This window comes from Malaya genurostris, chromosome 3 (assembly GCF_030247185.1).
Source record: "Malaya genurostris strain Urasoe2022 chromosome 3, Malgen_1.1, whole genome shotgun sequence".
Taxonomy (NCBI): domain Eukaryota; kingdom Metazoa; phylum Arthropoda; class Insecta; order Diptera; family Culicidae; genus Malaya; species Malaya genurostris.
Genome location: NC_080572.1, coordinates 95192141 through 95332496, shown reverse-complemented (window position 1 = coordinate 95332496; position 140356 = coordinate 95192141). Strand labels below are relative to the sequence as shown.

At 36.6% G+C, this 140356-nt stretch overlaps 2 protein-coding genes across 5 annotated transcripts; one reads left to right on the top strand and one right to left on the bottom strand.

Annotated features, from left to right (window-relative positions):
- Positions 1-4309: 4309 nt before the first annotated feature.
- Positions 4310-28231, bottom strand: LOC131435113 (uncharacterized). The gene is made up of 6 exons (XM_058602650.1): positions 27997-28231; positions 27793-27908; positions 23257-23725; positions 7045-8504; positions 5849-6664; positions 4310-5785 (listed from the first exon to the last, which is right to left on the bottom strand). Exons 2-6 carry the CDS (start codon positions 27818-27820, stop codon positions 4779-4781), a joined length of 3780 nt encoding a protein of 1259 aa, XP_058458633.1. The 5' UTR covers positions 27821-27908; positions 27997-28231; the 3' UTR covers positions 4310-4778.
- Positions 28232-44082: 15851 nt separating this feature from the next.
- LOC131434585 (bestrophin-4-like) lies at positions 44083-108391 on the top strand. 4 transcript variants are annotated; one of them, XM_058601431.1, is made up of 6 exons: positions 44083-44422; positions 64193-64890; positions 87111-87221; positions 89737-89908; positions 98491-99321; positions 106647-108391. In XM_058601431.1, exons 2-6 carry the CDS (start codon positions 64820-64822, stop codon positions 107538-107540), a joined length of 2079 nt encoding a protein of 692 aa, XP_058457414.1. In that variant the 5' UTR covers positions 44083-44422; positions 64193-64819; the 3' UTR covers positions 107541-108391. The 4 variants fall into 4 exon arrangements, with proteins under 4 accessions (XP_058457414.1, XP_058457412.1, XP_058457415.1 ...); XM_058601429.1 differs by having other exon boundaries at positions 98491-99387; XM_058601430.1 differs by lacking the exon at positions 44083-44422 and adding an exon at positions 44433-44565 and having other exon boundaries at positions 98491-99387.
- Positions 108392-140356: the final 31965 nt, after the last annotated feature.

The following is a 140356-nucleotide window of genomic DNA, read 5'->3' as shown; positions in this document are numbered from 1 at the left end:
GTTGCGTACAAAATTTGAACCGCGCAGATATTCAAAGGCTAGCCAATAAAAAAACGCATTTTACTATGACTGCTATGCTTTCTGGATGTTTTATTCAAAAAACACATTTATCATTCGATTGCAAATCACCTTCACATTCGAAAAGAAATTTGTTGGGAATTGGTTAAACTGTTTTCAATGTATTCGAATGGTTGATTCGCCACGTTAAACTGACGAATCTAAAACACGGCATTTCGTCTGTTCGTCTGTAAACAAGGATGGGACTTTTCGTTCGTACGAATGATGTTCGAATACACGTATCGTTCGAAACTAAACTGGCATACATACTAGCGTCCTTATCTTCTACCGAGCTCTCCTTAATAAAGCCTTTCTTCGAACTCCTCTACGATGCACACGGAATAAACGGTGTCGTTATCGACTTACAACGATCGTTCAATCGAGTATCATCTGGAGTCGACTTCAATCTTGCACGTAATACAACAAATGCCAACTTTGCACTTAATATTTGAAATTATCATTAGGATCAAATTGTGTCTGTTGATTTTTCCATAAATAAATAAAAAACAATTAGTTGACCACCGCCATTTTATACACAAAAAGCAGCTCTTTTGTGGGCATTTTGCATAACATTACCCAGCATTTTGGGCTTTATCGTAGCTTTTTCAGCTCGAACAATCTTACTGACACTTCCTAACGGACATCCATCAGCTCGCCTTACCTTACCGCCTTACACACAACGCTGAAACATACGACCGTTTTTAATCTCTTCATTACGGATCCGGTGCAATCATCCCGGCTAGCACATCATCAGAAACAGCAGTGAGCAGTACCCATCATTCCAGTTCGTCATCTCCAGCAACGCCCTATCCTTCCAGTGCAACACCACCGGATCTTTTTTTATTTCCGATTATCATCCGCTAAACAGCACCAGTCAAATGAACAAACCAGTAACCAACAACCCAACCGATCTAAACTGAATGAGTAAATAGTTAAAACCGGGGCAGAATAAACGATATCTAATCTAATACAAATAGGGAACAAATGTCTACCACTCCGTAGCAATAGGAGTACTTTAGGGTATCCTGCTCTTTGTGGTTCAACCAAATACGGATAATCCTATCAACGTCGTTCGGATCGAATACCGTTTTCCTATATCGGTGGCATCAATATATCTACCGTGCGAAAAGTTACCAAACCTCCACAATTGTCTCCTACTAACTGTGGAAGCCTTACAATATCCAAAACTGATACTAGGCGACGTCAACGGTCACTATCCAAAATGGGGGAGTGTCACTCGTAACAGTAGAAGTATTATCTTGTCTACTATGGCAAGCAATCCGATCCGAATCTTTGCATTGGTGGTCAAGCGAAACCAGATTGGCAGTCAAAACAAGAAGAAAGGACCACCGAAACGTTCATCGAATCTCAGGCGCGCACCCCGCTAAAGCGACAGCCGCCGAACACCACAGCAAGAAACATTCGAAGAATTCCTCGACGGCTTCAACTCCAAAAAAAATCTCGGTATGTCTCTCATTCTCAACGGTACAGTAATCAGGAACCCCGCAACTACGGCCGACGAACTAGATGATTATGTTGCCTCGTTGTCGACCCTAAACAAGTATGACAGCTCCAGATCTTCTTTGGCAAATCTCATAATACTAGAAGACACCGAATATCGCCTCGCTATCAACAAACCGTTTCGTATGTCAGAACTCGACTACGCATTAGCCCGTAATAAGGTACTTACTTCGCAACATTAGCACAGGTACTACAAGACGCCAAAATAGCTCATCTCTCTCATATCAATCTTATCACCGGTCTACAACGAAGCAATCAAGATAACTTCGAAACTACTACATCAAACTCCTTGTACGGTAGCCTGCAACGAAAGTGGCAGATTACCCTTTTTCATACGAGTAACAGAAACGGTCTGCAAAAGAGCCGTGTGCTTCCTTAAAACACCACCTCAAACTGCGACGGATTCCTTCTCTTCGACGAGGCGAATCGACGTCTATCAAGAGCTCCCACCGACATGAAGATCGACTCCACTACACCATTAAGACCAGTTTCAAAGCAGGCGATAATCCCTCTGTGGTCTCCAAAGCAGACACGGAATTACAATGAACTCGCTACAATTCGTTTCATGGATGGCTCAAAATTAAATAATCGAGTTGAAATCGGTGTCACAGACCTCGTTACCGGTTCATCGTACCGTCTACCAGATCAATTTTCCGTTTTCTTCTCGGAAGCAGCCGCAACCACACTCGTGTCAGATTCAGAACATCAATGTTGTCACTGCTCTCTCCTCAGGTTCCTGCAATAATTCAAGGATCTGGGATATCCAGTCTCTGCCTCCAGCCAACACAGTAGCCATATGGGTCGTAGGACATCCGCGGAAATGAGCAGGCCGAACGTCTAGCTACCTCAGGGAGAGCCTGCTTCAGCGCTTACGTTACTTATTCGACAATATTTCCGAAACCAAAAGTATCAGCTATACACCCTCATTCTTGTTTACGTCCGTATCGGCAGTACGACGAACGGGTACTTTCGAACGAATACGAATAAGCCATTCTTGTTTTCACTCGAATGTATTTGAACGCGACTCGTTTGCCACAAAAAATTCAAATATCAATAAACTTCTTCAAATAAATGCTAAGTCTTGATGAAATCAGTCCAATTCTTGTGATTAACCATATGCGAAACGCTAAAATGTATGGCAGTTTAACTTCAAACGATACGTGTATTCGAACATCATTCGTACGAACGGAAAGTCCCATTCTCATTTACGGACGAATAGACGAAATGATGTGGTTTCGATTCGTGAGTTTTATGTTGCGAATCAATCGTTCGAACACACTGAAAAAAGTTTAACCGATTTCTAACAAATTTATTTTCGAGTCTAAAGGTGATTTGAAATCAAATCATAAATTTGTGTACTGCAGAAAACATTTAGAAAGCATAACAGTATAGCAAAATGCTGTTTTTTTCTGGCGAGCCTTCGAATATATGCGCGGTTCCAAGTTTTTACGCATCAAATTTTACATCCATTAGGTACTGGAAAATACGCCATGGGCAAATATGCTTTATTTTATATTAAATGCATGATTTTACCAATGTAATAAATATGAAGACTATCGAAAACATGATGCGATATTTATTTCTATGTAGCATTCGTCACTTCCTTGATGCTTGGAATCTTCCTAAAAACAACTACCTGCGCTGCCGATCCTTCTTTTCCACAGGAGTCGCGTACGTACACGTTCGAGTGAAAACAAGAATGGCTTGTTCGCATTCGTTCGAAAGCATGTGTTCGTCGTATGGTCGATACGGATGTAAGCAAGCATGATGATACAAAGTCAGTGAAAAAAACAAGTCAAATAACAAATGATAGCAAACATTTTTAATAACAACTAAAGTCTGTACCAGAACTGATAGTTTAAAGTTGGATGGGCGTTGTTTTTATGCATGTGCGATGTTTAAAATAGTGATTGATTCGAACGTAAACGGGAATACGAACAGTTGTCGTTTACGTCACTTTTTCTATCATATCTCCGAAATCGGAAGTACGAGCCTTTTGGTCTTCAAATTTGATCCAAAACCCAGTAGTAGCCTTCAAACGAGCCTAAACTTGTTAGAATCGATTTAGCCATTCCATTATAACTCCGGAATCATAAAAGACTACCATTTAATCTACGAACTTGATTCACAGCCTAGAAGAAGCTTTCGAATGATAAGCTCAGGTTTAGCGGAGAAAAATTTACGGCTTGTCGGTTGCGTCACTTATACCATAATATCTCCCGAATTAGAAAAGACAATCATTTGATCTTCGAACATGATTCACAACCCAAGAGTTGTTTTCAAAGGAGCTTAAAATCGTTGAAATCAGTTTATCCGTCTCCGAGAGAATTGTGCGTTTTATCGGTTACGTCACGTATATCATTAAATCTCCCTAATTGGATGACAGCTCTTCAACCGTTGAACTTAATTCCCAACCTAGAAGTAGCTTTCGGATGTGTTTAAGTTCTTTCAGCCATCTCCAAGAAAACTAAGTGGAGAAAAAAGTGAGTTTTGTCCATTAGGACACTTATACCTTTATATCTTCGGAACCAGAAGTTACAGCTATTTGATCTTCAAAGCATTTGATCTTCAAAGCAAAGATAGACCGAACATCTCATTCTAACCAATAGTTTTCATATAGGAAAGGAATTGCTAGGTCTTTGTTACTTTATTCATAAGAAAATTGATCGATGCAGAAATTTGATTCCAACATTGCAAAGGTTTCGGAATGATTAGATTAAAAAAAATAAAGTTTTGTTTACACCCAGACGATCAAATCACTTTATTCAGTGTAGTTTTACTTATAGTTACGCTTCGCTCTATGTACTAGCATTTTTATAATTTATGCGATCGAATGTTTGCTAGTTCTGTTTAAGATAGATCATTTTCAGTATTCTAAACTTACAGTATTTGATCAATAGAACTTTACCTATTTTCGTGTAATTCAGCATATTGAAAATCGTTAATAGTATAAATCATTGAGTTTGTGTGTCTCCATTCTTACCCTCTAAACAATAATTAATTCAAAAGGGTTTTGTAACGCTTGTCCTCTATGCAGTATTATTAAGCCTAAAGAATTATATAATGCTATGCTTTTTTCAGTAGTGTTACACTACTTCTCCGGGCACCTCAAAGGAGCGAGAATCCACATATAATTAGAAAGGATAAGTAAGTGCTATGCTTACCGGTATACTAGTAACTATTTTGTACATACAGCTTATCTAACAATCACCGTTAACGGTCAGTTCCTCTGGTGACTTAATACTCTCACTATCATCGGCACCATCCAACATGTCTAGTTGACCATTCATATTTTCTGGACAATTAATAGTCTTTAGACCATCATTCAACTGGAGAGAAGTTTTATCGGTGCTTTGTAGTGACTCAAATGTTGCCACATCAGTAGCTGCTAATACATTTTCTAACGGAAGATCTTCTATATTCTCGGACAATATTTTATCCATAGTGATTCCCAACGAACCATCTACTTCCATTAGCTCGACCGGTGTATCCTCACTGAGATCCTGTTGCGGCTCAGACATCTCATGGTCAACTTCAGTAGGTAACTGCTTATCATCCGATTCTTCGATTGTGTTTTCAGTCGAATCGAATAACTGTTGAAGTTTTTGGAATGAATCCTCTATACTAGCTAAAAGATCGTTGCCAGTTGGAGCCTCTAGGTCTTCAGTTATTTTAGTAGTGCCAGTTTCACCAACTACCGTCTCTGCAGCCTGCTCTTCGGAATCAACAATAATATTATCAGCAGTTTCCTGATGGGACAATTTCTCACATACGGATTCATTTGATTTAATCGAATCAATCGATTCTGCACCCGTCCCGTCTTCGAGCACGGTTTCCGCAACAGCAGCAACATCATCACCGCTGTCGTCTGCTTTTATAGGTTGGTTCTCTGAAGAACTATCTTCTACCGGTTGCTCATCCAGTGGATCCAGTGATGCGGGACTGTTAATTTCGGTAGTCTGTTCGACAACCGGGGAACTATTGCTGATTGATTCGTCAACGTGTACTTTTGATGCAGTAATTTTCGAAATTTCATCTCCAGTGGTTACGATTGGAGTTTCTGTAACCGGAATAAATTGGTTATCATCCAACGGTTCCTGCGGTTTGTCTTCAAGGGGATTTTTCTCATTGGTATTTTGATCTGGTTCGACAAAGGTACACTCATTATCATCTTCATCGTCAGTGAGTTCTATCGGAGCTAATGGATCTGGGGAAATAAAAAATGTGTTTAAATTAATTACTAGGAAAACACACAATTTTATTTATTTACCTTTAAGGTCACTGTTTTTTGTTTTTTCTATGGTTACATTCTCGACTTCGGCTATTTCCTCATTTTCAGTAGCGTTTGACTCTCCTTGCTGATTTTCAGAATTGTCTACTGACGGCTCGATACGGTTCATTTCTACATCATCCGACGAAACTATCTTTTCTATTTCTGCTTCTTTCTCCTGCTCACAATCTTTTCCTGCAATATTCTCTTGGACTCCATCAACTTCTTCTTTCTCGGAGTTGGATTTTTCTGTACCATCATCATTTTTAACCGCTTGATTAGATTCTGTTTCCATAGCTACAATTTCACTGCTTGCTTCTGAAGTTAATTTTTCTTGCTCAGTTTCTTCATTCGTGTCTTTTACCTCGGTAGACTCAGCATCTTCTACCTCCTCAAGTTTGTCGGAACTCGCTGATTTATCATCTACTAACTTCTTCTCGTCTGTTTCCTTTATCTCAACCACAGCAACGGAATTGACTTCCTCGGCCTTATCATTAACTGCAACTGCAACCTCTTGTTCTGGCTTATCCTTGGACTGTGCCGTTGATTCATCATCTAACTTATCTTCTACAGATGTTTCGATGATTTCCACCATGTCGTCATCGTCTTTGCTCTTCCCATCAGTTTCGTCCTTCCCGGATTCTGGTACAGTTGCTTCCTTCGAAATGCTTTCTGCACTATCGCTAATGACGACGGTGCTAGTATTATTTTCGACAGTGCGTTCAGTTTCGTCTTTCTGTTGGTTCGATTTTTCACTTTCGTTGAGGTTAACTTGAAGGAAGTCTGCCATCGAAATGGCTCCACCAGAATTGATATCTGAAAGTACATATTTGTTATATCGATGAAGGTTTCTCATTAGCGGTCTTAACGCGAGACAATATTCTTGTCAATACTAGGAATTTTGATAATACTATCGATAGTGTGATGGAGAATGAGCGTGTGTGTTCAAACGGGATTGACGTATTAGGCCACTAATAGCGTTGACAAAGTTTGTATTTAAAGTATTATATTATAATTATATTATAATATTATAATTTTTATCGCTATACAATCGCAACATTTTTTGTACAACAAAAATGACAAAAATTTTATTTAAAGTATTATATTATAATTATATTATAATATTATAATTTTTATCGCTATTCAATCGCAAAATTTTTTGTAAGATCAAAGTTTTAAATACACTAAATACTTACTATCATCCTTTTCGTTCAAAATAGCCGCAACGGCCGCTTCCGTTTCGGACGTATTCTGTGACGTGTCTCCCTGTGGATCATTCTTCTTTTTGCCACCGCTGTCGTCCTCATCTTCGGAATCAATCGTAATGAGAGTGGTGTTCTCCTCGACAATCTCACAATCATCCTCATCGTCGCTTTTATCTTCCTCCGGATTTCGATTGCTAATTTGCTCTCCCATCATGACGAAATCTGATTCTTTGGTAAAACCCATGCTTTTCACATCGTCAACGCACTTTTCGTGTAGCGTCTTGAAACGACCGATCGCATAGGTCAGCAAGTACGAAACATGGATGTACAATTCCTTCACATCCCGCACATTCCGAATGTTCTTGAACGTGTTCGAGTTCGTTAAGGTGTTGATTTTACTTACAATATGCTGACATATTTCAACACCGGACAGTAACTTGCCCTCAAAATTCTTCCTCGAGCGGCCAAGAGGAGAGTCTTCGTGAGGTCCATTAACCATGTTTTGTAGCATCACCAAAGTGGGTAACTGAAGAGCAGGATTCGGTTGACCAGCAACGATAGTCGGTTGTGGTTGTCCTACCTGAACCATAACTGGAGGCCGTTGCTGTTGCATCATTTGTTGCTGATGTTGCTGCTGTTGTTGGTGTAAACGCTGTTGCTGAAGCCGTTGTTCTTGTAGTTGCTGTTGTTGCTGAAGGGCAATATTGATATGGGAGCTTGGGTTTCCATTGACCACTCGGCCCCCAGGGTTTTGCATCACTGCAGGATTAAAGTAGGGATTTGGCGGTTTCGGAGCTATGGTCACATTTCGAGTTTGCATTGCAGGGGGCGGTGCGCTGGGAGCCTGTTTGCGTACCTGAATAAGTTTACCATTCGGTAATCGGTAGGTTCCCTGTTGTGCAGCGGTATGCAAGTCAATTTTATATCCATTGATTGTATGATACACAGGTGGAGGTGCGGCATTCGGTGCGTTATTCATTGGTAATCGCATTGGAACAGGGTTCGTAGCATTCTGGAAAGCAGGCCGAACTACAACCTGGCGGGATGGTGGTGCAGTAACTGGTGGTTGCGCTGGAGTTGATGCAGCTGCTGGCGGCGGAGCTGCTTTCGAAGCAGCTGCCGTCCGTGCTGTTACCAAGGGCGGAGGTTCCTCTGGATTCATGAACATGCTCATGATATCCGGTGTGCAGACGACCTCGTTGTTGTCGGTTTTCTGCTTCTTGATTGCCGGTGGTGTGCTGATCGGCTGCTGTGGTTGAACCAGCGCTCGCTTCTCCGGTATTTTGGCGGCTCCGGCTTCGTGAGCATCAGAGGCTCGTTTCAACGTCTTCTTAGCTGAAGCTGGCGTTGTCGGTTTCTTGTTCAACCCTTTATTGTTGCAACAGGTGGTGTTATCCTGTTTCATCAGACTGTTGATAGCCTGAACCGTGTGGTTCTTGTCTTTCATATCTCTGTAAAATGAAATGAAAGTAAAACAAACGTGTTATTTCCAATGAGCTCTGGGATAATTCAAGATGTTTCATATTCAAATTTAATATAGAATGTCTTCAATATTTTCTTTATTAAGGATACTTTTAGGCTAATTCAATTCTAAATACATTGATATTGGAGTTATGTATTATCAAAGACATCATATTAACCTGTATTATGCATATAATTTTTTATGTGCATCTCATAAGCGGCCCTTACACGAGAGTTATTATTGTCATTTTTAAAGCGGGCCTTACACGATCATTAAAAGTGTCATAACATTACTTACTGATCATTGAAAATGACATTAATAATTCTCGTGTAAGGGCCGCAAATGGTAAGTTATATTTACTCTACAGTTGAGTCGTATTGACTCAATATCAGGTTGATACGGTTTACTTAATATTATTTTTTTTTCAAAGTTATATTTATTAAGGCATAATCCATTAAGGTTTACAATGCCAAAGGCTTGTCTATTACTTAATATTATGTTATTGAACGAAACTCTTGCTGTTGGATGGTTTTGCTCTTTGTATTTTGACCACAATGCCAAGAGAGAATGAAAGAAAAGATTCAAATCAGCTGTTTGTCAAAGAACGGCGAATCTAACATTGACAGCAAATGGAGAAAAACGTCGATGAAAGTATTGACTTTGGTTTCAAATCCCATTTAGAAGTTATCGTATACTCTCACATCAATTTTTGATTAGTCGATGAACTGTTGGTTTATCTTTAAAAGGCTTGCAAATTTTCCCACTTTCCTTCTATATCCACTGAATAAACCAACTTAAACAGAGTTTCGCCCTTTTTCGATTTGTTTACTTTTATGCTTCCTGTGTGAATTATGAAGATAAGCCCTTGCGCATTTTTCGTGAAATTGGCTGGTTTTCGCGACTTAGACAAATCTGCGGGTAATTTTATCGTCTCATTTACTATTTCCATTAGTAAAAGGTTCGGAAACCATATATAGTGATTTTCACTGTCGGCTAGAAAAGATTGCGATGCGATAAGATAGCGACAAAATGCCGCAAAGATAGCGAAACTGTCATTCGCATCTATTCAACCCCTTCGAGACCACAAGCCAGAAAAAAATATTTTTTAAATTGACCGTTACAACAACTAATTATTAAGAAAACTGCAGTCATAATTAATTCATATTGATAATGCGTATGATTATGGCTTTAACTTGCACGGGTTTTTTAAGCGTGTGCTATTTATTTGACATAATGTACGATTCAGACGATCCGCCTCCTTCCGTCACCGTCACCGAAACGTCAGCTTCCGTCAAAATTAGTTTAATACTTTCTTTACCGGAACGTTCACACGCTCCGTCCGTCAAGACGTTCCGTGACGGTGACGTTACGTGTGAATGGCTCCATAAGAATACATGTAATTAATGTTGACGGTGCCAGTGACGGAGATTGACTGTGACAAAAGAAGACGGATCGTCTGAATCGTACGTAATTATTATTTTGTGCTTAGTATGTACCCTTTTCATTTATATTTTGTATTAATCGACGCCTTGGTTTTCAAAACCTCGTGCTTTAATCGATTGTGCTATTTGTCTACTCTAAAAGGTTGGTCGTCTTTGACAGATATACATTTGTTGATGCTTTCGATGAAATAACAATTGTCTCTAAGGAATTTTACCAGTTGAAAATGCAATTGGCCTCAATCCAACAGCCGATTAATTTTTCTTTTGCCTCTAATGCTAGTTAATTTCAATACAACAGACAGCGAAGGGGTTAAAAAACTGTCCAATTTTCTGGCAGCGATGCCAGGTGAAATTTTAGGCGTCTGCGTATTAGAAATGGTCCTATGCGACCTCAATGTTTAGAAGTATGACTAAAAAAACCAAACGAAAACCCTACAGTAATAGCAAAAGTCATTAAAATGGATGATTGTTTATAAAAATTTCGAAAATCTGCAAAAAAGTCGGCTTAATTGCAAAGTCTGCTAACAAACGAAATTTCAAATTTACATATCAATCCGCAAACCTGGCATCAGTGGTTCTGACGCTCATTATTTCGCAATCCTGCGACGATTCCGTCGCATTCTATGTCAAGCTGAAAACCACTATAAAATAAGGAAAAAATAATAGTTTCACAGATGACGTTTCACCCTTCGTTACTGGCAATTGAAGTATCGCCATGTTTGTTGGCATGGAAAACGGAGGGCGAAACTTACGCAAACAAATGGAATGACAGTTTCGCCCTTTATAGTTTTTTGTATTACTAAGATAGAGATTTTTGTAGAATCCGAATTTTTATAAAAAATTGTAGGATTTTGAAGCATTTATTTTGAAAAAAATCGACTTTTTGGGACTTAGAAAAAATATCACAATATCAAAAGTCTCAGAAAGTCAATTATTTCGAAAAAAGTTTTTTTTTTAAATTACACTAAATCGCGACGTTTCTTGCAGTTTTAAAATTTTTGGCATCAAAAAAAATTTTCAATTTCGAAAATTTCATGCTATGGTGCTTTTTCAAGATCGAAAATTTTCAAACTTTAACCGCTGGGCAGCACCCCTCTCCCATGTCCGATTTAGCTCAAATTTTGCATCAGGACTTTTTTCGAGGTGCTTAAACTTTTGAACAGTAGCGCTTTGCGAAATTAGAGGTGATCCCAAAATATTGTCACCCTTATATACATTAGAGCGGTAAAAAAAATTAGAGGGTTGTATTCAAGACACGATCGAGCACAATAACATTAAAAATGGAACATTTCTACGGTTTTGTTCGTATGGGAATGGAGATTTAAGTATGCAAACCGATCCGTTGACAAATTAAAACATTTTTAAGCTTACAATATTGAAGCTTTGGAATCATTTAAATTAGGAAAATCCATTAACAAATCATCGAGGAACAAGCGCTGCAAATTAGATCCGAAAAATCTATCGCCGATAATTCTAAATTGGCCTGATAGTTACCAGAGAACCAAAATAAAATACTCAATTCAAACCAATTTTTCAATGGTATCCAAATGAAATATTCAAATGACGTTGTCTCATAAGTTTAAGTTAAATGTTTCCGAATCGATTGTTTGTTGAGTTAAATAAATCCATCAACAAATGACTGAGTTATAAGCGTTCAAAATTATGACAGAAAAATGTTACGCGATTAGTTTTGCATGTTTTAAATTGACACCCAGCCAATGGCAAAATCGACCAAAAATTTGCTAAATACATGGGATATTTCAAAAGAATCGGTAACCACGCTGATTCGGTTCTTCAATAGCTAGATGATATATAAGATACTCAAGCGAACACGGTGTTGAGCTGTTAGCAGGAAATTTCATCAACACATAATGCAAAAGCGACAATCCAGCAAGTGAACGCATATACAATCCAGTCATCAGCTCACTGGACAAGCTACTTGTTTCATTCACAGTCAAACATCAACTAGGCAAAGAAATATTGTGCAGACTATATTTATAGATTTCTCTTCATACTACGCATAACGATACGGTGTTTTTTTATGCATGACGCAAAGCCTCCTATGCCGAACAAGAAGTTGACGTCATTTTGTACAACAGGGATTGGTGGATGAAAACATAGGTCTATTCCAACCATTTTTTCAATAGTATACTATTGAAATACTGAAACGACGTCGTCATACATGTTTAAGTTAAAAGTTTCCGAATCGATTGGTTGTTAAATTACAACAATCCATCAACAAATGACCGAGTTATTAACGTTCAAAATTATGACACAAAAAGGTTACGCGACTATTTTTGAAACTTTTAATTGACACCCGGCCCCATATAGTGAAGAGTAAGGCATTTTTAATGCCAAAAACAACGTGTTTTGTCGGCTACGTCACTTATACCATTAAATCGCCGGAACCAAAAGTCACAGCCATTTGGTCTTCGAACTTGATCAATGGTCCGATAGTAGCTTTCAAACGAGCATAAGTTTGTTAATGTCGGTTCAGAGATGGAGAAAATTGAGCGCGTAAAAATATCTTCGAAAAGTACACACATACACGCACACACAGACAATTTCCGATCTCGTCGAACTGAGTCGAATGGTATATAACACTATGGGTCTCCGAGACTCCGTTCAAAAGTCGGGTTTTCCAGCAATTCCAATACCTTTCTATAGAGAAAGGCAAAAAGCAAAAATCTAAATCAGTTATGGTGAAAGAGGTGTTTACGGTGGGTAGTATTACCCACCCGAAAATTTCCACCTGAAATTTCGAGCGAAAAGCAATGGGAATATCAGTATTATTTATTTTAAAAAGAATATTTTTATTGTAACTCGGAATAATAAATAAAATCCCGGAACCCGACTAAATTTTTTAACCTAAACCCGACCCATTGAAAATGAAAAAATCGGCACCGTTACCCGACCCGAACCCGATAAACATATCGACAGTCTCACGACAAAAGGGCCCAACTGCAAATGACAGTTTCTCTTTGTTTACTTTTTCTTTCACGATTTACTGCACTGATTATATATTTGACGCCTTACTCATCGCAAAACTTTCAGGGTAAAACCACAAGCTTTCGATTGATATTGGAAACTTTGGATAATTTGCAGTAATGGCTCCGTAATAATCAAAAGAGAAAGTAAACAAAGAGAGACTCTCATTTGCAGTTAGGCCCTTTTGTCGTGAGACTATCGATATATTTTCTATACCCGAACCGACCAATACTCGTCGGGTTCGGGACGGATTTCGGGTACAAAAACCCGAACCTCGACCATCTCTAGATACTTAAGTTCGACTCCTCTGGTAGAAGGTGAAAATAAAGTTACTTAAAGATTTCTGCTTGCACAAATAAACACTGTCACATATCACCTTTCCGTTCTATATATTCACATAAAAAAGTCACTCAAAATCTTTTGACGTAGGACTACGTCTTTGTTTTCTGAACCGGGGAGAAAATTCAAAATACAGAAATAAAAACCATACAAACAGTGGTCAGGTTTTGAACATCAAAATCTCAACCATTTCTTAACTGATTTTCGATATCTAAAGACAAAGACAAGTAGTCGCTGGGGCTAGGTGATTGAGAAAATGGAGGGAATATGGAAACAGATCGGTATCTAATTATTTCAATTTGTTTATTGTTTTCATTGACTTGAAGCACGGTGCATTGTCTTGGTTGAAGATAATTATTTGACGTGAATACATCTTACTTTGCTATGAGGCGCTTTTTTAAAATTTACCCTCTGAGAGAGTGATAAGTTTTTGATCGTGCATATCTTTTGTTGTATCTAATGTATCGCCATGATTTTTTCTACATGCTCTAGGAAACATGATAAACAATTTGGAATTAGTTTTTCAACAGTGTGAGATAACCATTAACCACTAAAAATTTAGATATCTCAAACTTTCGGAATCAAGGAAGACATTATTTTAGCAAGCGATTGTATTTTTCGCAGTTTTTGATGTGGTCAGACACATATCAATCCCGCTTTTGAACTGAACGAGTATTAAAGAAAAAACAGTCGAACTTCAATCATTTCTAGTGCGTTAGATAAAAAAGAACTAATGGTTTTAAACAATTTGTCGCTTGCAGGGAAAATAGCATTGTTATTCACATTGGACAGCGGCAATTCGTGATCATTGCGTAACTAAAAGCCATCAACCAAGTGAACGAAAACTATATTCAGCAATACTCAATTATTCATTATCAAAGGAGAACGCATCGGAATTTAGTGAATATCTACTGGTCGATCTACTTTGAACATCGCTCGAACCGAAAAGGTGGAAAATATTTTCGACAATATTCAGTGGTTGAAGTTTGCATCCAAGGAACGTTTAATATGGAAGAGATACCACAATTTGGAACCAAAATTCGATCCCTAAGAACTATTAGATTGTTTCTTCCATTGAAATTCTAGTGTCGGTATTAATGAAATTCGCACTTTAGTGTAGGTGCGCCGTTACAATTTTGGAAGTAAGGAAGTGGAGCTTGCACAGACCTCGATTTTCATAAGTATAAAGAAAGCAGATCATTTATAATCGTATTTACGCCCTCCAGTCATGTCTCCGACATTACCCATTCGGATTATTTCTTCTTCATATAAGTCCGTTATTTTTCGATTTCGCACTTCAAACGCATCAATAACGGATTGCTTTCTCTGTCTAAATGTTAATATGATTCCGGAGAAAAATGGTGGATCCATGATTCGTCCACTGTTTCATACCAACGCAATGCGTTTCATGCTCAGATTGATGTGCTAACCATCTTAGAACATCTAGTTTCACGAACTTTGATTATGCGCACGATTATCAAAACTTGCCCATTTTTTATGGATAACTACTTTATTTGGCCACATACAAAATCAGAATACTACAAATCTTTAATTTTAATGCATCCGAGTGCGGGTAACACTTCTCAAACCATTGCTTGCGCGGTTCTTTTTTTCTCTTTAAAAAGCAATGTTTGATCAACACACGGAGTTCGTTATTTCAATTTTTTCTTAAAAGAATAAGTAATGCACTTATATTCCGGTAGGTTGAGTGTTTGTGGTGCGATGCCATGCCATTTGAAGGTTGGTTCTTTCGAAAAATGAGATTAATTTGACAACACACACGCCTATTCTTGGTCTCCCGTGCCGAGGCTTTTTGAACAATATGTCATGAACATCAGCGGCAGGACTATTTATGGATTCTCTTTCTACGTCGTTCGATTTGCACGAGACACGTGTTGACCTGGATCGTGGAGTACTGGACGAATGAGTTCAGTACCTTCCATCATCAATCCCAACAAGCTAAACGGTCAGGGTAACCGAAATTCTCAAACAATTAAAAACACAAAAGAATGCTGCGTTAATAATCAAAACAAATATTGGCAGTGATTTGAAATAGGTCGAACAACCCAACAGTAATTTTATATCGTATTTAACGCTTAAATGCGCAATTTTTTATACAAAGTTAAATCGAAAAAAAAATATTCTAAAAATGAAATCGACCTTGTACTTTTAAGGGATAAATATCCAATGAAATTAAGGAATACTTCAAAATAGTGGGTCGTTGCCTCGGTACGAAAAATTACTCACCTGGGCTTAACATACTTCACCGGCCCTGATCTAAATCCAGGTTCAAGTTCAAATAATTTTGAAGGCCAAAATGACTATGCAAGGAAAGCTCATTAACATCATTACTAAGAAGCAGAATATCAATCAGGCCTGTCAAACATTCGGGTCGCAACGCAACTTTAGAACACAGGTATCATGATTATTCAGTTGATCAAGCGCAACGTCATATACTAATTTTAGATCATTATGTTTAAATCTAGAGATTGGAATTTAAAAATTAGTTGTCTATGAGGGTCTAAGGTATCAGTTTATTATCAAAACTTTTCTTAATCTTCCTAGTGGTGTGACAATGTCTTTCTCTTGTCATTTACATAGTCTCATTGAAACGTTTGTAAGATTCTATCCTCAGCCATTACTATTGTGAGCTTATCAAATAACCCAATAGTAGCTTTTAAACGAATCTTAATCTTTCGAAATCGATTCTTTCAACTCCGATAACAGTACATCTCTCGAACCAGTAATATTCTCCATAACCCTTCCAAATTTCATTGACATTGTTGATTTTCAACTATCTCTGAGAAAATTTAACAACGCGTTTTGTCGGTTACGTCACTTATACCATTATATCTCCAGAACCAGAAATCACAGTCATTCGACCTTCATACTTGATTCACAATTCAATAGTAGCTTTCAAACGAGCCTAAGCTGAACCATCTCTGAGAAAATTGAACAGTAGAAAACAACGCGTTTTGTCGGTTACGTCACTTATACCGTCGCCCTGAGTAGAGTGATTTATAACACTATGGGTCTCGGAGACTCCGTTCAAAACTAGGATTTTTCAGCAATAGAGAAAGGTAAAAAAAGGTATGTCACCTAGAATAGTTTTGGAATCCCTGAATATCCTGAATGATTATTTTTGATTGAAGTTTTATTATTATTCAAATTTTATATCTCGGATATTTGTTTTCGTAAGTTTTCACTTTTGCTTTTTCGTTGATCTATCACCTTAAAGGCGATCTTTCATTCAAATAAAGTTCATTTTGCCTGAAAGCCATAATGTAGAAAATGGAACGAATTTTGTGCAAAAAAAAAACACGAAATTCGACTACTAAAATCGAATACAAACTCATCCCGTGAAATAAAACAAACGAATGTAAAATATAAAAAAAAAAACCCTGAATTTTATTATGTCATATCGAGCCCAAGTATTATTTAAGATTCAAGAATCAAATCATTCCGCAGAATCCGTCGAAATCCAGAAGAATAATTTCTATGACATTGTAGCACAGACTAACAGACATGACAGTATGAGTAAATTCTTATAAAAATAATTTTTCGTGATGCACTAGTTCCACCTATATTGTACTGCGCGAACTATTTACTATCGGTACACCCCTTGTGTTACGTAAAAGTTTTTTTACTAGTTGGTTTCCCCTCGTTTGTCAACACCGATCAGCTGCTTGCAGGGATGCCTGATTTCATCAAAATTTTTGAAAATGAATCGTCACAATAAATTTTTTGATTACGTTGATAATATATACTCTTTTTCTTTTTTTTTTTTAACGGCTAAGTTTAGTAGTCAATATTTCTTTTTGCGATATTCTCCTAACCAGAGATCATTTTTTTTTGTAGAAACAGACAATGAAAATTATAGAATGATAGTACTCAAGGGAGAGCAAGGATGTGAAAATATAGAACGGAAAAGTGAGACGTGACAGAGGGTCATTTAAGCAAGCAGAAATCTTCTAGTAACTTAACATTTACCTTCTACCAGAGGAGTTGGGCTTAGGCTTGCTTAAATGACCCTCTGTCACGTCTCACTTTTCCGTTCTATATTTTCACATCCTTGTTCTCCCTTGAGTACTATCATTCTATAATTTTCATTGTCTGTTTCTACAAAAAAAAGATCTCTGGTTAGGAGAATATCGCAAAAAAAAAGAAAAAAGTTGATAATATATTTAACTTTTTCGTGATGTTGTAAGGTAACCATTTATTTGACTCAACGTAGTTCATCTAGACTATTTTTTATTGTGTTGGTAGTTTTCACCCGAAATTAAGTGGCGGCAGACCAGAAGCAAGTAAATATTGTAACAAAACGGGTTCGATTTTGTATTGCGTTGGAGGATGAGAAGTAGGCATAATTCTGTATATAGTTTTGGCAATATGTATAAAATTTGTATCCTGCATGAAATTCGCATGGACATATACAAATCAATACATTGCAGGTAATTCTGCATGAATGGCAACTCTGTTGGTAAATGAAAAAAATAAACACAGTATAGATGACAGACAGGATGTTTTTGATAGGGTAACGTGGCGCCATCATGACACATGTGAGTACTGTCCCAAATAAAGGAATATTCGAAATGACCGTTAGAATGATTGAAGAATCTAATTTGAGTGTCCTGTCTGTTAGTCTGTGATTGTAGCATCAATTGCATGACTTTATTATGCGATCTCAAAATTTCAATGCTTAAAGCAAAAAAAAATTTCATATAAAATGTTAATCAAGGCTTCAGCTGAATCCGTTGAATATTTGGCTAAGTAATTAAAAGAATCATGTAATTGAAATGGCTGCACAGAAAGAAATAATGAAATTTACACGATATGTAAGTCAATAGTTACATGGAATAGACATGGGTTGAATCGAAATTTTGATTGACAACCTTCATCGGTGCAAAACTAAATTGGATTGCATTGAATTTTCAATTAATATAACTGTATCTTTCAATTAACGCTTGTTTTGCGATTAAATGATATTAAAACGTACAGAATTGTAAAGAAATTTTATGATTAATTACCTGCTCCAAATATGTGCATGAAAATAGATGTAAATTCACAAAATATTTTTATCTGTGTGTTGCAGCATCACATTTCTTATGCCCAACAAAACCTTCTGAATCATTGGAATAAAAAGTTCAGAACCCATTTAAAAAATTCTATAAAATATATTAGAAAAGTTTAACTACACTTCTAGGTAGGTTGATTGTTTTTTTTTCAATCAGACCAAAATTTCACGAAAAAGCATGTTTTTCAAAACCAAAAATTCACTCGAACCAGCACATGCCCGCATACGAAAATAACGATTATAGCGACGTTTCACATTACGTCACCATTTCAGTAAATTCGCTTAAAAGCAAAAAATCAAAGCGCATAATACAAAAGTAAAACAAATGCATTCGTGAAACAATATCTCATTACCAATCATCAGTGTACGTACATTTAATATTGAAATACTCTAAAGCCTATTTTCTAATAAAATTAGTTTATAAAATATGTCTGTTGTGAGCTTCTAACTTCGTTTACGACCACACCCCGAGCGCCATATTGTTCCCCTCGAAACGTATACCCAGCTACGTTATTTGTATACAAGCATACAGCGATGTTCAACAAACGCGCTGGCTGTTGACGCTCCGGTAACATCAGTTCAAACCATTGTGATGCGACACGTGAGCCCCGAAACAGCGATACTTTACCTTCATCATCTCTCGACACTCTCGACCGTCGCAACTCATGATTATGGCACCCTCTTCAGGAGACCTCTTCCAATTTATACAGACCACCCTCATATCTCCGAAACGTCGGCCTACTGCGGACTACCCTACACAAAAATCAATGCGCTTGACGACGGTGCTGCTATCGCATATGCGATGCCAGCAAAGTGCGAACGAGAGCCGCCAGAGCAACAAATACGGCAACCTTGCTTGTGAAAAGTTATTTTTTGTTTCACCATTCTCGTGCACATCGATGTGCTACTTCTCAAGTGTGGCAACGTTGCGAACGTATCTTTTTTGACATTCTTTTTCTGTTCGTTATTCGCCACCGCGTCGTTGGTTACTGTTGAACTGAAAATGATTTTATTTCTGTTCGGTCACATAATGTTTGACTTGAATATTTTACTAATGTTTTACATTATTCTTTATTTAGTATTTGGTATAATTTAACTTAAGGTTAATTGAAAGTTTTAACATTATGCCGACCAATTATGTAACATTTTAAGCATTGTATTTAAGTTATATAAACGTTTATCATCGAAAAAAAATTTCACTTTTCGTTACATTAGCATTAATAGTATATGAAACTTTGTTAAGTACCCTTTTTCAAACATCGTAAACAAAAAGCTGTTAAAACTAAATAAACTGTCTAAATTACACATATGAAAATGTGATTACATAACCACTATTCAAAAACTTCAAACATATTTGAAGTTTATCTTTCTTTTAGAATTTTTCCAACATTGAAAATCCTTTTCAATCTGCTTTAACCTTCATGGTCATTATTAATCAAACGTTTAATCGCTCTGTGGTATCGTGTGTTCGAAAAATCTAGAAGGAAGTTTGTACAAACTCGCACACATACGCATTCTTCTGACAGAGGAAGAAAACGCAATACCCCTACAAGATGCAAGGTTTTAACCCATCAAATTGTGAAGTTGTGAAGCATTTTTACCACGCCATTGCCCGCTTCAAAGCGAAACGAAAAAACCTCACAATAACGCGGCGCATGAGCAGGAAATACAGGAAACTGGTTTTATGAACGAGCTTGAAGTCGGGTCGGTCCGTTTACCCTATCGTCTCAGCAGCTGTAGTTTATTTTCTTTGAACCTCTCTGTAGCTGTAAGCCTGCTTAGGTTGATGGCAAGCTGGTGTTGCTGGCGTGCTGGATGATGATGAGTGAGCGGCAGTACTGGCGCGTGTGTTGATATGGCATTTTAAACATTATAGCTGTAGTAGTTGTAGTCAGTGAACACATCTCTACCAGCGTATTGAGTTGCAATGAAAAGAGAATGCCTTCTGGGTCAAATTCAAGCTACGGATGTTTGCCACGCAACGGTCGCCATTTTGTTTTTCTTACCAACTCAAATGATAGGTGATAAAACGTTCGGTACATGACGATACCGACGTTTCGTTACAGAGAAATCGAGTTTTTTAGGTTGGTAGTAAGGAAATTTCATGAAATCAATGTATGAAACGGTTTATTTTTATACCAATATGTTGTGCAAATCACTTCCTCGAGTAGAACTTGTAAATGTATTCATTGTTTGATGTTCCAATTAAAAAAACAATACTTAGTTTTCAGAAATATGTTATCGTTTGTATATGTTCATATAATAATCGAACAATAACATACAAATCAAAGAATTTCAAAATATGTTCATATTCATTCAAAAGAAACAAGAAAAACGTAAAAACCGTCAAAGAAAAATCAAAAACCTTTGAAATATTGGGTTTTGAACTATTTACTGAGTAGTGAGAATTGTCACCTGCACAATGAAATTTTGTTGCTAAATTTCTGGAAAAAAAACTTATCGAGATTCTCACAGTAGCCGCGAGCTTGGTAATGACCTTATCAGTAAAACAATAATTTGTTCAGAAACCCAATACATTATTTGGCAAATGTCAATAATTGCTAAAATCGTAAGAAAATGTCATTTCGGCAAAAGTAAAGAGATTTTAAATCGCTATTTTCAGACTTATCAGTAATTAAATGTAAAACGTTTTCCATCACCCAATTATTAATGTTGGGAACCAATATTGTTAGTCTTTCTAGAAGGAAATTGGAAAAATTAACGTAAATTCTCAATATAATTGTGTATCAAATAGCCTTCATTAAGTTCTCCTCCATGGCTGTTGATTTTTTTAAATTCAAATACTCAATTATTTAATGCTTTTATGTACTTACTAATAAAAATTTTTCTCGCAATTTTTGAAATATCAACTAACGATGCGACGCCTATGGAGAAGGCAGATAGGGTGACAATCGATCTGCCGAGTTTTGGCAAAAGCTAGCACAGTTTTGGAATTTCGGAACAGTTACAAACAGTTACTTGAAAAAAAATACAAATAGTCACGGAACAGTAACTGATTTATTATTTACCCATGCTGTTAAAAAATAATTTCGTCAAACCTCTCTAAAATTCGACAAATCGTTAACAAAAAAAAGGTTAGAGCATAGCAGTGCCTTTCTGATTGACAATTTTTAAATACAGAGTTCAAAAACAAATTTTAAATATACAACTTTAATGTTTTTCTCCCCGGATAAGTGATACATCATTAGTCTAGAATGAGAGATGATATCTTATCAGTAATATTGGAAACTACTCAAAACATTTCACCTGAAATGAAAACAATTTCCTAAGCTTTATAGCTAATGTTTTGACAGGTCGTTTGAAATGACACTGGTAGAAAATATTTCGTCCAAATGAACAGCTGTCATAACTCGTCTTACATTCACTCCACATTCATCCCGCAAAACAATAACAGCGCATGTTCAGAAGTGTTATGGTTCTAGATGCATAAATTTTTGTCAGTTTCAGAATTTAAATCTGGCAATTATAACATAAAAGAAAAAAATAGAATAGCAGCGTATACCAGTTTGAAATTTGACAGGTGAACTGTTCGAATAAACAAAATTAAAACGGCTTGCTGGGGATATGATTGTTTCAGTTTCAGTTCTATTATAGATCTCCTAACTGCTGAATTTGCTCATACAATGCAATGTATAAAATATCTATACAGCAAACAACAGTGCAAAGTTCACTCTTTGTTTTTGTTTTAAATATCATTTTGTTCATCGGATCACAATTAACTTTCAAGTGCTTCTTGATATTTAACTAAAGATAATTTTATAACTATAATGATGGTAGGAAATATTTCCGTATAAAATCAGCTCGACATCAGGTGTATCATTTGAAAGTGGTTTGTTTACCCTATCGCACCAACATTTTCTCCTCTTTACTGTACATGCTTCGCAACGCTGGTCCGTCTACCAGTTCGTGTCGCACGAGAACCGTCCGTTTTGCTTAGTGTACCGGTGATGTATGTTTTTGTATATGTGCGTTCTTATATGGATCAGATGTACGAATGTGTAGTGAAGAAAAAGTCGAGCCAGACTACAGCGGAATCTTTGCCATGGCAGCCATTTTGATTTACTTTGAGCAATGTCAGATTAGGGTGGTTCTTGAAACAATTTTTTTGCAATTTTTATTTGTTTGTTGAGGTGTAAAAACGAGCTTAATTCAACTTTTAGCAACTCCCAACGGGAAAACATATTCAATTTCTGCTGTTTCTTCCGTCCAAAAATTTTGCTTGAAGCATATATTATTATTGTTATTTTTTATTGCAACTACATAAACAACGAGACGAGTCTGTAGGTGAATATCGTGGTGGCTAAGTACAGCGAAGCATGCTTTGTATCGTCTAGTCAATTGGACTTTCACTTCATGTGTTTTCGTATGCAGGGTAGTTTAATTGGTAAAACAATTTCCCCGGTTAAGAAGTTAGGAGCTACGGGTTCGAGTCCCGTCCCTGCGACAACATTTTCGCGGTTTTCATTACATCATTGTGTTCAATGCAATTAATAAGAGTTTGCAATCTTGTTTCTAAATCTAAAATAATCAAACAGAATCAATATTTATGATTTCAATTTCCAAAAAGTATATAAAATTAGGCGCAGGCATTTCTAAGAGTTTATTTGAGGGCGTAAAAGTTATTGAGAACGTTATTTACATAATTTACTGCGAAAAAATAGTAGTGTGTTGATAGATACATTTAAGGGATGTCACACAATTCACATCAGAATATCCGCAAAAGAATATACAATCCCAGAGGCCCAGAAAAAGTCCCAAAACCTTGAAATGTTTGGATACTTTGGTATTTAATAAAGGGTCCAATGCTGTGTTTCACCGAACAAGTGAATCAAAACAGAAGGGGTCCATTTAAACATATCAATTTGTGATATACTTACTTTTTTTGTTTTTCGATGTAGTTGGCCAATGCCCAGTGCTGAGCACGCAGGTGCCACATGATCTTCGGTGCACAGCTGAAACACTGCCAGTTGTCATTCCTGGAGATGTCTTGAACGCAAGCACGTGATAAATTCTGCACTATGCATTTCTTGCAGAACACATACGGACATTTTGAGCAACAGTACACCTCACCGCCCTGGCCACACCAACGACAGTACAGCTCACTGCCATCCTCACCTTTGTCAAATTCTCCGCTATTGTAGAATGTATGGCAATTACGGCAGTGCGTTACCCGTAGTATAGGATGCATTCGAATGACCGCCTCCGAAATGGGAGCAGTTCCGATATGCATGTAACAGGAAGTGCAATGTACTTTGCGTTCCGATATTTTGTTCACATTGGGAAATGCCCGCATGAAAAACTGCTTCTCTTGTTCGGACGTATCGTCCTCGAAGGTAAGACGGAAACCTGTTGATAGAGAAATATTGTTGGTAAAGTCAGATAATCATAAAAAATTGTTTGGCATTACTGAATTAATTCAAATTCAGTAAGACTAAGTAAGTAAAAATACGAAAAATGTATCCTTTTAATTCTACACGCGATATGCATCATATTCTGCATTTTTTAATCTCTTAACAAATTTGTGCTCTATAACCTATAAGTATTTTACTAAAACGCTCAATTGAATCATATCCCAAACCTTTAAAATAACATCAGAATTCTCTCTGAATAGCACAAATATTTTGAACGGGCTAAATTATCGCATTGCTGCCAATATTTAACAATGTGTAAAGTTATTTCGAAAATACAGTTTCATATATTTTAGATGTCAACTGAGCTCACTTCTTCACAATTGTTATTTAGAGCAAATGCTAAAATATTTGTTGATGCAACTCGGTTGAAGTAATACATAATTATGTACAATGAATAGCATTGTAATTGCTATATATTGTTCATGTCTGGAAATTATTTTCTACCCTGACGTCACTAATGAACTCGGCTTCATCCTTGACAGTAAGGTAGTACTATTTTCATGGACTGTTGGACCGAATTTCCTCATTTGCATGTAGGGAGTACCAATTAACTATCGAAAAACTGTGGTTAGCAGTTACGTTGGTTTGTTTACATTTTCAGTTACCTTGGAATGTCGTCAAACAATAGCCCTTATTACCAATATCACTACACGGTGGAACCAAGTGAAGTGATCACTTCCCGGTGAAAATCATGTGACGTGATAGTAGGTCTTTATCACAAAAGTCACTACAGAGAAAAAAGTAATTACTTCGATGAGCTTGTTGTTAATACGAACATCCATCACCTAATTTTGTTGAACAATAATTTTTTTCACTACAGTGATTACTTCACTGTGCGTGATAATGGTAATAGGTAAAATCAAGTGAAGTGATATGAGAGTGAAGTAAAAATGTAAGTGAGAACGGTAATAAGAGCCAATATGAAATAAACATGTAAACAAATCATAGTAGTCGAATCACATCCATTTGTAAGAAAAAGTACCCAAATCAATGCCGTGGTATTACATTTCTTTGGTGGAATTTCAACAGGCTTCGCAGCCTACAATCCTACTGACACTAAGAATCCTTTCAGGTCAGGGCTCGAACATACGATATCTGGCTTGTTAGACAAGCGTCCCATGCATTGAACCGCAAACTCGGATTTATTACCCAACAATGTTAATAGAGTCTTCCATCATCATTTACGTCATGCTGAAATCTAGATTTCGCTTTGTTACGGACATGTGTTATCAATCGCTCAAATTTCATATATTTGCATCGGAGAAGACTGACAACATCTTATCCGTAATGTTTGCAACAACTCGATAATGCGATTTTAATTCCATTGGCCAAGAACGCGAAAATCCGCAGAAAAAGTTTTACTTCCACCACGAACTACAATCATCATTGGACGCAACAAATGATAGCTAAATAGTTGAAATTCACTAGGCAAGCCATTTGAGATCTCCTTGTAGCCATGGGAAAAAATTGAAAATTTGGTAAACGGATTCAACACAAATTGCGAGAAACTCAGTGCGATAGATAAGTCCTTCCACTTATTTTATTCATTCCCGAAAAAACCGCGTTAACTGAGGGAACTGTTTCGTGAAATTATTTAATCAACATATTGGTGTGATGAAACGTTTTCCAAACATGGAAATAATATAATCGTAAAAAACAACGAATCAGATAACGTACATAACAGATCAATGACGCATTGATGATTTGCAGTCCAACGCGAATTAAAATTACATACAATTAATTAAACGTTCACTGGCGAAACACGTTCAGCGGCAAATTGGGAGAATTTAGTGCAGTTCCGAAAATTATATTCAGGGTGATCTTTCTTGAATTCGCAAGTTTGGGAGAATCGATCTACCCAACTTCTGAAAAATTAGGAACATGGAAACATGCACACAATCCCAAAAAAGATGTTCAGACATCACCGACATGTTTTTGTTTCTCAAAAAAACATTTCTCCCATTGCTATATCAGCTTAACTTTTACTCTTAAATTATATAGATTAGGAGTAATCATTGTAAAAATATATAGATATGCCAAAAAAAAAGATGAAATCTAAAATTTTGTTTGAAATTTTTTTTCGAATTCTCGGATGATTTTTCAGACGGCCGTAGAGGCAAGTGACAGTTTCTCTTTGTTTACTTTCTCTTCTATCAATTCCCAAGAGGTTTCCTCGTTTATTACTCAACTCTTTGCATAAAATGATACCCGAAACTTTAGACTTTCAAACAGAACTGTGAAATCCAAGAAAATCTTTATAATCACATCACAATTTTCGAAAGAGAAAGTAAACAAAGAGAAACCGACGACACGACCAGACACTCCGAAGAAAAATCAGCATTAAAACTGTTCGCTAAGGATTCACCGCCAGTTACCACAAATCTAGCGACCCCTTGTAAATGATAAAAATAATCTTCTCGAGCAACACTGTTTAAGTTGCTATGGACTAGTTACCAAGGAACCCCAAAACAAATAAACATGTTTTGAAAGCGGTGGAATAGTTCTATTAGTGTTAAACTTTGTCCAAATTAAGCAGAAATGCATTTAAATGAACTCGATTTTTGGAATTTAATCGAAACTATGGATGAAACCAACGAACGAGGACAATGATCTGCTTCCAGCGATTCATCCGTACACTTCAACTACTAGCTCTTCTGGGCAGTAGGATTCGGTGTAATATGCTGGTGTCAAAATTGTTTTGTGTCGGTTGATTGCGCAGCAGTGGAAACAGTATTTCACCTTGTTGGCCACTATTCGAGGATTACTAGTGGAATTCCACAAAGAAATCATTTTACCGTACGTTATGCAGGTACCGCAGAGCACTAGCCTCGCTCAGCTCATTGTCGGTCATTTCCATGTCTTCCTTCTCATACAACGGTTTCAAGTCAAGACCTGAATTTTGAACTTGGCTTTATAAAAGACATAACTCATACTCCTCAATTTTTACATTCCGCTCGAGTCAGGTAAATCCATTAAAATGTTCCGTAATTTAATAACCGATCTGAAATTTATTTTGTTTACATTCATCTTGCCTTCGATATGCAGTAACCATGGTTATGGTGACTGTTATTCAAAATCAATAAATATATCAACTTGTGCTGTCAGTTTAAAAAAATTCACTATCGTTTTCGATTTGACATTTCCAGTTACTGAGGGGTAGTTATATTTACGATACAGTTTTGATAGACGAGTGGCAGGTCGTGTCGTCGGAGAAACTGTCACTTGCTCTTACGGCCTTCCGAAAAATCAACCGAGAATTATGAAAAAACTCATCAGACTGAGAATTATGAAAAATTTCTTCCGATACTGTGAGCATTTCATCCCAGCACCGCTATTTATCTCATATAATAAAACAAATAAATAAAATCCACTGTCTCTGTTCGATTCATTGACTCTCACAATTGTTGAACTATTTTTTCTGAAGTATTGCTTTTTTACCGAAGCGAAGATATTGTATTCATTTTATCACTAGGTAATTGAAAGTCGAGTAATGCGCAAAATAACTATGACTATGACTATGACTATTGGTACAATTACCCTATAGTACAGAAAAAACAAATTATTTGAATTGTATTCATAACACAGTTTGCGACTCGATTTGAAACCATTTCTATAGCAACTCCTTGAAAATGTATAATGCAAGAATTTTTCGAACCACCCTATTACTTGGTGATTGTTGACATTAATTTTTGGTATGTCGATTAAAAGCAAAGATTGCATCTATTTTTTAAGACTTACTTTTCGACACAGATTGTTTTGGAAAGAAGATCGGGGAATACTCAAATTACTACTAATTAATCGAACACTTCATATTGGCGAAAAATAAAATACACTTTCCCTCCATATAAGTACCGGTGGGTGAAGAAGATTAACAAAATGTAGCTATGAACTGCAGTGCATGTTTCATAAAAAATCCAAGGAATCGGCAGATTTTTTTTTAAGAGTTAACTAGGAATAATGGAATGGCAGTAAAACAGGGCAAAACGGTAAACTATCACTCACCGTCTTCATCGTAGTATTCATCAGACATTGTTCCGCACTTTCAAAAGCAACAGTAAACCAACGAAAATTCACTTCACTTGGCACTTTTCAAGTTCACTGTCACTCAAAACAATTTCCTAAATTCAAATCAAATCATTTGACATTTGTACTAAATAAAAGTCTCGTTTGCACTTCCATCGACTACTACGATGCACCCTAATTAACCTCAAATAGCTTCTGCCGCTAATAAGATACCACAACGCGATTGTCACAAGCACCAGCAGTAAAACCAGCCGTGTGCCAAAATTTGCTCTACACAGTACACTTTCAATATGGCGTCAGCTCAGCAGAAAATTTTCCTTTCAGTTGTCTCTCTTGAGCACAAACAAAAAAATGCTCTGTAGCAAGAACTGGCGCGTGTGACCGTCGCACTCGAACACTGCAGCGGATTTGACCGAGCGATGAAAACGGTTCAACCTCGACTCGACGTCGCACTCGGGGAGCACCAACACATTCATATAGAACCAGATGGCGTATGCATCGCTCGACCAATAGGAGCTCGCTAGAATGCGATGGAAAACTCGAAGTGCCAGGGAAGAAACGAGACAGGTTATACTCGTGTGCAACATACTTTGGTCTATTAGTGTTAGTGCTGTCAGGCTGACCTCGTTTGCTGTCACAATTTTAGCGCCATTTTGTTGTTTGCTTTGCATCTGCTTGACTTGTCAAACACGCATTGGAGAAACAATGTGCTATGGAGTAATGTCAAAAATGATTTATTTTCAATTTTACTCAGAAATGTTTCAATAGTTTGTTGTGAGTCACGGGGAGATCATTTGCTATCAAATTACCTTCGCATTGAGGTAAAGACATCAAAAAACTATTCACTTTTTCTCAAGATATTTGCATTTAATTTTTTGAGGTGATGCAAGATGAAGTAAAGTTTATTGGAATTGTTCAATATTTGATACTTGATCATAAAAAGAATACTAACCTGAGTTGAAACAAAATAAACCTAAAGCTTCTATTAAAGATTTAGCAAAGCTTTTTTTTATATCATTTATTTTACCCCGGCTTTAACCATTTTGGTCGTTCACTGGGGAGACAATTAAGCAAAAAATTTGATAAAAATAATAAGAAAAACAGATGAAGAAAAAAGTCTCTCAGTACTTGTTTCGTTTAAGATAATTGTCATTATAAGTAAAAATTCTGCTTCCACGCGTTGAAATTTTATGGTAAATACAATGATTTGTTGTTGGATATGGGTAAAGTCTATCACGTTCCAGGTAGTCAACACGCAGTATCTTTGGGAAAATGAACTTTTTTATACATTATTACGCATATATGGGTCAATGTTGATGTCATTTTTTGAATGACCTCAAGTTTCTTTATCTAGCACGGCGTGGATTGCATATTTCAATTAAAATAATACAATATATTTTTTAAAACATTTGATCGTAAACAAAGACCGAGGGGCATATGAAAGTTGCTCATCGAAATCAGAAGGTTGTCCGAGTGATAGAATACTACATCTTGATCGAATCACATTCAATAAGCCAGATGTTAAATCTTACTTTTGAGAATAATTTATGATAATTCGGTGCTTGCTGGGAGTGATTAGAACAGTGAACGAAAGAAGAAACGATTTCTTTTATATCTGCGTACCCGAGATCAACTGATAGTCGATGAAGCAGCTTGCTTCGCACTCATGTAATCGAGTACAAAGATTGAGCAACCTGTACCATTTTTATATAGAGTAGCTAGGTTTATAGTGTGTTAGAGATGAAAACGTTACTAAACATTCAATTCAATATTCTTATCGGGAGTTCAAGTATGATTTATATGACTTTACAGTTTCCTCGAAGTACACTCGAATTGCATTGAAATTCAGGTTAAATATTACATTCAACGAGCGGACCATCTAAAAACTTCTGATACAAAGGATGCATCCAGATCGAGACTCGTAGATACGATAGTTTTTTCCTAGAGTTAACTTTGAAGCGCCGTTCAAATTGCAGGCGTAAGTAAACGAAATTTTTGGAGCACAGTTTAGTGGGTCGATTTATTTCATTTCCCTATCCCCTCAATATTAAATTGGATGACTGCAATCCGAAAATACGTACATTATTATAAATGTATAGTTTCTACATTGCCGAGACGAAAACAATTGATAAAATAACATTGAATACATGTAGCGGTTTAGAAACTCGTTCTGTTTCATATCATATTTGAACTTTTTATTTTCCTCTTCGCTGTTTTTTTACCTGTTATGCAGCGGGTAGCAAAAGTTGTATTGTTGATGAAGAAATTTATGCACCCCTCGTAGCGTGCGGAAATCTTTGGTGTGATGAAGGAACTGACGTAACATAAATAAAATAAACACGAATTGTTGTATTACGATTTCTTGCCTGTTTGATGTTGCTTTCACTTGAGACTGAGTATAACTCAATTTTCTCACAAATTACTGTCAAACCGTTCGTTTGAAGCCATTCTCGAACCTGAAATTTGGGTTAGTTTCGAACCCGATTTTTATATAGCGTTCACTCGTACATTCGCTGTTTAGTGTGGGGCATTGTTTGAAGGAACTAAACTGGATTCGTTTCCATGGGTTTTAAATGAGAAGCAGTGCTTCGTTCTGAAACGATATTCATTCTCTTCCGACTGAATGAATGACATTTGTCAGAAATGTCTATAGGTCGTTGACCTTTGTCTGGGCGAATGCTTGTAGCTGAGTTATGTCGTTTTCGCTTGATGCAAAACCTAACCCAGTTTCCACCCTAACTGCTGTCAAACCGTTTGCTTGAAGCTTGTTTCGAACCTAGTTGAAAATCGAGTCAGTTTCGAACCTGGTTTTTATATCAGGTTTACTCAAACCCATGTTACTAAGTGCGAACCCAATATCTAAATCTAATATTCTAATATCGCAGTCATAATTCATACAAAATTGGAATCTAATCACCAACAATACATCAACTATGCGCGTCGAACGTGTAATAGCTAGACATGAGTAGATGACATGACATGACGAATGAAATCCTTCTCAGCCAAAATCTTTGGCACAAAAAAACACAATTTTTTCAGAATTTTCGTTCATTGGATAGATTGTTATCTATGGACTATCTTGGCAGAGGATCTAAGCACTCCTAATACTTCTGGAAGAAAGATGTTGTGCACTATCGATGACAAAGTGCCGAAGAAAGACGGAACGTATCCACAGAATCAATTGGATAGCTCCGATGTGCTGGTCGTGTCATAAGGATGCCGGACGATACCACTGTGAAAATGATTTGTGTCCCCGATCCTACCATGAACCGAGTTAGTAGGCGAAGTTTTCTTGATACAATAAAGGCCCACGCAGTACTACCGCTGTTAGGTAAGATAAGTGGAAATAAAATAATAGCTGTTTATCTCGATCTTACAAAACGTTGCACTTCGTCCTGAAACATTATCAAAGCTCTCTAGTCTATTACAGAAAACCTCCAACCATAGTGATTGGAACACATCTCACACGATTATCTCAGAGCTTCAGCTTGAGCGACCACCCCTGGTTGCTACTCAGTTACTGATCGGGATTAGCTGAAATTGTACAGGGAATTTATAGATGATCCAACCTGGGTCTGATAAATTATCCTTCAATGTACATCTTCTGGTAACCCCAGAATTCATTGATCAGTACCGGCGCCGGCCAGGCCCGAACGTAGATCGTCTAAGGAATGGGAAGGGATGTTAGTCCAACAGTTGCCGTATATACTACTGCACACTCCACAAGTGTCACGGGAGAAGGATATTTGTTAGTAAAAATTTCAGTATTGCTATTATTCGCGCGCGACTCAGTATGTTCCTGTTTCAAGATGCTCGGATGCACCACTAAACTCACTGACTTCCCGAGTGAACGTTTCAACAATATCATATATTGAAGTACCGGGAAGTCTTGATTCACAGCTCTTATTCGAGGAAACTGAAGAAAAATGTGCAATATGTTACTATCGCGTAAAGTATAAAATCTTCCCAATTTTTGCCTTTCTCATATAGAAAGGTTATGCAATCACTGTGAAAACCGACTTTTCAACCAAGGCCCGGAGGGCCGAGTGTCATATACCATTCGACTCAGTTCGTCGAGTACACAAAATGTCTGTGTGTGTATGTATGTGTATGTGTGAGTGTGTGTGAATGTAACGTTTTGCACTAACACTAAGCACTAATGTAACGTTTTGCACTAACTTTTCTCGAAGATGGCTGAACTGATTTTCACAAACTTAGATTCAAATGAAAGGTTTTGTGGTCCCATACAAAATTCCTGAATATTATTTGGATCCGACTTCCGGTTCGGGAGTTATGGGATAAAATGTGCAAAAAATTGTGAAAGTAACAAATACTTGCACTAACTTTTCTCATAGATGGCACGACCGATTTTCACAAACTTAGGTTCAAATGAGAAGTCCCGTGGTCCCATACGTAGTTTCTGAATTTCATCCGGATCCGGAAATATAGGTTAAACTGTGTTAAAAATTTTATACCATCACTGAAAAGGGCGAAAAACCGTAAAAAGATTTCTAAATCGACCTCAAATCTTTTCCAATTTATAGTTTTTATCAGTAGACGGCCAAACAAACCGATTTCGGTTATTCTTTTAAGAATCGAAGAAAATTATTCTGAAGAATACCACAGTATTATATATGATAGTATGATTGATATGAGAAAGGCATCATTACACCACTAGGTAGATTAAAACAGGTTTTTTTAAATGAAATTACGTGGTACAAAATAAACGAATGAAAAGGATTTAGACAAAACAGTTGATTCATTGCATTGACATATTCCAAACAATTGTTATAAAATTTTCAATTCACCAAATAAAGGTCAACAGATTTCATCTTATTTATTAAAAGAGTTCATTGGTTATATTGGCTGATCTGGACAGCCGGCTACCGAGAAAAATATTAATTTATTGTTTGAAATATTGATATCAAGTGTTTTTGCCATTCTCATATAGAAAGGTTATGCAATCACTGTGAAAACCGACCGGAGGGCAGAGTGTCATGTACCATTCGACTCAGTTCGTCAAGTACGAAAATGTCTGTGTGTGTATGTGTGTATATAACGTTTTTTTGAACTAACTTTTCTCGGAAATGGCTGAACCGATTTTCACAAACTTAGATTCAAATGAAAGGTCTTGTGGTCCCATACAAAATTCCTGAATATTATTTGGATCCGACTTCCGGTTCCGGAATTATGGGGTAACATGTGCAAAAAAATGTGAAAATAAGTGCACTAATTTTTCTCAAAGATGGCTGAACCGATTTTCACAAACTTAGATTCAAATGAAAGGTCTTATGGTCCCATACAAAATTCTTGAATATCATTTGGATCCAACTTCCGGTTCCGGAGTTATGGGGTAAAATATGCAAAAAAAGAAAATATGTGTTCTAACTTTTCTCATAGATGGCGCGACCGATTTTCACAAACTTAGGTTCAAATGAAAGGTCTTGTGGTCCCATACGTAATTCCTGAATTTCATCCGGATCCGATTTTAAATCGACCTCAAATCAGTTTTTATCAGTAGACGGTCAAACAAACCAATTTCGGTTATTCCTTTAGGAATCGAAGAAAATTATTTTGAAGAATATTACAGTATTATTAAATATAGTATGATTGGCATGAGAAAGGCATCATTAGAAAACATTCCAAATTAAACTTTTCTCTGAAGCTAGACGGAAATTGAAAGGTTGAATGAAGAGATAATTTAGTGAAATAGAGTAATCATAAGTGAAACATTGAAAATATCTGATAACTGAAAGGAAAAAAGAAACTCTTGCAATTGTCGCCTTTTACGACATGGAAGCAGGAACCCAGTGGATCTATTTTTGGTTTTTTTCCACCGGATTCTACACGGCATCTAGGCTGGTGCTGTCCGGAGAGAGCTAATAGGTACTATCAATCTCCTACTGGACCCCAGCCTCTCACATCTCACACGATTATCCCACAGACTAACAGACAGGACACTCAAATTAGATTCTTCAATCATTTTAACGGTCATTTCGAATATTCCTTTATTTGGGACAGTACTCACATGTGTCATGATGGCGCCACGTTACTCTATCAAAAACATCCTGTCTGTCATCTAGACTTTGTTTATTTTTTTCATTTACCAACAGAGTTGCCATTCATACAGAATTACCTGTAATGTATTGATTTGTATACGTCCATGCGAATTTCATGCAGGATACAGATTTAATACATATTGCCAAAACTATACACATAATTGTGCCTACTTCTCATCCTCCAACGCAATACAAAATCGAACCCGTTTTGTTACAATATTTACTTGCTTCTGGTCTGCCGCCACTTAATTTCGGGTGAAAACTACCAACACAATAAAAATAGTCTAGATGAACAACGTTGAGTCAAATAAATGGTTACCTTCCAACATCGCGAAAAAGTTAAATATATTATCAACGTTATCCAATAATTTATTGTGACGATTCATTTTCAAATATTTTGATGAAATCAGGCATCCCTGCAAGCAGCTGATCGGTGTTGACAAACGAGGGGAAACCAACTAGTAAAAAAAACTTGTACATAACACAAGGGGTGTACAGATAGTAAATAGTTCGCGCAGTACAATATAGGTGGAACTAGTGCATAACGAAAAATTATTTTTATAAGAATTTACTCATACTGTCATGTCTGTTAGTCTGTGATTATCCCAAGTGTTAAACTTGAATTTATTCCTATGTCGTTTGTGATTCAATCGGAATTCCAAATGAGGTCTTAGATGAAGGAGTAGTCATTACCGATTGCTCTATGAAATTCAGCACCTTTTGAGACTAATTCAACAAAACAATGCGCATTGTAAATGATAAGCCTATCGTAAGCTGAAGAGTCGCTCGCTTCTTGATTCCGCCATGGGATTTGGGCTACAGTAGATAAAAGTATTTCTAAAGTATTATGGTTCGAACGTAACTTAGTGAAGCTGAGTAGAAATAAACCAATATTAATAATAATAATAATAATAATAATAGAGTGGAGCATATCGAAGATACTAATAGGTTGGAATCAAACAAAGATACCTGGGGAACCACCTGTCGTACGTACAACAAAAGTTGTACGACAGCGATTGACGGAGCATATTTTTAGAATGTCATACGGCGACCCAATGAAAATGGTTCTTCAACCTATCCTGTAGCCACTAGAAAAAGAGGAATACAGCGAACAAGCTGGATCGATCAAGGGTAGGGTGATTCACGAAGGATTCGTGCCTTGAATAGCTGGTGAAGCGCGGCCATAGATCGAGCTTCATGGAGACGTTTGCTAGATACAACAAAGAGCACCACAGAACTAGGCTGATAGGTAAGATAAGTGTCAAACAAGAAACGATACGAATGACGTAAAACGGGCCGGAAAAAATATTCAATGGGGGTCATCGGTATGAGTCCTACCCACATTATCGAAATAACGGAATTAGAAATGAATTCTACTCGATTCTGCTCGATTTTTCAGTGCTCGATCGGTTCAGTGCTAGAATTTTGCCTAAATTGGGTGCTCGATCAATCCGATCCAATGTCATTGAGTTTTCGTTCATTTTTTGAATGTGTTAGTGTAAAAGTTAGGCGACTTACTCCATTTTATTATATACCAGCTAGAGCAATAGATTATGCTGACTAAAATAGGAGTTTTTGTATATTTCCAGCGAATTTCAACAATTTATGCTGGAATTCCAAGGGAACTGGTTTTTACTAGTTCTATATATCCGAAAAACTTGAAGATTTAAATTTATATGTATCAGTTATATAAGTTTTTTATTTAGGAATAAATTGAAAATCAGCGCTAAAGCAAAACAAAAATCTGGAAAATATAAAAAGAGAACAAATTCACAATTCATTCCGCATCTTCGCAATCAATTCCGATAGATTTCCGAACCAACCGGTTGGAGACGAAATGCATTCGGAATCGGTTGTTGCACTGGAGTTGGAATTTATTCGTAACTGGAATTCCGAATGAAAATTTCTCGACGATTCGGAATTGATTCGGAATTCATTCGGATCTGATACCCACATTATCGAAATAACGGAATGAGAAATGAATTTTTGATCGACAGGATGATTTTTCATTCATTTTATGAATGTGTTAGTGTAAAAGTTAGGCGACTTACGCCATATCACTACACTCCAGCTAAAGGAATGAATGATGCTATGGTAGGTCGAGATTGTATATATGTTATCTGTGGTAGGCTTTTTTGTTATTTCCATCGAAATTTAATAGTATGTGCTGGAGTTCCAAGAAAAACTGGTTGTTTACTAGTTCTATATATCCGAAAAACTTGAAGATTCAAATTTATATATTCAGTTAGACAGTGTTTTTATTAAAAACTAAACTTTCACTAAACTAAACTGTTTTTATTAAAAACAGCACGAAAACGTGCAAAATCAGGAAAGAATAAAAAGAAAACGAATTGACAATTCAGTCCGCATCTTCTCAATCAATTCCGACAGATTTCCGAATCAAATGGTTGTAGGCGTGAGAAAAACGAACTGAATTGACAATTCGTTCTCTTTTTCGTCTTCTCCGAGTTTGATTTGCAAACAAATCTGCAGATCTGGCATACCTGAGTGTAAACACATGGCTTGAGTCGTTTGACTTTTACGATAAACCTTAGAAAAGTGAGTGAAAATTCAGTGACATGCAGAATTGCCAATGTTTCAGATTTATCTGGAATATGTAAGATTTTTCTCATTTCGACAGACATTCTTACAAACCAGATTTTTTGCCAGATTTTGTTGATTTCACCTTGTTTATAAAATTTATGCGTTTGAGTTATTTAGCTCTATTTTGAATAAATCATTATAAAGAAGAAAATATTACCATTATGTCGTTTATTTAACGCCGCACCTCACCTAAAATGGTCGTTCAAGCGAAAATCGAAAGATCTATATCTTTTTAGGATGCATTGCGCCACGATGTAATTACAAAGCTTCGCTTAAGTGGAGTTATACTATATGTCTGTGCAGGGCTTCACGTTGCTATACACGAGCTCTTAATATACTGACGAGTATAAGTCCAATGGTGGTCTTTCGTTGGTCCTCCGTTTGCCGATTTTGAACCGTTGAACCTGGCGCCGTTTTTTTTCGTGCAACAAACCCGGCAGACAGAGGTCCATTGTTGAACCATTTTCAACATGAGGGGTATTCTCCAGTAAAACTATTCTCCAGTAAAACTATTCTCCAGTGAAACGGGGCTCCAGTTGGACTAGGTTAACTGGAGAATTTTTGGAAGTTTTTATCCACTTATTTTTTAAGTGAACACTACATACCTGTAGAATACCTCTACTTCATGTAGAACTAGCTGATTTACCCGGCGTTGCTCGAAAATGTTTCGTGAAGGCAAGGCCGAAAAATATTCTAGTAATTGTCCTCCACATTGATACTCTGATTGTAATGTAACACAGCTTAGACAACAACCCGATTGAACAATACTCCGTTCATGTTCAAATTGCGAATGATCAGTGTCTCATCTCAGATCTCACATTTCACATGGTATTCTCGACAAATTGGATATTTGAACTCTTTTGTTAGAAACAGTCAACAGTTTTCTCAATTTACATAAAAAAATTCACCTTGATTGTATGATTCCATCTTATGCACGACAACTCCTACTGCTGCTCTAGAGGCGCTACTGTGCATTAAACCACTACATGTGTTCCTAAAACAAGAAGCATTATCTTGTGCATACCGTCTTAAGGTTACAGGGCTTTGGAACAGTAACCCATTAGATTATGCTACCAGCCACACTCGCTTGTGGTCTCAAATGGTTACGTGGGATGAGTATTTACTCGCTCCTAGTGACCTAACTCTCACATGCAGTTTTCCTTTCAAAACATTCAATGTGAGCTATCCTTTTCGTGAGGAATGGTTGTCTGGTTGTCTGGAACGACAACTTGATGAACACATAGTTTGTTATACGGACGGTTCTCTGTTGAATGGTCGTGCTGGTGCTGGTGTCTACTGTCGTGAAATGAGGCTGGAGCAGTCTCATTCACTTGGTAGATACTGTACTGTGTTTCAAGCAGAAATCTACGCGATTCTGTGTGGAGTACAATCGGCACTTCAGCAGAGGATCTGTGGTAAGCGAATTTATTTTTGTTCCGACAGTCAGGCAGCCTTAAAAGCACTCAGTTCGAATGACTCACGGTCGAATCTAGTGATCGCATGTCGAACTCAAATTGAAGACCTCAGCATTTCAAATGCTGTTTACTTCTTATGGGTACCCGGCCATTCTGGTATTACTGGAAATGAATGGGCTGATGAGTTGGCTAGAGCTGGTGCAACGAATGATTTCGTTGGTCCTGAACCAGCTTTACCACTTTCAACTAGTTGGATAAAGCACAAGATTCGTTCTTGGGCTGTATCCAAACATGCCAGCTACTGGCGCAGCTTGCAAACTTGCGCTCAGACAAAAGCATTTCTACCAGATTTAAATCTGAAAATGTCAAAGTGTCTACTGCATTTCTCCAAGCATCATTGCAGTATTCTGGTCAGAGCTCTGACTGGACACTGCAAACTCAATTATCACATGGCTACTATTCAACGTGCTGAGTATTATTCGTGTGATTTGTGTGAATGCGATTATGGTACTTCATATCATCTGATATGTAACTGTCCCGCATTGACGCAGCTACGTATCCGGGTTTTTGGTTCTCCATACATGGTTGAGTCTGTGTATGCGGAGCTAAAATTGAAGGATATTCTCTCGTTTCTTACCCAATGTGGTAAGGAGCTATAGTCAGAAGGGTTCATCGTTCTTCCTGGAGTGAATGAATCCCTTCTGTATTCACCTTAAATAGGGTTTAGCAGATTGTTTGGCATCCTTTAGGGGGTGCCGAATTTACTTCTGCTCGTACATACTGCGAATCGTTCTGCATTCTTCCGGGAGTGCAGAATGGTGTCGCTTTTGTAAGATCTTCAAATCCTCTCGGGGGTTGGAGGTTTTATTAAGAGCAGACTGTTCGGGACCTCGTAGAGGTTCAGAATTTACTTCTGCTTTTATGTGTTTTTGTGTCGTCAATTTTTCCCATCCTCCTAGTCCAACCCTTACCATTTCCTTTCAATCCTTCCCTCTTATATATCGGGAAAATGATGCTAAAAACAAATTGATGGCAAGGCACAAATCTCCAAATATCAAGGGGAACGTGCCATTTGAGCCAATTTGTTCTGATTCCTGATTCCTGATGATTCCATCTATTCAGATCAATGTTGAGAATACTTATTCCCCCTCCCTCTTTAATTTTTTCTATAAACCTCCCATAGTTGCTAGAAATATGCTGTACTCGTAAAGAAGTACGAATTTTTCGTAAAACCCCATCAATTTTCACTTACACTTTTCATGATCGGGGGACTTGCCACACTCTCTCAAAATAACCTTATAATCTATTTTGATTTAACTTCCTTTTTGTTAGTGAACTTACTACAGATCTCCTCCATGATTACCCTGAGTAGTGTAGAAAGTATCTGTGCTTTTCAAAAAATATCGATTCCCATCTTTAGTACATGTGCCAAACTTGGTGGCGATTCGTTTAGTTGTTTCGTAGTTATGCTGAGACACAAATACACTTGCGTTCATAGGCAGATGAAGATTATTTTTTCTTAGTTCTTTGAATTGCTCGGCAAAATGTAAACATATTTTTTGAAATTATTTAAAGAAAATTGCGTTGCATATAAATTAACAACAGTAATACTATCTACTACAACCTTGAAATTTTTGCCACTTTCTTGTTTTACAAAATATGGAAGATTAAAACTTATTTTCAAAATCCCCTCCTTCTAGTCTAAATGTCAAGTCTCTTCAAATTATATAAATTTCGTCATTGACCCCCTCCTCCCATGTTAAAAACACTTGCTACACACTCTCCCCCTGAAAATTTCCTAATGATCATCTCTGACGAGCAAAAAGTATCTGTGCCAAATTTGATAGCAATTTTTCGATCGAATCCTAGCTACCTTTGATTTTGCTTGCGTTTTTGGAAATACAAATGAAATACGATCGAAAAATCAATACGTCGTTATTCAGAATAAGGGTGCATATCTAAGTTGCCCAAAAAGTATCTATGGTCTTCAAAACGTATCGATTCTCGTCAAATTAAATAAATTTTTTCATGACCCCTGTTAAGGACACTTGCTACGCTCCCTCCCTCATAAAACTTCCCTTACAACTATCTCTGAAGAGCAAACAGCATCTGTGCCCAGTATGATAGCAATCCGCTCAGTAGTTTCGGAATTGTGCCAGACTAACAGACAGGACACTCAAATTTAATTCTTCAATCATTTTAACGGTCATTTCGAATATTCCTTTAGTTGGGACAGTACTCGCATACTCATGATGACGCCACGTTAGCCTATCAAAAACATCCAGTCTGTCATCTAGACTGTGTTCATTTTTACCTTTTTTTATATATATAAAAAATAGGTATAGAATTCGCTCAAACTTTCGAAAAATTTTCCGAGGCCCGGAGGGCCGAATGTCATATACCAATCGATTCAGCTCGACGAACTGAGCAAATGTCTGTGTGTGTATGTGTGTGTGTCTGTATGTGTGTTGTCAACTAAGAGGTCGAGATCTCAGAGATGGCTGGACCGATTTTGATCAAACTAGTCGCAAATGAAAGGTCTCCCCGTCACCCAAAACGCTATTGAATGGTTTTGAGATAGGATGTTTACTTTTTGAGTTATACGGAGTTTTATGTCAAAATTTTCAGTTTTTTGACAGTATCTGTCACAATTGACCTTGAAAACAGAATATGTTTTTAGACTTAGATTCCGCACGGTAATAGCTATCCAACAAGCCATAGTTTGTTAAAATCCGTCCATTTTTAACGGAGATATCAATATTTTTGTGTAAACGACTTTTCCCCTTATGCCAGCAGTAGAAGTTTTGAGCACTGTATGACAAAGAAATGCTTGGGAGCAACGGAAAACACGATTTTTATACTGTGACATACAATTGTTTCTAAGTGCCCAAAAGACTGTGTACAGCATCCTTTTTCATGACAATTTGCCTTGGACCGATTTTAGCACGGTTCGTTTTTGGCAACATAATCGTTCGAATATGGCATTTATAAACCAGATAATATCAGCATTTTCGAGTTGAAAGTAATTCCATAATTATATTGATTTAAACTACTTACAGCAATAAAAGCTGGAAGAACATAACTTCCACATACCATACGACTCAGTTCGTCGAGATCAGCAAATGCGTGTGTGACAAATAATTTCACTCAATTTTTTCGGAGATGGCTAAACCGTTTTCTACAAACTCAGATTCATATGAAAACTAGTATACTTCCAAGTTTGGATCCGACTTCTGATTTCGGAACCACAGGATGACATGTGAAACGAAATTAAAATAATGCAATTCATTTTTCTCGTAGATGGCTGAACCGATCTAAGATTCAAATGAAATCTAAGAATCATCTATGATTCAAATGAGAGGTCTTAAAATCCTATAAAAATTAGTCAGATCCGATTTCTGGTTTAGGAGATACAGGGTGATTAGTATAAAAATGTCCATTTCACATAAATTAATCAGGTTTATCGGGTTTGCAAATTTGGATAGTCGATTACCAAATAAATTTATTTCAGTTTAAGCGGTATTCTTTTTTGGATTCGGAATGTACCCCCAAATTTTAATTCGCACTACAATTTCTCAAAGATGTCTACACACTCCTCAGGTGAATTCATCTGATTTCGGCTACACCGATCTTAGAACTCCGGATCCAGTTTCGAATCGTTTCTCAAAGTTTAATCATTTTTTCAAAAAGGCCAAATCGAACTTCAAAAACAAAAATTCAAATTAAAGGACTTAAGGTCCCATACAAAATTGGTCATTCGAATCATTTTGGGTTATGCTAGTTCCTGAATACCAGCTCTGGAAGTACCATAAATAATGACGAAAAACTCTAAAGTGGAACTTACTTCGACATCTCATAGAATGTTCAGTCGAATGTCACACGTTAAGATTGAAATTCGATACGATTTGCAGATTCGAAATTATAGGGTAATGAGTGATTAAAATCTCAATTTGCCGTTTGAAACGACGATAATTAAAATAATGTCATGAGAACTAAAACACCTAAGAATATCCATGCAAAAAACACATGCGGATTGATAAAAAAAGGTATCATCTCACCGCTAGGTGGATTAATCACGTTTTTTATTTACGAACAGAGTTGCCATTCATACAGATGTCTGTAATGTACTGATTTCTATACGTCCAAGCGGATTTCATGCAGGATACAGATTTAAAAAATATTGTCAAAACTAAATACAGAATTGTGCCTACTTCTCATCCTTTAACGCAATACAAAATCGAGCCCATGTTTTGTTACGAGATTTACTTGTTTCTGTCCTGCTGCCACATAATTTTGGATGAAAATTACCAACACAATCAACAATAGCCTAGATCGCTACAAGTTCATTTTAAGTCGGGCCCGATAATGAGCTTTTTAAACAGTCCGTACGAAAAACTAACTAAAAAAATAAATATTTCACCTATGTAAAAACCACAAACCAATAATCGGTTTCACGTACCTAAAAAAATCATTTTACTGAACAACTTTAAGAAAAATTAATTTTTGCCTTCAAACATCGCTAAAAAAATTAAATACATTAACCGTTATCCCGTAATTAATTGTGACAATTCATTTTCGAATATTATACAAAGCCTAATGAAATCAGGCATCCCTGCAAGCAGCTGATCTGTGCTGACAAACGGGGGGAACCAACTAGTACAAAAACGTTTACATAACACCCCTTGTGTACCGATAGTAAATAGTTCGCGCAGTTCAATATAGGTTGAGTTAGTGTCCCATGAAAATTTTTTTTAGAAGAATTTTCTCATAGTGTCATATCTGCTAGTCTGCGGTTACATCTCCCTTTTTAAAGGCACTTGCTACATCCACCCTCATATATCTAAGGTATGGAAAATGTTTGCATGCATGGCTATGGCTTTATTCCACGAAAAAAAAGGGTCAAATGTTCCGGCTGACCGGAATTATGAGCGCCTTCCAAAACACTGCACAATCCGTCGAGTCCACCAGAAATTACCCTCGAACGATTTGTGTAGGCAGCAACTGGACAAGTGATACAAAAATTTTTTTCTGCCTATAAGTAAACAAAAAGCTTTTAGTGGTTCAAATGTTTAAAAATTTTAGCACCTGTATTTCAATCCATTCGATGAACTCTTCAAGATTTTTTTCGTTTGGTCAATAAAAAGACACTGAAAATTTTAATAACTGTTTGACAGTTAGTTTTACGACAATCACAGAAGTTCGGTTATTGGATTTACCGTATGAATTGTATATCTATTTACAAAATCCTGTAATAAAAACTTGCGTAAAACTGATCGTCCGGTAAAAATTTGCATAATTGTTGAAGTTCATGTACCGAGATATCGGTAATTTCTATTGATTACCGAAAGTTTTCGTGAAAAAAATTACCGAACAACGGAATCGAATCTTAGTGTGTATCTAAGGTATGCGAAATGTTTCTATGTTCTTCAAAATATATCGATTTTAGTCAAGTTATATGATTTTTTTTCGAGGCCACAGCCCGCACTGATTTTACATTTGACGCCTTACTCTTCGCAAAACTTTGAAGGTAAAACCACAAGCGTGCGATTTATGTTGGAAGCTTTCGAGAAATTGCAGTAACGATAACAGTAATAACCAAAAGAAAGAGTAAACAAAGAGAGGCTCTCATTTGCAGTTAGGCCCTTTTGTCGTGGGTCTATCGAAATGTACGTAAGAAATGCGCCGATAAGTGCATATCTGTATAAAATGTTCATTTCGACCCAAGTAACAATGAGAGATTCTCTTACGATTACTGCGAAATATTCCTGCTTATTTCGGTAATTTCTGCAGTGCGGATACGAAGATGATAGCTTTAGTTATTATTACCGGTAAATAATTGGAGAAAAGGATTGCTAAGAGTACCGTAATAATCGAAAGAGAAAGTAAACAAAGAGAATCTCTCATTGTTATTTAGGTCGAAATGAGCATTTTATACAGATATAATAAAACATTTACGACAATGCAACTTGCGCTTCATTATTTTATGTATTGTCAATAATATGGATACAAGCCCAGGCCGTGAAAAAACGTAAACAAAAACAACCGGCTTACAAATGCACACTAACACAAATGACGCATTAGAAGGAGCCAGAGAGCGAATGTAGTGTAAGTTCAATTTATGCTGCGAGAGGCATTTTGAAGCGGACACGGCACTCGAAGCAAGTTCGCATTTCGTTGCAATGCGGGAATGCGGTCTTCAGTTTCTGCGAGTTGTTTGATCGGGTCGGTTGTTTGTTAGCGCGAGTGGTCGTCGTGAGTCGAATGTAGTTACCGAAATTTGCAGATGAGTTAGCTCTTTGTTGTGTTTTTATATTAGGCTGTTTAAATTAAGTAATCATTGCGGAAAATTTCATGCGATTCCAGTGCCTGCAAGGAAAACGGATAGTTTTTTCATTGTTCGAGCGTTTTATGCATTAGCTTTCGTAGGAGAAAAGATATCCGAGTGAAACGTTGTGCTTTTTTTTCACGAATCTCTTTTCGTTCGAAAAATTGATAGAATAATTCTCATTATAATAGTGCGATTTTTGCGAGGTAGGTTGCGTCAGCTTTTCAGACATTTTTAAATTGAAAGTTGTAAAATTATAATATATGAATCGCAAATACAATTATTTGGTTGGTGAATTGATGGGAATATTTTGATAAATCTATTATCAATATGATAAATAGAAGATTCTGTAAGTATAATATCTTATGGTAATATGCTTTATCATCAATAAATTTATGGGCATCAATGCGTTAGTGTTGTAAGATAAAGTGTTCTGATAACTTAGTCGGGTGAATGGAAAGGCCTCATAACTGTGATATGTGTCTTTATCGTCCGTATCAGCTGCAGTGTTGTAATGCTGTAGTTGTCTTATCTTCTAGAAATCATTCCAATGTATATAAACAGTGAAGCACGTGAATAAACACGTCAGCTGATTTGATATTTGAACAATATTCACTCGCGTTATTTACTCGAACATGATTTGAGACAGTGTGTGGAAATCAATCAAAACTTACATTTAGGTTGTATCTAAAAAAATTAAAATTAGAAAGGTTGTATATTAATTCAGCGTTGCGCACGGGGACTGTTAACATCACTACAGCACCATAGACCCTAAAGCAGCTGTTCGTGACAAATTGTATGTGCAAGCTACGGGGACACAAATTACGAATCGAGAGCCAAAATTATATGGACTGTGACTAACATTGAAACCGCTTCAATCATGCAAACTAGTTGACTGGATCGCTTCACTTCTCGTACAAACGGGTGCGTTTCACAGAAAAAAAAACAACATCGGCTCACCATCAAACGAACCACATCACGATAGTACATACATTATAGTGTTTCCTATCATACAGTGTTCGTTAGTGGCTGGTTCGTAGATACTAGAACATTATAATCACGCATCATTGTCGTTTGTTTTGCTTCAATTCCGGTGGATTGACGTAGAAATACTCGGACTCTATTTAATATTGTAGGGTGACGGTACCCCCATTAATCTCAGTTCCAGTTGTCGTCTCATATACTCATATACCATGAGATCTGCTGTCTTTGCTCGATTAATTGACTTTAAAGGTAAGATGAAAATAGGTTCATTCGCTTTGAGATTTCGTGTTGCTATAACAGCAATATTGAACACTTTTCGAAGTACTTTTTCTGTAATATTACTTAGAGCCGAATCGAAGGCATTGTATTCGATTTTATCACAATTCTGCGATTGAAATTGATAAATAACATAGCGACTCTAGCGGCTCTAAGTGACTCTTGGTACTACAACCCTATATTGTATATATGTCAAGTCTCTGGTGACAATCATAAAACTTGGCTAAAAAATACTGTTACATTTTTAGAGGTTATATTAGTCAGAATCACGAGCACAATGCATGACAAGAGAAATTATACGGCAAGATCCATGTGATAATTATTTCTTCGGTTACCTGCAAAAGAAAACAGCTTCACATACGTCTATTTACTGGTTTTATTCTGAACATCGAAAATGTTCAGCTTTCAATGATTGTATTTGTTTTCAAAGCGATAATAAATTTTTATTTTGACGTGAATACATGCGTCGTACTTTAGTAGATTCACCCTGTGAAGAAATGGGTAGGAACGAAAACTTCATGCTGTGATGAAGGTAACATGATTCTTGCTCCATGCATTCAGAAATATTCTCAGTAAATCGTTATTCAAATTTTAGGCGCTTGAGATAGCCAAAGGGAAACGTTTGCCATGTGTTTATCTTTCTCGACCTCGGGCAACAACAATTCTGTATAAAATGTTCAAAACGACGAATATAACAATGAGAGATTCACTTTGTTTACTTTCTCTTTCGATTATCACGGTACTCTTAGCAATCCTTCTCCCCAATTATTTACCGATGATAATTACTAAAGCTATCATCTTTTAATCTGCACTGAAAAAATTACCTAAAAAGCAGGAATATTTCGCAATAATCGAATGAGAAAGTAAACAAAGAAAATCTCTCGTTTTTACATGCGTAGTTTTGAACATTTTATACAGAATTATCCTTTAATTATTGTAAAAGTCACTGCAACCCAAGGGAGTTTTGCACTCGACACATCAACAACCCATAACACACTCAGACCAAACAATTTGCTTTCTCTTTGAGTCACCCGGTGCAATCGTGTTTCCTTACAATACCATGACTTCCACGTGAATGCAACACAAAATATGCATTCAATGATAAAATTCTAACACCATTTAAACTCAATAGTATTACCGACAAAATGCAATTTGGAATAATAGTGATAAATGACGCAGATGAATTGAGCTCACCACCACCAACGGAAGTGATAAACCAGTACTGGCTCGTCAAATACTACATTTATGTATACATGGAGGATTGTTTTATAGAGTCCGTATGCAAAATCTTTCTATTGATGCTCTTGATTAAAGCATTTATGTTTCAGTACGGAGAGAATTTTTTCCCTGATCTCCTGAATGGCGATCGTTTTTTATGTATTTCTTATTATAATATGAATTAAGATTAAAGTTTAGTCACGCGTGATGATTTTGCATCCCTTGTTTGTTGATTGTTTATTGCGCATGCACTTAAGGAAAACCTACACCTTCTAATCTGATTTTCGTTCGGGAAATAAGGTTCCTGTGTAAAGCGCTGGTCACCTACAATAAACAATGAGTCATGTAAATGTTATCGGAAAGTTGTTCATTATGGAAAGCCATGCGAAATTTTTGGTTGATTTTTCAAATGGCCGTATGAGCAAATAACTCTTTCGATTATTGTGACGTGATTATAAAGTTTTTCTTGAATTTTAAAACTCTGTTTGAAAGTTGAAAGAGTTAAGTGATAAAAGTGAATACCTCTTGCTAATTAATAGAAGAGAAAGTAAATCTGTCACTTGCTCTTACGGCCTTTTGAAAATTTAACCGAGAATTATCATTTGTAATCAATTTACAACAAAGCTCGCCTGCTTTACAGTACTTAACAGTGAACCCTAAGCCTCTACAAATGGCAGCAATAATATTGCTTCCACCAAGAACAGATACGCCGAACTAATGGACGAGGGCGTGAATAGTAAACCATTGCTCCTTGTCTATTCAATAGATAGCAGTGAAAGTGTTTCTATAAGGTAGATATTAGCAACTAGATCCAGTGTTTGTGAAAGATGGTGCCAAAAAAGAGCGTACGCATGATCCTCTTATCTCCACTAGCGATGATTTTATTTGACGAACCATGTCGCTATATGAAAAGATTCATTTCGTCGAAAAGCAAGTGTGGAAGTATCTTTCTCACGATATCTTCAATGGATTACGTACCCGATCGAAAATGAAAAAAGAACGTCGACCCGTACCCGAACCGCACCAGAGATTAATTTTTCTTCCAACCCCAAACCCGACCTTTATCCGATAGCAAAGTAAAAACCTTTAACCGAACCCGACCCGAACCCGAACAAAGCCTCGAAACCCTATCCAATATGTTAACCTGAACCCGACCCGTACCAGTAGAAAATTAGAAAAAAATCGGCACCCGTATCCGACCCGAACCCGACAAACCTATCTCTTACTTTAGCTTGAGCTTGAGCGACCACCCCTGGTTGCTACTCAGTTACTGATCGGGATTAGCTGAAATTGTACAGGGAGTTTCTAGATGATCCATCCTGGGACTGGTAAATCATCCTTCAATGTACATCTTCTGGTAATCCCAGAAATCATTGATCAGTACCGGCGCCGGCCAGGCCCGAACGTAGATCGTCTAAGGAATGAGAAGGGATGTTAGTCCAACACTTGTTGTTACTAGAGGCCGTATATCCTACTGTGCACTCCACAAGTGTCACGGGAGAAGGATATTTGTTAGTGAAAATTTCAGTATTGGTATTATTCGCGCGCGACTCAGTATGTTCCGGTTTCAAGATGCTCGGATGCACCACTAAACTCACTGATTTCCCGAGTGAACGTTTCAACAATATCTTATATTGAAGTCCCGGGAAGTCTTGATTCACAGCTCTTATTCGAGTAAACTGAAGAAAGATTTGCAATACTATCGCGTAACGAATAAAAACTTACCTATTTTTTATAAATGAAATTACGTGTTACAAAATAAACGAGCGAATAGGATTTAGACAAAATAGTTGAATTTTTCTTTTTTATTTCCGCTTTATTATTTTAATTACTTATTAATATTATTAATTGGTTATATTGGTTGATCTGAGCAGCCGGCTACCGAGAAAAATCTTAATTTATTGTTTGAAATATTAATATCAAGTGTTTTTTAACTACGTGTTCAATATATCGATATATGTTATATCTGTTATTAACTTTGTAATATCAACGGATTTGCGCAATAGTTTTAGATTATTTATTTTTTTATCATTCAATTTATAATCCTGAAAGACAATCAAAAACATGGAAGAAGAAAACATTCCAAATAAAACTTTTCTCCGAAGCTAGACGGAAATTGATAGGTTGAATGAAGAGATAATTTAGTAAAATAGAGTAATCAGAAGTGAAACATTTAAAATATCTGATAACTGAATGGAAAAAGAAACTCCTGCAATTGTCGCCTTTTACGACATGGATGCAGGAACCCAGTGGATCTATTCTTGGTTCATTTTTTCCGCCGGATTCCACACGGCATCTAGGCTGGTACTGTCCGGAGAGAGCTAATAGGTATTTTCAATCTCCTAGTGGACCCCAGCCCCTTCGACAAACCTATATCTTACTGTACCCAAACCTGACAAACACCTGTCGGGTTCGGGTTCAGGTCCGGTTTTGGGTACAAAATCCGACCATCTCTAATGTATGTGTGTGCACCTTTAAAAAAAATTCTTGATAAAATTTCTCGGAGATGACTGAACCGTTTTCAACAAGCTTAGGCTCGTTTGAAAGCTACTATTTGGTCATCGATCAAGTTTTAAGATCAAATGACCAACTCGTTCTGGTTTCAGAGATGTAATGGTATAAGTGACGTAACCGTAATGTACATTTTCTTGGAGATGCTTGAACCGATTTCAAAAAGTCTAGGCTTCATTAACTTTGTTGTTGTTAAAGTTGTTATTATAGAAAAAGATGATTATGACAATCTAATCACCCAAAAAAATAATGACGGACCTTATAGGAAACAAAGATCCGACCCCCTTCCAGAAATTATTAAAAAAGTAGATAAAACTCTTCTATAATGTAATCCTAACTTCGATATCAATCTCAGCCGCCTCAAAGTTTCTAACCCTTCATTACCAAAAATCAAAGGATTACCTAAAGTTCATAAACCGGGGAATGAAATAAGGGAAATTATTTCTTCAGTAGGAGCCTCTACCCAAAAAATCTCCGAATGGCTAGTGGAAGAATTCAAAAATATGCCGAAAAAGTTTTTTAGTAGATCCATTCCCAATACACAAGAGTTCGCTACTCAACTTCTGAACTCAGGTGAAATCGAAGATGACGAAATAATGGTATCTTTCGATGTAGCCGCCTTATTCCCAAGTGTCCCGGAGAAGGACTCAATCAATCTGTTGGAAGATTGGTTAGTTAAACAAAAGAGTAGTAGTTTATGGAAATGCAAAGTAAGGTCTTATCTTAACCTAACTCGACTTTGCGTGGATGTAAATTATTTTAAATTTAGAGGTGAATTTTATAAACAATTACAAGGGACCCCAATGGGTAATCCGCTCTCCCCATTCTTATGCGAATTATTTATGGCAAACCTCGAAGAACTTTTAAATAAACAAGGATTACTACCTAATCGCTGGTGGAGATACGTTGATGATATATTTTGCATCATCAAGCGTAACGATTTGGAAAATTTTTTGGAAACAATCAACAATTTAAATAGGAACAAAAAATTCACCTGCGAGAGGGAGACAAACAACAGTTTACCTTTCTTAGATGTTCTTATTATACGGGAGGCAAAAACTTTATCTTTCGAAGTATATAGGAAGCCAACCAATACAGAGCGAGTTATACCTAATATTTCTAACCATTCTCACCAACACAAAATGGCAGCATTTCACCATATGTTTCATAGAATGCTAACCTTACCCCTCAGAGATGATGCGGTAGTGAAAGAGAAAAATTTTATCTTCGAAATTGGAAAGCTCAATGGATATCCGGAGCGCTCAATCCAAACAATCCTCGATAAGAAATTAAGATCATTGAAAAAAATATCACTTACAACTTTGACCCCCCTATCAGAAAATTTGAAAAGAATATCTGTAGACTTCAACTCTAACATGGCATATCCACTTAAATCAAAATTAAAACCCTTTGGCTTGGATTTAGTGTTCAGTAGTACTAACTACCAGTTGAAAGCTTTACTAGGATCTACTAAACATCCTACTGACAAATTGAAAAAATCTGGGGTATACAAAATTTCATGTTCTCATTGTGATAAATTATACATTGAACATACAAAGAGATCATTAGATACCCGTCTCAAGGAACGCATAACGGAAATAGGGAAAGCATCCAAGGATTTGGAACGAGGATTATCACACCATTTCAAGTCGAAAGTAGCTGAGCATGCCTTTTCCGAAAAGCATGATTTCACTACAAATGACATAAAAATCTTAAGACAAATTTCCAACCCATGGAAATTGGATTCGGCGGAAAGTCTAGAAATTTTCAAACATAATTCCACTTCTTTACTAAACAGAGACCAAGGAAATAGGTCTTCCTGGCTTTTTAAGTTACTACCTACACACAGGGGACAGACAAACATAGAATACACTTAACCTCTCCCTACCCTAAACAAATTAGATATTTTTTTCTTTTTTCGAGGTATTTCTACCTGTTGTAGGAATCTACCTACTTCCGTTTCATATAAAAGGAACAACATTGCAGCATTCTTTCAATGATTAAAAAACCGGATACACTAAAGAAGAATATAAATTGTATTCGAAATACGTATATGTGATGTGACGTTCATTATACATGATTTATAGTGTTGTGAGATACATAGTGAATTTGTATAGTGACGCGATATAAAGCTTGCTTCAGATAGAATTGGAACAAAGACAATTTCCTGTATTTCAGTTATTTATTCTTGAATTCAAGATCATTTTTTATACAATTGTAGCGTTTTCTTCATACTTTTAAGAAAAAATACGGATAAAATTTTTCGTCACGGTTTCGAAGGAATTCTCGAATTTTTCCTGTAACACGGCTCATTAAGCGGCGCACACCTTCTTCGTCCATCGTTTTAGCTATCTTATTCCACCAGGTCATCTGATTGATGTCTTTAACAACCTTTCCCTTTGCCTTGAGTCTCCTCTTCATGATTGCCCAGTATTTCTCAATAGGGCGGAACTGGGGGCAGTTGGGTGGGTTAAGGTTTTTCGGAACAAACTGGACCCCTTTCTCTGCATACCATTCTTGAACGACTTTGCTGTAATGACAGCTTGTCAAATCTGGCCAAAAAACAATACGGGAAGGTCGTGGGATCGAATGAACGGCAAAATTCGTTTTTGGAGACACTCTTTTTGGTATAGTTCCGACGTCATTGTCTTATTTGTAACGAAAACTTTCGTTTTTTTTTGCCACAGCTGCAAATGCCGTGCCAAATCATAAATTTTCTTGCAAATTTGTTGGCAAAAACAAATTTAAATTTGGCTGGAACATCCCCCTGAGCCGTTGCCAAGTAAAATTTTTGACCTGGGATTTGCCCGAGTCAGCCTTGACATAGGTTCCATCGTCCATCAGAAGACACCCGTCGAACTTGGTCAGCTCCTGGTCATATAGTTTCCGAGCACGAATTTTGACCACACTATTCTGTTTTATGGTCCGATTTGGCTGTTTGCTAGTTCGATACGACTTGATTCCTTCCCGGAGTCGAGTTCTCCTCACAGTACTATGGGCAGCACCGAATTTTCTGGCCAAATCACAGTCCGACAGATTAGGATTCCTCTTAATCGTCTTCAAAATCTTACCACGCAGTTTCCGGTCGACAGTTCCACTCCGACGATTGGCTTGAGGCTTCCGAATCGTCACCAATGTTTTCTTATACCGTTTGATAACGCGCCATACAGTATTTCTGGGCAATTTCAGCTGTTTAGCTAGCCTAGATGCAGACCACAATGGATTTTCCAAATAACTGTGCACAATTTTTTCCCTTCTTTCGGCTTCCATGTTGATTGTTTACAAAGTACAGTCGATTTGCGGAATGTCAAAAATCATACGTGAAGCTGACAAAATTCCCGACACGTGGGCGCCAAGAACTTCCAAATTCGTCTACCAGGAGCGCCACAATATGAGCAAAAGTTTGTTCCAATTCTAAATGAAGCAAGCTTTACTTATAACAGAATTAAATTGTAATATTAAAAAAATTATCCTTGTAGTCTAGGCTTGTTGTATAGCTACTATTAGGTCATTAAGCAAGCTGAACTTAAGCGATAAAAAAAATTGTATTTTAACCGCTCAATTTTTCTGGAGATAGCTTATCCGATTTCAACAAGCTATGGCTCGTTATTAAGCTCCTTTAAGGTACTTCATTAAGTTCAAATTTATAACATTTCTGATTCTAGACGTAAACAAAATACCTTTTTTTCCTATGGTGATTTTGAGAGCTACTATTGAGTCCTGGATCATGTTCAAGGATCAAATGACTGTCGCTTCTGGTTTAGGAGATATAATGGTTTGAGTGACGTACACGACAAAAAAAACTTTGTTGCTGATTTTCCTCGGATATGAATGAATCGATTTCAATAATTTTAGGCTCATTCATAGTTTGAGTTTGAGCTCAAAGATCATATCCATTTCATTATTTATTTAAAATTAAGGGCAAAACCCACTGGAGCTGAGATTCTGTCATTCCCCTTCTCAAACAGGCATAAAACCTTCTCATCTTTCGAATAATTTTTTTTTACATATATCCAAATGATGCATAACAATCATCTATTCTTATCATTATCCTAATCTAAAACTATTAAGCTAACGCTAGTCATCTATATTTATAGCGCTACTAAAATAGTCAAATTACCAAAGTTAGCAGGAAAAGAACCTAATAAATAGAAATAGATCAAACTCGTTACAACAACCATTGAATAAGCGGCACATACTGGAGACTGGTTCATTGAAACCGTAGTTAGTTATAGCGCGAGGAACTCGGAGAAAAGTAGATTGTATGAGATCTGTGCAATTAACCCGGGATTGGATGAAATCTGCAACGAAAACAGCTTTGATTTATCTCGGCGAGCAGACGAGCGAGATTTATGAGTTTACATCGATTATCGTAAATCAGAAGATTTGATGCATCTTTCCGTGGCACGAGGCGAAACGGATGAATTTCCGCTGAACTGCTTCAATTCGCAGCTTATCGGTTTGATAATATGCTGCCCAAATAACGACAGCGTACTCAAGAGTTGAGCGAACTAATGCGCTATATAACAATTTCGAGCAGTATATACACTGAAGTCTTTTTTATGCGAGTTTACGTACCGCATAAAAAAACGCATAACTCTGAAAATTCGCATAAAAAAAACCGCATAACTCTGAAAATTCGTATAAAAAAAAACGCATAACTCTGAAACTTTGCATAAAAAAAACGCATAACTCTGAAAATTCGCATAAAAAAAGTCGCATAAAAACCGTATAAAAAAGACCACATAAAAAAGACATCAGTGTATTGTCGAAATCCCATCCCATTGCCATCCTGTTTACGTTGCACCAGTTGAGAAATACATTTAACTGAGACTGCAAGAAACCGATGTCATCAAGATTCTAGATGAGATGAAAATTAAAGTCATCGACGAAAGATAGCTTAATGTACTTCAATGAAAAATTTAAATCGTTGAAACATATTAGAAATATAAGCGGCCCAGATGGTTTCCTTGAGGGACTCCTATTTTCACTGATTGGAACCAATTCAGGATGAAATTCAGGAATTCCGTATGGGACCGGAAGACCTTTGATTTGAATCTAAGTTTGTGGAAATCGGTCAAACAATCGCTGAGAAAAGTGAGTGAGATCTATTTTGGTATATATGACCACTATTTTCGGTGCTTCCGAAACCGGATAGGGGAACCAGGATAGCCGGAATCGGTTTGTTTAGTTGCCTACTGATAATGGTTATCGATTTTTGTAGTTTTGAGACCAGTTTAGAATTTTTTTTACGTATTTTGTTTCGCCGGTTTAAGTGACGGTGTAAATATTGAACACACTTTACCCCATAACTCCGGAACCGGAAGTCGGATCCGGAAGTCGGATCCGGATGAAAATTCAGGAATTCCGTATTGGATCATGAGACCTTTCGTTTCAAATCGGTTCAGCATCTCTGAGAAAACCTAGTGAGATTATTTGACACACACACACACACAGACATTGCTCAGCTCGATGAACTGAGTCGAATGGTATATGACACTTGGCCCTCCGGGCCAATTTTTACTAGTCGGTTTTTCAAGTGATTGCATAACCTTTCTATATAAGAAAGACAAAACATGATTATTTCTCCATGCTATCAGAACTATGACCAGCAATGTATGATTGTACGGTTTTGAGGTAGTCAGGCACACATCAGTCCCGATGTTCAACTGCACGGGACTGGACGTCTTGGTGAGGACCATCCACAAACAGCAGTAACAACTTCTGCGTGGTATAAAGTCTCAACAAGATAACAGCAATCGCATTCAGCTTTCGAAAACTATATCTGGAGTGGAAAAATTATTTTTGTATTGGATTCTAGAACTGAATTCAGAACCTGGATTCCGAATTCACCTGAATTCTGAACTTAATTTCTGGTTTAGAATTCAGTTTCTGAATTCAGTTCCTGATTACAAGCTCAGAATTTGAAACTATGACTCTGGAACTGAATCCTAATTCTGGATTCTGAAGTTGGTTTCATGACTAGATTTTGGAATTGAATTCAGTTCCTTAATTTAAGTTCGGGATTCGAACCCAGGGATTTCAGAATTCATGAACAAAATTCAGGACATGAATTGTAGATCCAAATGTTAGATCTGAACTCCTGACCTCAATTTTAGAACTCACTTTTGAACCTGAATTCAGTAATTGTAGTAAAAGTAGCGATTATTATTTATTGTTATTATTTCAGAAATGTATGTATTATCAAGTACAAATGCATTATTGCTTATAGTTTTGGTTTGAGAATTGTTGCCGAATATGTGACGAAGGCAATGAAGCACTACCCGAATGAATCAAATTGTATTAAAAATGTGTCCAAATTTGTATCAGAAATTATCTCAATGAAAATGGCAACAATGTTTTAATGAGTCTGTGCCAATGATAATTAAGAATATGCTTTTTCAATCATTCATCGATTAAAATTTTTAATTCTAGCGAGCATTGCCTTATTTCGCCTGCTATAAATCTAAGATGGTATGCTGGCCTACGGGCTCTCCTACTTAGAGCAAAGCAAAGTTTTGGCATAACATTCCTTTCGTGGAATTTGGCCTCTCTCTTCCAACAGACTTCGCAGCCGATTCTTAGTATACAGAATCATTACTGTGGATCCTACTGACACTAAGAGTCCTTCCAGATCGGGGCTCGAACATACGACAACTGGCTTGTAAGACCAGCGTCCTATGCATAGAACCGCCAACCCGTCGATCTTTTGTTTTCATTTCATTCGATTTCAAGCCAATGTAATTTTCATATCACAATTTCACATACTCTTGAATATAAATTTGTGTGAAAATTTGTGCATCTTATCAGATGTAAAATCACAAGATTTTCTCAAACTGTGTAAAACATTCTGTTATGCGCATTGTTATAAGATTATTAGACTTCATAAACTATTTTAAAAATGTTTGATTTTATATGCTATGAAACACAAAGTCTTGTTACGCTTACACGAAATATTTTTTATACATCACGAGTTTTTTATGTTAACTGCAATGTAATTTGCACAGTATGTGCTCATACAGATGTGGGACAAACAAGAAGTCATATCCCTCATATTTTACTGAACAAACCCTCAATTGTTATTGTAATTTCGGGAAGTTTAGTAAATATAAGCTTCATTCGCCAACCCGACTCGAGAGTGGCCAATATCCATATGGGACTGATATGCGAGTATGGGCAGTAAACTTTGGATTAGTACTTGGCCCGCATTGTAGTATGATTCGAATATTCACACAAAGAAATTGTGCAGTGTGAAATGAACAATCGTTTTCATTCCCGCTCATAAATAAAACTAACTGCATAAATAAAACTGAGACTGCAAGAAACCGATGTCATCAAGATTCTAGATGAGATGAAAATTAAAGTCATCGACGAAAGATAGCTTAATGTACTTCAATGAAAAATTTAAATCGTTGAAACATATTAGAAATATAAGCGGCCCAGATGGTTTCCTTGAGGGACTCCTATTTTCACTGATTGGAACCAATTCAGGATGAAATTCAGGAATTCCGTATGGGACCGGAAGACCTTTGATTTGAATCTAAGTTTGTGGAAATCGGTCAAACAATCGCTGAGAAAAGTGAGTGAGATCTATTTTGGTATATATGACCACTATTTTCGGTGCTTCCGAAACCGGATAGGGGAACCAGGATAGCCGGAATCGGTTTGTTTAGTTGCCTACTGATAATGGTTATCGATTTTTGTAGTTTTGAGACCAGTTTAGAATTTTTTTTACGTATTTTGTTTCGCCGGTTTAAGTGACGGTGTAAATATTGAACACACTTTACCCCATAACTCCGGAACCGGAAGTCGGATCCGGAAGTCGGATCCGGATGAAAATTCAGGAATTCCGTATTGGATCATGAGACCTTTCGTTTCAAATCGGTTCAGCATCTCTGAGAAAACCTAGTGAGATTATTTGACACACACACACACAGACATTGCTCAGCTCGATGAACTGAGTCGAATGGTATATGACACTTGGCCCTCCGGGCCAATTTTTACTAGTCGGTTTTTCAAGTGATTGCATAACCTTTCTATATAAGAAAGACAAAACATGATTATTTCTCCATGCTATCAGAACTATGACCAGCAATGTATGATTGTACGGTTTTGAGGTAGTCAGGCACACATCAGTCCCGATGTTCAACTGCACGGGACTGGACGTCTTGGTGAGGACCATCCACAAACAGCAGTAACAACTTCTGCGTGGTATAAAGTCTCAACAAGATAACAGCAATCGCATTCAGCTTTCGAAAACTATATCTGGAGTGGAAAAATTATTTTTGTATTGGATTCTAGAACTGAATTCAGAACCTGGATTCCGAATTCACCTGAATTCTGAACTTAATTTCTGGTTTAGAATTCAGTTTCTGAATTCAGTTCCTGATTACAAGCTCAGAATTTGAAACTATGACTCTGGAACTGAATCCTAATTCTGGATTCTGAAGTTGGTTTCATGACTAGATTTTGGAATTGAATTCAGTTCCTTAATTTAAGTTCGGGATTCGAACCCAGGGATTTCAGAATTCATGAACAAAATTCAGGACATGAATTGTAGATCCAAATGTTAGATCTGAACTCCTGACCTCAATTTTAGAACTCACTTTTGAACCTGAATTCAGTAATTGTAGTAAAAGTAGCGATTATTATTTATTGTTATTATTTCAGAAATGTATGTATTATCAAGTACAAATGCATTATTGCTTATAGTTTTGGTTTGAGAATTGTTGCCGAATATGTGACGAAGGCAATGAAGCACTACCCGAATGAATCAAATTGTATTAAAAATGTGTCCAAATTTGTATCAGAAATTATCTCAATGAAAATGGCAACAATGTTTTAATGAGTCTGTGCCAATGATAATTAAGAATATGCTTTTTCAATCATTCATCGATTAAAATTTTTAATTCTAGCGAGCATTGCCTTATTTCGCCTGCTATAAATCTAAGATGGTATGCTGGCCTACGGGCTCTCCTACTTAGAGCAAAGCAAAGTTTTGGCATAACATTCCTTTCGTGGAATTTGGCCTCTCTCTTCCAACAGACTTCGCAGCCGATTCTTAGTATACAGAATCATTACTGTGGATCCTACTGACACTAAGAGTCCTTCCAGATCGGGGCTCGAACATACGACAACTGGCTTGTAAGACCAGCGTCCTATGCATAGAACCGCCAACCCGTCGATCTTTTGTTTTCATTTCATTCGATTTCAAGCCAATGTAATTTTCATATCACAATTTCACATACTCTTGAATATAAATTTGTGTGAAAATTTGTGCATCTTATCAGATGTAAAATCACAAGATTTTCTCAAACTGTGTAAAACATTCTGTTATGCGCATTGTTATAAGATTATTAGACTTCATAAACTATTTTAAAAATGTTTGATTTTATATGCTATGAAACACAAAGTCTTGTTACGCTTACACGAAATATTTTTTATACATCACGAGTTTTTTATGTTAACTGCAATGTAATTTGCACAGTATGTGCTCATACAGATGTGGGACAAACAAGAAGTCATATCCCTCATATTTTACTGAACAAACCCTCAATTGTTATTGTAATTTCGGGAAGTTTAGTAAATATAAGCTTCATTCGCCAACCCGACTCGAGAGTGGCCAATATCCATATGGGACTGATATGCGAGTATGGGCAGTAAACTTTGGATTAGTACTTGGCCCGCATTGTAGTATGATTCGAATATTCACACAAAGAAATTGTGCAGTGTGAAATGAACAATCGTTTTCATTCCCGCTCATAAATAAAACTAAGAGGCGCAACTGCAACTGGCGCATTTTACGTTTTGGAAATACGAAACTGATTGGCCTGTTCTCCTGTACGGAGAAGAAATACTATCAACATCCCTGTGGACTTCAGCTCTTTATCCATTTTTTTACATAACTAGTAACAGCATTGAATCAAATTTGTTCTCATTCTACACTTTTAATTATCTGTTTCATATAATAAACCTACGCTTGGGAAGTAAAAGAGTTGACTCATTCAATAACTTATTTCCAGTTCATCATGCATGATTGATATTGTATAAGTCGATGTATGTTATTAATTGATGTGTTGTTATTTACGTCTACTTCAAGATGAGTTGATTGTACGGTCATATGCCATCATAGTGTAAGGGCTGGACAACATTGATTAGAATGTCTTAGTTTTTCAAACCATCGAAATTGTTTCTATTGTATTTGTAGATTACTATAGAATTTTAGAATTTTCTTCACCGGAAATTATCACGAGATGGGTTTGATATTAAGTATAGCTTTGGCAAATGGCAAGTATTTATTTTAGCATCCGGAAAGCTTCTCGAAACCATGCAGAACGGAAACGACTAGGCACCGAACGAAGCCCAAATGGCCTTGAATCGATTGACCCTCGGGCTAAGTTCATTCGCATTGCTGCGTTCGCATAGAATAGTTGAGACAAACTCAGCGAGAATGGGACTGACAAAATATAAACAATGCTTATTGCGCGATTTCCAGCGGGAGTGCTCAGTCGCATCGATAGCTTCCGCAAAGGGAAAAATTCTTTTATTACGCAATTTGCGAACTCAGTATAAGTTGGACCTAAAGCGATATGTCTTATCATTATTCTTTTCCTTGCACAAGTTTCAAAACCTGTTCCAAAGGTCATAAGTTATAAGCATGAAAACCATTTACCAGTATATATTTTTGTATAAATATTTCAGAATTTTACCGAGGTCTTTTTTGCGCGGTGTTTTATGCGGTAATTCTTAGAGAATTGAGTTGAACGGGTTCTCAATTTTCTTGGAGATAGCTGACCTGTTTTTTTTTTCAAACTTAGATTCATATGGAAGGTCGGTCTTATTTTCCAATAAAATACTATCGAATTTTATCCGGATCCGACTTCTGGTTCCGGAATTACAAGGAAAAGGTAATTTCACGAGTATTTTAATACACATGGTGACAAAAAACCGAAAATAGTTCATACATATTTTTAATTATGAATTGTGCGTGTTGGCTGAAAAAATCAATTTCCGTTCCAGGTTCCGGAAGTACCGGAAATAGTGGTCAAGAACTCTAAAAACTTTATTTTCTCAGAGATGTTTAAACCGAATTTTACAAACTTAGGTTCAAATGAAAGATCTCACGGTATCATTGATTGCTGTTGAGTTTCATCCGAATCCGGGTGCCGGTTCCGAAATAACAGGGTGAAATGTGTTTGAAAATTTCACACCATCATTTACATTAACACAGTGATGGCATTTCACCAGAGTGATACACGCTTGTGTAAGATTTTTGTCTACACAGGGGATGCAAGAAGCGAAACATCACACAAAAAGGAAAGCGCACTTCTTCTCAGTGTCGAATAGACAGAATTTGAGTGTGTGCTTGTGGTTAAAGCAGCTGGCACGAGTGGAACACATTCTCTTCGCATGAATCGCTCTCACGGGCTCGAGCCCAAATACACCCAAGTGACCACTGTGCTAGTGAGCGAACACTTCTTTGATTTGATTTTTAAATTTATATAAGGTAATGATGTCCTTGCTATGACAATCTTTTTCGCAGCAAAAAAAAACTAAATTTTAACGATAAATTGCGCTTTTGCTGAATATGCGTGCCCCTCGCTTCTCTCATGCGAACCGTACACCAGAGTCCTCACCGACGTGCACACTTCGGAGAAAATATCTTCATTTACCTCAGAGAATTTCAGAGCTCTACTCTAGCAATTTAGTGTGATCCAGTGCTAGAGTTGAAAAAAAATAAACACTCGCTCTCATGATGCGTGCATACTTTATATAACATTGAAGTATATGTGTGAAAGAGAGGAGCTCTTGTTGATGTTGTCAGTGCGAGGGAGAAATTATACTTGCTCTTCGTCACATACACACACAGTTTTTTTTGCAAATCGATTTTTAATATCGATTTTTTTTCAGTGCAGGAATCGATTAGAATTTGTTCCATGTTTTTATTCGAAAACTTGACTAGTTTTGTAAAAATTATTCATGCAACACGTTTTGTCTTTCGCATACAGAAAGGCTATGCAATTACTGTGAAAACCGACTTTTTAACCGAGGCCGTGTGTATGCACTCACTTTTGTCATAGATGGCTAAACCGATTTTCACAAACTAAGATTAAAAAAAAAGGTCTGGTCCCATAACTTGCTATTGAATTTCATTTGGATCCTACTTCCGGTTCCGGAGGGACATGGTAATATGTGAAAATCAGAGAAAAAGTGTGCACTCATTTTTCTCTGAAACGGCTCAACCGATTTCAACAAACTGAGATTCAAATGAAAGGTCTTATTGTTTCCTAAATATTTGTAGAACCTTTTGTCCGGATCCGACTTCCGGTTCCAGAACTAAAGTGTGATAAGTGGAAAATTACCAATTTCATTATTATTTTTTCACGAACGATGTTCAAAAACAGGTACAAATCCCATAAAACTGTCTGATAAATTCTTCCAATTTTCAGAGGTTGTTAGTTTGTGGGCATTAAAACTCAATTCGGCACTACTGGTCCCTCCTTTTTCTGTCCCGGAAGCACCGAAAGTGGTGAAGAAAAACTCCAAGAATAGAATTCACTTCGATTTCTCTGTGATGCTTGAACCGATTTTCACAAATCTTGATTTGAATTAAAGCTTATATTATCTTCGAAGCTACTGTGAAATTTCATCCGGATCCGACCTCCGGTTCCGCAGTTACGGGGCGATGAGTGTCAAAGTTTTCAAATCGTCATATATGTACAATATATACAATAATATACAATATTAACAACACTAGTACGTGGTGGAACGGTGGAAGAAGAAAACACAAAACTAACGATGCATGCTTTGTACTATTTCGTACACGCTATAAAGAAAACGAAATGGTTACGGATGTCTGCTACTAGTGTGTGATATTGGCAAAAGACGGTGCTGCTGTTGATAAAAATTTTAGCTATTTTATGATAAGTGCGACCGAAAGAATAAAAGAATGTACAGCCAGTGTAAAATAAATTATATAAAAAGTTTAATTGAAGTTTATTTTAAAAAAATATTCAATTTTCACAGCCGGTTGAATGGTTTCGGCTGCCGAGACATGTTTCCTAAGATGTGCCTTCGTTAATGCCCAAAATTCCTCAATTGGTCGAAGTTGTGGGCAATTTGGTGGATTCATGTCTTTTGGGACGAAAGTGACATTTTTGGCAGTATACCATTCTACCGTTGATTTCGAGTAGTGGCAAGAAGCAAGATCTGGCCAGAAGACAACAGGATCCTTGTGGCTACGAATCATGGGTAGAAGTCGTCTTTGTAAACATTGCTTGATGTATATTTCGCTGTTCATTGAAGCAGTAGTGGTGATGAAGGGTTTCGAAATCTTACCGCAGCTACAAATTGCTTGCCAGACCATAGCTTTCTTACCAAATTTTTCGACTTCAATCGATGTTTCGGACTGGTTTAACACTTGCCCTTCTCGCATCGTATAATATTGTGGTCCCGGCAAGGATTTGTAATCGAGTTTCACGTAGGTTTCGTCGTCTATGATTATGCAGTTTAAATTTCCAGCAAGAATCGTATTGTACAGCTTTCGAACCCTCGGCCTGATCGATGCTTCTTGTTTCGGACTACGTTTTGATTGTTTCTGCTTCTTATAGGTTCGAAGATTCAAATGTTCTTTAGCACGAAGAACATTTCATTTGATTTTGTGGCCAAAAAGTGGGCACTTTCCGAACTGAAACCTCCTACTTTTGCTCGAACGCCTTCAGTATACGTTTATCCAACTGAGGGTTAGCAGGGCCTTTTTTCGACCCGTTTTCGGTTTATCTTCAAAGGTGTTATCCTCACCAAACTTCCTGATTGCATTTCGCACGGCTTTTTGACTTACTCCTTCCATTTTTGCTATATTTCTCAGTGACAGTTCGCGTTCTGTGCACCATTTGTACACAATTTTTCAACGTTGTTCTGCTGAAAGTCCACGCATTTCGAAACAAACTAATGAAAACGAATAAACAACTGCACAAGTGGTTAGAGAAGAGTGTAAATAAAAGGATAAAAATTGACAGATTCTGAACCATTGCGAAATGGCAGCTGTTTTTGGTTACGTGCATCCTTTCTGGGACAGTCTTTAGTAACTTTGCTGAAGAAAACATTTCGCTAACTAAAACCGTTCACTCATTATTTTTTCGTGACAATGTCTTCATGTACAGCAAGTTCCAATAAAATCTGAGAGGGTGCTGCCAACACTTATTCGAGTTAGCGTGAAATTCGTCATAACCTTATGTTGGATAGACGCTCCTCGTTTTCTTTCGAGTTCAATTATCCGCAGAATTTAACTCCCTTTCTCAATAATTGTGTGTGTTGCGTCTTTGCCGCTGAAATTAATAATTTCATCGTGATTTCAAAAGGCATGTCATTAATGATGGAGCGAAGTATACGGCAATTTTTCGTTGTTGTTGACAGCTCTGATTAGTCAACACAGTGAAAAAAAATAATTCATTGAATGTGGCTCAAACGCCTTAACTGAATTCGTTATTTTATTGTTAATAGCATATTATTTTTGGTTGTTCAAGGTTCAAGAAAAGTTTAAAATAAAATATTTCATTGCTATTACTTGTCAATAATACATCACTCTATATTGTCAACTTATAGGAAATGAAATTGTTAGGTTTCAATTCTGATGATAAAAGATTACATCAAAACATTTGTGTAAACAAAATTTTGCTCAGTGTTTTCTTGTTTCATATGAGTGAGGGTCTGCTTAAAGAAATTACACAGCTTTCATCTCTAAGCCCCAATAAATTATTTTATTTGCCTTTTTTTGTACATCTAAAAGATACATAAAACCGGTTTCGTCGATCCCAGGCAACCGAGTTCTTTGTTTATCAAAAAATTTCAACTAACTAAACCAAATCTCAAAATCCGAATTGATCACCATAGCATTCCGCATGAGTTCCGCTGCCGACGTCACTCAAACTTCCTGTAGTTTCAAAATGTGCTAATCAAAGCTTCTGCTGTCCCATTTCCACTTCTAGATTCTGCCATCATCGTCACCATCATTCTTCACCGGGCCGTCATGCGATTCCACGGAATGGATATTCGAATCGGAGCTAATTAAAGCGAACCCATACAGCAGCGAATCTGCCAGAGACCACCCTTCACTTTTTGGGGCCAGAATGATACGAGCCGGCATCGAGAAGTGATGTCACTCATTCTCGCTCAGACCGCGCAGCGACAACAACCACGCCGAAACAGTCAACGCTTAGTCGGAAGGCTCAAATCAACGCATACATTTATGTGTGAGATAAGTGCGATGTGATTTGCAAATAGAAATCGAAATGTGATGATTCCGTCGAATAATGATGTCGACACCACCTGATGAAGGGAAGATTAGAAGTTCAGTGTTCGAAGAAGTTTACGTTCGTGAAGGAATAGTTGGAATAAAATAAGTTGTTAAGTGAAATTTTTTTTGTGTTACACATGTAGTATTGCAAAAAAATCGTATTTCAGTGTCAGTAATTGAAAAAAAAAAACTGTCAGTAGCTATCCACGTTTAAACGGTGCGGCGTCTTTCAGTCAGTAACGACGATTCCATAGTTGCTAATTAGGCTGACAAATACCCAACGAGTGCTGAGGGGAGCTGCAAGTGCTGGACTAACACAATGACGGTCACATACACCGCCGAGGTAGCCACCTGCAGGGGTTTCGGCTGTTTCTTGAAACTGCTGGTCAGGTGAGTCGGTTATTGAATATGACTTATGAATCAGAAATAAATTGCATTGAGCAAAAACTTGCATAAGGTGTCGAATTTAATATGTAGATATGGAAGTGCGTATCACTTGAGTGAATCACGTTTGTATGGAAGCAGGAGTTATCTGTGATTTCTAATCTTGGCGACGGAATGTTGATAAAATGTATCCCAAATGAGTGTATTCAAATTTTATATTGTTGAAAACTTTACCGGTATTGTCAAACACTACTGCTAAAAAAAATTTTGATTTAGTAATATCTGATCATGCACCAGTCGTTATATTTGAGTTTTCGATTAGCATAAGTTGTTTCTGCAACTGAATTTCAGAGAAAAAAAAACAAGAGACTATCTTACGGAAAGGGAGCTTCGTAAGCAAAATTATTTACTCTTTCGATATTTTTCACTTCAGGGCTTCGGATGAAGACTTTAGAGTGCGAACCCCATGTCCATGTAGTCAAACTATACTCCTTATACAATGTTAAGAAATTGACCCCAATCGGACAATATCGAGATCGATTATTTGTGATTCTTTGTGGATTCTGATTAAACTCCAACAAGGATGCAGAAACCATACCATTCCGAACCAATCGCAAATTGGGGTTGGTTGGAGGCACAAATAGACGATTAGTAGCTAGGTGGTTTCTAGCTAGCTTTAAGTCGGGAAGTCTCTCCAACAGCTTTAAGCTGGGAAGTCTCTCCAACTATCATGTTCGTTCTGATCTGGTCAATTTTGTTCGAAAAATAGATGAACAGCTATCAGTAACAGAAGCAGAAGAAATTTTCTCCGAAGAATAACACATTATTATATGTGAGAAAATGAGTGATATGTGAAAGGCGTCATCACATCACTCGGTGGATTAAAACGGGGCGCCTTTTAAAAATTCATTCTATACAAGAATGGGCAGAACTTGATTATAAATATCGCTTGTTGTATTTAACACAGCAACAAAATTTTTCCCTTATTTCAATTCATGATAAAATTGTCTTACGACTTCAATTACAGGAACCAAAACTAATTTGCTCAAGTGGCACGTTCACTTAGTTATTTGGAGATGTGTGCCTTAATCTCGATTGTTTAAAACAGCAAAACGTTCAGTTGTCTATCAAACCTACTACTACTTAGGATTAGGAGGTTTAACCAGTATTTGAAGATTCCGAAAAAAAGAGTAATGGGAATAGAACAGGTTTATGATTGAGGTAAACTTGGGAGGGATATATAACTAATTTGTTTTATTTCATTTTAATAATGTGTAAAAACCGTTGGTGATAAGTGAATAACACTTTACTATTTGCAATACTTTTTGTCCTCGCTTGGCGAGTGGGCAGTAATAATTTATAGTTTGGAGATTCCTAAAATCCAAGATGGTCGCTTTCAGTTTATGGATATACTTTCAAATCGCCATATAATGTGCACTTTCGAGACGGATTTGACAAGTAAGCTACTGAAATTGATGTCATATTAATTTCTTACTAAAATTTTGAAATCCTAGATGGCCACAAATGATTTGGATAATGAATTTATGAATGAATTTAAACATTCAATTTTTAATGTAATCGTAATCGGTCTTGTCTCCTACACAATCCTGTAACGTTTTGTTCTCAGGTGTTTTGCCTATACTGTTAGAATTCATCAAGTGAAACACTGAAAGTTTGCAAAATTCACATAATCAGTCAACTTGTACGTACGATAATCGGTATTATGGAGTGTGGAAAAGCACGTCAGTTTTATTCGTATTCACGTCCCTAGTTATGTCTCTAACATTACCCATTCCGCATTTTTTTTAATATTAATTATTATTTATTTTTAAGGAATTTTTAATCGTGCCTACTAATAATGATAATCTTGTTATCTTAACACGTTAACATGAGTTCTCAGTTATTCGTGATACACAAGAGCTACAAATAGATACCATAAATCTCAAACGTGTTTAGCAGATGAAGAATAGGAAAGAATAGAGATAGAGATTGGAATATCTGAGGTGTTTTTGTTTTGTAAATTTTTTGACAACTGTCTTTCGCGTTCTTCTATGGCTCCACTTGATTATTGGTTTGTATTAGTATTTGCTTTTTTTCCTATTAGTCGTATCTCTGGTGTGTTGGAAGGGTTCATGTTCTTGGGCACAACCAGGAAGTTGCGGCGTCACAACAGGGATTCGAACCTGATTATTGCGCTTGATTATGCAATACGATTTTTCTTTCGGTTCCAAAGGCCAACCAACCGTTAAGTCAAATAACTGTTATGCCTAATGACCTTATGCCTTATCAGATGTCAGATGGGATGTAACCGGTCGCACTCTTGCACATAAATTTCCTGATTGATGGTTCTGATATTGAAAAATGTGTTTATTGTGGGGTAGAGTCCTCATCATCTCTCAGTATGCGCTGAAGTTGCGTAAAAATAAAATTAAGCTTTTTTTTTTTTTTTTTATTCAATAGTAACATGTTTGAAGGCACACTGCTTAAGCTCTTAGATGCCAAGGGCATTTTCTTATTTTAAATTAAAACTAACTTAAAACTAGGGTATTATCATTAGGGTAGTGGCGAATTCCGGTCGCAATGGTCGATTCTGCAAATTCAGTCTGCAGCTGGCGATCGGCAATGGTCGGTGGATTAAATATGGCATTAGTTTCTTCTAGATGACGATTATACGTTTCAATGGGTCCGCGGGAAACACCCCCAGGTCACAGAGACCCAGCGGGTGGCCCGCGTGTTGTTCATCGATTGAAGCAGTTTTCCCGTGGGCGATGCCTTTGCCTAAGAGAATGAAAGAAGTATAGAGAAGTAATTTTGTGGAAAACGGGATGAAAAAGGGGGGATGAGAACGAATGACCAAACACGATAAAGATCTAATTAGTTGACATCGAGATGGTGGAGAAACGGAGAAAGGGGGAACGAAGAAGTTAGTGACAGCAAAAAGATCTTGTTATTTTATACAAAGATGGTGGACAGGCGAGGGATTTGGAGAATCGGGCGAATGAGAATCGGGCGAATGTTAGTCTCGAACCTGCAGGTGAAGATTATTCTTAGCCTCGACAAGAGAGAGGAAACTACGGATTACACTTGTATATTAATGTGTTTAAGGTACTGGTATATGAGAAGCATATATAAACTATCCCGACTCGCCAACACATCCCGAACCGGAACATTGGACGGTCTACCTCGGGCCCTAAGGGATTCCAGTAGCTCCGACCTGACGTCGCGATACTCTACGCACGACCACACATGTCCTGATAACCGTCGCCACAGGTGCAGAGACCGCTCTCCGCGAGCCCAATACGCCGGAGATGTGCGTTGAAGGTGTAGTGATTTGACATGAGCCGCGACATAACACGAATGAAATCGCGACTCACGTTCATCCCCCTGAACCAAGGTTTCGTCGATACCTTAGGGATAATGGAGTGTAGCCATCGTCCCAGTTCGTCATTGCTCCATGAAGTTTGCCAACTTTCGAGAGTTTTCTGACGAGAGATTCTGAAAAATTCATTGAAGCATATTGGTCTTTCATAAATATCACCTTCTAATGCGCCCACTTTAGCCAATGAGTCTGCCTGTTCATTGCCTGGAATGGAACAATGCGATGGGACCCAGACTAAGGATATTAAATAAGACCGTCCAGATAAAGCTCTCAAGTGTTCCCATATTTTCCCCAGAAAATAGGGGGGATACTTTCCTGGCTTCATTGCCCGGAGAGCTTCTATTGAACTTAGACTGTCCGTGACAATGAAGTAATGATCTTTGGGCAAGGTTTCAATGATCTCAAGAGTGTACTGAATGGCAGCTAGTTCTGCGACGTAAACTGAAGCTGGATCACTGAGTTTGTAAGAAGCGGTGATGTTTTGATTGAAGATGCCGAAGCCTGTGGACTCGTTGATGTATGATCCGTCAGTGTAGAATATCTTTTCACAGTTGACTGTTCTGAATTTGTTATAAAAAATATTGGGGGCCACTTGAGGGCGTACGTGATCCGGAATTCCACGAATCTCTTCTCTCATGGATGTGTCGAAAAATACAGTGGAATCAGAAGTATCCAAGAATAGGACACGGTTGGGCACAAACGAAGAAGGGTTAATATTCTGAGCCATGTAATCAAAATACAAGGACATAAAACGGGTCTGAGAATTGAGCTCGACAAGCCTTTCGAAGTTTTCAATCACTTTCGGATTCAAGATTTCGCATCGGATTAGCAATCGATATGAGAGATCCCAGAATCGGTTTTTCAACGGTAAGACGCCCGCCAACACTTCGAGACTCATCGTATGAGTTGACTGCATGCAACCTAAGGAAATACGCAAGCAACGATACTGGATTCTTTCCAGCTTGATGAAATGAGTGTTCGCCGCGGATCGGAAGCAAAAGCATCCATATTCCATAACGGACAATATCGTTGTTTGGTACAACCTGATCAGGTCTCCTGGATGGGCACCCCACCACGATCCGGTTATCGTACGAAGAAAGTTGATTCTCCGTTGGCATTTTTGTTTCAGATATCTAATGTGACATCCCCAGGTGCCTTTGGAGTCGAACCAGACCCCGAGATATTTAAATGTGAAGACCTGAGCTATGGTTTCACCCCCTAGTTGAAGCTGTAATTGTGCTGGTTCTCGCTTCCTTGAAAATACAACTAGCTCAGTTTTCTCCGTAGAGAAATCGATACCCATTTGAAGAGCCCATGTCGACAAGTTGTCGAGGGTATCTTGTAATGGTCCTTGGAGATCGGCAGCTTTGCGTCCTATAATAGACACAACGCTGTCGTCGGCAAGTTGTCTTAGCGTGCAAGATGTGTTGATACATTCATCAATATTGCTTACGTAAAAATTGTATAAAAGGGGGCTTAAGCATGAGCCCTGAGGAAGACCCATGTAACTGAATCGTATTGTCGACAAATCACCATGCGCGAAATACATGTGTTTCTCGGACAATAGATTATACAAAAAGTTATTCAAAATTGGTGAAAGACCATGCTGATGCAACTTCTCAGATAGGATGTTTATGGAAACTGAGTCAAAGGCCCCCTTGATGTCGAGGAAAACTGACGCCATTTGTTCTTTACGAGCAAATGCCATTTGAATTTCTGTTGAGAGCAACGCAAGACAATCGTTCGTTCCTTTGCCCCTGCGGAAACCAAATTGTGTATCTGAAAGCAAGCCATTAGTCTCCACCCAATTGTCAAGACGAAAGAGAATCATTTTTTCGAACAATTTCCGGATGCAGGAAAGCATAGCAATCGGCCGATACGAATTGTGATCGGAGGCTGGTTTTCCTGGTTTTTGGATGGCGATCACTCGCAAATTATTAAGCTTTGTTATGAATCTCGGTCTAAGCGCACATATGCAGAAATGCTTAAAACAATTATTGATGTCCCCCCACTCAAAACAGAAAACGGTTTCTCAAATCTAGAGCCAGAGGAATCTGACTCTGATGAAAATAGTGAAGTCACTCCTCAAGGTTCTGTTAGGAGGAGGAATTCCTCTCCCAAATTACCAAAAAAACACCTAAAATTACACCTTCAAAAAAAGATTTCCGTGTTAAATCTAAAAAGCCAAATTTAAAAGCAAAAACTGTGCCTCCTGGTTTGCAAATTTGCAAACGAATCCAGGAACTAGCACAAGAAAAGACAATAATCCAGTGGGCTTTTATGAAACAGTTATCAGCTCAATGGTCAGTTTTCACAGGTTTTGTATCATTTGATGGATAATTTATCATCCGCCGCAAATGATTCAGTCACTGGAATGCAGTGGAATTGTCGAAGCATCATTCATTCATTTAAAGTTTTGTTGCATAGTCAAAAATGTGAAGTATTTGCTTTGTGCGCCGCTCGTGGCAGCCCTCCCTCCTGTCAACACTGTGGAGTCAGGCTCTCGGTATAGCACATCCTCACCTACTGTCCCGAATTCCAAAACCTTAGATCCCAATACAACATTAGCTCCTCTATCCGCAACGCCCTCTCCAACGATCCCGTCTCCGAAACTACCCTAATCCTTTTCCTTAAAGACGCCCACCTCCTAAACCAAATTTAGTATCTTCCCCTCCCAACTAAACCCCTCTCAACTACCCCATCCCTCCTCACCTTCTTTCTCTCTCAGAATCTCGGCGAAAACTCAGCATCCACGACCTGGACCACCCGGACCACCCGGCCGCTGCCGCACACACAGCCGAGAAACTACACTGCTCCGTGGGCCTTCCGCGAGGGTGGGGCAAACCCCCCCGGAATGTCGACCACGGCCCCTTCTTACACTGCACCGACTTCACCAAAGTTCCAATCACCACCCGCGCGAAACCGGCCTCCCGGATCACCGATCGCTTGACCCCGCTCCCACCGGACCAACACCTGCAACCATCCCCCGAAAACAGAACCGGGACCAGGAACCCGGCCCGACCCCCGGAAAAGACACCCGCCACCGACCCAGCACCTAAGCGGCCATCCGCCGGGGGTGCTGCTCCCGGGGATGTTACCCGCAGCCCGAAGCTGTTACATCAAACCCAGACCAACACAGATAAAAATATTCTTGAATTTAGCCTTAAGCTTATCAAATCTATGAAATGTATACCATGTAATGTACTGACTCGATGTAAAAACTCCTCCTTCCCTATAAATCCCTCACCTTATACTTCCCAATCACCCCCAAATCCCGACCCCAAACTGTTACAAACCCGGTGAACGACCAGAACTAGGTTAAAACCGGGGATAAATAAACGATATAATAATAATAATAATAATAATAATAATACTTTGTGCGAAACATGGCTTACATCAAACATTTAATGACTTTAACATTATACGTCTCGATAGAGACTCTCCGTATGGCGAAGTGCTTTTAGGAATTAAAAAATGTTATTCATTTTATAGATTAAACATTTCTTCGACTTCTGATATAGAAGTTGTTGCTTGTCAAATAAACATTAAAGGAAAAGACATTTGACTGGCTTCGGTGTATATTTCTCCAATAGCTCAAGTTGGACAATGACAGCTTAATGAAATGGTCCAAGCTCTTCCTGCTCCACGTTTGATTCTGGGAGATTTCGGAATGGTGTGGGTTCCGTTTACAATGATAGCAAATCATCTTTAATATATAATACTTGAGACAATTTTAGCATGACGGTATTAAATATGGGTAGCATGACACGGATCCCAAGACGACCTCCTGCACGTTCAAGTGCATTAGATTTATCTCTTTGTTCGACTTCAATTCGACTAGATTGCACCTGGAAAGTATTTCCTGATTTACACGGTAGCGATCATTTACCAATCATCATCTCAATCAGCAGTAACAAAGGCATTGCTAATTCAGTTAATATTCCATATGATTTAACTAAAAATGTTGACTGGACACTTAAAAAATGTTACATCTTTATAGATGCACATAAAAGGAGCGTCACGATTTACTTACATTCACAATACAAAGCATTTAAAGATAAGTCATATCATTAACTTCACAGTTGTTTTAGCTGAAATTCACATCGAAACAGACGAAAAATTTATGTTTACATATTACTAGATGTAATATTGTGTCATCGCTGAAGAAATTACGGCATACTTGAATTTACGTCAAGCGTAAATTTCATTTTTTCTAAGAGTGTGGATTAAATACCAAAGTAATATCTCAAGTACCTTGAACTCATTGGAAGAGCTTTCCCCACTTGAAGAATATGACTTCCTCGTTTGTTCGATCCTGGAGGCCGCAGAACAAGCCCAAACCAAACGATTTCCATATAACAGTAGGTTTCCAAACCCTTGGTGGGACAGAGAGTGCTCAGATGCTAAACAAAATGCTTTCAAGACGTTTCTAAAACGAGGAGGAGGACTTGACTTTAGAAACCAAGTACAAGAGCATACTTCGGACCAAGAAATGTAGCTATTGGAGACATTTTGTCTAAGGTTTGTAAAGAGAAACCTCAATGAGCACTCTTTGGAATACGGCCAGACGAATGAGGAATCGTAACGTAGGAAATGAGAGTGAGGAATACTCGAATCAATGGATATTTGATTTTGCGAGGAAAGTTTGTCCAGGTTCTGTTCCTACGCATAGCATTATTAGGGAGTCTTCTAGAAATAATGGTTCCATTGATATCCCCATTTCAATGATGGAATTTTCCATAGCACTCATGTCTTGTAACAATAACGCTCCTGGGTTGGACAGAATTAAATTCAACTTGGTGAAGAATCTGCCCGACCTTGCAAAAAGATGTTTGTTGGAATTGTTCAATAAGTTTCTTGAGCAAAATATTGTTCCACCTGACTGGAGGCAAGTGAAAGTTATCGCCATTCAAAAGCCGGGTAAACCACCTTCCAATCACAACTCATATAGACCCATTGCAATGTTGTTCTGCATCAGAAAATTGTTCGAAAAAAAAAAATTCTTCGACGTCTCGACACTTGGGTTGTTGTCAGATACTCAGTTTGGTTTCCGTAGAAATAAAGGGACGAATGGTTGTCTAGCATTACTTTCGTCTGACATCCAAATTGCCTTCGCTCAAAAACAACAAATAGCATCTGTATTTTTAGACATAAAAGGAGCATTTGATTCAGTTTCCATTGATGGTCTTTCAGACAAGCTCCATTAACATGGACTTCCAGCGGTTATAAATAATTATTTGCACAACCTTTTGTCAGAGAAATGCATGTATTTTTCACATGGCGATTTGGCAACATTCAGAATTAGCTACATGGTTCTCTCGCAAGGCTAATGCCTCAGTCCGCCCCTCTATAATTTTTACGTGAATAACATTGACAGCTGTCTAGTAACCCCATGTACAGTAAGACAATTGGCAGATTATGGCGTGGTTTCAGTTATTGGACCCAAAGCTATTGATCTGCAAAAAGCATTGCAAGATACCTTAGATAACTTGCCCATTTGGGCTATTCATCTGGGTTTCGAATTCTCTGCGGAGAAAACAGAGCTGGTCGTCATGCATGACCCCGCGCAGCTTCAGCTTCATATGATAAAAAGAATGATCCAACAGGTTTTGACTTTCATATACCTCGGGGTGTGGTTTGATTCCAAATGCACGTGGGGAGGACACATTAGGCATTTGATAACGAAATGCCAACAAAGAATAAATTTTCTTCGAACAATAACAGGACTTTGGTGGGGTGCTCATCCGGAAGATCTAATAAAATTCAATATAATAAAAATAAATAATGCAAACTCTCATATTATTAAACTTGAGCGAATTCAGTATCGTTGTTTGCGAATTGCTTTAGGCTGCATGCACTCGACACATACAATGAGTCTCGAAGTTCCGGCGGGAGTTCTTCCATTGAAACATCGTTTTTGGCAGCTTTCATCGCGACTGCTAATAAGATGTGAGGTACTGAATCCCCTGGTTATTAATAACTTCGAAAGACTAGTCGAGCTTCAATATCAAACAAGATTCATGACAGTATATTTTAATCATATGTCACAGTAAATCGACCCTTCAAGATATATTCATATACGTGACAGCCTTCTAAATGTCCCTGACTCAACTTTATTTTTCGACACATCAATGCAGCGCGAAGAGCGTGGAATCCCGGAACACCTACGCTCGATGGAAATTCCAAAAATATTTACGAGTAAGTTCAGACATATTGACTCTGAGAAAATTTTCTACACGGATGGATCACGAATTGAAGAGGCTACTAGGTTTGCTATATTCAACAATAATGTTTCGGCTTCATTTATGCTTCAAGAACCTGCATCTGTTTATATAGCAGAGTTAGCAGCAGTTCATTATAGTTTGAGTGTAATCGTCACATTATCTCCAACCCATTATTTTCTCTGCACAGATAGCCTGAGTGCTATTGAAGCCATTCGCTTAAACGTTTTTGGCAAAAATGAACCGTTTTTCTTGGGCAAAATAAAACAATACCTGAACGACATTTTGAATAATAATTATCAAATAACAATAGTTTGGGTCTCGGCTCATTGCTCCATTCCAGGTAATGAAATAGTCGATATTTTAGCCAAATGTGGTGCTATTGAGAGTGAAATTTATAAGAGACCGATCGCTTTCAACGAATTCTATAGCGCGTCTCGCCAAAGAACACTTGCCTGCTGGCAAGCTTCTTGGAATAAAGATGATCTGGGTCGGTGTATGCACTCAATTATTCCTAAAATATCGACAAAGGCATGGTTCAGGGGACTGGATGTGTGTAGGGATTTCATTCGTGTGATGTCCAGACTCATGTCCAATCACTACACGTTAGATGCACATCTCCTTCGAATTGGACATTCCGAGACTAATAATTGTGCTTGTGGCGAAGGTTATCGCGATATTTATCATGTCGTTTGGACATGCGTGGTGTATCGTGATGTCAGATCTCAACTAATAAATTCCTTGCGTACTCAAGGTAGACTATCCAATGTCTTCTTTATCATTTCATTAAGTTCATTGGAGTTCCAATTTCAATTTTATTTTATGTTAGACTGTTTTCTCTTCCGTGAGTTTAACCAATAGCCAGCTATCTTATATTAAATAAAAGTGATGAACTGATGTGATGATGTGATGTGAAGTGAAGCCACCATCAGTTCAGGGACTTGCCAGTGGATGCGGGTAGACTTACAGTAGCCCCGATATGACTCATCCATTCACCTTCTTACTATAGCTGTTACCGAAAAGCGAACAAAAAGGGTTGGGCGGATACGTAAGTAGAGTCACTTACTCGTATTCCGCGGGAATAAAAGATGCTCTTCCAACCATAATATCCAGTGCATGGATGAAGCATATCGCTATACATGCTTGAACCCGCCTGATGGTTTGTTTGAGAAGGGCGCGTCAGACTCATGTCAAACCTTCAGAAGGAAACAAGTTTCCTTCAAGTGACTTGGGCTGGCTATCCACAATCCCTCGTCCAGTCATCAATTCGTCCGATGCCCTGATGCTCCCTCCTCTTTACGCCCCCGTGCAAAATATTTTATATTGATAAATACAATGAAACATAGTGTAATGAAATTAATATAACATAAAATGATATAATAGATTACAAAATAATATAATATAACATAATATAATATAATATATTTTAATTAATTATAATATAATACAATGTCATACAATATAATATAATATATTACAAAACACGATATAAAATAACAGTTAATGTAGAGTGTCAGTTATGCTCTTCTATCTTCGCAATACTGCAGGAAGTAGAATATTTCTCTTCTAATAACAATAATAATATCTACATCTATAAAAATAATATATGTTATTATTATTGATGACAAATAATAATAATAACAATAAATATAATTATGAAAATAACAATAAAAAACAATATAATATAGTACAATGAATTATGTAATAAATAATAGAATAAATAAAATGATATGTTGCGATATGCTATGATATTATATTACTTGAATTTATATGTCATTTCTCATCTTCTCATTCTGCCATCAACGCCTTCCATAGACCATTTGTCACCACAGACACACGTGTAGGCATGAAACAGGAACCAGTGAGAACCAAGCTCACCTTGTGACGACCTTAATATTTAATTGAAAGTTACTTTAAAAATGATAACTTATAAGGAAAACAAATTTATATTTTGCGCAGAGGTACGTAGTACTACTCATAATAAACCCTATAATATAATATAATATAATATAATATAATACAACATAATGCAATACAATATAACATAATATAATAGAATACAATATAATATAATATAATATAATAAAAAATATTATAATATAATACAATATAATGTGATATAATGCAATGCAGTATAATACCATACAACATAGTATATAATAATATAAAATAGTGTAAGACGATAATATATGAAATAATATGCTATGATACAATATAACAGTTAATGTCGCAGTGTAAGTTACGCTCTTCCAATAATAATAATAATAATAATAATAATAATAATAATAATAATAATAATAATAATAATAATAATAATAATAATAATAATAATAATAATAATAATAATAATAATAATAATAATAATAATAATAATAATAATAATAATAATAATAATAATAATAATAATAATAATAATAATAATAATAATAATAATAATAATAATAATAATAATAATAATAATAATAATAATAATAATAATAATAATAATAATAATAATAATAATAATAATAATAATAATAATAATAATAATAATAATAATAATAATAATAATAATAATAATAATAATAATAATAATAATAATAATAATAATAATAATAATAATAATAATAATAATAATAATAATAATAATAATAATAATAATAATAATAATAATAATAATAATAATAATAATAATAATAATAATAATAATAATAATAATAATAATAATAATAATAATAATAATAATAATAATAATAATAATAATAATAATAATAATAATAATAATAATAATAATAATAATAATAATAATAATAATAATAATAATAATAATAATAATAATAATAATAATAATAATAATAATAATAATAATAATAATAATAATAATAATAATAATAATAATAATAATAATAATAATAATAATAATAATAATAATAATAATAATAATAATAATAATAATAATAATAATAATAATAATAATAATAATAATAATAATAATAATAATAATAATAATAATAATAATAATAATAATAATAATAATAATAATAATAATAATAATAATAATAATAATAATAATAATAATAATAATAATAATAATAATAATAATAATAATAATAATAATAATAATAATAATAATAATAATAATAATAATAATAATAATAATAATAATAATAATAATAATAATAATAATAATAATAATAATAATAATAATAATAATAATAATAATAATAATAATAATAATAATAATAATAATAATAATAATAATAATAATAATAATAATAATAATAATAATAATAATAATAATAATAATAATAATAATAATAATAATAATAATAATAATAATAATAATAATAATAATAATAATAATAATAATAATAATAATAATAATAATAATAATAATAATAATAATAATAATAATAATAATAATAATAATAATAATAATAATAATAATAATAATAATAATAATAATAATAATAATAATAATAATAATAATAATAATAATAATAATAATAATAATAATAATAATAATAATAATAATAATAATAATAATAATAATAATAATAATAATAATAATAATAATAATAATAATAATAATAATAATAATAATAATAATAATAATAATAATAATAATAATAATAATAATAATAATAATAATAATAATAATAATAATAATAATAATAATAATAATAATAATAATAATAATAATAATAATAATAATAATAATAATAATAATAATAATAATAATAATAATAATAATAATAATAATAATAATAATAATAATAATAATAATAATAATAATAATAATAATAATAATAATAATAATAATAATAATAATAATAATAATAATAATAATAATAATAATAATAATAATAATAATAATAATAATAATAATAATAATAATAATAATAATAATAATAATAATAATAATAATAATAATAATAATAATAATAATAATAATAATAATAATAATAATAATAATAATAATAATAATAATAATAATAATAATAATAATAATAATAATAATAATAATAATAATAATAATAATAATAATAATAATAATAATAATAATAATAATAATAATAATAATAATAATAATAATAATAATAATAATAATAATAATAATAATAATAATAATAATAATAATAATAATAATAATAATAATAATAATAATAATAATAATAATAATAATAATAATAATAATAATAATAATAATAATAATAATAATAATAATAATAATAATAATAATAATAATAATAATAATAATAATAATAATAATAATAATAATAATAATAATAATAATAATAATAATAATAATAATAATAATAATAATAATAATAATAATAATAATAATAATAATAATAATAATAATAATAATAATAATAATAATAATAATAATAATAATAATAATAATAATAATAATAATAATAATAATAATAATAATAATAATAATAATAATAATAATAATAATAATAATAATAATAATAATAATAATAATAATAATAATAATAATAATAATAATAATAATAATAATACATGATGTAATAAACAACAGAATTATATGTTGTAATATACTATGATAAACACTGCATTTTAGGATGGGCTTCAACCTACAAGCCATTTCGCACGCTCTCATTCTGCTACTAACGCAGAAGGCGATAGCACCCAGTCGACGCTGTTCTATTGACCAAATGTCATCATAGATGCTCGGGGAGGCATGAGATAGGGACTTGTGAGGACTTAGTTATCTCACCATTTGACGACCTTAAATAAAAGTGATGAACTTATACATACAAACTTGAAATATTTATCATGTACATGTACAAAATAAATGTGTTTTATTTAATGAAATTTATAGTAGCAAATCGCTTGATAAAAACAGTGTTTAGATTAACTAATGAATACCAACATAATAATATGATATTCGAAATGTATTAGGTTTAAAGTACTATGTATTGTGGATGCCTCGGCGAAGAAAAACTTGTGTATATTGCCTATGAAATGAACGTAGTTATGGAAAAAAAAATTCGAGCAACATATATGGGAATATGGGAAAAATATATATGGGAAAGAATAAACCATGCCTGATATTTCAACTATTCGTAAGAAGTGTTATTTGTTTTAACCGGTTAGTAAACTAATTAGTGTATACAACAAAAATAACATATTGTAAATAAGCTGTAGTAAAATTACTCATTTTATTAATCGAGCAGCGAACTGCTCTGTAGGAAGAGAAACATATTGCTGTCATTGTCGATGCTATCCATTTCAACGAACATTGAATTGTGCCGGGCAGTTCAAGTTCAGTGGCATTAATTGCATCGGTGAAGCACGACGAGGATATCAACTACCACCACTAATGAGTTTTATCTTCAACAAAGCGCGTAACGTATTACTTCAGTGTCGATCATTAAAATTATAATTTTATTTAATATATGCAAATGACTTTCTTTCAATCAATTTGCTTGTGGTGTGCCAGAAAACCATGCCCTACAAATTGTATTTCTGAGTCTCTGAGGTTTATAGTTACTGGCGAGTTCAACGGTGCATCAAGTAATTGTTATGACACATAGCTTCGCTTTATTTATTGAACTTTAAGCTAACATTATATATATATATATATATATATATATATATATATATATATATATATATATATATATATATATATATATATATATATATATATATATATATATATATATATATATATATATATATATATATGATTGCCAATTTATTTTCGACAACGTGGCCCATCCGATGTGATCATCAAAATTGTATCAAAACTTTGATATTCTAAATATTATCAAATGTATCAGAATTTGATTTAAATTCACCATGGATAGTTGTTAAAATATCATGATTTTATATCAAACATTTGTATCGAATTTTCGAACTATTTTTTTCTGCAATATTGCTTCTTGAAACCGAAATAATGGTATTGGTTGATTGAAAGTCGAGTAATCGGCAAAACAACACGCTGATTTTACTAATGATTGGTAACTATTGGTACAGTAGCCGTATATGATGAATAAAGTTAAATGTTTCGGCATAACAAACATAAAATCCTGTGCTTAACCGAACAAGTTTCAAGGTAATTTCAATTTATTGTTGAGCTCTCATCACGAAATGTGAAAAAACAACAAAAAAATCGGAGAAATAATCCTATCATCAACGTTGGTCCCAATTTTCCGCTAGGTTGTGCTACAATTAACTAGTGCCATTAAAGTTCCTTTCGTATCGCATCAACAGTTATTCGCATACAGATAATTATTGTTCACCTTGAAATTCACCGGCGAGTTCCCGCTCGCGTGTTGTGATAATATGAAATGATACAGGTTTGCTTGACGCTTGCTACTATTGACGGTAAATAGCACTAACTATGAAAACATAGTTACCGTTACATTGTTCCTAATCTTATATCTCACACTTGACTTTTGATTTCAATGTAGTTATTACTTTCAACTCACTGTTCAGGTTTTTACCTCATTTCCCATAGTCAGGTAGACTGTTTACTTAGAGTTGTATTCGTTTAACATCTTTATTTAGAATTAGTTTTATCTCTGTTAAACTACGGTGTCGGTGACGTAATGCATCAAACTGTTTGCTGTTTCTGTCACCAAAATGTGTAACGTGAATAATGTGGGAAGTCCCTAACTGGTAGGCTCAGTAGTACGGTTGGTAAACATACTAATTTCCGTAAGTATCCTAGCAAACCATTATAGCAAAGGCACGTTACGGTCACGCGATCTCCATGACTCGGCATATATTGATTTTCAAATAATGCCGGTTTGGTGCCTTGGAAGCGCAATGCTACAGTAGGGTGGGGGTGAGTTTCTATTGATTGCATTATTTATCCTTTGAGTTGTTTTTAGAAACTACCATACAATTTGAATGCTATTTTTTAAACTGGATAAGAGCTTTTCGATTCGAAAGATTATTCAGCTCTAATCTATCTAAACTCTATATAGATCTAATGAAGTTAATTGAATTTAATAACAAAAAATAAGCCCATTTTGACCCAGAAAATACAAATCAAGATTCGAGAACCGAGCTTCGTAAATTAAAAAAAATGAGTAATAAATTGAAAACACGTCATCACAAGGTCATTTAAATATTCTAAATGCAATCGTTTTGTCAAATCGATGCGAATGTCAACAGAATATAGAAGAATACCTAGCTTTATCCTTGCGGTATTGATGGATCGTTTGATTTCACTTTCAGTGGATAAATTCTATGTCATGGTGGTTGAATGGTGAACTTAGATGGATCGCGTAAACTGATTTTCATTGGCATTGGTAAACAAACAGAAAGAAAAGCACGAGATCTATTACTTGCAATTTTCGAAGGATTGAACGTGTTTGTAGATATGACGTGTATTATGTAGGGGTACGGTCTGCTCTCACATTACGAGTAGCTCGTCGATCGTTACTCACTGAACACTGCTAGACACTGTATGAAAGAGCAAAAAAGGACCAGAGTGTTCCTGGGCGCTTCGCTTATAATGATAAGCAGTTCGTACAAACGTTTCTAGGGATTGTTAAGGAATCTCCTTTCAATGAATCCAGATCTTATGTGTCGTTCCCCATGAAAGCCGTCAGAATGAAGAAAAATCCTAATAGGTAAACAGAATTTCCGTTTTTTTGTAAATTGTATACATTTGACATTTCCACTCCGCGTACCCAAAACGGTTTTTTTTTGGATGCCCTGCCCTCTTTAGCTGTAACAAATGTAAAAGTGTTTTTTAATAAATAATACAATATCATGCATAAAGATGACAAAATAGATCAATCGTAAGGATATAACCATTTCGAAATACTAATATGATATTCCAGGAAACTAGGACTACTAACTGTTGTGACTATATTCGAAATATATTAGGTTTAAAGTACTATATATGGTGGATGCTACGGCGAAGAAAAACTAATTGCCCTAAGAAAAACGTATTTATAATAAAAAAAAACTTTCTCTTGCCATTTAAATAGTATCATACAAACATTTGTAAAAATCAATTTCATTAATATTGCGAGCTTATTAAATAACTTAATAGTACATTTCAAACGAATCTAAGTATTTTAAAATCGATTCTTTTATCTCTGAGAAATTTTGTTGCATTTGTTGCGTCACCTTCGAGAAAATTCAGTCGATGGAAAATGTGCGGTTAATCGTTTACGTCTCTTATACCATTATATGTTCGGAACCAAAAGGTGACAGCCATTTGATCTTTGGTCCATAATACAATACTAGCTTTCAAATGAACCTATTCTATTATATCTCCGGAACCGGAAATGCCAGCCATGCGATCTTCGAACTTGATCCACAATTTAACAGTAGCTTTCAAACGACCCAAGGCTCGCAGAATCAGCCATCTCGGAGCAAATTAGTCGGTACAAAAAAAAACGCGTTTTGTCGATTACGCCTCTTATGGCATTCTATCTCCGGAATAGAATGTGCCAGTATTCAATAGTAGCTTTAAAAGAGTATATGCTTGTTAAAATAGGCTAATCCATCACTGAGGTAAAAAACGGTAAAATAAACAACGCGTTCTGTCGGTTACGTCGCTTATATCATTATATTTCCTAAACTAGTGCTGACAGCCTTCAAATTTGATCAATGATACAATAGTAACATTCAAATGAACCTAAGTTTGTTGGAATCGGCTTAGCCATTTCCGAGAAAATTGAGCGGTAAATAAACAACGCACTCTGTCGCTTACATCACTTATACCACTACATCTCCAGAACTAAAAATGATAGCCATTTCATCTTCGCACTTGATCAATGGTCCAATAGTATCTTTCAAACAAGCTTATGCTTGCTGGAATAGATTCATTCAACTCCGAGAGAATTGAGCGGTGAAAAGCAATGCGTTTTGTCGCCTACGTCACTTCTACCATTATATCTTCGAAACCAGAAGTGCCAGCCATTTGATCTGCGAACTTGATCCACAATTCAATAGTGGTTATCAAACGTGCCTAGGCTTGGTTAAATCGGCTCAGCCATCTCTGAGAAAATTAAGCGGTAAAACAACGCGTTTTGTCGGTTACGTCACGGTTATATCTCCGGAACCAGAAGTGACAGCCATTTGATCTTCGAACTTGATCAATAGTGTAATAGTGATTCAGGGATTTGGCACCTCATGTGTACCGTTTTGTGCTAAAGTGCACATGACTAAATTTGATTTTTACGTTTCGCATTCAGGTCATCAGTGCGTCAGCAGTTTATGTTGAACTGCTAACGGCACCTAACGGTTCAACACGAACGGTTCAACACAAATACTTTACGTCTGCTCAGCGGTTTGTGTTGAACCGTTAGGTGGCGTTAGCAGTTCAACATAAACTGCTGATGCACTGATGAGCTGAATGCGAAACGTAAAAATCAAATTTAGTCATGTTCACTTTAGCACAAAACGGTACACATGAGGTGCCAAACCCCTGAATGACTACAATCTGTTGGCGGCCAGTATGCCGTCAATTTGTTTTGCTCTTTCGGCACGTCAGGATAGACATGGCACTTCGGTGCAATTCAAGTGATTTGTAAATAGCAAATACTTTACGTCTGCTCAGCGGTTTGTGTTGAACCGTTAGATGGCGTTAGCAGTTCAACATAAACTGCTGACGCACTGATGAGCTGAATGCGAAACGTAAAAATCAGTGTAATAGTGGCTTCCAAACGAGCCTAAGCTTGTTGAAATTGGTTCAGCCGTCTCCGAGAAAATTGAGCGGTAAACAAATCTTTGACAAGTTCACACACATGCATACACACAGACATTTTCCGATCTCGTCGAGCTAGCAATTCTAATACCAATAGAAAGACAAAAAAGATATAACTTGTGTATGGCATTATCGATTTGAAATTCACAATGAGCTGCATGATTCGAAAAAAAAACTGTTTTCATCCTCCTAGTGGTGTAATGATGCCTTTCTTACAATCGCTAATATGAGAAATTGATGCAAATTCATTTTCAGATTTTTTTACCACTATTTGCAGTATTGGAATAGCCAAATAAATTTGTATGGCCGTCAGATTATAAGATCAATATGTTGAACCAGTTTAAACAATTTTTTCCGTTGTTTGCATCATTCTTTTTAATAAAAGATTGAAATTTTCAACATCCTAATTCCTAATAATTGAAATTTTCAACAACATAATTCCGAAATCGGAAGTCGGATCTGGATCAAATTTCGTAGCAACCAATGAGACTATAAGACCAACTGTATGAAAATGGTTTAGCTATCCCAGAGAAATCGAAGTGAGTTTTTTTTTTTTTTTTTTTTTTTTTTTTAAAATAACTATTCATTGGAACATGAGTTAAAATTAAATTATTAAGATTTAAATTGGGTGTTCAGCCACAAGTGGTGATTTTTCAGCCCTGTTATATATATATATGATTTGGTTTTTACCATGAAGACATCATTTGCTTCCGCAATTCTGAGATTTTTGTGTAGGAAAAATTCTAAACCTACTTGTATTGTGTAATGGGGAAAAGGAACTTATATACTAACTTACTAACTAATACAGAGAGCGAATCGATTCAATTGAAGATTGCATCGATTTTTGTCGGAAATCGAAGTGAGTTCCTTTTTATCAGAGTGTTTAGTCATGATTTCCGGTATTTACAGAATCGGTAAAGACAAAACTGATTTGTTTGAGCTCCAAATAACAAGATCAATATTTTGGAAACGTTTTTAACACCGTGTCGTAGATTTTCAGCATCATTACCTTCAATGGCAGTTTGAATTTTTTACACTCTCTATCTCATATTTCCGGAACTGGAAGTCAGATCCGAAAAAATGTTCATAGCAATCAAAGTTTGCAAAAATCTGTTCAGCAATGTTCAAGAAAATCGAGTGAACTTTTTCATTATTTCGCTCATTCCATCCCGTCAATCCAGAACCGGTGGATAAAACCCTAGTTTTTAATGGATGCTTCTTTTCAATTTCCAAAAAATATCCGGCTCAGCCCTGGTCTTCTCTATGCGAATTTTTTTCCAGCAGTTCCAGTGAATATCGAGTGCACTTTTCTTCAATTTTCTGCCTATTTTACCCCTTCCCCCCGGAACCGGGGACGGATCTGGATAATGTTTACAGAAAACTTTTTCAAATTTATTACCCACATTTTGCCTTATTATTTCGGAACCAGAAGTCTAATTTTGACAAATTTCAATAGTATAGTGGCTATAGGACCTTACATGTGCATGCAATGTATGTGGAAGTTGTTCCAGCGGTTTACGATAAAATCGAGTGTTTTTATTAAATTTGAAATTCAAAAGCAGATTGAGAAACCAAAAACCGTTTATTAAATTTTACGTGTGACAAGTTTCCAAGCGGTTTCTGACGAAACTAAGTGCACTTTTCTCCTTTCAACCCGTCGATCCGGAATCGAAAGTCGGATCTGGATGATGTTTAATAGCAGGCTATGGTACTCTTGGATTTCTCATTTGAATTTCATTATGTGGAAATTTTTCCTATGGTTTTTCGATGAAATCTTACGCATTATTTCCATGTATTTAACACATTTCACATCGTTTTTCCAAAGCCTGAAGCCGAATACTGATAAAATTCATTAACAGGCTAAGTTTATAAAAAATGGTCCAACGGTCTCTGAGAACAATAAATTCGTATGCACTTTTTCAAAATTTCATTGCATATTTTAACACGCTATTCTGAAATCGGAAATCATATTAAGAAAAAATAACATAGCCGGCTGTGGGACTATAAGATTTTTTTATTTATGGATACATTTATTGAAATCTATTGAGTAATTTTCATATTATTACTATGCGGTCCCGGAATTACAGGGTGATATGCACCAAAAAGTTAAACTCCTGTCACTCAATTTTCTTTAAGATAGTTGAACCGATTTTCATTAACTTAGATTCAAATGAAAGGTCTCATGGCCCCATACAAAGTTCCTAAATTTCATGTGTATCCGATATCTTGTTCCGGAATCACAGTGTGATAATGCACCAACGGTTATCTGTCGAAAAATAAAACAATCCAACCAATAAAAGAGCGTCATCTCTAATTTCGTAAAGCCGTATTGTTCAAAGGATTAGGCACCTCAAAAAAGTCCCTATTCAAATGTAAATCATGCTTGGAGATGACCTGAGAAACGTTTGAATACTATTGGGAGCAACAATCCAGCATTTAGCATTCAGCATAAACAAAATTTCGGAATTTTAAAGATCGAAAATTTTCAAACCTCTTACCCATAGTCGTTTGAGTATAAATTTTGCATAATGACTTTTTTGTGGAATTATTGGAAAATTCTAAATAAAAGACAAATTTTGTATTGGAAAATTCTAAATAAAGAAAAATTTATCTAACCAAAAATAACTCGTTTCGTCCTCCTTCAGCGCTCTTTCTCAGCTCAGTTTGGTTCCCAAATTGAATCAGTATGTTAGTACACCTTATTAAGATGGCATTGAATAGTTCCTACGCTAGCGATTTGATTGATAACTTTAAATAATATCTCTTTCAGTTTTAGGCATAGGCATTAGTCACATTTGAAATGCGTGTGAGATAAGGACATTGAAAACCTTAACCTTTTTACGTTTTTCTTCCCTTCCAACCTTCGAACCTTGAAACGCCATGAGTCCGTATTTATACGCAAACATTGATTGTTGTCATTTATCACTTCTCGTTCCAGATGGCGAGGCAGCATATACAAACTAGTTTGGCTAGATCTCAGCTGTTTTTTGCTGTTGTATTATATTTTAAACATAACCTACCGCCTAGTGTTAGACGAGCATCAAAAACAGTAAGTATTTAATAATTGCATTAAAGACAGAAACATTTTCTGATAATAAATAATAGGCTTGTCAATCCGATTTAAAACTGAACAAGAAAATATAGCAATAATCCTTTTCTCCATAACCAATTCTGACTTCATAGCCCATTCCAAGCGTTCAGAACCATTGTATTGCTGGTGCTACAATCCTAGCGACACTACCCAGGTAATCAATTAGCTTGCACTAATGTCGCATAATCGATAATGAGCATTTTAGTCGCTCTTGAGACTGCACTATTGTCGACTTAGGCAAACTGTATGACTATTCATTGATAGTGCTTATTTGTGGCAACCGTGCAGTCAGAATTCTTAACACTGATCGATGTACAATAGGCAAGCTTTCAGATTGCTGTTATACAGCTAGAAACATTTTCATCACCCATAAAAATCTCTTTTACTGTAATTATTAATGCTTATTCGTTAACTGGGTAAGAATTCTTCCAGAACGGAGCTCGAACATCCGACAACTGTATTGTAATACTACTGCCCTATGCATTGAACCGCCAACCCGGGACATTTCCCTCGAACAACAGTTGGCAAGTGGAAAAAACATTAAATTACTAAATTAAATAGTGACACTGTTGTAGCGTTTACACTATTGCTGGTTGCCAGCATGCCGGTGCCAGTATACTGGCACGCCAGCAGCTGGCAATGTTTACACAATTGCTGGCAAAATAAAAAAAAATGATAGAAAAAAATGAAATATGTCTTTTAAATATTTAAATCACCATTCCTAGTTTTGATATTGAACCTCTTCATACGAACGAAAGCTTTCAACTGAGAAAAAAATGAAATACGTACGAGATGTTCAATATTTTCATTCCGTCGCCATCTTGAATTTCTACACCAGCATCGCTTGCCAGCATGAAATTTAGAACGTTCAGAAATGTTCATGCTGGCAACAACCAGCAGCTGTCAAGCGTTTATATTATGCTGGTAGCTTGCTGGAGCCAGTATACTGGCACCAGCATGCTGGCAACCAGTAGAAGTGTATACGGAGTCGAAAACACTGTACCGATTACTAAAAAACAACACGAAAGCTGTTAAATCTCCATTTCCAAAGTAGTTCCTTGAGAAATATCGATAAATAGATTTTTCAACAATATATGAAAACAAGTCGTCGGAAGTGACGTTGTTCTGGTTTCAACTGTAGAAGTTTTAGTCATGTTGTCATATCCTAGTTTTTAACACTTTCATCCACTCTTTCTTCAAATCCTTGTCATTTTTGAAAACCTTACATTTGTCATTTTTGAAGACGATTGGATAGCAAAGAGATTCAACAACATTGTACGTATTCTTTACGTTTCGGCTTAGACTCGTCAGTGCAGAGCAGTTCAAATTGAACTGCTTAGTGCAAATTTAAACATGTCAACTAAGTTTGCACTAAGCAGTTAAATTTGAACTGCTCTGCACTGATGATTCTAAGACGATACGTAAAGAAAAGTAAAAACAGTTATGTGCCCTGAACACATTCATAGGATAACCCCTATGATGTGTTCTACTATCAATTATTGTAGGAGGGCAACCGTCTACAGCACTGGACTGTTTGTCACAAATTGACCAGGGTCTAAAAAGATTGAGGCCGTCCGATAGATATAGTAAATTATTCGCTTACGCGTACGTATCTTCGGGACTTCACGAATCTCCTTCCAAAAACAAGATCATATACCAAGTGTGCCTTTCAAAAATGCGAAATTGTTTAAATGTAAATACTCGTTGGTTGTAAGTAATAGACTCAAGATGCTTTATTCAAAGCAGTTTTTTTCGAAAACTATGCAACTGTTCATCCTTTGAAGGGATCCTGCCGTAAAACCATGTTCATAACTAGTGAAGCGCGTGAGATATCGATGAAAACAAATGATAGTCGGGAGGGGCCATGTCAGGGAAATACGATGGCATCATCATGGTTATCATCTGAGTTCAGACCGAGTGTGTATGTGGAGGCTTTGCCGTACTGCAACATAACTCTCATGATTTGTGGAACATTTTGGCTGTTTTAGAGCAATGCTTGATTCAATTTCATCATTTGCTATCGGTAGTGATGAGTATTTACCGTTTTTCCTACCGAATTTACTGTGAGAAGCGAGTAGTAGTAGTACGAGACATTGTTTTTGTCCGAACCGATTAGTGTTTTAAAAATAAGTTGATCCGATGCAGAAAACACTTTACGTCATGCCGAGAAATCAACTTTTCGCTTATCGTGCTGTCTATCATTCAGTGCATGAGGAACCCGTTTTCCAATTTGCCGATTCTTTCCTATGACGTGTAGACGATCAGAAACGGCTTATCCTCTTCGCCATTTGTTTTTGAGTTTGGGTATTAACTTTGTTCAACAATACGTGCAGCTCAATTTGAACTGCTATGCTCTGACGAGTTTAAGACGAAACGTAAAGAACAGTAAAAACGGTTATGTGCCCTAAACACAAACATAGGCTAACCCCTAAATGAAGGTAATCATTATTTCTCTTTTTTGCACATTTTACAGAATCTTTGAGGAAATCGTCCGATATTGTGCCACTTACAGTAACCTCATTCCATTATCGTTCGTGCTTGGTTTCTACGTCACAATTGTTATGACGCGGTGGTGGAATCAGTACACCAGCATACCGTGGCCGGATCCCATAGCGGTTTTCGTCAGTGCCAACATCCATGGTCAGGTACGTTGCAAACTTTTAATGTGTTTTCTTTTTTCGTTTCTACGCTGACTGAACAAAAATGTAACACCCATAGCGTTACAATGCGTCTGGGGGATTTTTTCAATACCATACACCCTACCAAACCAATTTCTACTCACAAAGAACAAGATGATTTCAGAGAATCGCTGATTCAATCCATCTCGTTTCAAGATCACACTTGCTACGGGAAATGCCTCCGTTTCCTCCGGGTTTGTTGGTGCATACAGAGCGAACAAACGACATGAAACTTGCACATACATATACATACTACTAAACGGTTAAGGTACAGAAATCGAAGCACTTTACAGTCTCGCTGGCGCCATTCCACGTTTCATTATATCAATAATGCAATCCACTCAGCTCAGGCTTGTCGCTATTGCAATTTACTAAGTTCCGATCATGGCTAGTCAGGAAAAGAACCCGACAGTTATGGAAATAACGTATCGTCATCGTAGGCGTCTCATAGATGATTGAGTGAGATAATGATTGTACTGCATTATTATTATTTGAGATTTTTGTGCTAGAAACTAGTTTTGCAATTTTGTGCGTTAGGGGAGAATCGACAGCCTTGGGCCATTTTCACTTGATTTTTTTTTTCAAACTGCAAATGGATTGTGATTTTTTTTTGTAAAAAGATTCTTTTGTAATTTATACATAAAAATTTAACTTGAAAATTTGTTGACATATGCAGGGTTGTTACAGTTGCGCGGATTTCGCGGTTTTCGCGGATTTCGCGATTTTCGCGGATTTGGCGCGGTTTCTGCTAAGATGTTGATGCTATGGCGCGGATTTCACTCGAATTTTAAAAAACATCATTCCACAAAATTCTTTGCAAATTTTTAAAGCTTGTGAGTTTTATGAAACCCTGAAAAATTAAAGAAGAGGCGAACGTTTCAGCAATTGGTCGAGATGGCCGAATTTTCACCTTGATAAAACTAAAATTTACTAGAAGGTGGTTCTAGCCAATGTTTTCTTCAGTGGACAAAATTTCGATTTTATGCTTTTCAATCTCGAGTTATACAAGTTGCTATTTCAACATTTTGCACTCAAGGATATTGATGTCAGATGGAAGATATCGTCTCAGAGATAATACATTCAATAATGCAAAGAACGTAATAAATGGAATGCGATTCTTCAATAATATGGCAACAAATTTTGAGAATGATAAAAATCGCAGCAAAATTTACATGACATGCTTACGAAGCGAAGTCTGACAATAAAGGAAATGAAGAAATTCTGGAATTCCATCCGTGGTGATAAGGAAGTGTTCTAATAGTTTGTTGGTTCCACTATCCAACATTTTCGATTGTTTTTTGCGTTCTGGATTTTTTCCTGAAATATTGAAGAAATCCTATGTGAACAAGGGTATAGTATCCAACTACCTTGGAATTGTTGCTTTGTGCGCTTTATCGAAGCTGTTTGAAATTATAGTTCTGAATTTTATAACACATAGTTGCTCTGACTACATATCAGAGACTCAGCTTGGATCCATGCCAAAGCTTTCAACTTCCCCTGCTGCGTTCAACGAAATCAATCATCACAAAACGATCCCGAAGTTAAGTAGACTGGGATTAAACGGATCATTTTTTAATTGGCTTCGATCATATCTAACTGGTAATGAAATGTAATGAAAATAGGAGCCTGTACAACCTCACCATGTGCTGTTACATTTGGAGTTCCTCAAGGAAGTCAGTTCATATTTCAAAATGGTTCAAATGCCACTAAATGCTTCGCCATCTCTTCATTCATTCAAGTTCGACTATAATGTTCCACAAACTGTTCTCGAATGCGCATTGTCTGTTAAGGACCTGGGTGTTCTGTAAACCAAGGTAAATTTTAAAATGTACATAGAGCTTTCAATTGTTACAATGTGACATTCGACGTCGTAGTTTTCCTATTTTTTTCTTCGGATTTCCTATGTTAGAACTAATTATGGATATAACGAGCTCATTGCTAGCATGTGCCGCATATTTAACAAATGTTTCAATTATTTCGACTTTCATTTATCACGTAATGTTATCAAGAAATCGTTTCTTATGTTACTGTCTCATTAGATTTAGTTACTATAAAGGCACTAGATTTAAGGAAATGTATCATTTGGATGATTTTGATCTATTGATGCAAAAGATGAGGAGGTTTCATGCCTGCTGGAGAACAAGTTTGACAGAAACTAATTCCAGTGGGCTGATCCAAATAAAAGAATACAAGACGAGGAGGAAAAGAAAGACTTTCAGAGTAAAATCTGACAACAGAAGAAGGCGCTATTATAATTGAAACTGAAATTGAAAAGAGTGAATCAGATCATCCTGATGTGGTCTACCTTAAAATTCTTCTTTCCAAGAAGGAAATGCAAAAAGATGTCAAAGCAAAAAAAATATTTTCGATGAAATCTGTTTCACTTCTTTCAAAATCACAAGTGGAAGCATTTTTATTTTTACTGTTACTTTTTCCGTACATCAGAGAGTATTAATTAAGGATCAAGAGTAAACCAAGTTAACTTGTGTTGGTAATTTGTGTTTTACGTACATTTTATTCAGTACGTATGCCATAGATTGATATATGCAGTGCAACGAGTTTATTAAAATTGACTTGCAGGATTGAGTTTCAAACAATCTTTTTTAACAATAATTTATTCTCAAATAAATGTTAAGCCTGACATTTTGTATGAAATATATGTTTTGAACAATTTTTCACTAACGTTTGATGGAAAATTGCTTACATTTTATGAATGTATATTTTAATTGCCTAATAAAAAAAGTTGGCAGTGTTTCAAAGCATTTGTATTAGCAAAATAAGCAAAACTAAATATTTTCTGTTACAAAAGTCGTTTTCCGGAAAAATAAATAGTTTTACGACAACATGCCATTTCGCCCGTTAAATGTTAAATGTTAAATTAAAGGTTCCTATTTTACGGGTTTACTTATAGAAGCTACGAAAAAAAATTTAATCAAATGTGTCAGTGGAAGTAAGCTGAAACTGAGATAATATTTCTCGAGCAGTTTTAAGGAAAACCGAAGAGTTCTAGACTAAGACACTTTTCTTGAATGGCAATTTTAAGCAGAATGAACTGATTGCTTTATTTTTCAACCATATGGAAGATTTATTGATTAAAATCAGGAAAAGAAGCGCCGGAATTTGTTTTTACGCACATATTGTTGACATGACTCATACGCTTGCAAATAGTCTTGCTCCTTAACTAAGGGCATCGAAAAAGATGAACAATTAAAATGAAATCGTTTTCATGGGGTTTCTCGATTTTTAAATTATATTTAAGTGAATTTTCAAGTACTGCGGAAAGTATCACCTGCATAAAAATAGTTGTCTAACGCTTCGTTCGAATATCTCGCGTTTTAGTTTTTAACTTCGCGCGGATTTCGCGCGTTTTGATTTTGAAATTGTTCGTAACAACCCTGCATATGGTCAAAGGCACTCCCTCCATTGTGGGTGCCTTGGGTCACAACTATCATAGTTGAATTTGTAATTCTTGGAATTGATAAAACTTTGAATAATACTGTTCCTCATAAAGGGTGATAATTGTGGTATTTGCTCACAAATTCGTATTTTTATTAGAAGTAACATCGTAAATTATTATGTATAATATCATGCTAATAAAAATGAAAAAAAAAAACATCGGTTTCTTTGCTCGATTCACTCTGCGGTATACTTACTGATTTTTGTGTGTTGAGGACTTCTTATGGTTTTGGCGTTAAAAATGCCTTACTTTTCACTATACGGGGCCGGGTGTCAATCACAAGTTTTAAAAATATCCGCGTTACATTTTTCTGTCATAATTTTGAACAATAACATCTCACTAATTTGTTGATGGATTGATCTAATTTAACAACCCATCGATTCGGCAATATTTAACTTAAACATGTGGCAACGTCGTTTCAGTATTTCAATAGCATATCATTGAAAAATTGATTTGAATTGAGCTATGTTTTCACGAACCAATCACATGATGTCATCCGTTTGTTTTCTCTCGCACGGCCTACGGTTTCGATCGTTGCTTACAGTTGTAATTTCATTTAGTAGCAAATTTACTTCGATCGGTATAGAGAGGCGCGCATAAAAAAATACCGCATCGTTCTGGACAGTATAAACTTTCGCACAAAGAGGTATCTATAAATATAGGCACCGACACAGTTCCACAGTCAACCTCTGACTGTGCTAGAGAACGGTAGTAGCGAGTGGATGACAAAACTGAAAGTTAAATCCATTCGCTTGCTGGATGGTCGCAGACAGTGCGGTGAGTGGATGCCATGTTCGTTTGTGTTGGTGTTAACTGCACTGCATTCGCTATTTATTTTAATTCACTGGAGAGTCGATGGGGTTGCAGACAACGTGGGCTTAGAATTACCGTAATTTAAAACGCTTCGAAGGGCATGTTCAGGAGTGTTCCAATTCTGCATAATTTATGTCAGTTTTAAAATTTAAATCTGGAAATTATAACAAGAAAAACTGGCAGCCCCACCAGCGTTTTACTCTTGTTTCAAAAATACAAAAAATGGAACGGCAGCGTATACCAGTTTCAAATTTGACTGTAGAACTGCTAGAATAAATAAAACTAAAACGATTTGCTGGAGATACGTTGTTCCAGTTTTAGTTCTATCATAGATCGCCCATATAAAACTTACAGCTGCTGATTTTGCTCTAACTAGGTAAAGATTTATATTATTTCTGGATGAACATTAGATTAGAGTTCAAGTGCAAGTTGATCCAGTGTTAGGAAAATCATGATCGGAAAAAGTTCATTACACTATCCCTTGTGGAACAAGCAGTTCAAGAAATTTTCTAAATAAACTCAGTGACTGAAAATATCACTTCCGATATTTTCATTCTTGAAACAAGCATCCACAAAAGTCTGAGCCTCGAAGTGATTTTTTGTGTCAGCGAAATTTAACGACGAATTTTCACCCACAGAAATATCGCTAAAGAAATAATCGAAAGGGAAAAGAGTCTCCGGTGATATTTCGATGCTGAATTTCCACTATGCTTCAGATCGACACCGAAGTGATTCGTGCAAGATTTAATAATTATATTTTCATCAATAAACAAATTTCTACTGAATAAATTCGCAACTGAGAAATTATAATTGCGATATTTTCGATGCACGTAGGGTGGTCAATTTGAACAATAATATTTTTTTCCTCATTCCAAACTGTGATTATAGCGACGAAAGACTGCTTTAATTTCAGCTGGTTGATTACACTGCACTATTTATATTAATCCTAATAAAACGCTGGTTAAGCATGAATTTGATTCATAGAAGTAGCAAGAGCGCAGCATTATCATTATATACAAAAACTTGCACCGTAGTTTAGAGTAGTTTATCGTATAAAATACGAGCCGACATCGATTATACCAGTTCTCGGGTTCTGGTGCAGTCAAACCAAGAAATGTTCATAAATTTGGTGAAGCTTTGAAATTAAAGTAAGGAAAACAATATATGAATATATATTTGTGCATAAAATCAGCACTCTTCTTCTAATTACTTTGTCTTATATCATCAGGTTGAATGCCGTTGGATAGAAAGAAAACTTGTTTTTAAATTGTTTAGAAAGAGTCTCATTTTGGATATGAATAGAGAACAGCGAATCATGTCTTTCAGTGTGGGTAAATTGAAGCAGAACACGTGCTAAATAACATATTCAATTTAATAAATACTTGTAGAAATTTTCAGTGTTACTTCATGAATATAGCATAACAACTTTAAACTCTTCAAAATCCTAATAATAAAACCATTACGAGATTTTATTCCAGTCTAGCAGACAATTTTTCATAAGATTTATGAAGCAAAATGAATCATCGAACCTATGTCAAATCTATTTCGGAATGATTTAAAAATCAAGAAGGTTTTAAAATCAGCTTTATGATAAACATAATTCTTTTTATGAAAATTTCGTCATGAGTAAAATGTTACGTTGATAGTAATTTTCTGGAATATGTGTGTGTCATGCCGTTTTTGATTATTACATACTAAGAATATCTTAGATCTATTTACTATTTTGAGGCTCAATGTTAAAAGTTTATGCGCTCCTATTTTTATCGTGAATATTCGGGTAAAAAAGGAATTATTACTGAACACCATGACATTTATGCGGATTTTGCAAAAGTCGGCATGATTTACAAACAAAATTTGGTAATTCATAACATTTTTGGTAGAAATCAGCTTCGCTGCATAAAAAATAGTGCTGGTGTTCCGAAAATTAGTTCTCCATTTTCTATTTTTATTTGATGTCAGTGAATGTTACGGTAGAACATCAAAATTATGGACATCAAATTTTCTCTAATACTAATTACATTTAAACAATGAAGGAAAAAATCCTGTATCACAGAACAAACGTGTCATAAATGTACCTTAAAACAATAAAATTTGATAGGAGATTGTCATCCGATGAACACTCACACACAAAACTAGTTTAATAATTCAGAGAGGCATTGATTATATCTGTCATTAATCAGTTACTAGGAACACACTTCAAACCGAAAAAGGTTTCTATATTATCGATCATCGGAGCTGAGAAGTCAAGCTAAGTTTTGAGTTGTTTCGTTTAACTGTATATTCATTCTGTGCGCAAAACATGTCTGTCACCTCATCGTTGTACGCGTACAGCGTTGTACAGAAATCATTGTACGGAAATCACATGTCTGTCAGTGGTATTACATTTGCTCCTTAAGCAAACCTTCAAGATCTCGTATCGAAGGTCGAATTTTACACTGCCTGAAGTCAACAATAATTGTATTCTTTCGTATCGGCGGTAGGTTTTGTTCGTTTGGTTCACTCATTTCGGGGTCGTTCTATTGTTCACTATTGTACTTGGATGAGATGTGAAAGTGAACTGATGGTGCGTGTCTTTGTTGGATGTCATCGCTAAACTGCCAGCACGACAACTAAAAAATGTACTTAATCCACCTAGCAGTGAGATGGTACCTTTTTTTTATCAATCCGCATGTGTTTTTGCGTGAATATTCTTCAATGTTTTTAGTTTTAATGATATTATTTTAATGACCGTCGTTTTAAGTGACAGTTTAAAATTTAATCGCTCATTACCTTGTAATTTTGGAACTGCAAGACAAATCGAAGATAGAACCCCTAAAACCCCGTAGACAGAAAAATAGATAAAAACAAAAGTATCGAATCAATATCGTGCGGCATAGTAGATGGGAAGTGTTCATATGTCAATTTTTCAATCTTTTTTTTCCGTTAGATACTGATCATATTAAAACTAGTTCAAGAAGGCTCTACATCTTAACAAAGACTAAAAACAAATCGTTCAAAATAAGTTTTAAATCAACTAACTTTAGATAAAGGTGATATTATTAGTACTTTGAATTTATAAACTTGGCATTTGAAATGAATGATAAAATTCAAACCTAAAATAATGGCCCTTATTACCGGTGTCACTACACAGTTAAAAACCAAGTGAAGTGACTGTGACCCTTATTATGGGTATCACTTCACGGTGGAAATCAAGTGAAGTGAATGTAGGTTCTTATTACGAGAGTCGCTTCAGAGAGAGTACTTGGATGAACTTGATGTCATTATGAACATCACGCCACCAACATTTTGTTGAACAAATGAGTTTTTTCCACCACAGTCATCAATTCACTATACGTGATACTGGCAATAGGTGAAATCAAGTAAAGTGACATGTAAGTGAAGTGAATGTGAAAGTGGAAATAAGAACGGTAGTAAGGGCCAATGAGTAGTTCAACATACGCTTTTGTTTGTTAAAATCATACATTTTTGTTTGTCATTATTTTTAAACAGAGATTTCTTTCCAACTAATTTTGAAGGTCAATTTCAAACCAATTTTATTCCGATTTTTATCCATTTTCAAATGGTTAATGACTTTAAATAGCAGTTGGGTCCATTTGTCGTGGGACGATGCAATTTTTCACAATTAAACTCCTGGTATATTTATTGTAACAAATGATTCGGTGCTCCATCAATCTGGTCAAGATAGAATTCCTGCATCAGATATTTTCTGTAAATTACCTGTCATGTAATGTAATGCAAGTTTAGTAATAATTTGAATTATCCTTGAACTGTTTAAAAGCCCCAAGGAAACGAAAGAAGCACATAAATTTTCCTTCTAAAACACGTGCAAACTTTTTTGATTATTCACGGAAGAGAAAAATTCTCCAGTTAACTCAAACGACTAACTTATTTGTATAATTACACAAATTAGATCATAGACTAAATGAACCAATTTCTATTCTTGATGTAAATGTAAAATATGATTCAATCAACAAATACGTTTCCAATAACATCAACTCAACATTTGTGGACATGTAATAAATGACTGATTTATGTCAACAATAATAGCTGCCGAAACAGACCAAAACAAATCAAATAGATATAATTGTTGATGTAGAAGGGAGAAATTGGTCATATTTTAGCTTGAAATTAAGAGAAATCATGTTTCAAAATCTTCTGACTGTTTTGTTATTTAAAACAAGCTCAATTTCTCTTCGTGATTAAAGTGTCATTTTTTTTGTGACGTACCGAAAATCGAATTTTTTAAGTCTCATGTTTTAATTCTTTTTCTTTCCCCCAGGATGAACGAGGACGCGTGATGCGCCGTACTATCATGCGATACGTGTGCCTTTGCCTGACGATGGTTCTAACCAACATCTCGCCACGTGTGAAAAAGCGCTTCCCGACGATCGACCATCTGGTGGAGGCAGGTTTGCTCAACGACAACGAACACAAAATCATGCATCATCTGAATCAGAAATTTCCTCGTCACTCGAAACATTGGTTGCCCATCGTTTGGGCGGCTAGTATTGTAACCCGCGCACGGAAGGAAGGTCGATGCCGGGATGACTTCGCAGTCAAAACGATTATCGATGAATTGAACAAATTTCGAGGTCAATGCGGACTGTTGATCTCGTACGATACTATAAGTATCCCTCTGGTGTATACCCAAGTGGTGACCCTCGCCGTATACTCGTACTTCCTGACCTCGGTGATGGGACAGCAGTGGGTGGAGACCAAGAATCTCGGAGATGGTGTAGTCAACAAGATCGATCAGTATTTCCCGGTATTCACTACCTTGCAGTTCTTCTTTTACATGGGATGGCTCAAAGTGGCCGAGTCGCTGATAAATCCGTTCGGCGAAGATGACGACGATTTCGAGGTGAACTGGATGGTTGATCGTAACATTCAGGTTTCCTATCTGATAGTGGACGAAATGCATCATGAGCATCCGACGCTAGTCAAGGATCAGTACTGGGACGAAGTGTTCCCAGTAGAACTGCCTCATACGGTGGCGTCCGCCGAGATCAAGGAAGAACCCCCGCAACCATCCACGGCCAACATCGAAGTCAACCGGAAGGCGGCGGAAGTGATCCCGGTGATACCATCGGCTGTGCGGGTCGATGAAATGGTCGGTAAAAAGAGTCAAATGTATGACTACGCGTTCCCTGAACAGCAGGGCATGCTCGACGAAGAGGTTAGCGAACGAGTGCTGGTGCAGCGCCAAGATTTTTTTTCCATTTCGAAATATTATTTTTAATATACGGTTCGTTGGTTGAGCTTAGAGAAGGGGTTGATTAAAATGTGGTCCGTGGGAAATCAAAGAAAATGTTGCTGTATCTTAACCAAAGAAAATAAAACGTGAAAGTTTCATGTGTGACTACTTTCCGTCATCAATATTTCACATAATTACGATCAAATACTCACTGTATATATTGAAAAACGGACATGAAATATTTTATTTTTCAAAACCCTTAAAAATTTTCTTTTGAAATGTATGCGGGGCATGACGCCCGATCGTAGAAAACATAAAAATATACATTTTTAATTACGCGGAGTCACGGGTATCTGAACATAGAGGCTGGGTATCTGAATATAGAGGCTCGATGATCTTAAACAACGGGTGAACATCCATCAAACCAACGGAGCAAAACACATGACAACAATGGAACAAAACGTACTCTCATAAAGCTAGAGTTCTTGCATTTTTGTGGAAGCAATATTTGCCAGATGGAAGGTTGCTCTCTATTATGCTTGAAATTGACAACTAATACATAACTTTTGTATGCGAATTCATTAGCATTTTGCCCCACAAAACTCGGGTCATTTTGCCCCCAAAAGCATGGGACGATAGTTTTGACGATTTTTCCATAAAAAATCCATAGAATGGCAAATACATAATCAAAATCATCTTCCTCAATCAAGAAAGTTACTATGGAAGGAAGACCTGAAATTACATATAACAGAGACATTATTGATTTTCGGTTATTATTCCAGACATGGTTGAACTATTGCTACCAAAATTTCAAAGTATTCTACTGTCATGACAGACTTTCAGTTTCTTTGAAATATCTGTGAAAACAATTGGTAATTTTTGAGAAAAGCAGTAGCAGAAAAAACTGCTTTTGCGTTTTTCAACAATGGCTATATTCCTAAGATTGTAAGCAGAACCTTAAGTTGAATCTGTAAAATTCATCCATTTAATAAATTTAACTTATCATTGAGTACTTTATGTGGGACCATACGGAAACAACATCAACTTTAATTACTTAATATTAAGTTCGTACTCGCAACCTTTCTATTGGTTGAAAAGTACATAAAATGAGGTGTTATTTGGAAGCGTGTAGGACGATTCCAGAATGATTGATAAAGCGTCTGTAACGATACATCGCCAACGCGATTTCATGAAAATTTCCAAATCACTTAATATTATGATGTTGCGTCATATTGACTTTGTTTATCAATCATTCACTAACGCAGCTAAAATCTGTTAATGTCACTATTAACATACTTTGATGAACTCACTGCCAAAACTAAGCCTTTGAAACACGTCATTTATTTCCATGAGTTATTTATGTCCGTGATTTTCAAAAAAATGATTTGGTAATAGTATAGTCATAATAGTTTTGTTGTAAACCTGATTTTAGTCATTGTAAGATATCGGTAATCGAGGAAAAACTTTTGCTGATACCTCTTCTCGATTCTCAACCAATATGAACCGACTTTAACCAATCCCTCTGTTAACGGTGGAAGGATTAATATTTTTGTGATAACCGTATCTCATTCTTAGTTAAAGGCGTTTTGATCGTCCGTAGAGTACAGCTTCTGTAAAATTTGTTATTGTCCGTTATGATTCCGCATTTTATTTCTAGCTCCAAAAGGAATGTCACGCAAACGATCCAAAATCAAAGCAACAGAAAAACTCGATTGGAAGAAAACCGTATCAATGCGCTCAATTTATAATAGCAAATATAATTCGTAAGAGTACACACCTCACAGCACTCGCTTACTAATCCTGTAAAAAGTTCACGTTAGATTTTACTCACATATTTCTGCACGTACCCGTTCTCAATTCACTGGACTCGTAATCATTGACTGATCATAAGGCGGCGATTGTCTTGAATCTATAGATCTCTTCAGTAACCATCGCATATGACGAGAGTAGCTTCAAGATCGATCCTAACCGTCTGTGCGAGCACATACGTAGCTCAGAATACACTGAATCCTTATTGTAAATGCTTTATTTCACGCGATTTTTTTTCTATAATATGTTCGCTGTTAGGTTAATCAATTTTCAGTTCTTGTTCATCATCTAAATGCATTATCAATCTTAAAAAAATCTAAAAATTTACAAACGTAAGTTTTAAAGAATCGCAACTTTAACGATTTCAAATATTCTGATATTTCTCAAATCATCAAAATTGGTACATTCAAATGAATTTTGAATGTACACATTGTGACTACACAATTATCTGTGATGTTCATATATTTTGAGTTTTCTTAATAATGCTAAGAATCCTATATGTTTAAAGGTTTGAAAATTTTACCAATAATTGGTACCGATACTATTAATCAAAGCATGAATAAAAAAATTTCTTTTTGCGATCTTTTACACATGATTTGTTCACGTGCGTTCATACATATTTTAAAGGATTCAGTGTATTCTGTATTTTAATCACAGCACGACAAATAAAATTGTCATATTGTATACTAACTGATTGTTATATGAGAATGGTTTTGATGTATAGTAACATATGATTAACAATATTAAGTTAAACTATGTAGTATTATAATACTCGCGATCGGATTCAAATCCTTTTTATAAGACTCGCAGCTCGTAGTGTACTATTAATATCTTTCGTCGTTCATTCTGAATCATAAGATTACAACCGCGAAACAATATAATTCGTCGAATTTAATGTTGCTTTGAAGAGTTCAAGCTTTGTAGCATCTCAAACCATTAGTAATTTGTACCGCATGTTCACGAAATCGACAAATCCTATGTGCTCAAGCTGCTTTGGACATGGATTAGATGAATTTTTATTATGTTCATGGGGTCAAACTTTTCGCTTTTATTATTTTTTAGTTTCAACAGAACGGCTATTGTAGAGTTCACAAGTAAGTGTGAAAGCTTTTTTCCGACATCTTGAATATATTGTGAAAAATTGGAGCGATGAAAGTTTTAATTTTCCTTATCTATTTTTTTAACTTGAGCCAATCCTCGTATCGATGCCATTCTGCAGTTCTTCGTATTAGGTGAACCTTTGTCCGGGAGGCTCATGCGTTAATTATCGAAATAGATAGAAATCATAAAGTGCTATATCTGGGATGTATGGCGGTGATTGAAAACCCTCTAAATTGACTTTTAGACCCAATACAAGATACATATGAAAACATAATTTAAAATCGATGTTTTGTGATATTACTTGTCGAGAGATTTAATATGTGAGTAGAGATAAATTCGTGGGAGTATAAGGAGGATTAAAAGGCTATCGGAGTCCTCAATCATTTAAGAAGGTAACAGACGATAAAACTTACGGCGAAATCTTTGACCACTTTAATATATTTTGGCCTGGCGCTCATATTTCTGGATGTAATCAAAATGAAGTACACCAAATATACTCTCCAATTCAATGCTTTAGTGCATGGTAGAGATGAATAGAACGACACGACGATTTGATGTACGTTGTACCCGATACTGTGTTGTAGAATCGTGTTTGCCACAGCTAAGGGTGGCGGAAATTCTGCATCATCGGTGTCTCTACGACCACGTTTGAAGTCAACAAACCAACGTTTTATAGTTGTTTCTAATGGAACGGAGTCTCCATAACACTTTTCAAGCCATTGCTTCGCTTGAACGGTATTTTTCCCATCAAGAAGCAGTGTAAAATTAAAACACAAAATTGTTTTTGATCCATTGTTCTGAATATAGCAAAAGTAACGTCACTCTTAGCACAATAACATACAAACTAATGAATAGAATATCATGAAATTTCAACAGCTGTCTTTCAAAGGTTAGTATTAATTGAAAAACGTGCTTAATCCACCTAGCAGTGAGATGATACCTTTTTTATGAATTCGCATTTTTTTTGCATGAATATTATTCGGTGTTTCAGTTTTTATGACACTGTTTTAATGACCGTCGTTTTAAGCGGCAATTTGAAATTTTAATCACTCATTACCCTGTAGTGTCGAAACTGCAAATCGGATCGAATTTGAATCAAAACGTGTGACAATCGGTTCAACATTCCATGAGATATCGAAGTAAGTTTCACTTTAGAGTTTTTCGTCATTATTTACGGTACTTCCAGAGCCAGTATTGATAAACCAGCATAACCCAAAACGATTCGTATGACCATAAATTAATATGACGAATGAATTGCAAAAGCTCAACTTTAAAGCTTTTCGGGATTTTCATCTTCTATATCGGTTTGAATTTTTAAAATTCATCATCCTGTAATTCCAGAATCGGTAAATCCTGTAATTCCAGTATCAGAATTGGAGAATATTAATTAATTTTGTATGGGACTATAAATTTATTTTAATTTGAATTTTTGTTTCTGAAATTCGATTTGGCTTTTTTTGAGAAAACGATTGAGCTTTGAGAAGCGATTCGATACTGGAACCGGAATTCGAAAATCGGTGTTCCCGAAGTCAGATAAATTCACCTGTATAGTTTACATTTATTTCAAAATGTTCAAAAATCAGTGTAGACATCTTTGAGAAATTGTAGTGCGAATTATATCCGAATCAAAAACTGAATACCACTAAAACTGATATACCTTATGGTAAAAAAAGAACCGGAATTTTCATTTTAAAATTCCCGCGCTCGTCCAATCGGTAAACGTTTATTCTCTCAACGTTGGTAACACTTTTATACACATTCTGTCAAATTTTGACGCATATCGTACGATTAGTTTTTGTTTGGCGTCTATACAAAGAAGTTGAAAAATTTTCGTGTGGCGATTTTTATAATGGATGGAAATTTAGAACAACGGCTCGTCTTCGAAGCGCCATTCGGTCGATTGTTGTGCGGTTTCGACGTCATATTCATAGATCCCCACCTCATCACCAGTTATGATGATCCAGCCGAGAAGCGACGCGTTTCAAACCCAAAACATCAGTTAAAATGTGTTCGGCTGATCCATAAGAGATGCCCAACAACACAGCAATCTCTCTAATTGGTACAGAACGATTTTGCAACACGATTTGCTTCGCCGATTCAATGTTTTCTTCAGTAACAGATGATGTTGGGCGGCCAGGGATCTCATCATGATCCAAGCTTGTACGACCACCTTTGAAGCGTTTATACCTCTCGTATGCCTGTGTTTTTCCTAGACACGATTCACCATTCTAACATTTTCAACGTTTCGGAACACTTAAATCCATTTGCAACACAAAATTTGATGCACGCACGTTGTTCTAAATTTTCATCCATTATGAAAATCGCCACTCGAAAATTTTTCAACTTCTTTGTATAGACGCCAAACAAAAACTAATCGTACGATATGCGTCAAAATTTGACAGAAAGTGTGTAAAAGTTTTGCCAACGTTGAGAGAATAAAAGTTTACAAGCGCGGGAATTTTAAAATGAAAATTCCGGTTCTTTTTTTATCATAAGGTAAGTTTATTTGGTTATCGACTATCCAAATCTGCAAACCCGATAAACCTGATTAATTTATGTGAAATATACATTTTTATACTAATCACCCTGTATCCCCTAAACCGGACGTTTTTTTTATATCGTTTATTTATCCCCGGCTTTAACCTAATTATGGTCGTTCGCCGGAGCCGGAAATTGGATCTGATTGAAAAGCAAGATTTTTTATAGGATCTAAAAACTTTTCATTTGAATTTTAGATGATTCTTAGATTTCATTTGAATCTTAGATCGGTTCAGCCATCTACGATAAAAATGAGTTACACAATTTTAATATCGTTTCACATCATCCTGTAGTTCCGGAACCAGAAGTTGGATCCAAACATAATTCAGGAACCTTGTTTGGGAGCATACGACTTTTCATATGAATCTGAGTTTGTAGAAAACGGTTGAGTCATCTCCGAGGAAATTGAGTGAAATTATTTGTCACGCACGCATTTGCTGATCTCGACGAACTGATTCAAATGGTATATGGGTGTTATGCTCTTCCATATGGAATTGCTATTCTTATGGAATTGCTTTCAACTCGAAAATTCTGCCATCATCTGGTTAACATATGTCATATTCGATTGTGTTGCCAAAAACGAACCAAGCTAAAATCGGTCCGAGGCAAAATGTCATGAAAAGGATGCTGTACACAGTCTTTTTGGTACTTTGAAACTTTGTCATACAATGCACAAAACTCCTACTGCTGAAATAGGGGGAAAATCGCTTATACAAAAATGTCGATATATCCGTTGAAACTGGACGGACTTTAACAATTTATGGCTTGTTGGATAGCTATTACCGTGTGGAATTTAAGTCTGGAAACATATTCTGTTTTCAAGGTCAAGTGTGACAGACACTGTAAAAAAACTGAAAATTTCGACATAAAACTTCTACTAAATAACTATAACTAAAAAAGTAAACATCCGATCTCAAAATCATTCAATAGCGTTGTGGGTGATGGTAATCGATCCAGCCATCTCTGCGATCTCGACCTCGACCGACACACACACACACACACACACACACACACACACACACACACACACACACACACACACACACACACACACACACACACACACACACAATCGGGATTATGGGACCACAAGACCTTTTACTTGAATCTAAGTTTGTTAAAATCGGTTTAACGATCTTTAAGAAAAGGTAGTGCACATTTTTTGTCTCATACGCATATGCATAAACATTTTGAGAACTCGATGAATTGAATCGAATCGTGTCTGATACTTAACACTTGGGGCCTTGGTTAAAAAGTCGATTGTCACATTCTATATTATAAAGTCGAAAAAGATTTGGTCTACTGAACAGCCGATGAGGACTCGAATGGCAATCATCTCTGAATTTGTAATGGGGACATAATGATCATTTTCTCGTTATTTGTTCAATGTATGTTCTGGCTTAATATTGGGTAATAAGAAAAAAAATTTAAAAATAGACGAATAAAATATTAAAAATTAAAACTAACGAAACATAGAACTCAACCCTGTAAACCTTCTTGTACCCGTGGATCTGCTCTACCATTCAGCTATCCTGGAAAATTACATAAATCGTATAAACTTTCATTTCTTGCGCTCACTGGAAATGTTTATATCCAGGAAGAGGTTAGAAAAATATTGGATTGGATAGTCTCTACAAATCCGTTAATCAGCTGCGAGTCGTTCAATCAGTCTGCATGAATATGAATTATGAATAACTTGATATGTTGATTCAAATCCATTCTCTAACACCGAAAACTTAATTTCTATTCAGGTAGTTCATTAACAAATTAACCTTTCGTTCATTTCCTCACAGGCTGATGATAATGCTAGTGGTATACACTTTGCTGCGTACGACAACAAACCATTCCACAAAGGCGGCCCGTCCAGTAACAGTCTCGCTAGTGTGGCACAGACCATCACGCGGGTTAATACGGTAGCTTCGGCACTGAAGCGGTTCTTTAGTCGAGAGGACGGTGGCACCGCTAGTCGGCCCCAAAGTGCTACACCGGAGAGCCAAACTGGACCGTTCAAGTTTCCTGGATCGGCCAGTTCGTCGAACCTTACGGGTCGTTTACCAGATCGGGCCCAGGGAAGCATTCGAATCACAGATCAGGTAATCGAGGAGGTTGACGAACACCAGATGACCATCACCTCGGTTCAAGGCAAGAATGATGCTAGACCAATGGCGGCCAGTCTGTGGGAACAAGGCCCGCCACGACCAAGCGATCCGGTGGACATGCCTCAACCGGCCTATAAACGAACACATTCGGCAGTTTCTCATGGAGACTATGCAGGAACTTCATTGTATCCAACAGGCGGCGTAGATACATTAAGTGCTTCCGCTCCTGTTGGCGGTCAATTTGAATCGAATTTCATTCCATTGTACAACCCACTGGAACCAAATTTAGCCGACAGCAAAACTGTTGCAGATGCCATGGACGGTGGTCCCGATGGGGACACCAGTGAAGCGGATGATTTCGAAAAATTGCGCCAAGTACGGGAGAAAGAACGTGCTGAACGACAAAAGTTTAAACTTGCTCGCTCGGTCAGTGGGCTAGGACCTATAGATCCGGAAATTCTTCTGGAGAAGCTCACCAGATCAGCTGAACAACAGCAAGAGGGACAACTCGGACCTTCAGGTCAGAACACACCCAATACCAAACGTACTTCAGACATACCGGTAGCACAAGCGGATACGACCTTATGATTCTACGTTCCAGACGAAGACAACGTCATCGTGGTGAATGTTAGAGATAGTAGCTAGTACTAGGAGAGATTTGTGAATCTTTTTGTCCCCGGTTGGCATTGGCATTGAACAGTGATAACTTTTTTTTCTGATTTGACGAAAAACGTAAGACAATCGTTAGACGATGCACCATTGTATATCAGTATTGACTTAATTAAAATTATTTATTCCTAAGCAAAAATCGATTCTTGAAACAAAAGCACTGACCTCTGTTTTTAGTTTGGGAAGTTGAGACAAAAATTATATTATTTAGACTTGTTCTTCCGTTCTCTCAATTGTTTATCGAAGACCGTGCTTTGCCTTTACGGCTAGGATTTAAAGACAAACAGGCAAGTAACAAACCAGTGATATTTTTTGTAATAGGCACAAAGAATAACCAGTTTTTATGAATATATTCAGTTATGGAAATCCATAACTGAACAAGCAGCAAATGAGTCTTATAAAGAAAACACAATATTTGCTGTTTGTCAAAAAAAAACACAAACAAACAAATAAATCTAAAATCGGAAGCGCCTTCACATAATACTTCACTATAGGAAATTATAATTGTAGGAAGTGTTACACTTAATCAACGTGCTTTATTCATTTGCTTCGAATTAGCCAAACGATACTCTAATATGTTGAAGAAGTAAAGTCAGAAACTTTTTAAAAGATAAAAAACAGGAATAAGATACACATTTACCAAGTGGCACAAATAACTAAACATTGATCTATGCATTAATCTATAAGATAAAAGTAATATACAAACATTTTCCAGCGTATTTAAAAAAAATCGACAAAAAACAATAAAAATTCGACTAGCCACAACATAAAATAAAGTTTTTCATTTGAAACATACTTTACCTTACCTAACAGCTATAGTTCTAGCAGTTGTTGCCGTTCGTGATTCATACGCCGTCTCCACGTTCCGTCTTCCACCTGCACTCCGCCATAGATGGTCCTCAGTACCTTTGTTTCGAAAACACTAAGAGCGCGTTGGTCCTCTGCCAACATAGTCCAGGTCTCGTGGTCATAGAGAACAACCGGTCTAATGAGCGTTTTGTAGCTGGTAAATTTCGTGCGGTGGCGTACTTTATTCGATCGAAGGGTTTTTCTAAGTCGAAAGTAAGCACGATTACCTGCCAAATACGCTCTGAATTTCTCTTCTGGTATCATTATCAGCGGTTGCCAGTGAGCCCAAATACACAAACTCGTCAACCAATATTCGTGGTGGGAGGCCTAGTGTTTTTTCTCTAGTCTCTTCCTCTCATTTTTTTTTTGTTTTCGACGCATTTATAGCCAGTCCGATACGTCCAGCTTCAGCTTTCAGTCCGATGGATGTTTCCATCATCTTCTCAATGTTACGTGTCACAATATCCACGTCGTCAACAAAACCAAAAGACTGTACGGACTTTCGGAAAATCGTACCACTAGTGTTGATCCGCGCTCTTCGAATCACACCTTCCAAAGCAACATTAAACAAGTGACAAGAGAGTCCATCATCTTGCCGTAGCCCTCTCAGAGATTTGAAGGGACTCGAGAGCGTCCCAGATACTCGGACGTAACCCATCACTCTACTCTGTTTCTTTGACCAATCGCGGTAGTTTATCCGGAAAACTGTGTTCGGGCATAATCTGCCATAGCTGTTCTCGATCGATTGTTTCGTATGCCTCTATGAAGTCAATGAATAGGTAATGTGTGGGTAATCCTGACATTTCCGGAGTACTTGTCTTATCTTGTGATCCGTAGTGGCGCGAGCTCCGCTTGGTACAGCCGACGGCCTGGACCCAATTAAACACTATTTAGCTTGAATTTGATTTATTGAAGTAATAGTAGTGCGTATTTTTCTTGTTTCCAGCACATAGGCGCTGCGAAATCTTTCGCTCCCGTTACTACTGTGTATTGTATTGAAGCTAAATAGGGTAAATGAAACTGCTGTACGAAAAACATGCTTTTTGATTATATCAATCCACCACCAAATGTAATCATTTGATCATCCATTGAAATTTTCATTCTGTAGACTGCAGTGCAGCCGCTGCACTTCCCGTAATGTGGCTATAATTTTTCTCAACCGCTGTACCGACGACACGACCTGCCACTCGCCTATAAAAACTGTATCGCAAATTTAACTACCCCTCAGTAACTGGTAATGTCAAAACGAACTTGCCTGGAAATCTATTGAAACTGGCAACAAAGGCCGAAATCTGTTGATTTTGAATAACATTTACCATAACCTTGGTTACGTTTGTTGTCTATCTATAAGATATAAATTGTCTATAAAGAAATCAAATGTGATTTGTGCGAACCAGAAGAACGATCGTCGGTTGGTCAATACAAATGTCGGAAGGACCGTGGTTTCATGAACCAGATGACTCCTGAAATTGCCCAGTAAACCCCGAAATTGCATAAAGAATGTTCAGCATGAAGGAAAAAAATGGCGTTTGCGCTTTGAATCATAATATTGCTGAGACACTTCTATCTTCCCTTCCATTGTAGATACTTCGATATGAACCGTAGGTCCTATCTTGTTCACCGAGAAAAATTTATATGCTAAAAAGGCGTTTTCGAAACATATGGATAAAGTAACTGTGTAGAAGTAAACGGAGCAGTTTTCACACGATAATTAAGGGCGTAAAATCGATCCCGTATGTTTCGGAAACAGTTTTAAGAAAGCTTTTATTTTTTCTCATTTCGTGACGGATAACAATCGTATACAATCAGATGAAGGGGAGCGTCTAGCATTCTACCGAACGAGTACAGGACCTCTACTTCTTGTAGGAACTGGAGTGCCTACGTTTGCCACTTTTAAGCTTAATTACAGCGTTTTTATGGGCACGATAGAACGGTCAGATAACAGATTTTATGGCTGGGTACATCTTACGCAACGTGTACTAATGTCCTGCTATGATGTGATTTGTTGTATGGCAGATGATCAAATCCTATATAATAAGTGAGCACCGATGAACAAAAAAAATTACAATTCTTGATTATTCAACGAAGGTTTTTACTTACCTATTTTTCGATATTGGCACGAAATGCAAAGCGGTTTGTTTTTGTTTATTTGTGTTAGAATATAGGATCCTTGGTAACGAGTTTGTAGCAACCAGAAGTGTTGCTGGAAATATTTATTCTGTCATTAACAAGGGGTCTTTCAACATTGTGGTAACTGGAGAAGAATCACTTTTCATTAAGTTTTTTGTTCGGAGTGTCTGGTCGTGTCGTCGGCTGTACCGTGTTCAACCAAAACCAAATACCGGTAACAACTCGTGCACATGTGTGCTCGGTTCCGGTGGACTCTATTGTGTTTTCAACCCCTAGCTTTACTGTCGGTTCTCGTCTTCTTTACCGCTGCCACATATACATATAAATTTCTATTTTTCAAAAAAATTAGGGACCATACATACCAAGATTTTTGGACAGAAATACAGATTTTTTATTGTGTTAATTAAAAATTCAATAACGATCGAGTTAAATAAATTAAGCAATAGTACTGTTTTTAAACGTAGTAAAATCGTGATTCTGATGTTGTAGTAGAACTGAAAAGAGAATAAAAATTAAATATTGTCGCTGCAGCTCTAACCTGCAATTCGCTGGACAACCCAGCGCAGCGATGAGTCCGAGTGACGTCAGTTGAACCGACGACACGACCTGCCACTCGTCTATCGAAACTGTATCGCAAATTTAACTACCCCTCAGTAACTGGAAATGTCAAAACGAAATCGGCTGGAAAACTATTGAAACTGGCAACAGAAGTCGATGAATTATTGATTTTGAATAACAATTACCATAACCAGTAAGTAAGTTGAAAGTTCTCCAGTATCATCACATGCCAGAGCGATGATTCGATTAGACTGTTAGATAGAGGCTTTTGTTGAGGCTGGCTGGAGCTCGAACATACAAAAAATGGCTTTTAAGAACAGCAGAATCAGGTTTCCATATTTCCTCATCTTATCACGTATCGTTTAAATATCCGTTGAAGCTTGTTAAATAGTTTAACGTAACTAGACTTAAATCTATGACGACTATCTGATACGTAAATGAGTTTTTAAAAGGTGGTGAAGTTTGCAGTCATAAAATCCGTCAGAGCGAAACTTCACTGTCAAACTAGTATATCAGCTTCATTCAACCAGCAAATCAAAGATACTTAAAATTTTGAACTTTACTTTTTATTCCAGTTCAGAATCGTTTTTTATATGAAAGCACAAATACACTTATATACAGAATTCTTATATGTTCCTTTATAATGACTTTCTTAAATAAATCTATTTCATTTGTTAGCCAAATCTTTATATATTCGCCGTTCCGTATTTTTCTCCTCGTTGCCAATCAGCATACATGTTAAAGCGTCTAACTTCGTCATATTTCATAATATCATTTCCCCCAAAAGTTTCAAACATCTGTGTATAGTTTAGACGATAATGTTGAATGAAGACCGTACGGTTATATTCGTTGGTTGTAAGCTTTTAAATCTATATCTTCAAACGACCACGACAATTCAAGTTGAACGTCGCCAGGGGACTCAGCCGACGATGGATGGCTTGCGTCGCCACGTACAGCTTTCAAGACTTCTAGTGATTTCGTTTTTACAATACCAGAATTTCTTTCTCTGCCTGTCAAAGCATATTTTTGTCTTCAAACTTTGTATTTTGTCTCATAATACCTTCAGAAAAATTCTTGATTTTTGATTAAATTGAGAGCTTATGGCACAAACTTAAATCTATAGAAAAGTTTCGAAAACTTCCTGCAATGGTTTGTTTATTTATTATGGAGCTCCTTGGTAACTAGTTCATAGCAACTCAAAAGCGGCCCTTACACGATCATTAAAAGTGTCATTACTAAAAAGTAATGACACTTTTAATGATCGTGTAAGGTCTACGACTTCAGTAATGACACGAGCAATGATGGAATTCCGGATTTTCCATCATTACCAACATTATTTCTTCTTCTTATTTTTTTTAGTGGAAGTGCTGAATATCTTTAGAACTATACGCGAAAAAATGACAAAGTGTAGATTTAAATTGTTAATATTTCATTAACCTTAACGTTTCAATGGCAAATCAAATTTATTTTCAGCTAAACGAAAATAAAAATATTGCTATTGCTATTGCTGGAGTAGTTACAAGTACTCATCATTAATAATGAACGTGTAATGCTAAAAAGTAATGATGTACAGTAATGCAGTAATGACGAGCGTTTGAGCAGAAGTGTCATTACTTAGTAATGACACTTTTAATGATCGTGTAAGGGCCGCTAAACAGTGTTGCTGAAGAAATTTTTTTCTATCATTATCAAGGGGTCGCTATATTTTTGGTAACTGACGGTAAATCGCTCACGAATCATATTTATTCCGAGTTTTCTTCGGAGTGCCTGGTCGTGTCGTCGGTTGAACTGTCACTTCCTATTCATCAACTGATATTACTTTCTGTATGCGCTTCAAGTTGGTAATGTATGTTAAGTAATCAATGGGTTTGAGACTGAATGTTACAAGGTAATGAAATTTCGAGTAGGGTTACAGAGGTATTTTGGCCCAATTTAGGATTTATTTTATTTAGGCCCACTTTCTAAAAATATCCACCAAACGTAATATCTTTGAAAAACCCTTCCGCAATAGGTAATTGAATGTGATTAGTTTCAAATTGATGCAACATAAGTTACTTAGCATCGGTTAAATCCATAAAGTTTGGTAGGTGGGCCAAAATATATGAAGTGGCCAAAATATCTCTGTTACCCTAGTTATGAGTGATTAATACATCGCATGACAGTCTACATAACACACATAACATTGGTGCACAGTTAACTTCGCTGGAGGAATATAATCAGACGAAAGAGAAGTCGCCACAGACTAACAGACATGACACTATGAGTAAATTCTTCTAAAAATAAATTTTCGTGGGACACCTATATTGAACTGCGCGAACTATTTACTATCGGTACACCCCTTGTGTTATGTACAGGTTTTTTTTACTAGTTGGCTTCCCCCGTTTGTCAAGCTTTGTGTAATATTAAAAAAGAGTCATCACAATAAATTATGGGATTACGTTTATATATTTAACTTTTTAGCGATGTTTGAAAGGAACGATTTATTTTTCTCACGTTGTTCAGAAAATTACTTTTCAGGTAGGTAAAACTGATTATTGGTTTGTGGTATATACATAACTGTAATGTTTATTGGCACATTGTCGCAAAGCTGATTTACCGGTAGCGACACGTGCCAATGAAAATGGAACCAAGAAAAGGAGGATTCTTTCGGAAATTTTCATATCGGCAGTAGTGATTTGCAACATTTTTATCGTTTATTCAATAGTACAAATAGATATCAGCAATAATAGTAAATCGATTTCAAAGTGATTACTACTACTTTTTTAGTGTAAACTACGATTAAACATAGGAAATCTTCAGAAATGTGTGAAATAGGATAAGGTTAGGTTTTTTCGGATCAACATTTTTTTTAAATTAAAACCAGTGTAATGTTAATTTCTGGAGTACTAGAATGTATAGCGATCGAGTACTATTTATTTTGGATACTTTATTTGTTATTTCCAGGCATTTGAAAAATGGTATCAAACCAAGTTTAATAGGGTCATTTCACCGAAAGCCATTTCGCCGAAAGCCGTTTCGCCGAAAGCCATTTCGCCGAAAGGGTTATTTCGCCGAATGAGTCACTTCGCCGGATGCCATTTCGCCGAATGGGTCATTTCGCCGAATCCTGAAAACGTCTTGAAATCGTAATAAGAATTGATTTAAATTAAAGACAAAAGAAAGATGATCGCGATAACGCCCGTTTTGTTGACCGGTAACAACTCGTGCACATGTGTGCTCGGTTCCGGTGGACTCTATTGTGTTTTCAACCCCTAGCTTTACTGTCGGTTCTCGTCTTCTTTACCGCTGCCACATATACATATAAATTTCTATTTTTCAAAAAAATTAGGGACCATACATACCAAGATTTTTGGACAGAAATACAGATTTTTTATTGTGTTAATTAAAAATTCAATAACGATCGAGTTAAATAAATTAAGCAATAGTACTGTTTTTAAACGTAGTAAAATCGTGATTCTGATGTTGTAGTAGAACTGAAAAGAGAATAAAAATTAAATATTGTCGCTGCAGCTCTAACCTGCAATTCGCTGGACAACCCAGCGCAGCGATGAGTCCGAGTGACGTCAGTTGAACCGACGACACGACCTGCCACTCGTCTATCGAAACTGTATCGCAAATTTAACTACCCCTCAGTAACTGGAAATGTCAAAACGAAATCGGCTGGAAAACTATTGAAACTGGCAACAGAAGTCGATGAATTATTGATTTTGAATAACAATTACCATAACCAGTAAGTAAGTTGAAAGTTCTCCAGTATCATCACATGCCAGAGCGATGATTCGATTAGACTGTTAGATAGAGGCTTTTGTTGAGGCTGGCTGGAGCTCGAACATACAAAAAATGGCTTTTAAGAACAGCAGAATCAGGTTTCCATATTTCCTCATCTTATCACGTATCGTTTAAATATCCGTTGAAGCTTGTTAAATAGTTTAACGTAACTAGACTTAAATCTATGACGACTATCTGATACGTAAATGAGTTTTTAAAAGGTGGTGAAGTTTGCAGTCATAAAATCCGTCAGAGCGAAACTTCACTGTCAAACTAGTATATCAGCTTCATTCAACCAGCAAATCAAAGATACTTAAAATTTTGAACTTTACTTTTTATTCCAGTTCAGAATCGTTTTTTATATGAAAGCACAAATACACTTATATACAGAATTCTTATATGTTCCTTTATAATGACTTTCTTTAATAAATCTATTTCATTTGTTAGCCAAATCTTTATATATTCGCCGTTCCGTATTTTTCTCCTCGTTGCCAATCAGCATACATGTTAAAGCGTCTAACTTCGTCATATTTCATAATATCATTTCCCCCAAAAGTTTCAAACATCTGTGTATAGTTTAGACGATAATGTTGAATGAAGGCCGTACGGTTATATTCGTTGGTTGTAAGCTTTTAAATCTATATCTTCAAACGACCACGACAATTCAAGTTGAACGTCGCCAGGGGACTCAGCCGACGATGGATGGCTTGCGTCGCCACGTACAGCTTTCAAGACTTCTAGTGATTTCGTTTTTACAATACCAGAATTTCTTTCTCTGCCTGTCAAAGCATATTTTTGTCTTCAAACTTTGTATTTTGTCTCATAATACCTTCAGAAAAATTCTTGATTTTTGATTAAATTGAGAGCTTATGGCACAAACTTAAATCTATAGAAAAGTTTCGAAAACTTCCTGCAATGGTTTGTTTATTTATTATGGAGCTCCTTGGTAACTAGTTCATAGCAACTCAAAAGCGGCCCTTACACGATCATTAAAAGTGTCATTACTAAAAAGTAATGACACTTTTAATGATCGTGTAAGGTCTACGACTTCAGTAATGACACGAGCAATGATGGAATTCCGGATTTTCCATCATTACCAACATTATTTCTTCTTCTTATTTTTTTTAGTGGAAGTGCTGAATATCTTTAGAACTATACGCGAAAAAATGACAAAGTGTAGATTTAAATTGTTAATATTTCATTAACCTTAACGTTTCAATGGCAAATCAAATTTATTTTCAGCTAAACGAAAATAAAAATATTGCTATTGCTATTGCTGGAGTAGTTACAAGTACTCATCATTAATAATGAACGTGTAATGCTAAGAAGTAATGATGTACAGTAATGCAGTAATGACGAGCGTTTGAGCAGAAGTGTCATTACTTAGTAATGACACTTTTAATGATCGTGTAAGGGCCGCTAAACAGTGTTGCTGAAGAAATTTTTATCTATCATTATCAAGGGGTCGCTATATTTTTGGTAACTGACGGTAAATCGCTCACGAATCATATTTATTCCGAGTTTTCTTCGGAGTGCCTGGTCGTGTCGTCGGTTGAACTGTCACTTCCTATTCATCAACTGATATTACTTTCTGTATGCGCTTCAAGTTGGTAATGTATGTTAAGTAATCAATGGGTTTGAGACTGAATGTTATAAGGTAATGAAATTTCGAGTAGGGTTACAGAGGTATTTTGGCCCAATTTAGGATTTATTTTATTTAGGCCCACTTTCTAAAAATATCCACCAAACGTAATATCTTTGAAAAACCCTTCCGCAATAGGTAATTGAATGTGATTAGTTTCAAATTGATGCAACATAAGTTACTTAGCATCGGTTAAATCCATAAAGTTTGGTAGGTGGGCCAAAATATATGAAGTGGCCAAAATATCTCTGTTACCCTAGTTATGAGTGATTAATACATCGCATGACAGTCTACATAACACACATAACATTGGTGCACAGTTAACTTCGCTGGAGGAATATAATCAGACGAAAGAGAAGTCGCCACAGACTAACAGACATGACACTATGAGTAAATTCTTCTAAAAATAAATTTTCGTGGGACACCTATATTGAACTGCGCGAACTATTTACTATCGGTACACCCCTTGTGTTATGTACAGGTTTTTTTTACTAGTTGGCTTCCCCCGTTTGTCAAGCTTTGTGTAATATTAAAAAAGAGTCATCACAATAAATTATGGGATTACGTTTATATATTTAACTTTTTAGCGATGTTTGAAAGGAACGATTTATTTTTCTCACGTTGTTCAGAAAATGACTTTTCAGGTAGGTAAAACTGATTATTGGTTTGTGGTATATACATAACTGTAATGTTTATTGGCACATTGTCGCAAAGCTGATTTACCGGTAGCGACACGTGCCAATGAAAATGGAACCAAGGAAAGGAGGATTCTTTCGGAAATTTTCATATCGGCAGTAGTGATTTGCAACATTTTTATCGTTTATTCAATAGTACAAATAGATATCAGCAATAATAGTAAATCGATTTCAAAGTGATTACTACTACTTTTTTAGTGTAAACTACGATTAAACATAGAAAATCTTCAGAAATGTGTGAAATAGGATAAGGTTAGGTTTTTTCGGATCAACATTTTTTTTAAATTAAAACCAGTGTAATGTTAATTTCTGGAGTACTAGAATGTATAGCGATCGAGTACTATTTATTTTGGATACTGTTGAGATCTCTAATAAAAAAAACCTTTTTTTATAGCAGCTTTATTTTGTAGCAGCTTAAAACTGTAATTATTTATTTATTAGTAAATTATTAATTTTAATTCAAAACATCTTACAACGTTTGGTTTCCTTTTTTGTACCTCGTGCTAGCCCTAGTTTCCACTGGCAACGACGCGAACAATCTTCCGTCTACGTTGAATTTAATTTTAAGTTTAGGTTTAGTTATAGCTCAATTCACGTTTTACTAACCAAATGAAATATAGCAAATCCAATTTTCAATTTCACTCTGATTATTATAAAGTGTAAATTCCGGCTAAATGTAACATATTTAAATCAATTCAAATGTGTTTATAGGTGTTTATCTCATATACTCACTGTACTAATTACCTTTTCGTATTTCGTACGTATCGCTATAAACCGATATTATCTGTGATAGATTAACAAAAAACTGTGATAAACCTCTGTGATACAATAGATTATAAGTTTTAATTTAGATTAAGTTGCACAACTTCTGATCTGCTATCAATTATATCAGCTATCTCTTTTCTGCCTCTCTTTCCAACTGTCAACTCACTCATTGGTCACTTCCGCATACCCAGTGAGTGTGGGCTCACTGGTAGAACTCAACAATTCCCCGACCTGTGAACCTGGTCCGGAACCGTTAACTGGATCAGCGTTACCCTTGTCAATCTCCAACACCGCCAAGTTGGTCGTTGCACGTCTAAATAACCCGCTGTTCGTTCTTACCATAGCCTGCCGTACTCTTCCGTCGCTCGATGGGATCAACTCGTCGATGATTCCGCGTATCCATGTCTTGCGGCGTTCTCCTTCTACAACGTACACAAGATCTCCTTTCTGTAATTGTTTAGATTCTCCGAGCCATTTGTTTCGTTGATTAATGCTGGGAATATATTCTCGTATCCAACGCTTCCACATATCATTTGCTAGTTGTTGAGAACGTTTATATGCATCTCTCAGTGCTTGACCTACATCTGTCGGAGGAACTATATCCCGAGGTTCATTCGGTGATGTTCCACGAAGGAACATGTTTGGCGACAAAGCGCCTACAGGTGCGTCCTGCGGAGAGAAGGTAAGAGGACGACTATTGTTGTGGTATTAGCTTGCCCCTCGTTGGGTGCTTTCTCATTTACGTATCTGAGTGTGCTCTCTCTCGTTTTATACGATCAGTCAGTCAGTAACGCACAGTCAAAGAGGAAAGGCCTGATATTTGAATCGTTTATAAATAAAGTTAAAGACTATTAAACGTGTCTTTTGATTAATAGAACATGGTGTCAGAAGCTATCGCGTGCTTCGTGTTATACTTTCGGCGACAGTAAAGTGAAATCGCATCAGAAAGTTGAATAAGTTTGTGGAGAGAATCAGTCGCATCGGGTTGGCGGCCATTTTTGTTTCTCGTGCAAAAAAAATTCGAAGTGATTTAGAAAGAAAAATCTACGTACCGGGTGTGATTTTTTTTTTGTGTGATTTAAAAGTAGTGGCAGTCTTCATCGATATGGATGCCAACCAGTTCAAGATGTTCATGGAGCATCAAACCAATGTGATACGTCAGATGATGCAATCAATGCAAGCATCGGTAGGAGCTGCGCAATTGCAGCAACAAGTGCAGCAGCCTAGTGCTGCCAGTGTGCAAGTTCCCCAGCCGTCTCCATTATCGTTAGTGGGGGATATGGAAGAGAACTTCGAGTTCTTTGAAAAGAGTTGGAACGATTACTCTAAAGCCATCGGCATGGATCGTTGGCCCCATGAAGATGATGCACAGAAAGTCAGCTTTCTGTTAACAGTTGTAGGCGAGGCAGCTAAAAAGAAATATTTTAATTTCGATCTTACTGCGGAGGAAAAAGCGAATCCTCAGTCAGCGCTACGTGCCATAAAAGAGAGAGTGGTGACAAAACGAAATATTATGGTAGATCGATTAGATTTTTTCTCAGCAGTGCAGACCAATCAAGAAACAATTGACGATTTTCTCACTCGTTTGAAAATAATGGCTAAATCTGCCAAGCTTGGACAACTGGAAACTGATATGATAGTATACAAGGTGGTAACGTCAAATAAGTGGCAGCATCTAAAAACAAAAATGTTAACTATTGCTGACATAACATTGCCAAAAGCAGTCGATTTGTGTCGCGCAGAAGAGATAACTGCAAAGCGTTCGCAAGAACTAGGTGTTTTGGTACACGGTACTGAAGTGAATAAAATTAAACGGTCGAAATTTCACTCGAAATCATCGAAAGCTTTACGATGCAAGTTTTGCGGTGATAGCCACGAGTTCGTAAAAGGCGTTTGCCCTGCATTTGGGAAAAGATGCTACCGTTGTAAGGGTAAAAACCATTTGGAAAAGGTGTGTCGAGCTGGTGAAAAAGTTAAAAATCGCAAATCAAAACGTCGAATCAAAGAAGTGAAAGAAGAGTGTTCTACAGAGGATGAATCGTCTTCGGAAAGTGAACAAACATCCGACGAAGGTGAAGAAGAGTATGAGATCGGGAAAATTTTTGACAATTCCGACCACGGAGGTAGTGTACTTACAGAGCTGGAATTAAAATTCGGAAAAATATGGAAATCAGTGCTTTGTGATATTGATACCGGAGCAAACACGAGTCTAATAGGCTACACAAGTCTGCAAGAGTTGTCAGGAAATCGGAAACCACCACTATTATCGTCATCATTTCGTCTTCAGAGTTTCGGTGGCAATCCAATTAATGTGCTAGGGCAAGTGAAGATTCCGTGCAAAAGATCGGGGAAAAAATATCGACTGGTACTGCAGGTTGTGGATGTAAATCATCGTCCTCTGTTGTCCGCCAGAGTCTGTCGAGAACTTGGCTTGGTAAAGTTCTGTGAAACAGTAAGCTTTGGTGAAAGAAACGTGTTGTTAGAAAATTGTTTGAACATTTATCGTGTCAAAGCTCAGAGTATCATGGAAAAACATTCGGATCTGTTCATAGGTTACGGTAAATTCCCGGGTACAGTTACGCTGGAAATCGACAGTAGTGTTCGAGGATCAGTTCAGCCTCCGCGGAGAGTGCCTATAGCAGTGCGCGACAAACTAAAGCAAGAACTGGAATCACTGGAAAGTGATGGAATAATTATTAAAGAAGAAATGAATACAGAGTGGGTTAGTAATTTAGTCATAGTGCAAAATTGTAAGTCCGATTCGGGAATTCGTATATGTCTGGATCCGGTGCATCTCAATAAAGCTTTGAAGAGACCGCATCTTCAGTTCACGACATTGGATGAAATTCTTCCGGAGTTGGGAAAGGATAAGGTGTTTTCCACAATTGATACCAAAAAAGGGTTTTGGCATGTCGTTCTGGACGAAGCAAGCAGTAAGATGACTACCTTCTGGACACCATTTGGCAGGTACCGTTGGACTCGACTGCCATTTGGTATAGCCTCTGCTCCAGAGATATTTCAGCTGAAACTGCAACAGGTCATCCAAGGACTAAAGGGTGTTGAATGCTTAGCTGACGATTTGCTGATCTACGGTTCCGGCGATTCGTTAGAAGAAGCTTTAGTAAATCACAACCAGTGCTTACAGCAGCTGGTGGGTCGTCTTCAAGATAACAACGTAAAGTTAAACAGATCAAAAATGAAACTTTGTCAAACCTCTGTAAGGTTTTATGGTCACATATTGACAAATCAAGGCTTACGACCGGATGAAACGAAAATTGCGGCTATCAAGAACTTTGCTACCCCTTGCAATCGAAAAGAGGTACATCGATTCGTGGGAATGGTGAATTATCTGAGTCGATTCATTCCGAACCTCAGTGCTAATCTGACAAATCTTCGCAAGCTTATCTCCGAGACTACCCCATGGCAGTGGACGGTAATAGAAGAAAAGGAATTTGAAGCAGTAAAATCGTTGGTTTCGGATATCAGAACACTTAAGTACTATGATGTGACACAAGAACTTGTAATGGAATGTGATGCTAGTTGCTATGGTTTAGGTATTGCAGTCTTCCAAGACAACGGAGTTATTGGTTATGCTTCTCGAACGTTGACTAGCACAGAGAAAAACTACGCTCAAATCGAAAAAGAGCTACTTGCTATTGTTTTTGGATGTGTTCGGTTCGACCAACTGCTGGTCGGTAACCCGAGGGTTACTGTGAAAACTGATCACAAACCATTGATCAGTATTTTTAAGAAACCACTCCTATCAGCACCTCGACGTCTCCAGCATATGCTATTGAATCTGCAACGTTACAACTTGATTATCGAATACGTTACGGGGAAGGAGAACGTTGTGGCGGATGCTTTGTCCCGAGCACCATTGGTTAACGGAAATGATTTGGAAAAGTTCGAAAAACATAACATCTTCAGTGTACAGGAAGATATGGAACAGTTGAAACTCAGCAACTTTTTGAATATTTCCGATGCAAGGCTTTGCGAGGTTATGGAGGAAACTGAAAAGGACTGCTCTATGCAGAAGATCATTGATTACATTCAGTATGGTTGGCCTCGTTCAATCGATCGGATACCAGATGACGTAAAAATTTATTTCAATTATCGCAGTGAATTATCTACACAGGATGGACTCGTCTTCAGAAACGATCGCATTCTAGTACCGTTTAGTCTCCGAAGAAAACTTGTTGATTGCTGTCATATAAGCCACAATGGAGTAGAAGCTACATTGAAGCTGGCAAGGGCGAATTTATTCTGGCCAGGAATGACAGTACAAATAAAAGACGTTGTGAAAGAGTGTGCAATCTGTGCTAAATTTGCTGCATCTCAGACGAACCCTCCAATGCAGAGCCATAAAATTCCTGTTTATCCGTTTCAGATGATTTCGATGGATATGTTTTTTGCGGATTACAAGGGTCTTAAGCGAAAATTTCTAATTACGGTAGATCATTATTCAGATTTCTTTGAAATAAACCTACTGAAAGATCTTACGCCCGAATCTGTGATAAGTGTGTGCAAGGAAAATTTCGCCCGATATGGAATTCCGCAACTGGTATTGACCGACAATGGTACAAACTTTGTGAATCAGAAAATGTTACAGTTTGCTGAAGTGTGGAGCTTTAATCATGTCACGTCTGCACCCCATCACCAACAGGCAAATGGAAAATCAGAGGCTGCCGTTAAAATCGCAAAACGTCTTATTAAAAAAGCCGAAGAGAGCGGAACAGAGTTTTGGTACGCTCTGTTACATTGGCGGAACATACCCAACAAAGTTGGATCCAGCCCGGTAGCACGATTATTTTCTAGAGCAACTCGATGTGGAATACCAACCAGTGCAAGTAATTTGCAACTGAAAGTTATGGAAAATGTTCCATCTGCGATCGAACATAACCGGAAGCGGTCAAAATATCACTATGATAAGAAATCAAAACCATTACCTGAACTTCAGCCAGGATCGCCCGTTTATGTTCAACTACATCCGGAGACTTCAAAGCTATGGACTCCTGGAAAAGTTTCAAATCGTTTGTCCGATAGATCTTATTTGATAAACGTAGACGGAACGGAATATCGAAGAAGTCTTGTTCATTTGAAGCAGCGTAAGGAACCCGCAACGCAGCAGCAGTATTCATCGCCATCCAAACACGTCACTCAACCAATATCGCTTGACAAGGAAATTGAAATAGAAGTCCAACGTCCAACGAAGTTACAAACAAAACCTACTATTATACAACCTCAAATCACAAGAGAAGAAAATACGTCTGAATCTGAAAGGAACTGCTCACAGTCGAAGATCATTCGTCCGCAACGTATCAAGCGTCTACCGGAGAAACTCAAAGATTTTTATCTCAAGTAATATTATTTTTTTTTTCTTAGAGTAAGGAGGATGTTGTGGTATTAGCTTGCCCCTCGTTGGGTGCTTTCTCATTTACGTATCTGAGTGTGCTCTCTCTCGTTTTATACGATCAGTCAGTCAGTAACGCACAGTCAAAGAGGAAAGGCCTGATATTTGAATCGTTTATAAATAAAGTTAAAGACTATTAAACGTGTCTTTTGATTAATAGAACAACTATTGATAATATCTTCTGCCTCGCAGAGTGTTGTTGACAGAATCTCGTCACTGAGTCGACGACCGTCGTTTAAAGCATACATCATTTCCTTAACTGTTCGCACCATCCGCTCCCACACTCCTCCCATGTGCGGGGTGGCAGGCGGACTGAAGTGCCATTTGGTCTTGGCATTGGTGAACTCTTCCGCGCATTCGACATTAATTTCTTTAAACAATTGCAGAAATTCTTTACTCGCAGCTCGTAGGTTAGTTCCATTATCCGAGAAGTACTCAGACGCAGGTCCTCGGCGACATATAAAACGACGAATGGCCATAATACAAGATTGTGTCGTGAGACTGTGTGCTACCTCAAGGTGAATGGCACGAACTACCATGCACGTAAAAACTACGACCCACCGTTTTTCCGTACGTCGCCCCACTGTAACATTAACTGGACCCATATAATCAATGCCTACGTAAGTGAATGGCCGTTGAAATGGAGTCAATCGTTGAACGGGAAGTGCAGCCATTCGTGGCGTATGCGGACGATTCTTATGAGTTTTGCACCAGACGCATCGTTTTTCAACCATCGCGACTAACGAACTCAGCTTCGGAATCAAGAATCTTTGTTTCAGCTCGTTTTTTACTGTTTCTCTAAAGGCATGACCAAACTTTTCGTGAATGGATTGTACGATTTTTTCCGTGATAGCACTGTTCTTTGGCAGCACGATAGGGAAACGTAAGTCCAGTGGCAGAATTCTCGCATTTGCGCTGCGCCCTTCTAATCTTAGGATTCCTGACATATCCAGGAGAAGAGTCATTCCCCGTAGCTCACTTGATTTCTCCAAGGGGAGCCACTTACTGCTGGGTAGCGGCTGGTTTCGTCGAAGTGTTTTGATTTCGTCACCGTAGGCTTCACTTTGAGCCATTTTGAACAACATTTCCTCTGCCTTTTGATACTCTGATTGACGCAACGACACTTTCACACTGGAGATATTCGTCTTGATTAGCTTTACCTGAACCGCAGTTGGCTTAAGAACTTCAATCGGGAGACCGCGGATTTTCTTACGACAGTTAGAAATGAATCTGAATACGCATGCAACGGACCGCACAAGTACGTTCCATTTTGACACTCTACTTATATCAATGAATTTCTCTGTCAAAACGATGTGTTGGAAAACATGTATAGCTCTCAACTCTGTTGAGGTATTTGCTGGTGGAAGTGCTTGTTGTGGCCAAGCTTCTGGAGCTAGATGAAGATAATCTGGTCCATTGAACCACGGGCTTCCCGGCTCCATTATCGGCGCACGTCCCCACTTTGTCAAACAATCAGCTACATTTAATTTCGATGGCAGCCATCGCCAGTCTGTTAAATTTGACAAGCTCAGAATTTCTCCGATTCGAAAAGCGACAAATTGTCTATATTTCCGCTGGTCCGATCGGATCCACGAAAGAACTGTTTGAGAATCGCTCCAGATAAAAACTTGATGTATTTCTAGCGAATGACTTTGTCGAATTACTTTTGTCATCCGCGCGGCCAAAACAGCGGCCTGCAACTCTAATCGTGGTATCGTTAGTTGTTTCAAAGGAGCAACTTTAGAGCGAGCCATTATTAAAGCGCACTTCACTTCTTGGTCGACGACTATCCGAAAGTATCCAGCACAACCGTAGGCATTCTCTCCTGCATCGCAGAAAACGTGTAATTGTATCTGACCGAATTTTTTTGAATGAATATTCCCGAAGTATGACCTTGGAACTTGAACTCTTTCCAGGTCATATAGCATCATTGTCCATTGTTTCCATTTAACATAGGATTCATCGTCAATAGGTTCATCCCATAAGCACCCAGTTCGCCAAAGGTCTTGAATCAACATTTTGCCTAAAACAGTGAGTGGTGCTAAAAGTCCCAAGGGGTCAAATAAAGACATGACCAAACTAAGAACATCTCTTTTAGTTGGTCGGCTTTGTTCGAGACTTATCGGGTTTTTTATAGACGGAACGGAAAATGCCAACATGTCATTATGGGTATCCCACACAATACCTAAGACTCGCTCTCGATCTGTGACTTTATCGGCACTGAAATGGATCTGCTTATCTCGATTGGGCTTCCCTAGCTTATTTAAAACATACAACGAGTTCGATGCCCAATTGCGGATTTCGAAGCCAGCCTTCGAATGAATATAGCGGACTTGTTCCGCTCGCTGTGCTGCTTCGTCTTCAGTATCGAGACTGTCATAATAATCGTCAACATAATGACGATCAATAATCGCTCGTGCCGCTTCCGGAAATTGCTGAGCGTGTTCTTCTGCATTAAGATTCTTAATGAATTGTGCCGAGCACGGCGAACTGCTGGATCCGAAAATAGCGACATCCATCACGTACACGTCAGGAGCAGCAGTTGTATCAAAACGAAACAGGAATCTCTGTACTGATTTGTCCATTTCTCGTATACGGATTTGGTGGTACATTTCGCGTATGTCACCACCAAAGGCAATTGCCTTCTCTCGAAACTTACAGATGACACTAGGAAGCGAACATAATAAATCGGGACCTTTGAGTAAATTAGAATTTAATGATACTCCCTCGATTGTCGCCGCCGCGTCCCAGACCAGACGGACTTTGCCCGGTTTCTTTGGATTAATTACGACATTCAAAGGCAAATACCAAAGCTGCCTGCAACTTTCTTCTGCAAGTTCCGCTTCAGTAGCTTTATGGCAGTACCCCTTCTTAAGATAATCCGTGATTTGCTGAAAAACGTTGCGTTGTAACTCGGGATCTTTGGCAAGTCGTCGCTCTAACGCCTTCAAACGCCTACACGCCATAGGATAACTGTCTGGAAAAGTAGGGTTATCGTATTTCCAGATCAGTCCGGTTTCAAACCGATCTCCAATCCTGATGGTAGTGTTCGCCAATATTTCTCGTGCTCGTCTGTCGTCCTCAGATTCTAAGGTTGGTATGGCCGAGATACTTAGTTCCTCCAAACGATACTGCGACCCCAACATTTCGTGCAACTCCTGATTGCTTACAGGTTCAATCGCGTGGTAATTCACTAAAACTTTAGGTGATGATTTGCTGCTAGTTGCTCCGTATATCGTCCATCCGAGAATCGAGCGCACGGCTATCGGTTCACCGGGTGCGCCAACTCTGGAATCCAAAGGTGCGAACAAATGCAAATTATCAAGACCGATCAGAACTCTCGGTGTATCCTTCCCATAATCGATGACTGGCAAATCGCGCAAATGTTTGTACCGTTTTGAAATATCTCCGAAATCAATGCTCTGTTGTGGTAAGACCAAATCTCTAACAGTGCGAGCCTCGATCAGCTGATGTTTAATAGGACTTCCTCTTGATGAGATCGATAAATTTAGTTTTATTGACTTGTCTTCATGTCGTTTCATGTTAGCGGTCCATACGACGACCAGCGGTTCCGGTATACCTTCGGCATTAAGCCTATCAGCAATGTAGCTTTCCACTAACGTTGCCGATGCTCCCTCATCCAAAAATGCGACAGTGTCCACTGAATTTTTTCCGTAATATACGGTTATGGGAATCATCCGAAATAGAATCGAAACTGGGGTCTGATGAGAATGTAGTTCTACGCATGCTACTTGAATCATCTCTTCAGCTCCGTGAAGCAATGAATGATGACCGCCTCCACAATTGTTTACAGTGCATTTGACATTGAAAGTACACCGTGAGTTTCCGTGTTCGTTGAGACACATTGTACAAAGATTATACTGTTCAACTATCGTGACACGATCCTGCAGACTGAGCCTCACAAAATCATCACAGAATCGCAATTTATGATCAGTCCTTTTACATACAAGACACTGCCTTTTGGCTGATTGTGGCACCGTTGGCTTTGTTCCGCCAAACTGCCCGCTCTGCGCTGCATGAATATGCAGGTATTCGTTTCGCTTTAACTTAGTTCTTGAAGGTTCTTTTATTGAACGTTGTTCAACTCCTGTAAACTCTGCTATTTCACTTAATCAAGCGCGAAAGTGTACGTTAATGGTGAAATCATCTGGATTGAAATGGAATCATCAAATCCTCAAAAATGTCCGATTTGTGGCAAGCACTTTACAAGGAAGCGTCAACTCCACGAACATATGTTGTCACATGAAAACAAGGAACCATTTAGTTGCAACATTTGTTGAAAATTCATCCAATGTCTGTCGTCAGCAAAATAGGTTATCCAGCGTAAAAAACTGCCGGCAACCTGCCGCACTAAGGATTTGTTCACAATATTGAAGATTAGTCTATATTTTTCTTAGCTTTAAGTTAGTTCCAAAAACAATACATTTCTACACGAAATTTTCAAAACGACGAAAGTAACATTTCGGTAGAACAGAGAAAAACTATGTTGAAAACAATTTAAATTTATATTCAAAATTGAGTAATTATAAGACCCTGTTCTATAAAAAAAAAAAAAAAAAAAAAGATTCGATGATCTGTACGGAGAAGACGACGTGTCGTGATGATTTGACAGGTGATGCAGTTGGTGAAACATTCAAAAGCAACGTAACATTACCCAAACCGGGAAGATTTCTTAATTCACATTACGGGTCTGCCGAACAGAATACTTTCCAGAGCACCGTTAAAGGACCTGTATCATTTTTGCCCGAGGTGACGACGAATGACGAGGAAGATTTTTGTAATCAGCTGTTTGAGAATGATTTAACAGAAGAGGAAGAAGAAATGGTTCGTAATATATTAAACCGCCGAAGGCCAAACAGGTCGGGGTTGATGCGAGAAAGCCAATCGATATCTCGTGGCCCGACACACGAGCAGTTGGCTGCACGTTAAGCAGCATCGAAACATTTACCAGTTTTCAAAGGTGAACCAGAGGTATGGCCGCTATTTATAAGCTGCTTTGAATACACAACGGCAGCATGCGGTTATACAAACACCGATAATTTGAAAAGACTACAGGATAGTTTGCAAGGCTTAGCCAAAGAAGCAGTTCAAAGTCGCCTATTACTACCGGAATCGGTACCTGACGTCATTGAAGACCTTCGTAAACTGTTCGGAAATCCAGAAAGATTGCTCAAAACGCTGATGATGAAAGTTCGGAATGCACAAGCTCCTAGACTGGACAAGCTGGAAACATTTATGTATTTCGGCATAACTGTTAAACAATTATGCGATCATTTAGAAGCGGCTGGACTGCATGATCACTTAAGTAATCCCATGCTTGTGCAGGAGCTGGTCTGTAAATTACCTCCGGAACACAAGCTCGACTGGGTGCGCTTTAAACGGGGAAGAAGTGGTTTACCTCTTAGAATTTTTACTGAAACTTCCGAAACGATTTCGTTCGTAAAATCAGTAAAAATTCTAAGAGGTAAACCACTTCTTCCCCGTTTAAAGCGCACCCAGTCGAGCTTGTGTTCCGGAGGTAATTTACAGACCAGCTCCTGCACAAGCATGGGATTACTTAAGTGATCATGCAGTCCAGCCGCTTCTAAATGATCGCATAATTGTTTAACAGTTATGCCGAAATACATAAATGTTTCCAGCTTGTCCAGTCTAGGAGCTTGTGCATTCCGAACTTTCATCATCAGCGTTTTGAGCAATCTTTCTGGATTTCCGAACAGTTTACGAAGGTCTTCAATGACGTCAGGTACCGATTCCGGTAGTAATAGGCGACTTTGAACTGCTTCTTTGGCTAAGCCTTGCAAACTATCCTGTAGTCTTTTCAAATTATCGGTGTTTGTATAACCGCATGCTGCCGTTGTGTATTCAAAGCAGCTTATAAATAGCGGCCATACCTCTGGTTCACCTTTGAAAACTGGTAAATGTTTCGATGCTGCTTGACGTGCAGCCAACTGCTCGTGTGTCGGGCCACGAGATATCGATTGGCTTTCTCGCATCAACCCCGACCTGTTTGGCCTTCGGCGGTTTAATATATTACGAACCATTTCTTCTTCCTCTTCTGTTAAATCATTCTCAAACAGCTGATTACAAAAATCTTCCTCGTCATTCGTCGTCACCTCGGGCAAAAATGATACAGGTCCTTTAACGGTGCTCTGGAAAGTATTCTGTTCGGCAGACCCGTAATGTGAATTAAGAAATCTTCCCGGTTTGGGTAATGTTACGTTGCTTTTGAATGTTTCACCAACTGCATCACCTGTCAAATCATCACGACACGTCGTCTTCTCCGTACAGATCATCGAATCTTTTTTCGACACAAATTGTTCCACCTTCTTTGGCTGCTTCGGATAAGCGCCTCGCGAATCAATCCGATTTAGTTTCATCCAGTTTCTTACCTTTTCGGTAGCCTCTTCAGACTCATTATATTCTGGTACTTCCACTGCATTGAATTGACGAGATAATTCCAGCTGCAGTTGTCGAAATTGTGCCCGAAGTGATTGTTGTTGTTCTAAAAACTTTTTTTCTTCGAGTAAATTTTTCTCCATCATTTGCTTTTCCTGGAATAGCATATCTTTTCTCTGAGCTCTTTTCCTTTCAAGGAACGATCGTTCCATCTCAATCCGCTTTTCGTTCAGAAGCGCTTGTTCCGACAATTCCTTTTCTTTTGCTTCCTGCTCTAATTCCAGCAGTTGAAGTGAAGATTCAATATTCGAACCTTGAGCAGTACTTTTGCTTACATCCGATTCAATGTCGCTCTTTGTACCTGTCCGTTTGACCGACCCCTTCTTACTGGGCGCCTTCCGTCCGGGTTTAGGTACATGTAGTTGATTACTACATTTGGAACAACTCCATGGTTCATTTTCGACCGCTGCGGTCACATTGGCACATCGATAGTGTGCCCACTGATTACAATTGTCACACCATATCGTCCACTCCGTCCACATCCTCGCAAAATAAACAGTTTTGATTATTTGCCTCCGCTGCTGCTGTGCTTTCGGCCATTTGAGGTTAGATCTGCGATCAAATGTTTTTTAAGTTTGTTGAGATCTCTAATAAAAAAAACCTTTTTTTATAGCAGCTTTATTTTGTAGCAGCTTAAAACTGTAATTATTTATTTATTAGTAAATTATTAATTTTAATTCAAAACATCTTACAACGTTTGGTTTCCTTTTTTGTACCTCGTGCTAGCCCTAGTTTCCACTGGCAACGACGCGAACAATCTTCCGTCTACGTTGAATTTAATTTTAAGTTTAGGTTTAGTTATAGCTCAATTCACGTTTTACTAACCAAATGAAATATAGCAAATCCAATTTTCAATTTCACTCTGATTATTATAAAGTGTAAATTCCGGCTAAATGTAACATATTTAAATCAATTCAAATGTGTTTATAGGTGTTTATCTCATATACTCACTGTACTAATTACCTTTTCGTATTTCGTACGTATCGCTATAAACCGATATTATCTGTGATAGATTAACAAAAAACTGTGATAAACCTCTGTGATACAATAGATTATAAGTTTTAATTTAGATTAAGTTGCACAACTTCTGATCTGCTATCAATTATATCAGCTATCTCTTTTCTGCCTCTCTTTCCAACTGTCAACTCACTCATTGGTCACTTCCGCATACCCAGTGAGTGTGGGCTCACTGGTAGAACTCAACAGATACTTTATTTGTTATTTCCAGGCATTTGAAAAATGGTATCAAACCAAGTTTAATAGGGTCATTTCACCGAAAGCCATTTCGCCGAAAGCCGTTTCGCCGAAAGCCATTTCGCCGAAAGGGTTATTTCGCCGAATGAGTCACTTCGCCGGATGCCATTTCGCCGAATGGGTCATTTCGCCGAATCCTGAAAACGTCTTGAAATCGTAATAAGAATTGATTTAAATTAAAGACAAAAGAAAGATGATCGCGATAACGCCCGTTTTGTTGACCTACCATTGTACTTCATGAATAATGATTGATTGTTGGAATCTTGAATAAAGATTGATTCACGAACCTCAGAAAGTAGTTCCCAAGAAAACCTGTTGACTATTAGCAGACTCTGTCAGCTTGGAGCGAAATCAATCTTCAGTTCAGCAACGCCATCGCACGGTGTCACATTCAACATAACACGTCAATTGTATGAATGCGCAGTGCTGCTATTTTGGCGATATCTTGTTAATATGATGTCTTTGCTATTAGCTACTAAGCATCAAAGCAATTGCATAGGTGTATCTACCAGGCAAATGTAGGTGGTATTTTCCGTTTATTGAGTGAAAATGAAAAAATATCTAATGCGGCTACGCCACATCGTTTTGGTTCATGTGCTGTCCGACTCGCTACCGCTCGTTCGGATCTAACTAAAGCAAAGAAACCTAGCTTTGAGTAGACCGAGCAAACGAGGCGGGTACAGGTTTGTATGCAAGAGGCCGCCGCTTCCGACGGCGGGTCGGCGGCCAACTCAGCTGGCGTCGGCTCGGCGGCTTTGTGCCGCCGAGCCATCTTGGCTTCGGTTATGTGGTTGCGCCACATCAGTTATACAGGAGACATAACATGTAGGAGATATGACCCTTTCGGCAAAATGACCCTTTCGGCGAAATGACCCATTCGGCGAAATGACCTATTCGGCGAAACGGGATTCGGCGAAATGGCTTTCGGCGATATGACCCACTCCCAGTTTGATACTATATTCTGAATAAACGGTAGATTTCGCACAATGAACTAATATCAACATTACCACATCAGAGTAAAAACTTTTTCTTCAACTTCTACTATGATTTTTCAAATGAATTTGCCCGTTTACCTAAGAAATCGTTGAAAAGGTGGAGTAATTAAAAATTCTCCTACTGATTTGACAGCTCTTGCTGAAAGTATCGTCTCTAAACAAGCAGCGCCTCTACATTTCAGTTTTGCGACAATATGCCAATTCCTTTTAGTTAGTTTTTTTCACGGAATGTTGAAAACGTTCATTATCGGGTCCAATGAAAAATGAACTTGTAGTCATTTGGGCTATTTTTGATTATATTGATGATATTCACCCGACACACTGGCGGCAGACCAGAAGCAAGTAAATATCGTAATAGAACATTTCGATTTTGTATTGCGGAGGATGAGAAGTAGCCAGTATTCTGTATTTAGTTTTGGCAATATGTATTATATCTGTATCCTGCATGAAATCCGAAATGGACGTATACAAATCAGTACATTACAGATAGTTCTGTATGAATGGGAACTCTGTTGGTAAATGAAAAAAATAAACACAGACTAGATGACAGACAGAATATTTTCGATACACGCAGAGAAATTTTTTTTAAATATAACCAAATTTAGGTTTCACGCAACGATTTATTTTGTTAAAATAGTGACAAAAGAAAATCTGGTTTGATATAGAAAATATTGCTGCTTGAAACTACAAAACATGATAATCAATTTTACTCAGTGTGTTAGCTTGTTTCAAACGACATTTTGATAAAAGCAACGAATATTTCACTTGTACGTTCCTGTCAATTTCTTGACAAACAATTTCACAGTGAATTCAATTTGAAAAATTTGTTATGAATGAACAAACTTTAGATAAAGTTAGGAATTGTTGCGCTTTGAATTCACAAAATTTTTAGTTGAAATAAATTTCCTTAAATTTAGCTATTTCAACTAACGCTTTTCTTTGTTGAAATTAAACATTTTTGTTTGTTTTTAAAAATAAAATGATTTCTTTCAAACTAATTTACAGGGTTATATTTTATACTACTTTTATTTCGATATATCTTGGTTCAATAATTTCTAGAAAACAATTATTTTTAATTTAAAATATTTTTAAGACATTTGATCGTTTCGTCATTCCGTTGCTACACGATCGAATTATTCACATACTGCAGTAAAGGCCTGTTTTTTTATTTTTATAGCATCCAAACGATTCGGTGCTCCATCAGTCCGGCCAAAACGAGAACCTGCATCAAATATTTTTTGTAAAGAAAATGTGTTATGTAATATGATGCAAATTTTTAAAATATACTTAATCATCAATACATACACTTGAATTGTTGCAAACCTCCTAGGAAATGAAAGAAGCAAACTTCTTACGCGGGAGACATAAAAGCAGTGGTTTATACGCGCGAGAAAAAACATGTTCTGGTTTATATGATATAAAACTAACGCGGGTCATTTAAACAGTAAACTTAGTTGTATTATTACACAAATAATATCATAGATAAATTGAACCAAGTTTTTTCTTGATATGAAGGTATAGCTGAGTCAACGAGGACATTGCCGATAACATTAACTCAACTTTGGTTGACATGTAAAAAATTGTTAGTTTATTTCAACAATAAACTCAGCGAGAACAAATATAGTTTTGGTTTGGTTGGATCAAAATTTTGATTCAAATCAAACAGAGATCATTGTTTTTGTTGAAGGGAGAAATTGGTTTGTAACAATCATATTCTAGCTTGAAATTAATATAAATCAGATTTTAGAAACTACTAACCGACGACACGACCAGACACTCCGAAGAAAAATCGAAATAAAACGTGTCTGTTAGCGATTTACCACCAGTTACCACAAATATAGCGACCCCTTGATAATGATAAAAATATTCTTCTCGATCAACACTGTTTAAGTTGCTACGAACTAGTTACCAAGGATCCCCGAATAAATAAACAAAACTATTAGATAAAATTGAGGAACAGATAAAATTATTTAACTTTTGGTCCCTCATTACCACTTTATAAGAGTAACTTAAGAAAGTAGAACGTGAAATGTTAAGCTGCCCTTACACGAGACAATATTATTGTCAATCCAAAGTATTGTCAATACCGTCAATCCAATTGACTTGGTAACTTGAGTCCGCATTTTTCGAACAAATCAAGCGTTTGAAGCTTCAAATATTGCAACTGAACATTGAAACATTGAGAGGAGAGTTCATTGCACATATTTGATAGTTTCTTCTCTGGAGAGAAAGTATTGTCGGATTGATGAGCAGTTTTGATTTTTTGACAATATTTTCGTCAATCCAATGAAGTTTCCTTTACACGATCAAAAGTATTGTCAATACTCCTTGTATTGACAATAATATTGTCTCGTGTAAGGGCTGCTTTACAGCCATCATTAGTGCAAGCTGTAATAAAAGTGAGTGCATGAAATTTTATTTGTGAGCTTTCAATATAGGTATGTTGTTGTATATAAACATACCATGATTACGTTCCAAATATTATCTTGATATTACATCATTTTCAGATTTTACTCTTTGCAGTTCACCGTATTCGGAAATGATCTTAGAGTTGGACATGTACAGTAGAGATGGTCGGGTATCGGGTATTTTACCCGAAACCCGACCCGTACCCGTACCCGACGGGTTTTTGGTCGGGTACGGGTAAAAATTTTTATTTTCGATCGGGTACGGGTCGGGTACGGGTAAAAAAAATTTACTGCTTACTCGGGTACGGGTCGGGTCGGGTAAAAAAATTTACTACTCACTCGGGTACGGGTCGGGTACGGGTAAATTTTTTTTTCTGATCGATTACCCGAGCATTTGTACTTCACATAAATATGTTTACACGTTGACGAGAATTTTTTATTGCAAAACAGTTGTTCCGAAAAATAAACAATTTGATTCAAGGGGTTTTGACATTCGCGCCTAGAACCAGACCTGAAAACTGGCATCTTTTTCCAGAAAAAAACATTTCTTTTCTTCATTTAAAAAAAACGATCAATCATAGTTACGTGAAAAGTTATGTGAATATTTTCCACCCTACTTTTTTATAACATATTTAATAAGATACACTGCCTTAGCTCTAAGATGTTGCGGTCAGACCCTACTTTCCACGTAGGTTTTAATGGACTCCCATTTTTTTTTTGTTACAATTATAGAGGCTTTAACATTAATGTCATTCACCTCTTCGGGCCAGAAAAACTTTCTGACCGTATGTGCGGGGTTGGGAATCGAACCCAGGCGGGCTCCCATTTTAAAGCTGTTTAATGCACAATCCAGTAAAAATTATTTGATTAATATATAAAATGTAGTGTAGTACTCATATCACATTCAGATACCAGAAAACTGCTATTTTAAATTTTGGTTGGAGATTTTCAAAATTTACATATAAATCATTAGGATTCTAACCATAAAAACATGAACATTTATTTCAGAAAATCTGCATAGAAGTTCTTCTTATTCTTCACTTCTGGGTGGTGTCACCTCACTTGAAATGACACCGATTGATGGCACAGCAAGTTGAGCTATATTGCCAGTTCGATGTCAACATTTCATAAGGGCACATAAACCAATGAGAGTTTCTCTTTGTTTACTTTCTCTTTTGTGAATATCTCCTTAATTTTCACGTGTACCTACAAAGTACCTACAAATGTTCAAACTACTAACACTTGAAGGACTCACAGTTCACCATTTTCAAAATTGAATTTTTCACACCGGGAATACACGTGAATTATTCGATGTTTGGTCAATTCACGTAAACGAACCGATGATACTCTATCAATTTTAGGGGATGTTCGTGATTTTTCAAGTGATTCTAATGTGAATTTTTATTTGTGTGTCAAGATAATGAGCACGCTTACTTGTGGTTCTAAAGAATTGGATCAAAAGTCGCACTGTTTCGTAAAAACCATACCTACCAAAAATTGAATAGAATGGGTATTACGACATTTTGTATAAATATGCTTCTCGAAAAATTTGAGTAGATATTACTCCCTTTTGTTGACATTTGTAAATGAGTATAAAGTACCAAAGACATTGGAAATCTATTCATGCTTCACAGTGTATTTATATCACAAACGAATTTCCAGACATGACAGTCACGATCTTTTTTTGGCGCACATCTACGGTCCTCCGTGAAACTGGCACCAATGGTGATAAATTGGTTGCACTGCTGAGTTCCCATCATCGCATTCATAATGCCAATGTCAAACCGTGAGAACCCTTTCGATACGTTAGCTCATTTGTATATATTGAGATTTCATGGCACACTTTGGTCGAAATGATAACAATGCAATTAATCTCGCGCTCCACCAAGCGGTGAGTGCGGTCATTTCAGAAGACCGGGAACGGACCAGATTTTTATTTAATACTAGCTGAATTACCCGGCGTTGCTCGGAAATTTTTCGTGAAGGGAAGACCGAAAAAACTTCTCGAAGTTGTCCTGCTTAGTGAAATACTCTTGTAGTGAAACATAACTTAGACGGAACCCCGATCGAACAATACTCCGTTCATGTTCAAATTGCGAATGATCAGTGCCCCATCTCAGATCTCTCAATAATCATAAATTTCATTTCTCGACAAACCTCATTTAGTTGCTAGAAATTTGTCAGTGAACGTACTACAGATCTCCTTCATGATTACCCTGAGTAGTGTAGTAAGTATCTATGCTTTTCAAAAAATATCGATTCCCACCTTTGGTACATGTGCCAAACTTGATGGCGATTCGTTTAGTTGTTTTGTAGTTATGCTGAGACTTGAATACACTCACGTTCATAAACAGACAAAGACTATTTTCCCTTAGTTCTTTGAATTCCCCGCAAAATGGAACCAGAACTTTTAAAATTATTTAAAGAAAAATACGACCTTGAAATTCTTGCCACTCTCTTGTTTTATAAAAAATGGGAGAATAAAATTTATTTTCAAAAACCCTCCTTCTAGTCTAAATGTCGATTCTCTAAGTTGCGCAAAAAGTATCTATGGTCTTCAAAAAGTATCGATTCTCGTCAAATTAAATAAATTTTTTCATGACCCCTGTTAAGGATAGTTGCTACGCTCTCCCCCTTAAAAATACCCTTACAACTATCTCTGAAGAGCAAAAAGCACCTATGCCAAGTGTGATAGCAATCCGTTAAGTAGTGTCGGAGCTATGCCGTTACATCCCCCTTTTTAAATGCACTTGCTACATCCACTCCCCATATCTATCATGTCTAAGGTATTGAAAATGTTTGCATGATCTTCAAAAATTATCGATTCCTGTCAAATTTTTGAATTTTTTTTCATGCCTCCTCCTGTTAATGATAATTGCTACGCTTCCTCCCCTATAATAATACCTTTATGACTATTTCTGAAGAGCAAGAAATAACTGTACCAAATTTTATAGCAATTCGTGCAATAGTTCCGGAATTATGCCGTTACAAACATTACACTCCTTTTTTAGAGGCACTTACTACAGCCTCTCTCCACAGAATATCCTTATAATCTTATCTAAGTTGTGCAAAAGTGTCTTCAAAAAGTACCGATTTTTGTCAAATTAGATAATATTTTAATGACCACCTTTGTTAAGGACACTTCCCACGCTCCCTTCCCCCATGGAAATATTTTTATGACCATCTCTGAAGAGCAAGAAGTACATGTACCAGGTTTGATAGCAATCCGTTAAATAGTTTTGAAGTTATGCCATTACAAACATTACACCCTTCTTTTAAAGGCACTTGCTGCATCCATCCCTCATTAAATTATATCTACGGTATTCAAAATGTTTCTAAGATCTTCAAAAAATATCGGTTTTCATCAAGTTACATGAATTTTTTCATGACCCCTCCTTTGTTATGACACTTGCTACGCTCCATCTCCCCATAAAAATACGCTTATGACCATCTCTGAAGAGCAAGAAGTACATGTGCCAAGTTTGATAGCAATCCGTTCAGTAATTCCAGAGTTATGTCATTACAAACATTACACCCCCCTTTTTAAAGGCACTTACTACATCCACCCCCCATATAATCATATCTAATACATGCAAAATGTTTCTATGGTCTTAAAAAAGTATCTATTCTCGTCAAATTAGTCAATTTTTTTCATGACCTCCCCCTGTTAAGAACACTTAATACGCTCCCTCCCCCATTAAAATATCCTTATGACCATCTCAGAAGAGCAAGAAGTATCTGTGCCACGTTTGGTGGCAATCCGTTCAGTAGTTTCGGAATTATGCCGTTTTAAACACTACACCCCCCTATTTAAAGACACTTGCTACATCCACCCCCATATAGTCATATCTAAGGTATGCAAAATGTTTCTACGGTCTTCAAAACGTATCGACTCTTGTCAAGTTATATGAATTTTTTCATGACCCCCCCTTGGTAATGACACGTGCTACGCTCCCTCCCATATAAATATACTCCCTAAACCATCTCTGAAATACAAGAAGTACCTGTGCCAAGTTTGGTGGCAATCCGTTCAGTAGTTCCGAAGTTATCGCGTTACAAACATCCATTTTTATATATATAGATTTGTAAGCACATACATGTCTTTATTATTTGTCTTTGTTTATATGTTTAAATGTAAACAAGCATTTTAATGTATTTTACTGACAAACTAGAGCCTGATACGCTCTATCTAGCTCGCTATCTAAAACACTTTATTTTTTCCATCCTGAATTTTGGTAAACTTTTTACTACTCATTCGGGTCGGGTACGGGTACAGGTAATTTTTAATCGGGTACGGGTCGGGTACGGGTAAAATTTTTTATTTTTTATCGGGTACGGGTCGGGTACGGGTAATTTTTTTTTATTATTGATCGGGTACGGGTCGGGTACGGGTAATTTTTTAAATTTTTAATCGGGTACGGGTCGGGTACGGGTAATTTTTTTTGCTGATCACTCGGGTACGGGTCGGGTTCGGGTATAAGAATTTCTATACCCGACCATCTCTAATGTACAGCCTGCAAGGGCGATATATATTTGCCAGATATTATTTGTCTGGTAAAATTTTGCCCAGAACAGATCTCCTACCAGAAAAACATCTGCCAGAATAAACCAATCCTCAGAAAATCATCTCTTAGGATGGACTAACCTCCAGAAAGGTTATAAGAAAATTTACCATATCATTATGGAGCGTGTGGTGCCCAAATGTTGCTCCTGCTCGTTTCTACTGTAACAACAGCAACAAGTCTAAATCCAATCACACCTGAAGTCTTCCCTAGACCTAGGTAGTATCGTTAGTATTTCGGGTATCGACAGGCAACGTAAGCCATCCGCGTCACGTGGAGACTCGGCACACGTGCGCAAAGTAGCTTCAGCTGATTTTGAATGTATATTTTTTCTTCAACATTGTGACGTATTTTTAGGTTCGTTATCTTGCGGCAACACAAACCCAAATCGACAACACCTCGCTGAAGTATCTGGTGAAGTCATCAATTAACGTTCGTTTACGATTCTGTATCCATTGTTCAATGGACACGTTTTTAAGTTGTTTTATCCGTTTCATTCGTTTTCGAACGTTAACTGGTGTTTTGTAACATTGTACATTTCAGAAAATTTCGAAAACTAACATATTTCAATACAATGAATAAATGAGAATTGAAGGAAACGCTTAAAAATCATTCACTAATTTTATTTCTTACTATTACGTACATTAAACTATCTGAAGAGAATGACAAATACAGTGACGAATAAAAACAAAAGGATTTTCCCTAGTGAGTCCAAGCTTCTGCAGTACTTTCGATCATTTCAATATCGGTGTAATTTTTTGTATGTCCGTTTCCTTCAAGTAGATTTCATTTGAGGTATCATTATTTATCGTTAGTAGCATGGCATATTTATTTTGAATGCCAAATCCGTGTATTCTTTTCAAATACAGTAGTACTTTGTAGTCGTGCCCATTGGCTAATTTCAAGCCACAAATGTGGCTAGAATTATTACACCGAGACCGACTAATTGATCCACTGCTCTAACAGCTAATGATGCTGGAGAACTTGTAACTGCTTAAAACGGATCTTCCACTTGGACCGTTGAATCCATTCTAATTTTTTCGTAATAATATACCCGTTTTGCAGTTTCATTTGTTTACATTTCTTAAGTCTTCAATATACAGTAACCAAGGTTATGGTAACTGTTATTCAAAATCAATAAAATATCAACTTGTGTTGCCAATTTAAATATTTTTCCAAGCAATTTCGTTTTGACAGTTACTGAGGGGTAATTAAATTTGCG

Coding starts and splice junctions, on each gene's coding strand:
- LOC131435113 (XM_058602650.1), bottom strand. CDS start 27,820: ATGTCTGATGAATACTACGATGAAGACG. Junction 23,726..27,792: donor TGAATACTACGATGAAGACG/GTGAGTGATAGT, acceptor CTCTATCAACAG/GTTTCCGTCTTACCTTCGAG. Junction 6,665..7,044: donor TTTGAACGAAAAGGATGATA/GTAAGTATTTAG, acceptor ATGTACTTTCAG/ATATCAATTCTGGTGGAGCC.
- LOC131434585 (XM_058601429.1), top strand. CDS start 64,820: ATGACGGTCACATACACCGCCGAGGTAGCCACCTGCAGGGGTTTCGGC. Junction 64,891..87,110: donor TTCTTGAAACTGCTGGTCAG/GTGAGTCGGTTA, acceptor TTCTCGTTCCAG/ATGGCGAGGCAGCATATACA. Junction 89,909..98,490: donor GTGCCAACATCCATGGTCAG/GTACGTTGCAAA, acceptor TCTTTCCCCCAG/GATGAACGAGGACGCGTGAT.